The 144,179-nt window shown below is 39.4% G+C and overlaps 4 protein-coding genes and 2 pseudogenes across 5 annotated transcripts; 2 read left to right on the top strand and 4 right to left on the bottom strand.

Annotated features, from left to right (window-relative positions):
- Nucleotides 1-61,846: 61,846 nt before the first annotated feature.
- On the bottom strand, nucleotides 61,847-104,162 carry LOC131663368 (uncharacterized). The gene is made up of 9 exons (XM_058933742.1): nucleotides 103,629-104,162; nucleotides 103,473-103,564; nucleotides 64,027-64,546; nucleotides 63,660-63,731; nucleotides 63,544-63,585; nucleotides 63,326-63,470; nucleotides 63,085-63,253; nucleotides 62,846-62,994; nucleotides 61,847-62,769 (listed from the first exon to the last, which is right to left on the bottom strand). Exons 2-8 carry the CDS (start codon nucleotides 103,474-103,476, stop codon nucleotides 62,921-62,923), a joined length of 1,026 nt encoding a protein of 341 aa, XP_058789725.1. The 5' UTR covers nucleotides 103,477-103,564; nucleotides 103,629-104,162; the 3' UTR covers nucleotides 61,847-62,769; nucleotides 62,846-62,920.
- On the bottom strand, nucleotides 103,509-106,800 carry LOC131663358 (transcription initiation factor TFIID subunit 2-like; annotated as a pseudogene).
- Nucleotides 106,801-106,943: 143 nt separating this feature from the next.
- LOC131663369 (14-3-3 protein epsilon) lies at nucleotides 106,944-111,596 on the top strand. The gene is made up of 5 exons (XM_058933743.1): nucleotides 106,944-107,394; nucleotides 109,252-109,558; nucleotides 109,642-109,985; nucleotides 110,335-110,401; nucleotides 110,812-111,596. The coding sequence occupies exons 1-4, from the start codon at nucleotides 107,331-107,333 to the stop codon at nucleotides 110,388-110,390; spliced, it is 771 nt and encodes a 256-aa protein (XP_058789726.1). The 5' UTR covers nucleotides 106,944-107,330; the 3' UTR covers nucleotides 110,391-110,401; nucleotides 110,812-111,596.
- A 142-nt stretch (nucleotides 111,597-111,738) lies between these two features.
- On the bottom strand, nucleotides 111,739-115,814 carry LOC131663367 (arp2/3 complex-activating protein rickA-like). Of its 2 annotated transcripts, XM_058933739.1 has the most exons (7): nucleotides 115,607-115,814; nucleotides 114,559-115,504; nucleotides 114,315-114,476; nucleotides 114,081-114,251; nucleotides 113,485-114,021; nucleotides 113,277-113,397; nucleotides 111,739-112,199 (listed from the first exon to the last, which is right to left on the bottom strand). In XM_058933739.1, exons 2-7 carry the CDS (start codon nucleotides 115,474-115,476, stop codon nucleotides 112,051-112,053), a joined length of 2,058 nt encoding a protein of 685 aa, XP_058789722.1. In that variant the 5' UTR covers nucleotides 115,477-115,504; nucleotides 115,607-115,814; the 3' UTR covers nucleotides 111,739-112,050. The 2 variants fall into 2 exon arrangements, with proteins under 2 accessions (XP_058789722.1, XP_058789723.1); XM_058933740.1 differs by having other exon boundaries at nucleotides 112,057-113,397; nucleotides 113,488-114,021.
- A 7,586-nt stretch (nucleotides 115,815-123,400) lies between these two features.
- On the top strand, nucleotides 123,401-125,490 carry LOC131663311 (malate dehydrogenase, mitochondrial). Its single transcript, XM_058933660.1, has 5 exons — nucleotides 123,401-123,701; nucleotides 124,116-124,331; nucleotides 124,408-124,680; nucleotides 124,749-125,078; nucleotides 125,167-125,490. The coding sequence occupies exons 1-5, from the start codon at nucleotides 123,627-123,629 to the stop codon at nucleotides 125,293-125,295; spliced, it is 1,023 nt and encodes a 340-aa protein (XP_058789643.1). The 5' UTR covers nucleotides 123,401-123,626; the 3' UTR covers nucleotides 125,296-125,490.
- Nucleotides 125,491-141,639: 16,149 nt separating this feature from the next.
- Nucleotides 141,640-144,179, bottom strand: part of LOC131663357 (ER membrane protein complex subunit 1-like) — a 16,506-nt pseudogene continuing 13,966 nt past the window's right edge.

The following is a 144,179-nucleotide window of genomic DNA, read 5'->3' as shown; positions in this document are numbered from 1 at the left end:
TCAGTTTATAAGTTATAATTATAGTTGAACAAATATAAGGAAAAATAAAAAAAAAATCAATTTAATATTGTTTATTTATATTTTGTAACGAGCCGGCTCGTTAAGGGAAAAATCAGCTTAATAGAGGGCCAGCGCGTGTCGTGCGCGGGCCAGCTGCACAGAAACTCGTGCGCGAGCGGAGAGAACAGAGAGAGGACCGTGAGGGATGGGAGGAGGTGCGAGAGACATTCACGTGTGAACCGGCTTGCCGAGAGGATTAGAATAAAGAAAGAAAGAAAACTGAGAATTAAAAGAAAAGAGAGTCCTAGGAGGACAGCTAAGGAGTGCAAAGATACGAGAATTGGAAGCTGGATCCAACAGGTGCAACGAGTTAAGTGCGTCAAGAGTGAGTGCCGTCGCCCAAATCACAAAAGGTTCAACGAGTGTTGAAGAAATTCAAAGTGAGAGAAGGAAGCACCTCCTGGGCGACGAAAGCCAGCGCACGAGCCCGGCAACCGAAGAGTTGATAGCTAGGTTTTGCGCAGGACTACATCGAGAAGGAGTGAGTAATCTCACCGGCGTATAATTATCTGCGAAAACATTGCATTTTGTTAAGCGTGCGAGAATCGATCCGTTTATCTCTCTCTTTCTCTCTTGCGGTAAGACCTCGCGTATTGTCATTGCGCGACGCAGCGGCGCGTCACCCAGTAAAGCTCTCGGCCTCTTTCTCTACGGGATGTAAACAAACTGCTGAATGAATAAAGGGTATCTGCAATTAATCGGCCGCCTAGTTCACTGACGTGGGCAGAAGCACACGTGTCTCCTTTGCCTAGCCATCCGAACCCACCGGCTCCCCCGCGCAAGCAGTATGTCGAGCACGCATTGGACGAAGCAGTCAACACCACAGCCGGGAGGTAAGTCTTCCTTCAAAGAAACGGCGGTTAGCTTCGCAACGTGGGAGTGACGGTGACTTATTTTGTTAACGAGTACCGATTTATTATTCAGATAAATCACAACCGTTACAGTGGCGCCCAACTTAAAGTGACTGGGCACAGGAGTACAAAGTCTCCTACGAAAGTGTCAAGGGCACGCGTGTTTTCTAGCTTTATTTTGATTCTGAGAGAGAGAGTCGCGGCGACCGACACACGTGTACACGTGAGTGCGAGTGGTAAACACCGCGAGGTAAACGAAGCGTTGTTCGTCGCATATAATCTGGCCTAGGCATTTTGAATTTTGTAAAACTCTTGTAAGGCCGAGAGTAATACTAACGAAGTGATAGCCAAGGCCAGAGGCGAACAGCAATCGGTGAGGCAAAAGCTGCGCGCGACAGATGGAACGTAAATACTGCCGCGCGCACAATTAGTCAGAAAGACGCACCGACACATGTTTACAAAAATAAACACACAAGTCAACAGGTGCCCATTTACAGATTTGATGTTAAAATTACAGGGCTACTTGCGTTTTTTTTAGGCTACATTAAGAAAACGAATTAAAGAGTAAAATTTTTTTTCTATAATTTTTGTTTGATTGCAAATAACATTGGAAAAATTAAGATAACAAATTTCTTTATATTTTTTCGTATTTTTTTCCCCTTGCGGATAGTTCTCGCGCTAAAGTGGAAAGTAAAAATACAGGGAAAAACCTCAATTAAACCGACTACTAAGAAGCGACGAACAATAGCGAAGAGGGCGCGCCCAACAAAAATTAACACAGCTTTACTAATAAACAGTTAGCAAAGCTGATAGGTAGGATTATTGTTTTTATTTTTGCGTAGTAAGGGCGCGCCAAGACAACCTCGTGGGATAGAGCCAACGATTTTGTACGGCTAAATCAAATTGAAATAAAAGCGGTGGCAATCAGACCGTTTGTTTTTTTTTACATAGATTTTTCAGAAAAATACGAAACACTCGCACTCACAGGAGCGGACTAGCCACTGTTTAAACAAAACGAGCGTGCGTAAACAATGGCTAAGTCAACAAATCAAACGCTGTTATTCGACTTAGATACCACGTCGGATGAAATACAGACATGGGTAAGCGAATTAGATGACAGACGTCTAAAGGAGACGCTGTCCGGACTAGAGCTGCGAAGCGAAGGCGACAGAGCCGCGCAAGCTAACAGATTGCAGAAGTGGCTACTTGGCGATTACTCCGAGGCAGATTTCGACCAAACAAGGGCAGTTGATAAGACAACAGACCCAATTAGAAGAACGGAACTGCGCCAGTCATTTATATCTGAAGAATGCAAAACTCTTGAAGATGCAGTGGACCTGGACAGCCATCCGCTATACAGACTGCTGACGGACGATGACATCAAGACAAAAATGAACTTCACGGTCGGCAAGTCCCTATCAAAGGAAGCAGAGAAGAACTCCAAGGATGATGGTGAAACGATCCAACAAGACTCTATGGAAGGCATAGAGGAGGAGATGCCCACGTTAAGGGATGCAAAGGGCAACCCGATAACAGTGCCACCAGAGATAGCCAAGGTAATGACGGAATGGCTAAAACGCCTCACGAAAATCGAAAGGGCAATGATAAGAGAACGGGAGTACGTCCTGTCAATTGCGCAAATGGCACAGACAATTTGCGCAACTCAGGCAACGGAAACCACTCGTTTATCCAAAGCACTACACCGCATAGAAGTACTAGAAAATGAGATGTACGAACTACAAGAGAGCAACACGTGCACAACAGAAACCAAAGAAGAGAAACAGCCAAGTAAATCAGTGAATTTTCAAGACACACTGACGTTTCACTACGATATGGTGGTACCGGGCAGCACACCAAAAAGGCCACAGCCGCCCGTAGGGGCCCGGTGGCCTGCAGACGACCCCCCCGCACAGCCCTTAGGAGGGGGCAGACAGCAGAATTTCACCGCGAATTCTTCCGTAGGCGCCTATTCAAGACCAACAGGCTATTCAACGCAGAATAACCCATCAGGGCTGTCAACCACCAGAGATATCGGCAAGATCGTCAGAGGCTGGCGCGTGAAGTTCTCCGGCGGAGAAGAGCAAAGCGTCGATGTATTCTTGGAGAAGCTAGAGGCACAAAGAGTAGCGGCTGGGCTATCCGAGGAAGAGATGTTGTTGAGGCTACCAGACATGTTAACTGGAGTAGCCCATACATGGTACATCAACAACTACAAGGATTGGATCGGTGACCAGGAGTTCGTACAGGATGCGAGAGAATGGTTCGGCACGAGCATCCAGCAACAACAGAGGCTGAAGAGAGAGGCTCAAGCCAGATACCAAGGCGAGCAGGAACCGGTGAAGGTTTACCTGACCAAGCTACAGGCCATGGTAAACAAGATACCTCCGATGCCTAGTATAGAAGTGCTGGAGCTGATGTACTCGAACCTGCTTCCTGAAATAAAGATGAACGTCAAGCGAAGAGACGCGACGTCGGTAAGAGAGCTGTGCTGGCTGGCAACGGAGGCACAGAATGACATTGCCCAGGCACGACAGAAAAGAATATCGTTGGAGCCGAAGGCGGCGCTATTCTCAGGGTGGGCATATCAACCCGCACAAGCTGGGGCGGCGGCGAGTGCTCGCAAGCCTAGGGTATCGGCGATAGCAGCCGGCAATGACGAAGCCGAGGAAGACGACGCAGAGATCGAGATCGCGGCGCTGAACGAGAAGCAGCCTTCACCGACGACAATGCAACGTCTGGAGACGATGATCGCGGACATGATAGACCGCAAGCTGCCAAAGCCCTCACCTGTCAAGAAGCCTAATGGAGCGGACGGCGGAAACGGCCAAAGACAGAGGCCGAGAACGCCCAGGCGCGACGTAGACTATACGAAGCCCCTCGCTTGTTCCAAATGTGGGAAACTGGGCTTCAGCGTCCGATATTGCCCCGACTGCAAAGGAGCAGCATCATCGGGAAACGACAAAGGAAGCAACTAGACGGGGTCATAGTTGCTTCGAGTAGTAAAGAGATCCCTCACTCTGGGCGGCAGCGCGACGAGATTCCGCGCGAGTCGTCCCCGATATCAACAAGCTCCGCCATAGATGAAAGGGAGCCTACAGAGAAAGTATCAAGAGTGAGAGACAATGGTGATAATGAGATCCAGCCATTACGAGTAGAGGAACATGCGGCCGAGAGTCAAGATACCAGCCCGTCAAGCGGGATTGAAGGAGCTACTTCCTCCCCCAGGGTCCGACGTGCGATACAGGAAGATCCTCAGAACATGGCAGGGAAGTGGTAGGGAAGTGGCAAGGAAGATCGTCGGACGACACAGAGGCGTTGACCAGCGGGGTGCTGGCCAACACTAGTCCAGACGACGACGAAGGGCAGACTTCCCCCGACCGACGGGAAGCACAGAGGCAGCCAGCGAGGAAGAGCTTATACACCCGAAGATGAGACGAGATGGTACGTGCCCATTAATATTGCAGATTGCCGAATCAGAGCTTTGTACATTTCAGGTGCATCTTGTACAACAATGGGCACGTTAGGGATCATGATTGCTGCTCAACTGGGGTTAGAGCTACAGGCATGCAACGCAGGTACTTGCCGCCTGCCGGACGGCTCAACCGTGGCAGTATTAGGTCATGTTCGCATGCCCTGGAGTGACAAGGGACATGAGAGTGGCTATAATCCCAGATCTGAAGGACGAATGCTACGTCGGTGTCAACTTCATCAAGGCATTTAAGATAATGGTGGATCCAGAGGAGGACGTGCTATTCATGAAGGATGAAGAAGTCAGAGTCCCATTAGCATTAGCAAGTTTGGAGGGCCAAATTCGCACAGCCGCGGTGGGCATCGCGGAAGCAACGGATGCCCAGCGTGAGGAAATTAGAGAAATGGTCTCGAAGATAATGCCGGACCGGAAAGTTCTGGGTTGTATCACCGGCGCAGAGCATGTGATTAACGTCGGGGATACTAGACCAATTAAGCAAAGGTATTACCCAGTATCACCAAAGGTAGAACAAGAAATGCACCGGCTGGTGAAGGAAATGTTGATCGCGGGGGTGATCGAGCCGTCCAAGAGTGGATGGTCCAGCCCTGTAGTAATGGTCAGGAAGTCGGACGGTTCGTGGCGATTTTGCGTAGATATGCGTCAAGTGAACGCAGTGACAGAGCCCGATGCCTACCCGATCCCATTTATGCAAGACATACTGCGGCGATTGAGAAACGCAAGGTTTATCTCGACGCTGGACCTCAACTCGGCCTACCACCAGATCAACTTGAAAGAGGAGAGTCGACCATTGACGGCCTTCACGGTACCAGGGATGGGCCACTTCCAGTTTGTCAGGATGCCTTTCGGCTTATCCTATGCTGGAGCCACCTTTTAGCAGGCCATCGACTCAGTGATAGGGCCGGAGATAGCCACCTTTGCCTTTGCGTACCTCGATGACATCATCATAGTGTCAGCTACGTTTGAGGAACACAAAGAACACCTCAAACGAGTATTAGAGACCTTAAGGAGCGCTGGGATTTCCGTGAACTTGGAAAAAAGTGCCTTTTGCAAGACGGAAGTGCGATATTTGGGCGTGTTAGTGAACCGGGACGGCGTTAGGCCCGACCCTGAGAAAACGCGCCCTATATTGGAGTTCCCAGCACCCAGGAATGTTAAGAAGCTGCGTAGTTTCATGGGCATGGCCTCGTGGTACCGACGCTTCATCGATGACTTCGCGACAGTAGCGGAGCCATTGAATAAGTTGTTGCGCAAGTCAACACCATATGAATGGGGCCCAGATCAAGAAAGAGCCTTCTCCGAGTTAAAGAACCTCATGGTGTCCGCCCCGATATTGCAGCCCCCAGATCCGAACGAAGAATTCGTATTACACACCGACGCCAGTGATACGGGCATCGGCGCCGTCCTGACCCAGATCGTGGACGAGCAAGAGCGGGTGATTGAGTTTGCTAGTCCCACCCTCACCCGGGCCGAGCGTAATTTCTCGGTGTCCGAACGGGAATGTCTCGGAGTAGTATGGGCCATTGAGAAGTTCCGGCAGTATGTGGAAGGCTATCATTTCAAAGTGATAACTGACCACAGTTGCTTGAAGTGGCTGCGGAATATGAAGAATCCCACGAGCCGCCTAGCAAGATGGGCCCTGAAGTTGCAGAGGTATGTTTTCGAGGTGGAACATCGAAGAGGGGCCCTGCATCACGTGCCCGACTGTCTGTCACGAATGTATGAACCAAAGGAGGATGAAGAAACGATGATCAGCGCGGTGTCATGGTCTGAAGAGGTAAAGGACGAATGGCTGCTGGCTAAGAAGCAAGAAATACTGGATGAGCCGGAAGCGCATCCGACATGGAAGGTCGTGGGCGGTAATGTCTACACTTACCGCCCAGACGGATCACTTGGAGAACTAATCGACGACGCTGATGACTGGAAGATAGTGGTACCTAAGGAACATCGAAAGAAAGTGTTAGAGGAATGTCACGACGCCCCCACAGCCGGCCATCTCGGACGCGATAAAACGATTGCCAGAGTGAGGAGACTGTACTACTGGCCTACGTTGATCGACGACACGTCACGTCATGTGCGTAACTGCGTGATATGTCAGCAGTGTAAGGTCGAACAGCGCTCGCCGTATGGGCTAATGGGAAGGCGACAAGTTAGCAAGCCGTGGCAAATCGTCGCCGGAGATTTCACTGGACCTTTTCCCCGCAGTGCGAAGGGCTTTAAGTATATCTTAGTTTTCGTTGATTTGTTCACAAGATGGGTCGAGTGTGTCCCTATTCGGAAGGCTATTGCCAAGACAATCGTGCGAGAATTTCACAAGAGGATCTTGGCTCGCTTCGGGGCGCCAGAGATATTCCTCTCAGACAATGGCACCGAGTTCAAGAATAAGTTAGTCGATGAGTATCTGCACGAACAAGGGATTCAGCACGATCTGACGCCCGTGTATTGCCCACGAGCCAACCCGACCGAAAGATATAACAGGACCCTGAAGACGATGATAAGGTCATTCATCGAAGACGACCATAAGAATTGGGACGACAAGATAAGCGAACTGATGTTCGATCTTAACACCGCAATACACAGCACAACTAAGGTGAGCCCCGCCATGCTCAACTATGGACGGCAGCCTTCGCCGCCCGTTACCCTTCGGCGAGAACAGGAACAGCTAAGCCAGTGGCGGCTCGAGGATCAGGCTCGTCATGAATGGGCTGACCACATGGGCCTGCTGCCCGGGTTATTAGAGACAGCGGCCGAGAACTCGCAACGAGAGCAGGCCCGACAGGCCAGATCGTATGACACGAAGCGTCGGAAAACCTCGTTCGAAGTAGGAGATTGGGTATGGCGAGTAAATCGAGTGCTGTCATCAGCCGCTAAGAGAATCACGGCGAAGCTGGCCCCACCATATGCGGGACCATACGTCATATCCGAGAAGTTAGGCGCGAACACCTTCCGCTTAGCAAACCATCAAGAGGAGTTGGAAGGGGCGGTACACGCGGAAGATCTCAAACCCTTCTATCAAGGTCCCGAAGACGACCAGGACGAAGAAGAACAACCACCGATGGAAAACGTGGCGAAGAGCGACCCGCCCCAGGCGTGCGAGCGGTCGAGCGACGGCAGCGAAGGCGAAGATGCGGCGATCACAGGCGCGGGCCTGTCCGATGGCGAAGAAAACGATCCGGCACGCGCGGACAGGGAGGCCTCACCCCCACGACGCGGGCGAGGGCGACCTCGCAAAGTAGCACTGCCAGGAGCAACCGCCAAACCTAGCGCCCGAGGGAGAGGCCGGCCAAAGAAATCGGTGACGATGGTGCGTCGAGAGATAGGTCGCGTTGCGAAGCGAGTCGACCTTGACGCGAATGCTGCGACGCACACAAGGGGACGACCTCGAAAATCATAACTATTCTGCGAGCGAGCGTTTCGTACCATTTCGTTTCCCTCCTCATCCTTCATCACCATCACTTCACCATGTTGCAGTATGGAGCAGATCATCAAGGACACCGTGCAGTATTTTGTAGGGATGATCGCAATGTTCGACATCCTTGAAGACATTAAGGAGCTGCTCGACGTCGCGGTCATCGCCCTGGGGCGACGCCTCGCCGAAGCTGCGGAAACCCGTGGCCAAAAGAACCGGGAGCGGGAGCTCAGCGCGGCCGTTCAAGAGCTGGCAGACACCCTGATGGATCAAAAGATAGGGAGAACCATCAGGGACTGCCTTGGGCACACGGGGGCGAAATTCCTCGTGGAGGTCCAGCGTGCCCAGAGAGACGGCCGTCTGCTACGCCCGCTCAAAAGTGAGCTCCGCTACATCCCGGCTACTCTGGCCGAGGTAGAAGAGGCGCCGGCAGACTGGTCGGTGAGGGCAGCCGCGTCCTTCGGAGGTCCTCCCCCTTCAATGAAGACATCGGGGGATGAATTATTTGGGCGCTTCTTGCCCATGGGCTCTGGGCGGCCCATCGCCAACCGGGACCGCCCCTCGCCCCAGCTCCGGGACATCGGGACTAACACTGAGGCGCCTCGAAGATGGAACGTGGGCGTGCAGGTCGGAGGAGCCGCCGGCGCCCGAACCCGAAACTCGGCTGTCAACACCGACAGGACCAGCGCACCCCAGAGGATCGAGGTGGCCACCAACACCGTGGAGGCGATGACGGTCAACGCTGCCACCATGACTGACCCAGTCGACCTTGGGCCCAGCGGAAGGGGAGAAGAGACCGCACCAGCTGGGCTCACGGAATCCGCCCCGCCCGAACCCCTCTTAGCAGCGCCACGAGGACAACCAGAAGAGGCCGTCCAAATGGCCGCGCGCACCTTGGGAGAAACGCCCTGGCCATCACGGCGATACCCGTTGTTGGCCCGTCCCTATAACAGAGACGACTGGCCAACAACGTGCCTGGAGTGGCCGCAAGGACACCCGGCCGAGGCGAAAGAGCGCTCCCTAGCATTCGCGCTGAATGAGGTAGGCAGTGCATGGAACTTCGTGCGCCTGGTCATCCTCAGCGTACTCTCCCGGTTCGGGGATTTCATCCGAGACCCCGGAACCGAGAGGTTCGCGGAGGAATGGCTGGAGAAGTGTGCGCGCTGGCAAGCCTACGTGGGAGCCGTCCGCTACGCGCGCGAGTCACGAGTGCCCCCATACCATCCGGGGGCCGACTCGCGCTTCCCTACAGCCGAGCCGCCGGAGACAGAAGAGGGCGCGAGATAGCCCCCACCACTCGCGCCCAGATACCGGGGAGAAAGACTCTCCCGGTCATCCTCCGCGACCAATGTCTCGGTCGAGGCTACATCGTCGGGGGCCCACAGCACGATAAACGTGGCTGTGAGCAACAAAGGCAGTTGTCGCACTGCCCTCTGGGCAGTGTGTGGGCACCCGGGCGTCACTAGATCTAGCCGGTGCCCAAGGGTACGGGACCATCGACGCTACCGAGAGTGACACGAAAATAAATACGTGATAAAACCAGCATTTATCCCTCATTAATCCATCCACCCATCCACTCCTTGCTTCCGTTAAGCGATTTTCCCCTTTCCGGTTTGATTCGGCACGTGAAAAGTATTTCCGCCTAGGGGGGAGTTGTAACGAGCCGGCTCGTTAAGGGAAAAATCAGCTTAATAGAGGGCCAGCGCGTGTCGTGCGCGGTCCAGCTGCGCAGAAAACCGTGCGTGAGCGGAGAGAACAGAGAGAGGACCGTGAGGGGTGGGAGGAGGTGCGAGAGACATTCACGTGTGAACCGGCTTGCCGAGAGGATTAGAATAAAGAAAGAAAGAAAACTGAGAATTAAAAGAAAAGAGAGTCCTAGGAGGAGAGCTAAGGAGTGCAAAGATACGAGAATTGGAAGCTGGATCCAACAGGTGCAACGAGTTAAGTGCGTCAAGAGTGAGTGCCGTCGCCCAAATCACAAAAGGTTCAACGAGTGTTGAAGAAATTCAAAGTGAGAGAAGCAAGCACCTCCTGGGCGACGAAAGCCAGCGCACGAGCCCGGCAACCGAAGAGTTGATAGCTAGGTTTTGCGCAGGACTACATCGAGAAGGAGTGAGTAATCTCACCGGCGTACAATTATCTGCGAAAACATTGCATTTTATTAAGCGTGCGAGAATCGATCCGTTTATCTCTCTCTTTCTCTCTTGCGGTAAGTCCTCGCGTATTGTCATTGCGCGACGCAGCGGCGCGTCACCCAGTAAAGCTCTCGGCCTCTTTCTCTACGGGATGTAAACAAACTGCTGAATGAATAAAGGGTGTCTGCAATTAATCGGCCGCCTTGTTCACTGACGTGGGCAGAAGCACACGTGTCTCCTCTGCCTAGCCATCCGAACCCACCGGCTCCCCAGCGCAAGCAGTGTGTCGAGCACGCATTCGACGAAGCAGTCGACACCACAGCCGGGAGGTAAGTCTTCCTTCAAAGAAGCGGCGGTTAGCTTCGCAACGTGGGAGTGACGGTGACTTATTTTGTTAACGAGTACCGATTTATTATTCAGATAAATCACAACCGTTACAATTTATTAATTATTAAAAATTAATTCTTTTTAAAATTCAATTGTGAATTTATTAGAAGAGTGAGTTTTTTCTATAGTAATCTTTATTTTTTATAAATCTTTAAATGTTTTAATTTATTCAATAGATAGTTTTCTATAGGATTTTATATAATCGTTATATATTGTGACGGTAAACGTCAAATTAGCGCTGACTATTTAGTTTAATTGCTGCCGGTGAGGGCAGCACCTCTCGGGGGGACGAAATAGGTAACGAAGGAATTCGGCACGCGAGCAGACGGAACGCGCGCGACAGAATTTGAACCAGTGAAGCCTAGACCACCATAGTGTCCGTCCGCTTACGCTACCGCATTTGCCGATTCACGTGCCCTTGTCAACCGTACGCTAGATCAGCAATAACCTGAGTGCCAGATAGCCGTGACAGCTGCCTCCAAGGAGCCATCCAGCCACCAGCTTAAGGCCAAGCAGTGTGCGTGTGTGTGTGAGGTTTCGCCATCGAGGGCGAAACCACTCCGTGCGCGCATCCGCGACCCGCGAACAATAAAAACAATAAACAACTGTTCCGTGCTGTGCGACCTGTCGTGGTTTTCTCCGATCGCCTGCAAGTAGAAGGTAAGCTGGCCAGCTTAATTTCGCGATCGCGAGCGTAGAATAATAATTTGATGCTAACATTCGATGCGTGCATGCAACGGCTCTAATAACAAAGAGCAGCGAGCGTACCGGCAAAGCGTGTTGTCGACGAGCGAGCGTTCATGTAAACAAACGCGCGGGCCGACCTTTTGTAGATTTTGAGGGATAATAAAAGATCCAATTTATATTACTAACAAGTGTTTTCTTTGAGTCTCTCATATCCTATAGCTTCCACTCACTCCCATTTTAGTATAGGTTATTAACGATTAGTGGTTGACTGACGCATACTTTCTCGTGCTCTCCCGGATAAGTAGTGAGCATTGACAATTACGCGTGTCCTTTTAATATAATCGCGCGAATATAATAATTAAGCGGTTTTAACCCGTTACATGGCGCCCAACGTTAAAGAACCTACGGTGTTTCTGATTGTTTAAAACACCGGTTCTTAATATTAACCTTACGCTCGGTCAACCAGCGACTCAGGTGGCAGTCAAGTGTTGTTGTGCGCACTTGACACCGAAGGCCACATTAGTAAACAAAACCTATTAGCTAGCTTGCGAAGGCCCGCCGTGGCGAAAAATTCTAAATATTAACTGTGAACGCGTGCGAGTGCGACCGAAAGTATCTGTAACGTAAACACCAACGAATTTTGAAAGTTGCCGTAAATAATATTATACCCGTCGGCCCGGGGAAAACTAACACCAGCAATTTTCAAAGAAAATTGATTAATTGAATAATTTTATTTGACATTGTATTGTCGTATCGTAAAAGTGTTTTTTTTAATATTATTAAAAGCGGTTATTGGTGATTACGCGCAACGCTCGTTACAATATTTTGAATACTAACTCACACAGCCGTACTAACAAACAGTTAGTGCGTCTGATAGGTGGGATAGTTATATTGCGTACTAACGAGCGAAGAATCTTTCGGCAAATAATTCAGAAAACGCCGTTGATCAAGCCCAGCGTTGGCTAATAAAATTTTATTATTTTTTCATTCGGCGTACGAATTATAACACAACACTCGCACCCGCGTAGCATAACTGTAATTTTACATAGAATTTAACCGCAAGTAACCCAACAACGAATTATGGACCGCACTCAGACTGAAATAGAAAATTGGGTATGGACGCTCCAGGAGGAGGAAATCGAAGAATACCTCGACCAGCTGGAGCTCAAAACTAGCGGGAGCAAGCTCTCGAGAGCTGCACGACTGCACAACTGGCTACTCGGCGACTATTCCGCAGCAGATTTCGCGGAAGCCGAACACCAAAACAGCAGTCCAGCCAAAAGAGCCGCCCTACGCTCGGAGCTAATTGTGTCCCTATGCCAGGAACACACAGCATCCGAGCAGGAAGGAGAACACCCGCTAGCCCAACTACTACAGAGTGCGGACGTAATATCGCGAGTTCAAAAAACCGCGATAAACATCGCGAATGCCCTGGACAGCGGAGAAAAATCAAATAGTAAGAAGGAAATTACTATAACGACTGACCAAGGCTACCAGTTTAAACTCCCACCGGCATTCGCAGTGATGATTCAAGACCTCATTTTCCGGTCCAGGGAACATGAGAGGAAATGGGAGGTACAAGACTCACGAAATTCAAATGCGTCTGACCTAACCCAAATAATGCAAGAAATCGTCCAGACCAACATCAAGGTGCAGGAACACATGGACAACCTGTCAACCAGGATTACGGAACTGGAGAATGCCGTACACAAAATTATGCGGCAAGACGAATCGAACAGTTCCAATGAGGAACCGCAACCCGAAAACACGCGTAGGAGCGTCGCATTCCAGGACACATTCACATGCCATTACGACGCCAGGTTACCCCAGATCACTCCAGCCGGACCCGGACTGAGGCCCACGGGGGCCGCCGGCAGGAGCCCCCGCCGGACGCCCCCTTTCGGAGAGGGTGGACAGCATCAACTCGGTGGAGTTGATACTGAAGTGAATAACCACCCGCCAAGTACGTGGCCATCCCAACAGACGTCAAACCAGTGGTCGACAACAAGGGATGTCGGCCGCATCGTCCGGGGATTGAAACTCAGGTTCTCCGGAGAAGGCAACGCGAGTATTGACACCTTCTTATCAAGGTTGGACAACTCAAGGAGCAGCGCTGGAATTACGGAAGACGAGATGCTCATGGCCGTATCCGAACTACTCACCGGTCCTGCCCTCGTCTGGTTTGAAGCAATGCGCAACGAATGGTTCTCCTACGCGGATTTCGAGGCAGACGCCAGAGCATGGTTTGGGACCAGCAGGCAACAGCAACAGCGCCTGACCAAAGAAGTTCAAGGCCGATACCAGGGCCCAGACGAACCCGCGAATGTATACATCGCGTACATGATGGGCCTAATGAGTCGACTGAACCCAAAAATGTCACACGAGAGTCAGCTGGACCTACTACATGCCAACCTCCTCCCGGAAATCCAGAGCCAAATACGGAGATCAGAAGTGGACTCCGTACGGACCCTGAACGACCTGGCCACGACGGCCCAGAACAATTTGCACCAGCGAAGGACGGAGCGGACGATATCAGACCCTCAGTCGACTTTGTATCCTGAGATGGCATACCACCCCCGCACCGACGCGAGCAAGGGTCGTAAAGGGAAAGTGGCCTCGATGTCCGGCGACAAACCGGAAGTCAGTGACAGATTGGAACGCATGGAAAAGGTACTCGAAAAGGTGACGCACCAGGTCGTCTACACACCGACGTCCCCGGAGGCGGCACCTAATCCGAGTCTGGAATCCGTCGATGGCGAGAAGAAGGTTCTACCCATTGACGTATTCAACCAAATGCTGTTGTCCCTTAAGGAAATATCGGCGGAAATGAAGAATAACCGCGCCGACAAAAGCTCGACTTCCGAGGACCGAAGTAAAAGGCCGGAGACTCACCGTAAACGAGGAAGAGAGTTCTCAGGGCCGATCAAATGTGCCGAGTGCGGCCTACTGGGTTACTATAGGAAGTTCTTTCCCCAGTGCAATAAGGGAAACGAGCAAAGGAGTGGATAGGTGGGGTTGATCCCACTCCTTCATCCAGTAACCCAAACCCCGTCGAAGAGATCTCGCGGCCTCCGCCAACACAGCCCGCACCGTTAGAAGCGAGCGTGTTGGGCGTCGAGAACGGGAATTCCCTTGCTGACGCCAAAGTCAAGCGTGGCGGAAGAGTGCGCTCGGAGAAGAAAGGTTACGACGCTGGTAAAGCCAAAGACCCTAGACCAGCCGAGGCGGTGACGTACGGATCGCACACGCCCTCGGAGGCACGGGCTAAGGCAGATAAACCGTCGAAGAAGAACCTCATGGAAACTCCGATCGTCCGAACCAAAGGAGCTCGGACGACAAGTAACGTCACTCGACCACGCAAGAGCACAATGGTTAGCGCTATAACGAATAAAGAGCAAAGCTGTGGAGCCGTCGAAGCCGTTTCCCGATATTCCCCGGAACAAGAGACGCGTTGGTGGCTACCGGTGAAGATAGGGGACTTCCAAATACGGGCCCTCTATGATCCGGGAGCTTCCACCACAGCCATGGGTAGTAATGCTCTTCAAATAGCGTCTGTGCTGGGCGTCAGATTGGACACCACCCACGCGGGAACAGCAGGATTACCAGACGGTCGTAAGTTAACGATCGTCGGTCACGCCGTGCTACCTTTCACCGTGGGAGGATTGACGATGCCGACGAGAGTAGCCATCCTCCCTACCCTCGTCGAAGAATGTATTTTAGGAGTGAATTTCATCAGGTTGTTCAGAGCGGTACTTGATCCAGACGATAACACGTTGCTGTTCAAGGGATCGCAGGCCAAAATGGAGCTAGAAGTAGCTAGCTTGGAGGCTGGTCCGAGATTAGCCACAATCGGACTAGCCGAGGTTACGGCTACACAACAGACCAAGCTGCAGAAGACCATCGACGAGGCCCTATTCCGAGCCCCGACGGGCTTGGGATGTGCGGCAGGTATCGAGCACGAGATTCGGGTCGGTGATACGAAGCCAATTAAACAGCGTTACTACCCGGTATCGCACAAGGTCGAGCAAGAAATGCATAGACTGGTAAGGGAAATGTTGACCCAAGGGATAATCGAACCGGCTGATAGTGGCTGGTCGAGCCCAGTGGTCATGATACGCAAGAAGGACGGTTCGTACAGATTTTGTATTGACTTCAGAAAGGTCAACAAAGTCACCGAGCCGAATGCGTATCCCTTACCGTTTATGCAAGATATATTAAGGCGTTTGCGAAACGCGCGCTATATATCCACGCTCGACCTCAGTAGCGCGTATGACCAGATCCCACTCAAGATCGAATCTCGGCCGATTACGGCCTTTACCGTACCCGGACTGGGACATTACCAGTTCGTACGAATGCCGTTCGGTCTCTCGTACGCCGGTGCCACCTTCCAGCGGTTGTTCGATAGTGTGATCGGTCCCGAACTAGGTGAATTCGCCTTCGCCTATTTGGACGATATCATATTGGTATCGTCCAGTTTCGAGGATCACCTACGACATTTAAAAACCGTATTGGACAGGGTGTGCGAAGCTGGCCTCTCTATCAATCGAGAGAAAAGCGTCTTCTGCAAGTCTGAAGCCAAATACCTCGGCCTGCTGATCAACCGCGAAGGGATTAGGCCAGATCCTGAAAAGGTGCGCTCTATCATGGAGTACCCACGACCAGGAAACGTGCGACAGCTGCGCACCTTCCTGGGGGTAGCTTCATGGTACCGCAGATTCTTGACCGACTTCGCCACGCACGCTCAACCGTTAACGAGGTTAACAGGAAAAAAGAGCGAATATGTGTGGGGAGAGGAACAGGAACAAGCCTTCGCCAAAATTAAGGCACTCATGATGTCCGCAGAATGCCTGGGATTACCAGAACCTGATGGGCAGTACGTGCTGGAGACAGATGCTAGCGCTACCGGAATCGGGGCCGTCCTGATACAAAAAACAGGAGACGGCGACCGAATCATAGAGTACGCTAGTAGAGTCCTTAATCCGGCTGAGCAAAACTACTCAGCTACGGAGCGCGAATGCTTGGCGGTCGTGTGGGCCATCCAGAAGTTTCGCCCATACATAGAAGCGTACCCGTTCAGGGTGGTAACTGATCACAATAGCCTGAAATGGCTATACAACCTGAAGAATCCAATTGGACGTCTCGCCCGATGGGCCTTACAACTTCAAGGCCATACTTTCGAGATCGAATATCGAAAGGGGGCAGACAATGTGTTGCCCGACGCCTTATCACGCGCTTTCGAGCCCACGAAGGCAGAGGTTGGCGCAATAGACCAGCCGAAGCCAAGGGACAGCGCCTGGTATACGGATCAGTTCCGACGCGTCGAGAGCCAACCAGAACAATACCCGAATTGGAAGGTTGTCGGCCGGGTGATGTATCACCGAAGGCCGAATTACGATCATCAAGGAGGAGACCGATATGGCGACGAATGGAAACTCATCGTGCCCCCGGAAGAACGCAAAGCGGTGTTGTTCGAAAACCATGACCCAGAGACGGCAGGACACTTAGGACGTGAGAAGACCTTCGCCCGCGTCGCCCAGTCCTATTACTGGCCGGGAATGTACACGGATGTGAAGGGATACGTCCAGAAGTGCCAGGTCTGCCAACAGTGCAAGGTCGAGCAGCGACCACCGCGCGGGCTCATGCAGGACCGGACATGGTCTATGCCTTGGCAAGTGGTCGCGGGCGACATCGCCGGACCCTTTCCGAAGAGCCCACGAGGGCACGAATACGTCCTGGTATTCATCGACGTATTCACACGATGGGTCGAATGTATACCCATACGTAGTGCTAACGGCAAGACGATCGTGGAGGAACTTCGGGAACGAGTAATCCTACGTTTCGGCACGCCAAAGATCTTCTTGTCCGACAACGGCACCGAGTTCCGTAATCAGTTGGTGGACGGGTACCTGAGAGATCAGGGGATAAAACGGACCTTCACCCCAACCTATACCCCACAGGCTAACCCTACGGAAAGGGTTAACTGCACCTTGAAGACGATGATAACGTCGTATCTGCAGGGGAATCATAGGGAATGGGACCGAGCGCTACCCGAACTCATGTTCGCGTTGAATACGGCCGTCCATAGTTCCACCGGGGTTAGTCCGACCATGCTCAATTACGGCAGACAACCGAGAGCCCCGAATACTCTCCGGAAACGGATGGACGAGCTCGCCGAGCAAGAAGAGAGTTTGCTTCGAATCGGGCAATGGAACGAGCACATGCAGAATAGCCGTTCCGCCATTCAGCAAGCTCACGAGAGCGCCTCGGATGAGTCCCTGAGGCAGTCTAAGTACTACAACGCCAAACACAGGGACCACAGGTTTAAAGAAGGTGATTGGGTGTGGAAAAAGAATCGCATACTGTCCTGCGCGGCGCAGGGCATTTCCGCGAAACTAGCACCCAAATTCATCGGCCCCTTTATCGTCACGAAGGTACTCGGTGCCAACTCATATCGCCTCGCCAACCAACAGGAGGAGGTCACGGAGCTAATACACGCTAAGGACCTCAAACCCTATTATGGACGAGACGACGACATACCGGAAGATGGGACCCGAACGCGAGATGACGACGAGACCGCTACCACCGAGGGAACCGAGGCGATGAGCGTCCCACCTAACGCGAGCGATACATCGGTACATTGAAACGGGAGCGCTGACGCTTCAGATAATACACTCCGAAATGACGACGCGACAACTCCGAACTCACTTCGCCGTACTCGCCGTAATCCCCTAAGCCGAGTCCCACTAGATATCCCTCCTACTAACCCGACGAAGCGCCCACGAGGAAGACCTCGTAAGTCCGCGCAAACGACACACACTACACAACATCGACAAACAACGCGAACCCCTCCTCCCATCATCGTGAAGAGGAAGAGGGGCAGACCACCGAAAGCGACAACCGTGAGTGCATGATACACGGCGAACGAAGGACCTGGGAGACCGACGCCAAGGACCCCACCTTCGACTCCGGCGACGAAGGCCCTGGGCAGCCGAACAGGCGCCCACCTTCGATATCCAAAATTATTTCAGGATACTAACTCGCTGGACATTTACAGGATGCAGATTACGCTCGAACAGTTCGAGCAAGCGGCAACCGCCCTCATCGGCTTGGACTTAGGTCCCGCCGTCGAGGGGGTGGTTCATGCCGCACTCCACCTGCTCGCCGAGAAGAAGGAGGAAGAGGAGCGAGCACGGGTGCGAGCTCACGAGAGTTCGTCATCCGTGCTCATAGAAGAGCTCCCGATGGAGGAGACCTCCACGACGCCGACCACAACACCCGGCATCACGCGCGACGACGCCGCGCCACCGTCTGGACCCCCAGCGGGACCCATCCCCATGAGGGCCCCGACGACATCCGTGGGCACCCAAACAGAAGAGGGTGTCCCCGACGCGACCTGGCCCCCCAGGTTCCCGAGCCAGACACCACCGTCTGGCAAAAGGACCTGGAAGGAGATAGTCGAGGGGTTGAGGGAGGTCGAGCGAGGCTGGACGACCCTCAACGCCCTCCAACGGGCTGTGTACGCCGAGTACGATGCGTACACAGCCGCGGGGCACCACCCGGATGATCTAGATCATTGGAAGAAAGTGGTGTCCCGCCGTCGCCAGTTCGCGTCGGCACTAAGGGAGGTCCAGCGGCGCCTCCGCCAGGCCATCGAGGGCCCGGCGAGTGGCGATACCAGGAGCCTCCCCCAGTCTCCGATCGCCGAAGCCAGGCCAACGGCTCCGGAAACCAGGTCGGGGATCACGTCGCACCAGGGCCCGCAAAAGTGCGGGGTAAACCTGGTGGTAAATGTGGACGGGAGCCAGGGCGGTCAAGCAACGGGGCCCATCCACATTAATGTGGTTTTAGGCCCCGCGGGTGCGGACTCCACGGTTGAAAGACCATTATGGTCCGCCCCGAACCGTAGAAACGGGTTGCCTCTGACCCCCAGAGAGCGAGGGCTCCCACGGGGCACCCATTCCCGCGCTCAGTGGGAAGGGTGCAACGTATGCCACTACCCCGGGGTGACCCGCACGGACCGCTGCCCACGCGTGCGACAACACGCCGACCTGGTCCAAGAGAGGCTGGGGTAGGAGGCGCGCGGCCGACCCCCGTTGGACGACCAGGGCCAGGAGCTGCCACCGAGACCACTTAGGTGATGATGCCCTGCCCCCGTGGGCAGGGCCACCGATATGTCGCCTTGTCGCTCAATAAATCACGAGTTTAACATCATTTGGACTACAACCCTTTATTATCCTTCCTCTTCTCCTCCTCGGAAAAGGCAGCGCTAATAGAATTATCGTCGAGGACCCTATAGGTCCAGACTGGAAGGGGGCTGTGACGGTAAACGTCATATTAGCGCTGACTATTTAGTTTAATTGCTGCCTGTGAGGGCAGCACCTACCGGGGGGACGAAATAGGTAACGAAGGAATTCGGCACGCGAGCAGACGGAACGCGCGCGACAGAATTTGAACCAGTGAAGCCTAGACCACCATAGTGTCCGTCCGCTTACGCTACCGCATTTGCCGATTCACGTGCCCTTGTCAACCGTACGCTAGATCAGCAATAACCTGAGTGCCAGATAGCCGTGACAGCTGCCTCCAAGGAGCCATCCAGCCACCAGCTTAAGGCCAAGCAGTGTGCGTGTGTGTGTGAGGTTTCGCCATCGAGGGCGAAACCACTCCGTGCGCGCATCCGCGACCCGCGAACAATAAAAACAATAAACAACTGTTCCGTGCTGTGCGACCTGTCGTGGTTTTCTCCGATCGCCTGCAAGTAGAAGGTAAGCTGGCCAGCTTAATTTCGCGATCGCGAGCGTAGAATAATAATTTGATGCTAACATTCGAAGCGTGCATGCAACGGCTCTAATAACAAAGAGCAGCGAGCGTACCGGCAAAGCGTGTTGTCGACGAGCGAGCGTTCATGTAAACAAACGCGCGGGCCGACCTTTTGTAGATTTTGAGGGATAATAAAAGATCCAATTTATATTACTAACAAGTGTTTTCTTTGAATCTCTCATATCCTATAGCTTCCACTCACTCCCATTTTAGTATAGGTTATTAACGATTAGTGGTTGACTGACGCATACTTTCTCGTGCTCTCCCGGATAAGTAGTGAGCATTGACAATTACGCGTGTCCTTTTAATATAATCGCGCGAATATAATAATTAAGCGGTTTTAACCCGTTACAATATATATGGTTATATATATGGTTATTATATTTATCGTTATATATATGGTCATCTTTTATCTTTTTCTTTATTTTTATCGTAATATAATTTCTTTTCAAAATTTATAAAATTATGTTATAAAAATTATAAGTCATTTTATTAGAAAAAAAGATACTGATAATAATCAATAATTTAATATGCGTATATAAGTTGCATTAAAAAAATATTCCTGGCTATGTTAATAGAAATTTCTTATAAAACATAAAGAACATGAAATAATTATTCAAGTTTAATTCTATTTTTATTAGATCAATTATCTTTCTGCATTATTGAATAGTATTATGAGACTATTCTAGTATTTATAAAGTTCATTTATTAATTGAATTATAATTTTCTATAAATGATTGTTCATCTAAGAGTCTTCTGTTACCGCTTGTTGCAATGACTGATGTATGGGGTGGAATAAGGATATTTGTAGGTGGCAGCTGGAGGTGTATGACCAGTGCATAAAGTCTTCTTTGAACAAGTAAAACTTAACCCCCAAGTCTACAGAAGTCATTTTTAGGTCAAACCCATAGGGCTCCTTGTTCATGTTAGTTCACCCATTTTTTTACAAAAAATGTACGAGCATGGAGCGAGTGCCAAAATGTATATTGATGTCGGAGGTATATTGATAAAGCGTTGAATTGAAGTTTTATATATAGCATTTTAAACAAGTTTTTTAAAGAATTTATGTAAGTTGAGCTGCCTTAAAATTTATTTTAAAAATATTCAAATAAATAAAAAATACGCAGGTACATTTTTGACAGGATTATAGCGATGTTCGCTAGCCCTGTGTGCAGCACTCTCCTCGCATGAATGCAGCAACCAAGTATGCGCTATATAGCGGCTACATATTTGTGTCGTTGCAGGATCGGAAGAAAGGAGCGCGACAGTTGGCGAAGTGTCGCCGTGAGTGCGAGAGAGAGAGAGAGAGAGAGAGGGAGAGAGATTAGATTAGATTAGTTCGTTTATTGCGCCAATGAGGTGGAACCCCGTCTGGCAGTTTGGAAATGTACATAACAAAATAATAACAAAATTTAAACATGACAAAAAAAAAAAAGAGATGCAAGGATAAATAGTGACGCATTTAACTATATGAAGAAGATGAATTACATGAAAATGCATGAGTAGTATATACGGTGAGCAGCGAAATTCCAATGGCGTTAACAGTAAGCACTAAGAGTATATATATAAAACTAAAAGTAGAATAAAATATGTGAAAATATAGTAAAATAAAATATATAAAGAACAAAGTAAATGAGTTATCAGATAAAACAACAAAATTAACAATAATAAAAGATGAAAATAATAATAAAATAATAAAGACAATAAAGGTAATAGAGCATAATAAAAGTAATAAGAACAACAAAATACTAAAAGTAGTAAAAAATAATAAAAGTAGCAAAGTAGTGAGGACGCGAATGGCACTTGTTTTACAGAAGGGCGGTCTGAAAAGAGGAGAGGTATAAAGGTGGATCGACGTGCGTTTGGCCAGAAAATAACCGTTCAATTAGCTATTTCATGAACCATAAGTCGATAGCGGGGTGAGTGTGGGACGATGGGTAATTTTGGGAGAACGCGACTGGATTGACTCTGTTTGGTATGCGAGTGTAATCGGACAGTGCCGGTACCGGCATTAACTTCTCGCGAGTCGCCCTCTCAATCCATGCTCTAGCCTCGTAGTTTAAGAATAGATCGCGGGTCCAAACCCTGAAGTTAGGGATCCGATCGGTGGAGAACAGGGTGACGCTCAGTGAGTTGAGTATTCTCTGAGCAAGAATAGCAAAGGAATGGTTCCATGCCTCAGTTCCAGGGGCCTTGTATTCAAACGCCGACGGTGGGCGGCGACTCGAGCGCCGGATAATGACACCATCGAGGAGGACAGACAGGTTTTTAGCCAGGTAGAACTGGCGATTTTCTGGACACGACAGAGTAGGCCAGAACGGCAAGGGCTCTATACCTATTTGGGGTGAGGGATAGCCAGCCCAGGGCTAGTCTATGGTGCGTGATGTGGCTGTTTAAGGATAGAGAAGGTATAAAAGGGATCCATCCTATTACGAAGCGTACGCAGGCGTTTTGTGCAACTTGAAGCTTCGACGAGCGCTCTCCATCAAGCTGGATACAAACTACTGAGAGGTAATCGAAATGTGGGAAAACGAGTTGCTCGACAAGAACTTTTCTGAGGGTAGTCGAGAGAGATTTCCTGAGGAAACGAAGTGAAGCCAGACAGCTGTATGCCCTCCTCGTCACGCTTCTCACGTGTTCGGACCAGTTTAACGTGGGAGTGAGTGTCACACCCAGATTACGAGCACTAGTAACATAGTCGAGTGGAACCTCGTTGATGGTGATCTTCACGATGTTATTCAAGTTGATAGCCCTAACGTACTGTTCGCTGCCCAGTATCATGACCTTGGTCTTGGTGAGGTTTAGGGAGATACCGTTCCCTAGTGCCCAATCCGCTATAGCCTGCACATCAAGCTGCACCCTCCCCAAAGCCTCCGCAAGGCTGCTGGGATGACAGTGAAGATAGACCTGCGTGTCGTCGGCATATAGCATATAGTTCATGAAGGAGAGAACAGAGGATAGGTCCGAGATAAAGATTGCAAATAGCAATGGTCCCAGGACACTACCCTGCGGTACACCAGTAGCAACCCTTAGCCAATCCGACACCCTGCCATCCTCCCCCATAACAGCCTGAAACCTGTCAGTCAGATAGCTAAAAAACCATCCCAGGACAGAATCAGACAGGCATAGGTCCCTGAGCTTGACCATCAGACGACCATGGGGGATAACGTCGAAAGCCCTGGAAAAATCCAGCAGGATGAGGATTGTAATTTTACGCTCCTCAATAGCCCTGCGGACGTCATCCAGGACACCCAGGAGAGCTGTCTGGGTGCTGTGAAACCGCACGAAACCCGCCTGCCGTGGATCACGCAGCTTGTGGCGGTCCAGGTAAGACGAGAGTTGTGAATGAACGAGTCTCTCAAGCACCTTTGATACCTCAGATAACCTTGCTATCGGTCTGATGTCCGATAAAAGAGCGGGCGAAGGTACTTTGGCAAGAGGGGTGATGAGAGACCGTTTCCAGGAGGTAGGGAAGACGCCGCACAGTAATGATTTGTTGACAAGATGCGTGAGAGATGAGAGACAAGAAGAGGAGACGAGTTTAAGCATCTTGACAGACAAACCATCAGGACCGAATGTTCTGGATGTGGACGAGTTTAGTGCATCCATGACCTCCTGGCAAGTGACCTCACGAAAATTGAATGGGGAGTGGACGTGAGGAGCGTTTGGGGGACTCGCTAAAAGGGCGTCCAAAAAGTCACGTGTCAATGGAGGGGATGAGTTGACTATGTTGGCAAAGTGGGTGTTAAGTACGGCTGGAGAAAAAAATTGAAACGGGGATAGAAGAGCGCGCCTTGTGACTCCCAAGTTTCGTAGCTCTCTCCATCTGGCCTTGCTGGTGGCTGCGGAAGACAGTCTGACTGAAATGCAAGAATTTTTTGGAGAGTCGAGGGCATTTGAGACATCGTTGCGCAGCCTTCGATATCCAGCGACGTCACTGCCCGAGCGGGAGGAGGATGCCAGTTTATAGGCAGCGTCACGCTTTTTCATAAGCGCAAGAATGCTCGGAGTCACCCAGGGTTTACGCCTAGATGACAACTTGATGCACCTAAGAAGGGCTACCTCGTCAAAGGATTTTATGAGGACTTTAGTGAGAGAGTGCACCAAGTTGTCGAGGGGATGCACGTCTGCTTCGATCGACGGGTCGAAAGAGTGCTGCAGTCGTGTTGAAGAAATGTCGACCAGATTCGAGAGGAGGCCCCTGAGGGTCCCATTTAAGGCTGCTTCGTCCACCCGATTCAAACCGCGGGACCTAATGACTCTGGTGATATGATTGTTAGAAGTGAAGCGATAGGTGAGCGAGATGAAATCATGGCCAGCAATAAAAGGAGTATCAGACTTTCCAAATGCCTGGATAGCAGTTGGGTCTTTCACTATGAAGAGGTCAAGAGTGGTATGGGAAGGGGGATTTGTATCAAGACAGTGATGTGTGGGAGCAGTGGATACGAAGTGAAGGTTGTGCAGGTCGACGAGAGATCTCAAAGCTCGAGCATCCGGCAGAGAGCAGGAACCTAGGTCTGCGTTAAAGTCACCGGTGATGATGACATTTCCGTACAGAGGGAGGTAAGTGGCCAAGCAGTTGAAAAAAATGTGTGGGAGAGCAAGCAGAGGGACGTCTGTAACCCACCGCCATTAAAAGCTTGGTGTTGTCGGACTTTATTTCACCTAGGATGAATTCAGGCGTGTTATCAAAAACTGGATCTGAAGTGGCTAGGAAGCTGAATTTAAGGTGAGATCTGACGTACAGACCAACGCCGCCATCCTGCTTTCCAATTCGGTCAAGCCTGAAAAAATTGAAATCGGAGAGAGAGAGGTGGGAGTCAGAGATATCAGGTGAGAGGAAAGTTTCAGTAATGGCTATGACATCAAAATGTGTAGAAAGGGCTTGTGCTTCGAGAAGGGCAAAGTGACAGGGGGAATTTAGTCTGTTAATATTGATGTGGCCGACAACGAAGGAAGCAGAGGGCGGGGTATGGTCCCGGATTAGTTGGCATCATGGACCAGAAACTGGAGGAGATGAAGTTGGAATGGCTTGAGATAGCTGGGCCGGAAAGACAGACACTGTTGGGCTGAAACAGCCGTCTGTTTTGCTAAGTTGCGGAGCCGGATTTTTTGGGATGGAGGCAGTAGGTCGCGATTTGACAACCTGGGGCGCGAAGTTAAGGTTGAGTGGAGCATGTCTGCGAGTGCCGATCGGAGTGGCAGCCACTGACATGGCACCAGAGCGCGAAGCCGCCTGGGCAGGAGGCTGACCAGGAGGCACAGGCGCGCAGGTGTCAAGGTCACTCTCCGACGTGATTGGGATAGGGGTGGAACGTGTGTTCTCCCGCATATGGACGACCATGCCCGAGACGAAAGGGCGCGCGAAACCCAGCTCACGACTGCGCGCGAGTGCCTTTACAAAGACATTGTGGATGGGCTGCGGTAACAGCTGACGGATGAAGACGGGATTTCCGTGACCGCACTTAAAAATGTCCCTCGCCGTCTTCCCAGCGAGCTTGCCCGAGCGCTCCAGTATGACATCACGCACCACCGTTGAGTCGATACGCACGACGAAAGTGGACGTAGTATCGGTCGGATTTGAACGAGAGCAAGTGGCAGTCCATCTTCTGGTGGCCACTATGCGACCACCAGCGTTTGGACAGCCAATCGCCTCAAAAAGCATCCCGGCGGCATCCTCCAGCGAACCCTGGAACCCCTGCGGTAGGCCCATAATAAGGAGCTCGGAGCGATCCTTGAGACCCACCACTGACTTGAGGCTCTTCACCTCGTCGGCAACACGATTTACTTTAGTTAGAATGGAAGTCTGGGTGGCTCTGATCTCGTTCCGAAATTCAGTGAATTCATTATTCACGAAGCCAGAAAACCATGCTGGTGGTTTGTCGCCCGTGGTAGATGCCATACTATCCAGCAAGTGGGTTTGGTCCTCACTGGAGGAAAAAACAGTGGGAAGCACGGCCGATCGGTCAGCACTACGGAAGTCACCCCGGGATTCCACTCTCGACGTCTTCGATGGGAAAAGCTGGTAAGGAGATGCCTGTCTCTTACGGCCTGAGGTTTCGATAAAGGGCAAAGCACCAGCAGAAGCAGAGTTAAATTGGGTAGAAGAAGGGGATTCCAAAAAAACGCCACCGGACTGACGAGAGTTGGCTAAAACCGCGGACTGAAAAGAGCAGGCACGACAAGTAAAGGTCGTAAGATCAGGATTTGAGGTTAAGTGGAAACAGTGGCGATGGAAAGATCTGACACAGGACTCGCACCGCAAGACATTAGCACCCAGATCACTCAGCGCTTCACCACACTCGGCGCATGAAGACAAGACCATTAGATAAGAGTGAAAGGTTTGAAAATTTAAAACTAGTTAAAACAAAAAATAAAAATTCATAGATTGTGTCAAAAAGTTTCCCATATCTCCTCTCCGGATCTCAAAACTACGCAAGAAACTGTAACAAGTGAGATAGTTTAAAGGACCGTTCGACACGACAAATTAAGCAGTTTGAATTTCGCGCGAAAATTTGAGTCACTGACCAGTCATAAACGGTAGTTGTGAAAAGTCTGGATTTAAAAGATTTGAAAATTGGCGCCTCAGTGGCACCAACTCAGTTAGTTAAGGATCAAAATTGGCGGGAGACACGGGAGTAAAATGATGCCATTTACAATAGACGGTAAGGGAATTCGCAAATTAACCTAGAGATGATTGAAACGCAAAAATAAATGAGTAACTTTGACGCAAGAATGAAATGAGAGAAAATGATTGATGACGCGAACGCAGAAAAATTACATTACAAATTACGTGAAAAAGCAAGAAAGTAAACGCAATTTGACACAGTCGATAGAATAAAATTAAAATTAAGATTAAAAATAAAATTGTCTAGCGTGTAAATAGCGCTAGATGAAAATACAATAGTATTAAACTATATAAAACAAAACAAGATGTTGTAAAATAAATATAAATTAAAATGAGCTTAAAATTAAAACAGCCATCGCGATGACTGAGCGCAAGACACAAATTAAGTAAGAGAAGTGATGCGGCGAAGAAATAGCACCGGCTATGAGGAGTCTCTCCGAGAAGATTCAAATATGTGGATAACGGTAAAAATAGTTGACACTGGTACTTAGCAGCAAAAATGTTGGAAGTGTTGCATTCGGTGAGATGTGTAGTGTGTAGTGTATAGAGTGTAGCGGTCCTGAAGTGGAGGCTGTGTTGTTGTTTGTGTTGTATGCAGAAGTGTATAGATCAAAACTCGTTCAAATTTGGAGAATTGATGAAGGTTATGTTGTAACCAGGCAGGCGGTTTTTTTCATCCACTGGCCAAAAAATTGACTGAGAGCCAAGAATTTTTAGCAGGAAGCGCAGTGGCTAGCTGGACGAACTCGCCTGCAAAAATATGCCGCTCGAGGAAGTGGCAAAATTGAGAAAATAATTATTAAGGAAGAGAGCCTCAAAGACCAGTGTGTCGCTACTCACCGAGAGAGAGAATAGAATAGAATAAGCTTTATTAAGCCGTGGGGTATAACCCCGTAGGCTATGAGCAGAATACAATGCAGATACATTAATTTAGAGCGCAGTAACAAGCGATAAAGTTATACGAATAAATTGTGATTTAAGATGAACATAAGATAAACAATATAATTAAAGAGAATGAGTGTGAGATTATGAAGCATACATAGCAATAAATGATACAATATTCGCATGAGATGGAAAGAATAGAGATATGTTGATTGACAATAGGTTAGGTGACAAGATAGATGAGATCACAGAGCAGGGCGTACTAAATGCGATGTGATGAACTTAAGTGACTAGTGGTGAACAGGCAAGCATAACACAGTACGTTATGCTGAAGAGGCCAGAATAAACACTAAATAAAATCACCGGCCAAAGAGGGTAATTGGAGCCAGCAAACAAGTTAATAAGCATGGTGGTCAAGCAGATTCAAGACTAAGAACTAACTCGTAAAGCCTGGAGAGATGACGAAGTGACTGTGAAGGTCGATTGTGGATCAGGGTGGAAGTGTCGGTCGGTGTTACAACTTGGAATTGAATGGGGGAAAATTACAGACCAGGTAGCGACCAGGTGATAAGAGGTACTCTGATGAGGAAGTGAAGGCGGAGACGTTGAAAGGAAGAGGGATAGAAGGAAGTTTCAGGAGCAAGGGGAGATTTGTGAGGTGTTCGGCGTCCACCCTGTGGCGAAAAAGGAGCTGTTCGATCACCATAAAATAGTCATAGAGCCAGCGCCTGAGCTCTACATAGCGAGTAATATCAAACTCAGTTATGGCCAGCTGGTTGAGAAGATACATGCCATAGGCCGCCGCCGAGAACCTCCAAGCCTCAGTTCTTGGAGCGGGATAGGAGAAGGCCATCGGGGGATTGCGGGAGGAGTGCTTAAGATTAGGAGGATTTGGGGTTTTGACATAAGTCGTAAGGTAGCACGGGTGTTGACAGCATACGGTTTTGTATGTGCGAAGGATGAGAGAGATGTTGCGCTGACTCTCAAGAGATAGCCAGCCTAGACGCAATCTATGGAAGGACACATGGGAATCAATGTTTGGTGTGGGGATGAAAGGTATAAAGCCTGTAATAAATCGGACACAGGCATTGAAAGCTGTTTGAAGGGCCAGGGTTCTGGACTTATCAAGGTGCATGAAGGCTATGGAGGCGTAAGAAAAGTGGGGAAAGATCAATGTTTGAACCAGGTATTTCCTTGTTTCAATGGTGAGTGATTTTCTGTAAAATTTAAGGGAATTTAGACCAAGGTGAACTCTCTTAACAATGTCGGAGATGTGGGGTTTCCATTGAAGGGTCGAGGTGATAGTAAGTCCAAGGCTTTTGACCGATGATGAGAATGGAATCTCAACATCATCAATCTTGAGCCTGGACAACGAGTTTAGGTCAATAGCGAGGACGTGAAGTTCGCTACCAACGATCATGACCTTTGTTTTGGCGACGTTGAGTTGGAGACCGTTCGCTCGCGCCCAATCCGTCACCGCCTGCGCATCCAATTGGACCTTCTCAAGCCCCTCAACAATCTGGGAAGGGACGCAGTGATGGTAAATCTGAGTATCATCAGCATAAATTAGATGCTTGCAGAAAAAAAGAACTCGTGGGAGGTCATTAATGAAGATGGCAAACAGTAGCGGACCGAGGACGCTTCCCTGCGGGACACCCGTCCGGGCACGCTCCCACCGCGAAACAGTGTCCCCATGGTCAATGACAGCTTGCACCCTGTCGACAAGATAGCTAAAGAACCATCGTAAGACAGAGTCACCAACGTGACAAGCTCTGATCTTATTAATAAGCAAGTCATGTGGAATTCCGTCGAAGGCCTTTGAAAAATCAAAAAGGACAAGGATGGTAATTTGCCTCCTGTCAATGGCAAACCGCATGTCGTCAAGGACGCCCACTAAAGCAGTCTCCGTAGAGTGTCCCTTACGGAAACCAGCCTGTCTGGGATCCAGAAGGTCATTAGCTTCCAGGTGGTCAGAAAATTGTCGGTGCAATAATCGTTCAAGGATTTTTGAAGGTTCAGACAACTGTGCTATGGGCCTAGTATCAGAAGGAGACTGGGGTGATCTGACCTTGGAAAGAGGACGAATAAGGGTGCGCTTCCACGTGGCCGGGAAAGTAGATGTTTCAATGGACTTGTTATATATATCAGTAAGGTTGCAAGCTACGGTGTCAAGTCCAAGGAGAAGCATCCCTCCCGTAAGTCCATCACAACCCCTGCCCCTAGAACGCAACACCCTGATCTCGCTCTCAACATCAGCCTGTTTAATTTTTGAAAAGACAAACGGAGGAAAAGTAAAGGTCAAATGCAAGGGGGAACTGCAGATATTGTCAAATGTAGTGAGGGTTAGGGCTGGAGATCTGTTGACAACTGTAGCAAAGTATTTATTGAGTTCGTCAGCTGAGAAAAAGAGCAGTGGTGACGGCAGGAGTCGTTTGGTTAGGCCGATGTCATGGAGAGTCCTCCACTTGGATTTGGAGCTATTGGCGTGTTCAATATTATGACGGATATGGTTGTTTTTCCCAGTATCGAGCTCGTTTGAAATGGCAGTTCTTAGAGAGCGATACTGTTGAAGGGCTAAGGATGAGTTGGAGGCTCGAAAGCGTTTGTAGGCTGCGTCACGGATCCGCATTTGGACACGCAGCTTATCAGTCACCCACGGCTTCTTTTTGGAGGAGATGGTAACCAGACGAGAAGGGGCTAGTTCGTCAAAAGCTCCACAAACCGCAAGGGTGAAAGTTCGCTCAAGTTGATCGACTGAGGGAGTGTCTCGACGAAGAATATCACCCAGGTAATCCTGGGAGACCGAGAGCTTGGTGGTGATAAGAGAGTTCAGGACAGATTTATTAAGACGATGGAGAGAACGGGAAGCAAAGGTTTTAGGTTGTTCCTGGGGCGAGGAAAAAAGTATGGATAGCTCAATTAGGTCATGATAAGGTACAAATGGGGAGAGAGATTTGGTGAAGCTAAGGATGTGAGTTGAGGGATTTGTTATAAAAAGATCCAGCGCTGTATGTGTGGTCACTCCACTCTCAGTAATGGGATGGTGTGTAGGCTCGGTGGAGACAACCCCAAGTGCATGTGAATCAATGAGATCGCGCAATGCCAGGACGTGTGGAAGATGTGATGTAAGGTCGGAGTTGAAATCACCAGTGATAATGACATCATTGAAGAGAGGAAGAAAGGAAGAGATGGTGTTGAAGAAAAATGATGGGATTTTGGCGGATGGACGGCGGTAGACAATTGCAAATAAAAGTTTTAGGTGGCATTTATTTTGGATTTCGGCTATCATGAATTCGGGTGAGTTGTTAAACGTGGGATCAGAGGCAGCGAGTAATTTTACTGTCAAACTATTGCGACAATAGAAGCCAACTCCACCACCCTCCTTGCCCTCGCGATCCAGTCGGAAAAAATTGTAATTGGCTAGTACGAGGTGGTCATCAGAGATGACATTACAAAGTTTGGTTTCGGAGATGGCAATAATGTCATATGAACTTGTATGTGCCTGTGCTTCTAAGAGAGAGAAATGCCACGGTACGTTTAGGCCGTTTATGTTGATGTGCGCAACGGTGAGGGAAGATCGAGATGAGATGGAAGTGGTAACAGAATTATTTAGTGGGACCGTTGAATGTCATGAAGTTTGAGCTGGGTTACGGGTTGGCGACTGAGAAGAGGAGGCAGATAAAGTGAAGCTTGGTGTATTTCCAGGCGGTCGGATATGAAGATCAGAGCGAGGGAGTCGGGGATCATGAAGGGGACCGCTAAGAGGAGCGGAAGGCGCGGCCGAAGGGTGGAGGTGGCCTGGGGCTCCCACCGAGGATGCGACTGGTTGGCGAGATGCCAGCCTCGGCAAACCACGTAGATCAGCCTCAGAGACAATAGGGATCAGCTCTGATTGCGGCGTGGCGCGGCAGAAGACCCGCAAGTTTCGCACCACAGGCCACGCGTATCCGAGGTCGTCACTCACTTTTCTTGCCTTGGATAGCAGCTCGAAGACAGGCTTGGGGTAGATTGGACGCAGTAGTACTCGTATACCACCTCCACAGCCAAAGATCGTCTGGGCAGTATGCCCCTTCAGTCTGGACGAAAGCTTGATTATTCTGTCCCGAGAGGATGGCGAATCCAGCAGGAAGGTGAAGGACTTCTTTCGTGCACTTTGGGTCGAGTGAGAGAAGGACTGCGACTGATCCGTGGGCGCAGTAGAGCGAGAGGCAGCGGTGGGATTCCACTCCCTTGTCGCAATGATCGCAGGGAGGTTGTGCTCTCCGCCAAAGCCCAGCGCAATGAGGACAGAAGTAGCGGCCTGGAAGAGGGAACCTTGAAATTCCGCTGGTAACCCATGGACCAAGATTTCAGGCTCGTCGACTATTGCGAAATGGACGTCACGCTCGCGAAACTCATCCTGCGTTTTAGTCCAGAGTCCGCAAAGTTTCTCAAAGCGCTCAGAATTGAGTTGGGCTTCCCTCGCATGCCGCTCCGCGTTAAGCTGCGACTCCCTGCGGAACCACTCAGGTGCCTCAGACATTGCCGAACAATCGGAGTTCCGACCTGTAGTCGGAGGTAGCTCAGATCTGCAGGCTTTGGTGATCGGCAGCGATGATGGCTGAGTTGGTGAGGCTAGACGTTTCCTGGCGTGTGTAATAATAGAGGGGGAGTGTCCTGTTGGCGTAGCGAAGATATCCAAGACGGTATTGGCTAAGGCAGTATCAACCTTCGGCGAGCGGTTGAGGCAGCAGTTAAATTCTGCGGAGTTGTGATTGGCTGGTCTTGAGTTGGGTGAAATGCAACAGCTATGGTACAGGGAATTACAGGAGTTACAGAGGAGGAGTTGATCAGGTCGTCGCACGATCAATCCACACTTGGCACACACGCGGCTTGACATAAATAGGCGAGATAGGTTTAGAAAGAAATGAAGTGTCTATAATAATTTGAATGTTCGCGCGCAATTTCAAGTGGCGCGGATGCGCACGCAACCAACCAGCTATGATAAACTCGGTAGAGTGACCTCTACCGAGGAAAAGCGAATTATCACAGAGGGTGTGACGGGAAAATCAAATTGCGCGCGAAAATGATGCTCTCAGTAATGCGGAACGCGAAATAGAAATTAGGGGGAAAATTTGGCGCGGAAAATTCGCAAGATGACGCAACCCGACTTAAATATACGTTATAACTTAAGATTAAAATGAATGATTATGAAAATAACAATAAAGATGAAGATGTAAATTACACTAGATGAATCGAGATGAAATGTAGTCTTAAAAATTAAAGTGATCGATTAAAGGTTCGCAGTAATGACAAATAATAAAGAAAAATGAACAATACAAGTAGTGGCAAAATGTAGGCAGCACAAGATATTCCTCACTTAACCGACGAGAAAATAGTTGTTCTAGCGATGATATTCGTTGTTGGTAGAGCTAGAACGGCCAGGTAGGTGATGAGATGTCCTGGTGCAATTGTGATGCAGAAATTGATTCAATTAGTAGAGTAACGTATGCAGTGTTGATCCAGGTGAAAGAGGTTAGGTGATGCTGGTTGCACAAGTAATGCAAATTCCAGGGCAGAATGCAAATAATTATGCGTAAAACAGCGTACACTTGTTAGCCCCGTGGAAGATGCACTACCTGGAACAGTTTGCTCGAAGGTATGATGCCAGATGATTAAATAAACTGAATTTGTTGAAGAGCCGTTGAAAAGATGCTGTGATGCTTACGAGAGAGAGATGGAGAGAGAGAGAGAGAGAGAGAGAGAGAGAGAGAGAGAGAGAGTCGGACTAAGATTCCTGCAGGAGAATTGGCCAAATCGAAGCCAGGCCAAGCAGTGACCGTTCGCCGTCCACGAGGCAAATGCCGTGCTACGGCCCTTCCTGCAGCAACACCGATCGTCGCCACAGCGCCGTTTCTTGCTGGACTACGCTTTCGCCGGCGTCGTCTCTCCACCGACGGACCGTCGGTGTCCGGTGGGTCCATAACTAGCTTTATCTCTATCGCGCCAGCTCTCGCTCGATTACGGACCTTTGGAAATTAAGCATACTTTATTACGCACGCTGAGCGATCTCGCTCGCGTGATCCCGCGAATCCTGCTAGCAGAAAAGGCTGAGCCGAGCGCGCTCGCCACAGCGAAGAGCATCTTGTAGCGTTTATTTGTAAAGGGCGTCAATAAATGAGATCGCCAAGTGTATTATATTTTAATTAACGAGTTATTTGTTTGGTTTAAATGAAAGCTATGTTAGAAGTTATTCGGTCTCACGATTGTTTTACCAAGTTGCACAATGATCCTCGTAAGATTTTACATACACCTCGCAATAAAACTTCTACTTTGGAGATTGCTGGAGAGGAACACCTACATTTAGAACTTGAAAGTGCAATTATGTCGACCCTTGATTCAACTATTCCACAAGATATTCCAGAAACTATAGAACTAGAATTCAGTACAAATGAAGCTTCGTTACACGAAATATTTAACACTAAGTGTTGAGAACGCTAAAAATTTGTTCACCCGCGAGTGAGCAGCAGGCTGGCTGACACATGGGCCAGTCGTGCATGGGGAATGGAAAATAAAATAAAGATTTCCCAGATGTCTCTGAAAAGAGGTATTGCGAGACACGAGCGCTGGAAGGCTCGTTCGACTGCAAAGCGCAAACCTTTTTTCTTAAAAAGCGGGACTCGAGTTTCGGGTGTTCTACCGGACACGTTCGTATCGGGAAAATGTGTGCGCACGCGGCTGTTCCCCAGACGGAACACGATGAATGTTTACGACCTCGAGACAATGCGTTACAACAGCTGGCGAGAAGATTGCGTTAAAAAAAAAAAAATTAACCTGCGTGTTAATTTGTCGTTGTGTTGGTGTGTCTGTGTGGTATGTTAAACACCACGGAAGCGCCGTGGTGTGTCTGTGTGGTGTGTCTGTGTGGTGTGCTGTATGCGTGAGGCCTTCGGTGCTCCTCTCGATGCTTGAGTCGATGTATTGTGGGACGAAGCACCTGGTAAGCACCTGCTCGTCGCCGCATAAGCCACCAACACAGATCCGTGCGCACCCGGAGGCTACAGACCCCTCGAGGAAGCTCAGCTTCCTGGACATGTGGGTCACCCTGGAGGCGGGAAGAGCAAGCCACATGGGACTTGCTCTAGACCGATCGGCTGTCGTACGAGAGCGAGAGAGAGAGCAAGAAGGGCGAAAGAGCGGGGGCGTGAACGACAGCGCATGCACCTATGAGACCCCGTAACGCAGCGGTGGGGAGAAGCCTGGAAAATTCGGCCCCTCGGCATGCGAGAGCGGAAAAGTTCAGTTCGATGCCACACTTGTCCCTGGCAAGTAGTCTTTGTCGAAAGAGTTTGTTTAGCGTAAGTTGGTGATTAGCGCGATTTCACCTTATGTAATATTAACTGTATCATGTACCTGAATACACATTAAAATAATAAATATTTCACCACTCAGTTTCCTACTCAACCTCACCCCTAAATAACACTAAGATATGGTTTGTTTGCATCCGAATCGCTAACATAATTGGAAGTCACCCAGAGCTTGTTTGTACATGAAAAAGTTCACATAAACCAACAAATCCTGTTGAATTGATTTTGTCGATTTTGATTGATTTTGAACACTTTGTCGATGATCTTTTTTTCTGTGTTAAACAAAGATGGTGTTGAGTTCCATAATAGGACCATTCCCGTGAAATTGAGATGTTTTATAGCTGATGCTCCAGCATAAGCATTAATTCTTGGACATTTATGTCATAATGCTCGCGTCCTGCTCGAAGTGCTGGGTACAAGATCAATATATATATATATATTGAGGCCTATAATGGCTCGGTCGGTAGGGCGACGGACTCGCACCCGGTAGGCCCGGGTTCGATTCCCAGTCCCTGCTGATTGATACAAGCACCACTGAAACAAGTTTCATGTGTTTTGTTCTCAAACACATTGCAAGCCTCCGTCGCTGATTAGCACTGATAGAGCATAAATAGAGCGACGTTAAATAAATTTAAAAAAATATATATATATTGTGACGGTAAACGTCAAATTAGCGCTAATTGTCTAACCTAGTAGCTGCCTGCGGGGGCAGCACTTACCGGGAGACGAAAAATGTAACAACGGAATTCGGCAAGGGAGCAGACGGAACGCTCGCGATTGAAAATGAACCAGTGAGGGACTAACCATCATCACGTTCGCCCGTGGTTACGACGCCAGCTACCGATACGCAAGCCGCCAAGATCGAAATCCGCAACAAAAGTGTCCGAACTAGAGCCGAATACCAGTGACCGCTGTTACCGAGTTGTCCGGAGTGCTGACCTGAGCCAGTGGAAGCGGTGCCATCGCCTGCGAAGGCGAACGTCAGTGTGCGAGGTGTTTCGCCATCGAGGGCGAAACCACGTGCGTGCGTGTTCGCTACCCGCGAGTAACGAAAGACAGACTTTTCCCGCAGTGAGCGTGAATCATACTTCTTATCTCCGTACGTCTGCTAAATAAAGGTAAGCTGGCCAGCTTAATTTCGCGGTCGCGATACAATTGTTATTCGGCTAATCACTCGAAGCGAAACGTGCATGCAATAGCTCTACGGATAAAGAGCAGCAAGCGTCCCGACACTGCATGTTGTTGTCGAGCGAACGCCGATGTAAACATAAACACGTGGGCCGACTCTAATGTAGCATTTGAAAGATAATAAAAGTTTAATACAATAAGTACTCGAAAACTCAGATATAAGTTTTAAGAATGAAAAACGTTTTTATTTATTAGAACAACATATTGTGTCTTGTTGCTTTGACGTTTGTTTTTCGATTGATTGACTTTAGGTTTTGTTTTATAAAAAAAAGCGTGTGTTTGTGTTGTCAAGGTAATGACTTCAATCAATTGTCTTTAAGAATAAATTAACATTCGAAACTTTAACTTTAACAAAGTTTTCGTACATGATATTCACAGTCATTTCGGAGCGTTCTTTCCGTATTTGTAGTTAGTTGGTTGACTGACACCTGTTTCCCCTTGCTCTCCGACTCCCGTATTAAACATAGATAATTACGTGTGCTCTTCAATACGATTACGCGAATAGAAATTAATTAAACGGTAAGCAACCCCGTTACAATATATATATATATATATATATATATATATATATATATATATACATATTAGGGAGAGCTCTATGATGGTCCTATTCAAGGAGTAAATTATCGACCTCGTACAAACAGAGTACGTAAATAAACTCGACGATGAACATCACCAAAAAGTAGAAACACTTGATAGGATTCCATTAAATTTTATATCGCAGGTTGCATTTCATTACATGCATCTTGTTGCTATGGGAGTTATTAAAAAATATTTAGAAGCTGTAATTGATGGTAAATTTTCTTTAAGTTCACAATTGTCTGATCAAGCAATTAAGTAAATGAATGCCAGGTTGATTGCTATTGAACAATTTTGTCCTGTCGATTTTTTTAAAGCCTGTAGATGTTATAAAATATCATAAATTTAAGGCTAAAGAGTTTCGATAAATCGTCGCATATACTGGTCCCGTAATTTTTTCAGGGTTAGTTAATCCTGCAGTTTATTTGCACTTTTTACTTCCGCGTTGTTTCATGCCAATTTTTTTGAATAGTGCTTTTTATGAAACTCTTTTAGCATATGCTGAGAAATTTATCAAAATTTTGTAACGGTCCTATTTATGAGCTATTTATTAGATCACTGAATTACCGCAACCAGTCTAACACATCTATCTGTTTATTCAAATTAATACATTAAGCGGCGCTACCTCACTGTTTACTCGATTGTGTATTCATATAAGAGTCGAATCAAAATAAATAGCGTGACGTCACAAAGTAATAGATATAGATATAATGAGTTTTGTTATTAAGAAAAATTTGTTAATTAGAGATTATTTTAATATAACAAAGTATTTATTATATAGATTTAAGTACGTAAATTCAGAATATAATAACACAAATTGTATTTAATTATTGAATAATAATGAATATCAATATGCAAAGTTAATTTATTTATTACGCTAAAAATATGAATTATTAGAAAAATGTAAATAATTCATAGGCAAAGTGAATAAGTATAGAACATGAGTAAGAATTGGTTTCATTAATAACAGCTGAATAATAACTATTATTAATAAATAAACAATTAATAATTTATTTAAACAATAAGCTGTATATAAAACGAAAGCATTAACCTTATACTTAATAATAATAACTTTATGATTTAGAAATCTTAGATAATTAATCTAATAATTGCGTTATAAGATTAGAAAAAACCATTAAAAATATGAAAATTGGTTATAATTCAAATGTTATTAACTAATTTAAATATTTCTTTTTACAAAATACTTCCGAAATTAAGCAACTATAAAGTTATATAAAAATTTAATAATTTTCTATTGTAAATATTGTAATATCACGTTAATTAACTTCATTACTTAATAACTTTTGACGATACGATTTGCGATAATTGTATATTGTATAAAACCAACAAATAACAAATTCTGTAAAGTTTACATGTGTTAAAAGCTTACTATTAATGGTTATTTACTTGTAAATTAAGAATAGTACATTACGACACTAGGCTAGAAAGTTGGATTTCCGGGGCGTGCGTAAGTGACGGGCGAGCCGAAGGCGAGCCCGTCATATTACGCACGCCTGGGCATCCAACTATCTGGCCGTGTGTTGTATACTATTTTTCCTTATCCCTGGCCGAAAGTGCCGTGTACACGGAGAGAGTAAAAATTATGGTGATCGTTCTGTAAAGTTGAAATACCTAAACTTTTAGAGGCTAACCGAGTGTGCGGGAATGACAGCTGCGCATGAACGTCGCGCGTCTAATGCCGCTGCTCTATAGCGTACAGAAAAAACATTTGGGGAAAATCCGGGGAAACCCCAAGTCGTCATACTTTATGATTGAAAATTTTACTGGGCGTCACTGAAATTTTTACTAAGCTATCTTAGTCATTTCAACATGAAATTCTTTCCATGTAGCTGCGCGTGCTTTTTACTTTCCGCTTAAATCATGTTAAGCTGGTCTAGCTGCAGTACGGTTAGGTGTCTCCATGCCCGCCTGACTTTTGTAAAAACGTGGCGAAGCCGAGGTTTTACTGGTCAGGGCGGGCATGAAAAACAAAAGTATTTTATTCAATAAAGCTACAAGTATAACTTTTCTTAGCCTTTCGGTCAAAAGATAAAAAAAAACTCTAATTTTGCCTATCAGGGGTCTACATTTTTTAAAAACGCCGCAAAGGACACTCTTTCCGAAGCCTTTCCGCGCCTGGATAGAAAAAAGCATTTCAGCCAATCAGCGCCGCGTTTCCCAAACAGCCAATCAGCGCCGCTTTTCCCAAACAGGCCGCAAAAGTCCCTCTTCCTGGAGCGAAATCAGGCCGGGAAATAGGCACTTTCGGCCAAGGGATAAGGAAAAACTCATTTCTCAAAATTCGCGAATGTCTCTCGAATATTCGATGACATCTCTCCTGCAAAAATAAGCGGGAAAATCTGTATATAAATACGCCCACCTTTGCACAGGCTAGCATTCACTTCTAGCCTTGCAAGGTGAGCGCATGAGTCTGAATAAACTTGGCTAATACCTAAGATCTTTCTCTCATTGTAATTAACTGAGCAAGACTGTTCCTTCCTTATAATTCGAGCTCGACTTATAGAACATCTCGCGCTATAAGAAACTTGGGCCGAATTATATCCTATCCAAGAAAGACTTTAGCTCTGCTTATGGGACAATTCGCACCATAAGAAACCATGGCATCGTCTGACTTTCCCTGAAACATTGTACTTATTTATATATATTTGATTTATTTATTATTATTAGAGTACATTTGATTTATTTCTTTATTTTATCGACAAGTAGAGTAAAATTATTAGAAACAAATTCTTACTCATTAGCTAGATAAGAGAATTTGAATTATTATTATAAGTGATACGAACATCACAATTTACGTCAGTAGAGCTGAAGATATTTATGGTGTAGAATTTTTGTTTTATGTTACTCGTGGTCTTTTGCATTTGCATGAAGATTATAGAAACTTTGGCCCTCTTGACTCGTGTGCAGCTTTCCCTTATGAAAAAAACATGATGTATTAGCGTAATTTGTATTATCGTATTAGCGTATTTTAGAACAAACCTAATCGAGCATACATAACTTATGAACTACTTAATACTAAGAACAATATTACAATTAAATCCGCCGCAAGGTATAGTTAATTATTATTTGTGTATTAACAAAAAATAATAAAAATAAGGCGACACTATGTTGTACAAATCCGTGGACTGTTTATTATTATTTCAGGAGTTTAAATTGATTGCTAGTTGCGTAGTTTTATTTATTCAAAATTTTATCAGGAAACAAAAATTCTTATATAACTTAACTAGCCGCTTACTAGCTAATTTGTCTTAATTGCTTAAAATAAAAGTTCGCCATTAACGTATATTTTTTTCATTTTCTTCTATTTTCTGCTTGAACTATGCTCTGGAGCGAGAACTCGGTAAAAGGTTTTGAGGGGCCAAAATTATTTGCGACACATTGCGGAAGTTAGATATTTAAATTAGGAAAAAAAATTATATTATTAATTCCAATGCTTAATTTTCAACTAAAAAGAGAAAAATTCGTTGGTCAGGACGAGAACAGGATGTAGTCGCAGTTTTATGGCCCTCTCCTCTTATCGATATGTTAGTGCTCTCCGAACGCGTGTTCGGAGGTTGCCTGCCCTTTGCATGCAAGCGTGAGGGCGTGTTGGGCGGAAAAACATATTAAAAAAGGAACGCACGTTTACATTAATACGGAGTAGATTTTATTGCCGTTTGAAGACTATCAAGGAAAATTTTTTCTTTGATGCTCAACTCGGTTCCCCTCGCTAGTGGGCAACGGTTCTCACTCCGTCCTCGGTTTTAATACTAAGAACATTTCTTTTGGAATTATACGGCCCGCCGCTACAGAGGATGGTAATTGAATTTTTCAGATAAACGTAATCCTCTTTTGATCTTCAGCTCAAAATCAAGGTTATAATCAAGGTAATCGCCAAAGTCACAATCGAACTTAAAATTTTGCGCTCTATCAATTGCTGCATTAAAAAGTATAGGGTCCTATTTAAAAACATCGCCTTCAAATGACCTTCAAAGTCCAGGTCAAAGCCAAATACAAGATTACCTTCGGATAGCCAGGGCCATGTTTTATAATTTTTGTCCAAAAAGTGTTTCTCTAAAACTTACCGTTTTGGCACAATCATGCTGTATCCATACTTTTTAAACATCTTGTACATACATATATAGGAGTACAAATTATAAATTTTAGATATATCTATAATTTATGATTATTATTAGTATATATTTTACAGGTGTATGTAAACATATAATTTATACTTGTTTATTCATATGTATTATTCAGGATCTATGCATATCAGTAAACTATTAGTTTAGTCATTATAGTATGAATCTATATTTGTGTCGAAACATCGCATTTTTTTACTTTCGTCGCGGAAGAACATATACAGTCCCCGGAGATTGATTCTGTCCACCGATTTCAAATGGAAAATGTCAGCTTGATTGATCTGGCAACAAGGCATGATTTAAATATGTTTTTTGTTGCATATTTCGCTATTTGAAATGAAAGAAAGACATCAAACGTAATTCGCTTCGATAGATGTCGAATGGTCGTTCTCGTGTACGTAATGCGGAACGAAAGATCGAGAAAAAGGTTGCACGAGATTGAGTGAGCTATCGAGGCTCACACTCGTGAGGTGGAAAGAAGAACATGGTTGGCAAGGCAACAGCGTTTTGTCCCGATGTTACCGGCTGGACTCGTTAGTGAGGCTCGACGGCCGGTAACACCTACCTCATACGTTCGGATCGAATAATACGAAGGACTGTGAAGATGGCCCCGGGTTTTTATGGGAAATTGCCAGCGGAAAAGGGAAAACGGCATTAATTGTCGTAATTGTCCCTGATAACCGTGGTAATTTCCCATTTTTGATTAATCACCGGGAAATAGATGAAAATCGCGTTTTTCCGTTTACCGACTCAATGGCACTTTTCTCCGGAAGTTATTGTGGAATATTTACGATAGACGGCTTAAAATTAAGATTTTAATATCCCCCGTCATCCTCCGTATTCGCATTTATCCTAAATGTTACCCTTTTCAAATAAAAATTGTTAATAACTTTGACGCCTCGGATGGCGGGAAAGCGGTATCAGTCCGGATTTCTGCGTTCCGCTGGCCAAGCAACACAGCTGATGGCGCGTAGTGTCGACTGCTTTAAACGAAAACACGGCTTATGAGGTTAACTGTACAAGAAAGTATTATTATCAGATTAGGTATTATTATTGTTTAAGAGCAGACAACTCTAACAAGTGTCCAGTACATGTATGCGCCACCAGCTGTGTTATCTGGACCACGGAACGCAGAAATACGGACTGACACCGATTTCCCGCCATTCAAAGCGTCAAAGTTATGAACAATTTTTATTTAAAATGAGTAACATTTAGCATAAATGCGAATACAGGGGATGACGGGGGATATTGACATCTTAATTTTAAGCCATCAATCGTAATTATTCAACAATTATTAGAGAAAGAGGCCACTTCCGGTGCCAGAAGAAAATGCCAATTTTCACCCATTTCCCGTTGACTAATCGAAAATGGGAAATTACTACGAGTATCAAGAACAATTAGCGGAATTAATGCCGTTTTCCCATTTTCGCTAGCAATTTCCCATAAAAACCCGGGGGCCATCTTCACAGTCCTATAATATGATTGGGTTTATATATCCAGATAACAGACATTGTGACGGCAGAGTGCATGCGCATTCTGACGGCATTATGCCTCCATGTATGGAAAATGTTCGGCACGGCGTGCACGCATCGTGCCGTCATTGTGCTTGCATTTTTTTAAAATTTTTATATAGATTTTTTTTTGTTTGCAATATATAATTATTAAACGAGGTTATATTAAATAAAAAAAATTATTTAAATATAAATTATTTTTATTAATAATAATTAAAAAATATATAAATTATTTACAGATATTTTACCTGAAAAAAATTAAGAATTAAAGTTTTTTAATATATTTAAATTATAAAAATAGAACTGCCATATACTTCCGAGTCCCTGAAACCAGTTGACGTATCTGTAAAAAAATAATAGCATTACCCGATATATCTACGCTATGTCTTTTATTATAAGGGAAAATTATTTTTTAATTTTTGTTGTCAAGGCCCCGACCTCGCCTTGACATGTGAGGCACAACCACACTCATTGCCCCTCCAAATTTTTCTTAGAGTTTAAAATGAAAAAAATGAATGAAAAATTAACTATATAAAATTATAAAACATAAAAAAAATAAAATGAAACTAATTATATTAGTATTAATAAAGTTAGTGATAAAGAAATTTAATAAATTTAAGTTCAAATAAAGTTAATAAAGTTAAACTAGTAAAACTAAAATAAAATGAAACAAAATTAAATAAAACTAACGAAATAAAACTCGAAGAAAAATGCTGAAAAATCTCATGCAAGAAATATTAATACATAACATTTTTTTAAACATTTTTTATAGTTTTTTTGTAATTTTTTTTTATTTTTCTATTTTCTATTTTTTTTGTTTTTTTGTTTTTTTTAAGAAAGAAATGGAATAAAATAAATATAATAAATAAATAAAGTAAATAAATAAATAAATGAAATGATTAAATAAAATAAATGAAATAAATAAAATGAATAAATGAAATCAATTAAATAAATTCAAAACATAACATAAATTAAATTAATTAATTAATTAATTAAATAAATAAACTAAATAAATAAATAAACTATAACGAATCGCTTGTATATTCGTTATGTCTCTCTCTCCCCAAGAAGCCAGTAACTAATATATTTAATAAACATTATAAATTATCATATCGTTTGAATAGTTACAGCATTACGGACGTCAGCGAACTGGTAAGCGACGCGACTGGCGTACGATAATCGATATCGACTCGCGGCGCGGACCTCGCGGAGAGACGCTTCCTTGCGAGGAGAGAGAGAGAGTTTCGAAAATTGATACAGTTGGCTTTCAATCAGCGACCGGCTAAGACTCCTCGCACGAGTCGCCACAAGTTTTCCGGCTTTTCTTCGCGAAGAACTAGCGTTAGAAGGTAGCAGAGAATATCGCTACAGCGGGGCTGAAGCAGAGGCCTACTACGGACGATCAGCACCGCTCCTATCAGGGGAGAAGCGTCATCGCCAATTCATCGACGACAAGAGCGAATACGCAACAGAAGCGAGTCCGCTACTTAACGCTCTTGGTCCGCGGGTTAGATTAAGCGTGCAAGCGGCGATACTGTAAGTACCAGGTCTAGCGCTTGTCTTCTCTCTCTATACCGCTCTCTCCCTTTTTGCGTTAACTAAGCCGCGCGTTTACGCTCGCCTTTTTCTTTTGTACACGTTGCGCCGCGGCCACAGTTGATACCGGCATGGTCACTCTCTCCGCGAGTGTGCTGTCGCTTTTGTATATTCGTCGTACTTGAACCGAATAAGTGCGGTTTGCCGTTCGTGAACACCCGGCTCCTGCGAGGCGATTTTGCTGCTACCTGCTTCGACGAGGTTAAGCGCTGTCGCCTCCTCGTTCGAACGGTGCGCGCCGGTTCGCTGTCGCCATTGTGCACAGCTCACAACAGAGCGAGTGCTTACGCGACCTTAACCGCATAGCGCGTGCGCAGTTTCGTTCGCTTCACCGTCAAATTATTGCGAGTTTGTTTGCGTTACGATTAACATTGTTTGTATCGACGCGTTTCGATACCATGTATTCCTTTGTTGTTAATTAAAATTTATACGCCTCTACTTTTAATCCAATTCGAGTGCTTATTGTTCGCCGACTCCCCGTTCCTTGAATCGCGATTGCGTACGCGACTGTACACGCGCGAATCTCTATCCCTGGCTGTCGCGCATCTTCACGCGTAGCCTACGACACTCTCCGCGGGCCAAGCTTTCTGACAGAAAAGGAGGCAACTGAGCTGCTGGACCCAGGACACCCGGTGCAGGAGTACCGAGCTGCTCTGGAGAGTCACTCATCTACTTTTCCGCGGTTACTTTTATATAGCGTGTCCCGCTCGAGCGAAGCTGAGCAGGAACCCCGTTATAAAACTAAATAAATCATATAAATTATAAATAAATATCACCAAATGGCCTAGCCGGATAAGATGGTCGAAACTGCCCCCAACGGTTAAGCCAAGCGGAATATGGCATCTTGTAGGGCTTGATTAGAAACTCTTCTGACCAAATTTTCAGACCCCTAGGTGGCCAGGGGCACCCTGTAGGTCCAAAAAAGGATCAAACCGTTTTTTTGAGATAACTCGGCTTCTATAATAACTAACGGAACCAGCCGAACGGCAAAAAATTCGTCTTAGAAAGATCTATATACTAGAATTTTTCCAGATTTTTTGGCGCCAAATTCAAATTTTTAGAACGGTTTCTAATTTTTAAAAATTGAAAACAAAAAAACAAAAAAATAACTCCGAGCTTGAAAAAATTTATTTTGTTTATTTTATATTCCTCTATATACTCAAATTTTTTCAGATTTTTTCAAGTGGTGGAACATCGATAAAAAAATTAATAATCATTTTTCGATCATTTTTCCTACGTTTCCGACGTTTCACTCAATTCCATCGATCGAAAATCATTCATTTTTCTATATTTTGTCAATTCTATAGTTACTGCGCTTATATATGATGTCTTTATACCATCTAAATGTAGATTGAAATTGAGTTACTGAATGTAGGTCCTTATTTTGGAGTCTTTGTCTTGAAAACGCGTAGAGATTATTTTTTGCAAATAATTGTATTTCTGATATCAATGAGGCATTTTGCCTTGTGATGTCTCCGGGTAAGATGGCGAATACCTGGGGACAAAAATGTACAGGATTCATATGGGAGTCGGATATACTATCTGGTTCAGCATTTTTTCTGTCTTGGGAGGCCGAAATTAGCGGGTTATCGACCGAGCATTTCGGCCCGCAAGACATAAAATGTCTTATGGAGCTGGAGATTCCTTCAAGTTGAGCTGCTACATCTATTGAATGTGAAGTATTTACTAGTATCGTTATTTTATACATATTCCAAAGTGAATGATTGATTCTAATATTCATAATTTTATATACAAATTATTTCACTCTTGATTGCTGTGTTTACGTACTGTAATTCAGTATAAATGTATCAATTTGTAATAACAACATGATCTGAAGAAAAGTGGAATGCGGACTCGGCCTGAAAAAACGGACCGGTCGAATTTATTAAACAAACTCTTGACAGCCTTAGACCTAGGTCAAACGTACATACTTCCTGCATCAAATCAAATAACAACCGGCCTTTGAAAAAAAAAAATGTTTTGTAACTGAAGGTTTCCTTTTATGTAATTAAATCCATTTTATTTAATATACAGTGAATCAGTGGAATTTATTTTCAAGAAGAAAATAATCTATAACAATAATAATAGATTCAGGATTTGAGCATAGGTGTGTAGTTTTTAATTATTTATGTGACTATTTTTCAATAAAGTTTATGAAGCATATTAAGAAATTATCATTGAAATCAATATGTACAGAAAAGATGGAATATATTTATTTATTTTACAGTAAATAAAAACTCCAAGTTTCTTCTCTATTAATAGTATTCTACCTTTAATACGTTTATATTCATTCAGTAAATTATTGAATACATTTACTGAAACCATGTATCTTTGTTTGTTTATTATAATTTCACTACTCTTTGGTATTTGTAAGACTTCAAATCGGGTGTTCTTTTAGTTGAGCTATAACAAAAATAAAATATCCAATTTTTTTATTAAGCCTTACATGTTGATCTTCCACTTCATATTAAAGTCAAAATTCCACCCTAGATAATAACAATTTCCTGTTAGTTTTATTCTATTATTTGCTATAAATATATTCTAATCAATGGACACATTGTTACTGCGTACCAAAAAAACAGAAGTTATCAACATTTTGATTCGACATTTTGATTCAACACTTTTCAAAAATATTCAAAAATATTCATGAAGATCCACTTCATTTCCATTTGAGTTTTGTTGAATAAAACCTGTAAATAATAATAAAGCACTCACAAAGAGTCATATTCTACCTATTATTACAATACTAGAGTTCATCAATACTTATCTGAATGGGTGTCATGTTTTTGAGTATACATTGAAAACTGTACTTATCTTATTACTGAAAACAATTAACTCACACAATAATATTAACAAACATGCGAAGTATGCAATCTATTAAGAAGAGTAGAAGACAAGATACTGTAAACAGTAAATATAATGACATGTCCAACTAACCTTAATGCTACAGGGGGTCTAGGCAGAGTGTGGCCAAACCGCGTCTCTCGCGCTGATTGGTCGAGCCAGTTTTGGGACAATATGGCGTCCATCCCCATGCATTAGTATATCTATATATATATAGTGCAGCTTCGTTTCCAGTATGTTTACGTTATGGACTGAAACTATTGACGTTGATTCTTGTTGATTTTTACATTCGCATCGATTTAGTAATTTAGTCAAGTACTTGATAAAATAAAATGATGTGTTGAAAACAATATTGCACCTCGCTGACATTGATTCAAATGCTTTGATTTGCATTATTTATTATGTATTTCTATATATATCCTTATTTCTGTAGACGTAGATGGTTTATTTTTGCACTGAAGTTCCATTTCAATATTCATTCTTTTTCATGTAGTGTATTAATCAGATGAATAATCAAAAAGTGAAACCCTGCATTGAAACTAAAACCTAAAGGTATTTCATTTTGGCTTGCGCGCGCTCGTATGACGTCACATTTGAGACAATATGGCGGCCATTGGCCACACTCTGCCTAGACCCCCTCTACTTAATGCAATCCAACAGACCTTTATTATTATGTGACAGATCGAGACGTCACGTGTCGTAATGGGCATGAGGTATGATCGTATGGATCGTATGGATCAATTTATTGTATTTTAATAGTGTAGAACCTAAATCATTTCTTGATGAAATTAAGTTATTTTCGATAAATATATTTTTTAGATAAACCAACGCCCCATGATATAAAACTTAATGTTTCATCCGTTTTCTATTTCTTTCTACTATAAAATTCAATATGTTTTATATAAGTGATTTCTATTCAATTTCAGGTTCATTATGTCTTCCACTACAAATACAAAACAACGTTACAAAAATTGTATTAGATGCAACTTGAATGAAAGAAAATCAACGGGCTACAAAAGGTTTATTCAATCACAATCTGTGGTGGATGATTTGAAAAAATGTCTTAACGTTGATGCTGAAATTGACGATTTTATCTGTAGCAAGTGTTACGCTGTTTTTTCATGTACGAGGAGTAGGTTGACAAAAGAAGAGACGACAACAACAAATCAGTCTGAAGATAGAGTATCCCAATCGTTCAGCCAACTATCTGTTTCTTCAACTAATTCGTCTCAACAAACTGATCCTGGAGATCCTCCTATATTGTTTACTGAACGAAAGATAGTCGAGGAAGACGAAATAGAATTACCTATACCAAGATGTATTGCCACACATAAATATTGCTGTATATGCAGAAAAGATCGTAATCTTATGGCAGTACCAATGGAAGCCCGGTTGCAAGTTTTCACTGTGAGGAATATTTTCATTCCCGCTGGCAATCGATGTTGCAAAGATCATCTTATTAAAAAACGTTTATACTGTAACACGTACGTTAATAATTTAAGCCCGAACAACGTTGCGTCACAAATTATTTAAGGGGAAAGGCTCGGAAGGCGCATTAGCTTCGTCGCGAAAATTTAACGAGGGCTATGTCGTCCGGTAATATAGATAATCGCAATTTAATCAATTATAAGAGAGACAGGTTCGAACAGAATAAACTCATCAATTCTAATATCTTTCTCTTTATTGCTACAATACTATACATTCGGCGTTTGACGTGTGCGTCGGCCGAGTCCGGGCTAAGTTCGTTCCGTGCGAATGAACGCACAGGAAACAGAACGTCACCTTACAATTTGTCCCGCGAATTCCGCGAGGGCGATGCGAATTCACGCATCTAACCACTCGTCCGCGTCCGGCCTATATGATGCTCGGAGAGAGAGAAATCGAGGCGCGCACCGATAAACCAAAAAGGGTACCTGACCTTGAGAGGGAGTGCTGCTGCGGAAGTCCACGTCCTCTGAGTAAGCGATGTAGTTCTCGAAAGGCAGGATTCTCGATGCAGCCGGTCTTCCTTCTTGCTGATGGTCACTCTATGGTACTCAACCGCACAAACACTCGTTATGGTCGCGAAGCTTGACTAGCTGGCAATTAATTGCCGGTCAAAACTCTACTGCCCGCGATCTCGCGCCTTCCGCGCTTTCTTACACACCCCTCCCTATAGGTACTCAAAACGGCCGAGCGCCGCCGGCTACGCACACATGTGCGGCTCATGCCGGCGACACTATTTCTCTCTCTCCTCCTCTGCTCCCCGCTCACGCCTATCCCTCCAGCGCCAGGTATCTCCGCCGATCAGGAATCAGACCTGCAACAAAGCCACATCGTGCGTCGATACTCAGTTTTACTCAACCAAGACCGATGTGGCAGCGGCTCAGGGGAAGGCACGCGGAAGAGAGAGAGAGGCGAACAGGGCGATCGAATCCAACGATCGATTCGCCCGTCACACCCCCTCCCAAGTCCAACGATACCCCCGATCATCGGTGGACGACCACCTCGACCTCCCCAGCACCACCGCCATCGGCCTCGGAAACTCAGAGGGACAAAACGGAAATAATACATGCAACACTCGCACACGCCAACAATCATACTCAACATTCACTCCAATTAAATATAACCTTCACCACTACTCACCCATTTGCCTTAATCGGCACTCCAGGCATCAGGTGTGCTGGCTTGCAACGCGAAGCGTCGCAGCCGCACCATCCTGATGTATTCGGCCGTGGTGGGGCGGCTAGGATTAACCGCCCCAGCCAATCTACCTAGTTCCTAGGCCTGTTCGTCCGTCCACGGCTCCTCAAGCGTCGACCCTACCACCTCCGCTCGGGGCTGAAGAGGCTCCTCAGAGGGACCAGGGGCAGGATCAGCCCTCTCCGAATCGTCGCTGGATCCCGGCGGAGTGCGTCGCAGGGCAACCTCGGCGTCTCGCTGAAGAGAACTCGCAGCCTGGTGTTCTAGCCGCGCGTCCTCTCGCAGCCTCAAGACTGCATCGTCCGGACCGGCCCGCTCAGCTTCGAGAGCTCGTTTCCTCTCAATTCTTTCTCTTCGGAGACGGCCACCACGCCGCTGCTTCTTCTTACGCGGCTCGGTTGCCGTCTCTTCTCCGGCCTCCTCGCTACAAGCCCCTCCACTCTTCTCCCTCGGCGGTTGAGGTCCATCCGCCTCCTTGGGCTGTTGCTCCCCAGACGCCCTGGCTACAGCGTCGGCCCCCGCTCGAGTCCGCAAATACTTCGCGTAAGCAGCCGCGCATCGCATGCAATGGGCAACCGTCGCATCCAGGCGCCCACAATTCCTGCAGCATTCTCGCGGGTTCGGCGGCTCCGGGCATCTCGAGCGGCGATGCTCCCCAGTCCGGCAATTGAAACAGGTAAACGGCCACACGTCCAACTCCCGGTCGTACGGCACCGAGTTCAGGCCGACCAGAAAGGTGCCCGTCAATCGGCCCATCACGACGCCCTCCTCCCTGGCTCCTACTGCTGGAGTCTCGACGGGAAAGGCGTCCCGCAACGGGGCCCGCGAGCCCTCACTCGACGCAATCGACCCGTCCTCCTCGCCTCGCCGCGGCTCGGGTCGGACAGCAGCAGGCAAGCGCGGGGTCCCCGGCGGAGGCGGCCTCTCTTCAGGAATCTCCCACTCTAGTTTGCGGTGATGGGGGAAGAAACCCAAAACCGGTTGGGCCCCGTCCGTCTCCCGGATCCACCGCCCAGCCCGGAACACCATACGTGGCGGCTCGGCCACTGACACCCGACCGGCCGATTCGCGAGGTTCCAGGGCAGGCTTCGCGGAGACCCCTTTATCACGGTCACCACGGCCACCCGCCATCGGCGCCCCAACGGAACGCGGAGGCGAAACACGCGCCTCCCTGGAGCGACGGGGGCAGTGCAGCCCACGGGCTCGTCCTATTTCTAGCCTCCGTGGACGCCTCCCCAATGCTATCGCCTCCGCGGACGCCTCGCCATGGAAACGGTGCGAATTTACGCTCTTATTTCCCGGTCCAGCGTCCTCGGTGCGGCGGTGGCCGACTCGAGCCTCCAGGCTCCTGGTTAATGGCTGCTCCGGTTCCTCCGCGCTGGCCTCGGTCAGGGGCGAGACCCAATTGCTCGCCGAGAAATCCGGGCCCTTGTTCTTCTTCTTTTTCTTCTTGCCGCCGCCCCGCTGCTCCTCCGCGGTCCTCCTCCGCTCGTCTTCCAGGTACCCGGCAGGCGGGATGCTCGACGGCGGTCCCTGCCGGCGGAAACTATATCTCGGGTTCAGCTGCTGCTGGTGCATAGGCACCCACTCCATAGGCTCGTGGATGTGCCTCTCCGGCCGCACCACCGCCGTTGCCGCTGCCGAGCCTGCCGCAATTCCCGGAACCGGCTCCCCCTCTAACTGCAGCCGCCCGTTGGTAAAGCCCAACTCCTGGGGCCGGTCCGCTGCTGCTGCTGATGGTAGGCCGGGCAGGTCCGCAGAGCCCCCGGGGTTCGACGGACGTGCGAATTCACGCACAGGCGTCTCGCCCCCTAGCTCCTGCAGCTGCGCCGGAGGACTCCTTAGCAGGAGCTCCTCCAGCTCCATTTCTGCTGCGTTGCTGTCCACGATCAGGCCAGCCGCTTCTCCTCCCTCGGCGCCCGGTTTCTCTTCAGGAAACCCCGGGCCGACGCTCAGGACGCGATAGGCCGAAAGCTCAGCGACCATGGCCACGGCTCGCCTCAGCACTCGCGTACCTCGGGTTTCTAGAGTCCCGGGAGCCGCTTCTCCGGTCGTGCATTCCAAGCCGCACGGATCCGGGAACACTTCTTCTCCATCACCCTCCGTGGAGCCGGCAAGCGACTGCTCGGGCCGAGCCAAAGGTGATGAGGGCTCGGCCACGCTTGCCTCCGTTTTCTCGGGTTCTGGATCCGCCGTCCGGTCTCGTCCTGGGGAAGGCCTATTTCGGCTGTCAGAGCGGCCAACGTCGTAATTTCATCCTCCATCGGTAAATTTAAGGCGTATTAGTTATTTGGTCTTTCTTCGGTCAAAATCAGTAAAAAAAAAAAAAAAAAAACAGTTAAAAGAAGAAAAACGAAAATACGATCTAACCCGTCTACTTCGTTACCCGACGGCGGTCGGTCGCCGTCCGTTGCCCACACCGCGCGGCGGAACGTAACGCTTCAAGTCCTTCACGTGGACCATCGGGATCCGATAGTTATTGTCAGTCTCCAACTCGTATATTAGGTTCGAGACTTTCTTCACTATTTTATACGGTCCGGTGTATTCGGGGTCCAGTTTCGCGTTCCTGCCCGTCGAGGCACACGACAACGAGTAGTTCCTCCGCCAAACTAAATCGCCTACGCTAAATACTACGTCCCTTCGCCTCTTGTCATACTCTCTCTTCTGTCTCTCCTGCGCTTTCTCGATATGACGTCCCACCAAGTCTCGCAAAGCATTGAGTCTTTCTAATCGGTCCTGCCAAATTTCGGGTTTGATCCTGATCACGGGAGAACGCCGCTCTATTTCCCTCCTTAAACTTTTCACCGGCCGAGGATTCCGACCGAAGTTCAGGAACGCCGGCGTAACCCTCGTAGAAGACTGAGTCGCGGTGTTAATCGCGTGCCTGAATTCGTGCAGGTAGCGGTCCCAAGTCCGGTGATCGTTGTCCACGAACATAGCTATTATCGTCTTCAGCGTCCGGTTAACTCTCTCTACTGGGTCACTCTGCTGATGGTACGGGGGACAGAACACATGCTCAACGCCGTATTCTCGGAGCGTATCCTGAAACGCCTTGCTCTGATAAGCTTTCGCGTTATCACTAACCAAATACTCGGGCGTTTCCCATCGGAACAGGATCATTTCCTCAAACGCGTGCGAGAGCGACTTTCCGTCCGCGGAGCTCAACGGTTTAAGCTCGACCCATTTAGTAAAGAGATCCTGGAATACTACCATGTACCGAAATCGAATTTTACTTCGCGGCAACTCTATCACGTCCGTCGCAACCACCACCCACGGGCGCTCAATCATCCATCTTCCCATCAACCCTTTCGGTACTTTCTGCTCGACTTTATATTTTTGGCAAACCTGACACTGATTTACGAACGTCCGCACGTCATATCGCACCCCTGGCCAATAATATTCCCTTATGACCCGATCGCACGTCTTATCCTGTCCAAAATGTCCGGCCGAAGGCGCACAATGGGCGTCCTGCAAAACCCTTTCCCGATATTCGAGCGGAACAACCATTCGCCAGCACTCCTCACGATTGGTAACTGGATCAAGCAGATAGTCTGTCATGTAGCGATACAACAGGCCGTCCTCTACCTTTCAATTTTTATATTTCTCCGGCCGCTCCTGGACTTCTTGGCATCTTCGCTGGTACCAAGAGTCCTTGATCGCCGTAAATTCGCCGACCTCTGCTTCGTCCTCAAACTCGCGCGAGAGTGCATCCGGGACATGATGCAAGGCACCCTTCCTATGCACTATCTCGCAATCGAGCTGTTGAAAATCCAGCACCCAACGCTCGAGTCGGCCGGTCAAATCTCGCTTGCTTAAAAGCCTCGTCAACGCGCTATGATCCGTCACTACTACGAAGTGAAATCCCTCGATATACGGCCTAAACTTCTGAACTGCGAATCAAACCGCCAAAAATTCAATCTCACTCACCGTATATCGTTTCTCATGCGCGTTTAACATACGACTCGCATAGCAAATCGGGTGTTCCCCATCCTCAAAAATCTGCACTAAACACGCTCCCACCGCGTATGACGAACCATCGCAATGCAGATAAAACGTCCGCTCAAAGTCCGGTCTCGCCAGCACAGGAGCCTCAGTGAGCGCTCTTTTCAGTCGCTCAAAGGCTTCCTGTTGCTCCTCGGCCCAAACCCACGACTGGTCTTTCCTCAATAACTTCGTGAGCGGTACCTTTATATCGCTCTCATTTTCGATAAATCGCGCGTACCAACCCACCATACCCAGGAATCTACGAAGCTGCTCTATCGAACGAGGCGCCGGGTAGTCCATAATCGGCTGAATCCGGTCCGGGTCCGGGCGCAGGCCCTCACCGTCCAACCTATAGCCAAGATAGGTCACCTGCGTACAAAAGAAGTCCGACTTTTCGAGGTTGATCTCCAAACCTACCTCAACTAAACGCCGCAGTACTCTTTCTAACCACTGCATGTGGTCCTCGAAATTCGCGCTCACCACCAATAAGTCATCCATATACCAGAAAACGTTATGCGCGAACAACGGTCCGAATAGAGCGTCCATGAAGCGCATGAACGTCGCGGGCGCGTTTACCAAGCCGAAGGGCATTCTTTCGAACTCCCACAGCCCCAACCCGGGAACCGCAAATGCCGTGAATTGTTTACTGTTTTCGGCCAAAGGTATCTGCCAAAACGCCGACCTAAGATCAACCTTCGACAAAAATACGGCGCCACGCAGTCGATCCAGAATCGAGTCGAGACTGGGCATCGGGTACGCATCGATCTTTGTCACTTTATTCACCGGACGGAAGTCCAGACAAAATCGATACGTCCCGTCTGCCTTTTTCACCACGACCGGCGCGCTACTCCACTGACTATCTGACGGCCGGACTACCCCTGCATGCCACATTCTTGTCGTCTCCTCCTGGGTAAACTTTAAGATCGGCGGCGACATCCGGCGTATAGGCGTTTTGATCGGTCTCGCATCCCCCACATCTATTACGTGTTTCATCAAATTGGTCACAGCCGGAGCAATTCCGGGTTCCGGTACGATGCGGTGCACCAACGCCAACACCCGCTCACGTTGCGCGCTCACGTAACTCACGAGTCCCGCACACTCCGCGAATACGTGCGCCGTCCCGTCCTCATTATTCGCGAAAGGAATCCACTCTCGCGAGCCCCTCGGTCGCCATTCCCATCTCTCGATGCTGATATCCTGCATCCACGCATTCCAAAAATCCGCGCCTAAGATTAGGTCGTGCGCGCACTGCGCCACGGCACACGCGATCAGCGTCCCGCTCTTTCCCCCTATCTCGAGGTACAATTTCAGATCGCCCAACGGGTCCGGTTCCTCACCCGACACTCCTCTTACAAATATCGTTGGCGGCCTCTACCGTGACCTAAACCTATTTGCTAATCCTGGGCCCACCACCGTAACCTGCGCACCTGAATCCAACAACGCGAGATAATTTTTCCCATTTATCTTGATAGCTAGAAAAAATCTATTCTCTACTACGGCCACCTGGGCCACGTCATCATCCTCACGCGGGCTCGCTAACCGATCATCCGAGCCGGGCTCGGCTCTTCCCTCCGCTACCACGGAAGGCGTCTCCGCCACCCTCGCACGACTCGCCGGATCCTCGCCCACCGATCCCTGTCGCATCACTCCACTGTACCGCTCACCGGTGTCCGAGAGCCTTGGCGAGGCTCGCGGTGGTTCCATTTCTCCGCGCCCCCCTCGCGCTCCATCAGACCTCTCTCCTACCTGAGGCGCACCCGAGGGCCCCAGGGAGCGTCGCGGCAACTCGTCGGCCACGCGCTCAACCCGCGCTCGCTCGGATCGCTCACTCATCTTTAGCGCATCCGAGAGCAGCGGGGAGCGTCGTGGTGACTCCTCCGCCACGGGCTCAACCTGCGCTCGATCGGATCGCTCACTCGTTTTTGGCGCATCCGAGAGCAGCGGGGAGCGTCGTGGTGATTCTTCAGCCACGCGCTCATCCCGTGCTCGATCGGATCGCTCACTCGTTTTTGGCGCATCCGAGAGCAGCGGGGAGCGTCGTGGTGATTCTTCAGCCACGCGCTCATCCCGCGCTCGATCGGATCGCTCACTCATTTTTGGCGCATCCGAGAGCAGCGGGGAGCGTCGTGGTGACTCTTCAGCCACGCGCTCATCCTGCGCTCGATCGGATCGCTCTTTCACTACTCCGAACTTCCCTTCCCCGACAGTGCAATCTTCCTTTCTTTCGCTTCCTATCGCTTTCCCGAACTGGACATCCTCGAGATCCGACACGTTCAACCGCTCATAACGGCGCGACAGACTATCCCAAAATTCCTCTGATCTACTCTTAGCCATTTCCGGATATGCGCCTCCAACTCCGCGCGCCGTTCCCTCAATCGCGCCATTCTTATTCTGGTCAGGCGCCTCGGCCGCGAACAACATCGCAGCCTCCCCGGGCCCGACCTTCTCACTCCCATTGATTTTCCCGTTACCGGTTCTCGTCGCGCGAGCCACCCTGTTCCGGTGCAACTCAAGCGCCAACCGCGCTCGCCCGAGCAGACTCAAGCAGGGGTCGACGAGCGAGTTTCGGCCCCCGCCTGCGAGTTTCCCTGTTGCGCCAGACCAGCCGCACACGTGGGGCAGTTCTGGAAGACCGCGCCCGTGGTCCCGCAAACCTGGCAACTAACCACGGCCCCCGGACACGCATTAGCAAAGTGTCCGGCCTGCCTACACCGATAACAGGTGGGGGGCGGCCTACCTCCCTCGCGATTAACGCGATTCGGACACTACGAGCTCCTATGTCCCTTGCCTCCACACGTAAAACAATTACCTCCGAACGCGCGCGAACTCACGCCAGCGCCATCACCGCCTCGCTGCGCGCCCCTCTGCTGGAACTAAACTTGGCGGAACCGGGGTCTGTGTCCGCGCCGCACCTGGATCCGCCGGAACGGCCGAGGTTGCGGAATTATTCGCACTGATTCCCCCGCCGGCTCCGGAACCCGAGGTCGGCCCCCCGCCCCCGCCGGGCTGCGCGGCAGCCGTGAGTACCTCGCTCTTGGACGCGTCGTCACTCTTTCTTTTTGACCGCCTCTTAGAACGTCGCGCACCCGATCCGTCCTCCGGTGTCACCTCGGCGCCCTTTTCCGCCTCTAACACAGCGGTCCTTGCCACCTTTCTCGCTGGTCCCGCCGAGCTCCGATACGCCGCGTCCTGAACCAGCATGCTGTCGGCCGCCGGAGGTGGCCGCCACCTCTTCTCCCTTGCCCGCTGACGCTTAAATTCGCAGCCTACCCTCTTCAGTTCCTTGAACGTAGCAAACGACTTCCCGTACAAATACCTCGCGAAGGTGGGATGCAAACCTTCTTTGCAAATCGCCACCTGCCTTCTCTCCGAAGGAGGCCTATCAAAACGGCGAACGATACATTGGAAGGCGGTTAGGTAGTCACCCAGCGTCTCTCCCTCTGCCTGTGTCCTTAACCGTAACTCCTGATATAAATCCTCCCGCTTATAATGCCTTCCGAATTTCTCCTTTAAATCGGTAAGAAACTCCCCGAGGGTTCGCCAAGTATTCTCATTATTACGGTACCAGAGCGCCGCCTTCCCCGTTAATATTATGCCTACCGCCCGGAGTACTTCCTCATTTCTCAACCTGTAAAAATCCTGGCATTTCCTAATATCACTTACGAAACCGTCCACGTCCGCTCCCCCGTCACCCGAAAACTTCAGCGACCAAGAGCGAAAGGCCTTCACCGCGTCCACCGGCTTATAACGTCGGGGCTGACGCAGACCTGAGCGCCTGCAAGTACTCCGGCGCTTCGGTCTGCGACTGACCAACCCCGCCTCGTCCGGCCTGTCCTCATCCGAACTCGGGGACTCGCTCCAACTACCTTCCCATTCGCTTGCCGATGGGCACCTCGGCCTATACTTCTCCCTAAATTCCCCTGGGTCGGCAAACCACGGCCTGGCCCGCGGCGACGTTCCCTCGGTTTTCACAGCGTAATTCTCTCGCGCGCCGCCCTTCAACAGTTTCCTAACTAAATCTTCCCAATTCTTCATGGCCTCTCCAACCTCGCGCGGCAGTGCCGGGGTGCTCGTTCTCCGGTCGAACGACCCCAATACTCTCTCCTCGGTGGCGTCGCTCTCCACTTCGGAGAAAAATTCGTCTTCCGAAACCGGCTCTCGCGAGCTACTTTCCCTCCACCGGCGCGACGCAGAGCGAGATCGTCGCTCCACTTGCGCCCGTCTACGTGGCGTCCGAGTCGTCGTCATGTCCTCGGCGCGCGGCGCATCTCGCCTACCCGCCTGCATCTCCAACGCGGCCTCTTCTACGCGATATAAGTTATTCGCGCTTTCCGATAATGCTGCACGTACTTCCCTCCGCATAACCAAGCCAGGCAGGCTTGCGACGATGTTCCACGCCTGTCCGAAAACGTTCGGCCCTCCCGCGGCACCCTGGAACGCCACCTCTCCGTGAGACGCCAACTTTCTCCTCGCATCGGCGAGCGCCGTCGCCCCATCAGGTGATGCAACTCGGGCGTTATCCTGCCCGTCTTCGATCCTATGCTCTGGCCCGCTTCTCTGCGCTGCTACCGGCGGCGGCCGCTCGTCCGAGGATGCCAAGCTTTCTCGCCTGCGAATTAACGCAGGCTCGATCTGGCCCTCCAGACGTCCGTGGCTCACCTCGCCTCTATCAGGCTGCAGGTCCATGTTGACCTCACGCGATTCCTCCCGCAGAATAGCCTCCGGCGGGCCCGGCATAACGCCCGACTCAAAGTCACCCGGACTCAGGGGCGGATTAAGCTCCGGCCGTTCACGCGAGATCATGTAGCGCAGCATGCGCTCCTGAAGTTCCCCGAAGCTACCCGTCACGCTAAGGCCATAGCTCTTAAGGAGACTCAGCAACTCCGCGGGCGGCGTTTCATTGATTCGCCGCTTAAGAGCCCGCACCGACCTATCCTTTAATATTTCGCGCATAATCGCGCCCGCCGTCCCGCTTGGCGGCATCCTGACAAGCCCCCTGCTTCTCACACCGCCCGAACGCTCGATCTAATATCACGCTCGCGATGTGGGCACAACCGACGACCGCGTCGCGCAACTGTCCAATTATAAAACGAAATTAAACAAACTAAAAAAAAACACTAACGACCAACACTAACTTGCCCTAAATTATTGTCCGGCCAATTCTCATCAACGGCGGATGCGACTTCTACGCATTCGCTTTCTTTCGTTCGTCCGTTACTCAATCAATAATATAAAATAAGCTTTCAGGCAGTGCGAATTATACGCACTGCTCTGCGTCCTTAATTTCAATATAAAACTCAAAATAAAAATACAAATACTAACTACTCTCTCACTCGTCGCGGCTCCCAGGCATGGGCGCACCTTTATAATCCGCTGATCAAAACAGATTAGTACCCAATGGCCATATCGTTTAAGTATCTAACTACGCTAACAACACCCGCTTCTTAAATGGACTCGTCTATCCGTCCTTTTACTGGCCGTATACCATGGGTATGATGAATAGTGGCCTTCGACACGTTAGGTCGATGACTCACTCGCCCGTGCCTGAGTATAGCGACGGCAACACAACTATGCTACAATTTCGGCCTCGTATCTCTCTCTCGATCGGCGCTCTCTGTGAACCCGAGATGAGGAATGTAAACAAACACCGCTCGAGCCGCGACTCAACGCAGCTCGGCCGATCGTTCGATCACCTCCCCTCTCGGCGTCAACCGACCTTTTCAAATTCTTTTGTTTACGCGAATTACTTTTCTATCTTAGAATTTCGCGTCCTGTCTCTCTTTCTCGCGATCATCTCAATCCCGATTTCCGCGATTTCCCCACAAGGGATGCCATGTAACACGTACGTTAATAATTTAAGCCCGAACAACGTTGCGTCACAAATTATTTAAGGGGAAAGGCTCGGAAGGCGCATTCGCTTCGTCGCGAAAATTTAACGAGGGCTATGTCGTCCGGTAATATAGATAATCGCAATTTAATCAATTATAAGAGAGACAGGTTCGAACAGAATAAACTCATCAATTCTAATATCTTTCTCTTTATTGCTACAATACTATACATTCGGCGTTTGACGTGTGCGTCGGCCGAGTCCGGGCTAAGTTCGTTCCGTGCGAATGAACGCACAGGAAACAGAACGTCACCTTACAATTTGTCCCGCGAATTCCGCGAGGGCGATGCGAATTCACGCATCTAACCACTCGTCCGCGTCCGGCCTATATGATGCTCGGAGAGAGAGAAATCGAGGCGCGCACCGATAAACCAAAAAGGGTACCTGACCTTGAGAGGGAGTGCTGCTGCGGAAGTCCACGTCCTCTGAGTAAGCGATGTAGTTCTCGAAAGGCAGGATTCTCGATGCAGCCGGTCTTCCTTCTTGCTGATGGTCACTCTATGGTACTCAACCGCACAAACACTCGTTATGGTCGCGAAGCTTGACTAGCTGGCAATTAATTGCCGGTCAAAACTCTACTGCCCGCGATCTCGCGCCTTCCGCGCTTTCTTACACGCCCCTCCCTATAGGTACTCAAAACGGCCGAGCGCCGCCGGCTACGCACACATGTGCGGCTCATGCCAGCGACACTATTTCTCTCTCTCCTCCTCTGCTCCCTGCTCACGCCTATCCCTCCAGCGCCAGGTATCTCCGCCGATCAGGAATCAGACCTGCAACAAAGCCACATCGTGCGTCGATACTCGGTTTTACTCAACCAAGACCGATGTGGCAGCGGCTCAGGGGAAGGCACGCGGAAGAGAGAGAGAGAGAGGCGAACAGGGCGATCGAATCCAACGATCGATTCGCCCGTCACAATACGAAGAAGTTATGAATAACATCATAGCAACATCTAATGTTAGCAGTATGAAAGCTTCTGATGTTTCTAATTTTTTACAAAAGTTCAGAATAGATGTTGAAAAAGAGCTTACTGACAAAGTTAGAGATTTTTCTTGACCTGAAAATCGTCTCATCATTTTCACTGGCTTGACATGGGAAAATCTTTTCGAACTGCGTGCAATGATGACATCACTACGTAATTCAGATTCTCGAAATGTCACTCAAGCCATCGTCGTATTTTTATTCAAACTGCGAACAGGCAACTATAATAACGTTATTTCTTCTGTGCTCGGTTTGGAGCGTCCTCAACAAGTGATTTTTCAGCTTCAGTATTAGAATCATTTGAAAAAGATGTGCTACCATCTCGTTTTGGTATAAAAGCAGCGAACCGACAGTACTTGATAGAAAATCACACTGCTCCAGTCGCAAAATTATTACACGATTTGAACGATAGTCAACTGGGTTTAGTATGTCACGGTACATATCTTAGGCATGAAAAAAGTACCAATAACGAATATCAACGTAAATCGTATTCAGGTCAAAAAAAAGCTCCGTTGTGCAAACCCTTTACAATTTGCACAACTAATGGTTATAGTAGACATGTTGGGTCCGTATTATGCGAATGTTAACGATGCAAAAATACTTGAAGATATTTTTAATGATCCTGAAGGTTTAGTCACTCTTTTAAGGCCTGGTGATAAATTTTTTTTGGACAGAGGTTTTAGAGATGTTATTTGCAAGTTAACTGAAATGGGGTATGAAGGACTCATGCCAGCATTAAAAGGTCAACGAAAATAGCTAACAGCCACTGAGGCAAATAATTCACGCATGGTTAGAATTGTACGTTGGGTCGTTGAAGCAGTCCACGGTGTTATCAGCCAAAAATACAAACTTTTACATAATCAATTTGACAATAAAATGATTCCGCACGCAGGAACATACTGTCGCATAGCTTGCTTTCTTATCAATCTATTTGGGAAAAGATTCGTCTCCAGCATTTCTAGTAGTGAAGAAGTGGTTAACCTTATGAAAAGGAAAAAAGACACGGGCAACAGCTTGGCGGAAGAAGCGGAAAGTGGAAGATGGAGTAGGCGAAAAACGAAATTCATGAAACTAACTTCAAACGATATTTTAGATTTTCCAGAAATGACAGAAGAAGATTTGAAAATTTTTTTCACAGGAACGTATCAGTTGAGCCAAGCAATTTCGTATTTAGCTGAATTAATTGATGAAGAGAGTCGAGTAAATATTGATTATCTGAAGGAATCATCAAGTGTACTCAAAATTCAAGTTCGTTCTCGCCACATATCTGCCAAAACATATAATTGCTACATAGAATATACTCCTAATTCGATTGGATATGGTGGAGTCAAAAGATACTATTGTGAATGTGCAAATGGAATGAGAACCGTTGGTTGCTGTTCACATATAGCTTCAGTAATTTACTTTTTATCGCATGCTCGATACTTGTCTAAAATTATAAGGCCGGCTGAAAAATTGAAAAAAATCTACCAAGAAAAAGAAATAGTTCCTGTCATAAATGATGACAGCGATGAAGATTAAATAAATATTAGAATAAACGCCTCTTCAAAACGATCTACTTTGGTAATTTATTTTTATCCTCTTATTTGCTGTTGGTACTGTTAAGCTTTTGTGATTTTATTATGAAAAAAAAAGATAACATTCGTTCATAATCATATGGAATTCCAACAGTGTGGAACTTGCTCATAAAAAATATAGAAATATATTCAATCATAATATTTTATTGATGCATCTTATATCAATTTAGTTTGGAGAATATTAATCGGAAGTTACAAATCCTTTGCGATATGTAGAATAGAGTAATTTTCCGGTAACCGTTACCATATTTCTTCTCTGTGTACAATAACTAATAAATATCATTCACTATATTACACGGAACGTTGTAGAAAAATTCTCAAAAAATTATCCGCTGATTTATTCATCTCACTGAATATATAATCGAATAAGAGGTTCAGCCAATGATCAATCTACATTTAGATGGTATAAAGACATCATATATAAGCGCAGTAACTATAGAATTGACAAAATATAGAAAAATGAATGATTTTCGATCGATGGAATTGAGTGAAACGTCGGAAACGTAGGAAAAATGATCGAAAAATGATTATTAATTTTTTTATCTATGTTCCACCACTTGAAAAAATCTGAAAAAATTTGAGTATATAGAGGAATATAAAATAAACAAAATAAATTTTTTCAAGCTCGGAGTTATTTTTTGTTTTTTTGTTTTCAATTTTTAAAAATTAGAAACCGTTCTAAAAATTTGAATTTGGCGCCAAAAAATCTGGAAAAATTCTAGTATATAGATCTTTCTAAGACGAATTTTTTGCCGTTCGGCTGGTTCCGTTAGTTATTATAGAAGCCGAGTTATCTCAAAAAAACGGTTTGATCCTTTTTTGGACCTACAGGGTGCCCCTGGCCACCTAGGGGTCTGAAAATTTGGTCAGAAGAGTTTCTAATCAAGCCCTATAAGATGCCATATTCCGCTTGGCTTAACCGTTGGGGGCAGTTTAGACCATCTTATCCGGCTAGGCCCTTTGTTAATCTTCATCTTCGAACATCTCGTTGTCGCTTATATACGCTGTTTGATCCAGGTCAGCTGCTACCTCCTCTGTTTCCGCCAGGTCCACGTCCGCTTCCATCGGCTGATCTTCATACCCGGCATCACCATCATCTTCAGCTTGCCCACCTGTAAATAAAAATTGTTTAAGACCTTGGTTAGATTTGGTTTTTCAGGTATCTAGAAGTAACTATGAAATCTTTACCTAATTCTTCATAAAGAAGTTTCTGCTCCTGAACGTTGCAGATCGATTGGCGTCGCAAACGCTCCTTTAAATTTTTCAAGGCCTTGACGAAAAACAAATCGATGTCATTTTCCGTAGGCCTTGAAAAGATTTATTGGCGTTTAAGGACTCTGTGAACAAAATTTTAAATATTAATTTTCTAATGAAAAAATAAATTCACTGCATTTGGTTAATAAAATTAACGAATATTGAATATTTACCGACGCAGGCATCGTAAAACACTGTCCCCTTCAAAGTGAGCTGATGCTTTCCTTTCCCTTTGAAGATGACACCACTCAACAGGGATTCATTAACGTCGAGAGTCTCTAGTAAATATCTAGAGATGCAGTCTCTGACGTTAAGTCCTCCTAAGTATGCGAAATATGATACCTATAACAAAGTATTATAATATAATCTTTAAAGATAATATTGATAATTTAGATACTAGAATACTTAACTTACAACGTTATCATAATCCGCAGTGCTGACATCTGCAAAGGATTGAATGTCAGTCACACTTTTGAAGGGTAGACAGGCAGGTCTTCGCAGTTTATCCTTCGATAGCCTAAATCGCGTATCCATTCGCTGCAGTTGTTCTTGGAGCTTGCTACAAATAATAAAATTATGGTAATAATTTATTCAAATACTCTTACGGTTGCTGTAATTAAAAAGAAAGTTACGTTTGGTTTCGTTTGATAATGCCGAGGTATTCTTGTATTTTTCTAAATTAAAATTTACATGAATTTTGAGTCAAGTTAATAATTATAAAAAATATATTATTCACAAATTTTCTTACTCCTGGGTATCCCGAATTTTTTGGAGATCTTCTTGGCTCTCCATGACCTTCTGGACGTTTTGCTGCAATTCCCTGAGAAAATTAAATAATATAATTAGCAAGGTATGACGTTTAAGGATTAACATAATCTAAAATAACGAATTTTTGTGGAATAACCGTTTATAAGGTAAATTGGGGAGGAGGTAACGACGTCTTACGGGGCACAACTGCCCTAGTCATAATTTGGTTTTAAGTCCCGAAATATTTAAACAATTTTATATAAAATAAGAGAGAGTAAACGCATATTAGAGAGACACGACAATAATGAAACAATATATTTAAATAATGAAATAAAAAGCTGAGGTGGTGTTATTTGATTATAGCTTACCTCAAAATTTCGAGCACTGTTTGTTTGTCCGTCCATTCGTCAGCTGGTTCTGGTCTAGTGACGTTGACGGAGAAAGACGGTTGTCGTGTGAGTGTTGTAAATGGTACTGAGTCGTGGTGTTGTAGCTGTTGTTGATTAATTGCGTGTGTGAAAGAAAGGCTTGTGGATGTAAGTGAGGTGTTGGATTGAGCTGGTTGTGTATTGCGAACGTGTTGAGTGAATGATGTGTTTTTTTGTGTTTGTGCTGGCTGTCTATAAGTGTTTTGAGTGAGAGATGTATTTGATGGTTGGTGTGAGTGTGAAAGTTTAATTTTTTTGTTGTGGTTTGCAAAGAGTGATTTAGAGTTGACGGGTTTTAGTGTGTACGTAGTGTTCTGTATTTGTGTGATGTTTAGATTGTGTGTTTGTGCCGTTAAATTGATTCGGTCATTGAGCCCGCCCAAATCTTGTTGAAGAAGCCGCAGAGATTGGGTTGGCTTTAGTGATTCGGTCCCCCTCATCTTCGGTGGCATTGTAACGTCTACGGAAAACATTTGAGGGGACGAGTAAAAAGTATCAATGTGTTCAATAAATAAAATAAGAAATGACAAGTAAAAACAAATTAGCATTTATCGTATAATCCCCTTATAAAAAACAGATTCGAAAAAAGTGAAACCAAACTATTTGTGATGTAATTGGTTGAGAGATATTCACACGAGCATGCATAAACATATCGGTATTTATTATGCATATATGATCAGAGTTTATGTTTTAGAATTTTGAATATGTAAAGAAATAAAACGATGAGATCGAGCGAAGCGCACCTAACATGTGTAGTAGCTAAAAACGCGTAACTTAAAAGTTGGTTGAAAGCGAATTTATAAAAATAAAATAATAAGTTTGATAAATACTAATATTATACTGATCAAGATTATCGCGTAAAATTTCGCTATATATTAAAGAATCTGCTTAAGATTGCGAGGAAAGAATTGTCGACACTACATAATAATTCCTTTTAGGATCCGACGTACAATTATTTGCAGGCCAATAAGGCATCCTAAAGCAATACTTTGAAGTGGGACTAAGGAGATATCAGGCGATAACGAATGAACTAAAAAAGTTCCAATTTTCGAAGATACAAATTGACCTACATCGAAAACATCATCAACTTCTTGAAAATATTGAATCGCTAAATAATGATCATCATCTATTTGAATAATATTTTTTACTATACAAATGCTGGAATCAATCAAACGCACTGTATTATTAGCTTGATCAGGAGACAGCTTAAAATTTTCCGTTTCAAGTTTACCGTACATACGATAATTATAATCATCTAATGACAATGGCGCATGATAAAATTTTCGCCGATGTTTTCTAAAAATAATTTTCCTTTCGTTTAATTTTATCACCTGTTTCTTACGAAGACTTTCAATTCTCCTCCTATAAATTTATGCTAGATGAAGATGCGGTTTGCGACAAGCTTTACGAAAAAACATCATGTTATTTTCGTAAGGAAAAGCTGAGCATGAATCAAGAGACTCGAAATTTTTATAGTCTTCGTGTAAATGTAGAAGAACATGAGTGACGTACGATAAGAACTCTAAACCAAAGATTTCTTCAGCTCTAACGACGTAGATTTTAATAAATTCTTCAGCGTATGCAAGAAGATTTTCAGAAGAACCTGGACACAAAAAAATTCGTATAGAACAGCTCAGAAGTAGAAAATGTAAATAAACGACAGTTTCGATTAAACCTGAAAAAACTACGGGGCCAGTATATACAAGTACTTGTCGAAACTCGGTAGCCTTGAATTTACTATAATTTGTTATATCTACGGGTTTTCGTGAAAATTCCTCAGGACAATATTATTTTATTAAAACTAGTCTTTTATTCACTTGTGAGATTGCGATTTTACTCATTTTTGAACTTTGAGAGAATTTACCATCTATAATAGCTTCTAAAAATTTTTTTGTTACTCCCATGGCGACTAGATAATGGAAAATAACGTTTGATACGAATTGGAATGGTAGCCTGTCGAGAGCCCCCACTCCCTCCTTATGATACTCACCATCAACTTTGGAAATGTACTCTTCGTTTGTACGAGGAGGATGATTTACTCCTGGAAAAACCATTACAGAGCTTTGGCGAATAAATTGACCTTGTACCTAGTATTTTGAACAAGGTACCCGAGAGTTGTGACCCATATGTCCAATAATAAAGGCTCGGGCAGGAGCATCCGCAATAAAACATCTCAATTTCATAGGAATTATTCTACCATTGAAGTGAACGCCATTGTTTGCTAATATAGAAAGAAGATCATCAACGAAACGCTCCATCATTTTTACAGGATCAGTAGGTTTCTTAAAACCCTTCCATATGCTAGCAAGCTCCGGTTTGCTACCAACTATATTAGCAATCCGAATACAAATAGGCCATATCCTGATTGAAGAAGATTTGTGTAAGGAAGCTTTATCTGTACTGAAATCAAGTTCTAACATTTCTGGAACATTTTGAGGAGAAATTGATTGGAGGGTCGTTAAAATTGCATTTTCAACGCCAAAATGAAGATATTCACCTCCAGCAATATTTGTAATGGAAGCTTTATCGTGGGGAGTACGCAAAATTGTACGTGGATCCTTGTGCAAACTAGCAAGGCAAGAGTGTGAACGTATAACATTCATCACAGCTTTTATTTGAATCTGGTTCATATCGGTATCTATAATGCATCTCCTAGGCGTTTTTCAAAATTTTGCAAACTGTCATCTTCGTTTGAAGGATATTGACGATTCTAAAGAGGAAGATGATGAATCTACATGATCAGCATTTGATTCATCTCCATCAGATACATTATTATCTCTTACGATCACTGTATGGTTTTCATCACCAATATCAAAAGTGTTGCAGCCTAAATTATCATGATTGTCTGCTGGTTGATTTATAAGAGGATTTACGTCAGCCTGTTCGGAATCTAATTCTTTCTGCATTAACGCACGTTTACGCGATTTAAAAATCTTACGCTTTAATTGTTGACGATATTGCAGAGAGTAATCTTCAAAATTTTTACGCGTTATTATATTATTTATTTGAGACATTTTTATTAGAATCAATTTAACTAGGAGGATAAATTATTATAATACAGTAACTACTATTTACCAGTTTTATATACTTTTCTTTCTAAATGTTTAGCGTAAATAAATTTCAGAGCTATATGTTACCAGTATAATATATATGAATGCGTTACTTTATAAATACTCGCCTTCCGATTGAGCTGCAAATCTATAAAAGAAATTAAAAAGCTAATCTTAGTTCATAATTTTTACCACCAACAGTAGTGGAAGATTCATAAATAAGTTTATTAAAAAAAATACCGACTTCACATTTATATTTGGGATTACTGGAAAGTGGAGACGCGGAATCCAGAGAGAGAGAGACAAAGATAAAGTAGTTTAACTAATAATTATGGTAATTAATAAAAACAAATAAAAAGATTGGCGTTTTGTGCGTTCTTCTAGATAATGTCTTTTTAAAATTCACAAATAATGTAGACTATTCATATTGAATGATTGCTTAAAAAATTTCATAAATCTTAAAAATATTTTAAAATGGGAAAGTCGTTCTTGAATTGAATTTAAACAAATTTAATATACTAAAAATGAAAAAATACTTCATTTATACCTGTAAGTTATGATTAAAATGAAAAAAAGAAGTTTCCATGATCAAAAAAGTTGCGCATGCGTGTATTTAACTTTTCACACCCAAAATAACATTAATGATGTTTTTTCTTTTTTCTCCATGCACCGTAATCATTCAATCACCTTATAACTTATTACGTTTAAATTACTTTGCCAATTGCAGAAATTACTACTAAATCTTATTTTTCACTTTTAATTTTTATAATAACTATATTCACGCATGCGTATTTGCATATCGGCGTCTCAGCTAGAGATTTGTGAATCTGACGCTCAAAAAAATTTTTTAATCATATTTTTGAGTTTTCATGAGCTAAAACGTTTTCTCCGTTTTTCCAGATTATGTCTCCGCTTGAAATTTTATTTCCGGATTTTCCGTTTTTAAGAAAATTGCGAAAAAAAATCGGGCGTTCGTACAGCGCGCAAAATGCATTAAACATTTTTCTCCTGTTTAAAAAGAAATAATATCGATAGCGGATGATAACTCCTTATTCCCGGATTACGAAACAATTTTCCTTTTGTCGATTTTCTTTCAAAAATTAAGGAAAATGTAAAAATTAGTAATATGCGGCAGTTAGTCGATAAAACAGGTAAAACGTTTGCTAATCACCAGATATCCCTATATGAGTTCTACATTGCGTAATTATAATAATAAGTAATTTAAATTCTACTCAATTAACCATTCACATTTTATGTACACCCAACGTGGATTGAATCGCGACCCCCCCAGTTAGGTTGGTATGAGACTATGAGTGCTACTTTCAGTCCGTAACGGTGGTTTTCAGATCGGCCATAGTATAACGCTCGTTCTTAAATTATATAATTAAAACCTAAAATCAAATAATCATGCATCTAAATTCATTGTTCGGCAAACAATTAATTTTAAACCTAAAAGCAAATTAGTAACGTTTTAGCTTTTTATCGTATCTTAAAACGAATTTTCATTTTTGAATTTTCCCGCGGTTTCTTCGTTCCGATGCAACGACGGAATTCTCATACCAACCATATTCAAAAATGAAAATTCGTTTTAAGATACGATAAAAAGCTAAAACGTTACTAATTTGTTTTTAGGTTTAAAATTAATTGTTTGCAAACAATGAATTTAGATGCATGATTATTTGATTTTAGGTTTTAATTATATAATTCAAGAACGAGCGTTATACTATGGCCGATCTGAAAACCACCGTTACGGACTGAAAGTAGCACTCTACCAACCTAACTGGGGGGGGGGTCGCAATTCAATTCACGTTGGGTGTACACCCAATATTTATTTATTTATTTACTATCTACAATAGAATTTTCCCGCGGTTTCTTCGTTCCGATGCAACGACGGAATTCTCATACCAACCTAACTGGGGGGGTCGCGATTCAATCCACGTTGGGTGTACATAAACATAAATAATTTTTTCTAAGGTTTTCTATAAGTTTGTCAACATGTCAATTTTATAATTAATATTTTAACTATATAAAATAACATAATTCTGAACAAAGTAATAAAAAAATTGATAGTTTATTTTAACCTGACCTGTATATTAAAGTATTTTTATAATATGCTACAATTGATTATTACTTTAAATTGTTAAGAAGAATGGAAGTAAAATTAAGTTCGTTATTAAATAATTCAACAAATATAAAACTAAGCTATAAGTTTTTGATCAATGATTGTTTTTTTCAATTTTAACTAGTCAATTCAATTTTTTTATTACTTTGTTCAGAATTATGTTATTTTATATAGTTAAAATATTAATTATAAAATTGACATGTTGACAAACTTATAGAAAACCTTAGAAAAAATTATTTATGTATATGTACATAAAATGTGAATGGTTAATTGAGTAGAATTTAAATTACTTATTATTATAATTACGCAATGTAGAACTCATATAGGGATATCTGGTGATTAGCAAACGTTTTACCTGTTTTATCGACTAACTGCCGCATATTACTAATTTTTATATTTTCCTTAATTTTTGATAGAAAATCGACAAAAGGAAAATTGTTTCGTAATCCGGGAATAAGGAGCTATCATCCGCTATTGATATTATTTCTTTTTAAACAGGAGAAAAATGTTTAATGCATTTTGCGCGCTGTACGAACGCCCGATTTTTTTTCGCAATTTTCTTAAAAACGGAAAATCCGGAAATAAAATTTCAAGCGGAGACATAATCCGGAAAAACGGAGAAAACGTTTTAGCTCATGAAAACTCAAAAATATGATTAAAAAATTTTTTTGGGCGCCAGATTCACAAGTCTCTCAGCTAGAGATCCACTGCTATCTATAGTAAAGTAGAGTATATATTGAATTTCTTTAAAATTGACCGATTATAGTTATAACGGTCTTGTTTATTGCAGGGCATTTACTCAATTGTGCATTCCAGTGTCAACAATTTTAGCCAACTTGATTCTACTAATAAACTTTAAGCTGGTAGTAATTTGTTTATTAACAGGATTTCTTTACGAAGATGTCAGAATCATTCTGTGAACGTCCTTAGCTGCTGTATAACCTGACTTGCTTTTTTTTATAGCTAAATACAAGTTTAAAAATCTATTAATGACGATCCAGAAAATCTCATCATACAGCCATCCATCCCATCAGATATGTTGCCAATTAAAAATTTTTATTTAATTAAACATAAAAAAACTTGTTGCTTTGTGAATGTTTTCTTTTGTTTGCAGGCATAAAATCCCAAGGAGAATGCTTATTATCAACAATTTATACAGATGATTATCAAGAAACATACATCAGAGATTGTGTCATATCCAAAGAGTACACAGTGGCTTGCAGCAAATTGTTAATTCAATATAAAGCACCCATATTTACTTTTTCACCATGATTGTAAAATTGCAATAGATATTACAGAATACATTGGACCAGTTGTATGTACCATTGGTGATTTAATAAAACAATGAACAGCAAAACTATATACAAAAAGTAAACATGGTTTTATAAACTCGTGCCTTCCATACTAACATATTCAATACTGGCATTGCAAATAGCAGTAGTAATATTGGTTGTGAATATGAAGATGAATCATCAGATTTGGTTGCTATTATGAAATCTAAACCACAATCCACGATAAAAAAGTAACTTACAATGATCATAAAGTTATTGCAGCTAATATTACTTATGAGATCCTGTCACTAGAGAGATACCATAATATTTGATCGTTATAATTATTTAGCTACAATAACTTTATCAGCATTCTAAGTCACTTTTTTGTCGTGGATTGCAGTTTGTTTTTGGTACTAACACCAGCACCTGGTAATTCGTTGTCATAATCACAACTAAAATTGCTACTATTATTTATAATGACAGTCTTAAGTGTGCTAGTATTCAATGCACAAGTTTGCAAAACTATATTTAATTTTTCTTCACTATATTATTACTATATTATAATTTTTCAATACTATATTAGCATGCATTTCAATATATTGCCCTTGTCATTTAAAGTTGTGATTAGCCTTAGTTGTCCATTTAATCATAAAAAATTTTAATTACTAAAACACAATTTTATTTTTTATCTTATTTTACTTCTTTAATAATTTATATAAATACTGATTATGCATCATTATTGATTGTATTACAGTCATCACAATTCAATAAATTAGCTTATTGATCAATAGAATTTCAAAAAAATTGTTAATAATTCTTATTTTTACTTACTTTTATTTTAACTGCGACTCTCCACCACAAGGAACACTTTCACAATTAATTGTTACAATAATAGTACACTAACAATTACAATTATTTATGATTAAATCGTTCAATAGGAATCACACTGACTGGTAAAGAATGTGAAACTTTTTAAAAGAACGTTTTTCAAAAATATCGTTGTTAACCGATGACGATCGAATGTATGGTACATACGTGAATGTTTGGCTGTTGACAGTGAGTGCAGCCACACTCGTTCCGGACAGAGGAAGTGGCAGGAGAATGCGCGGGAGATCACACCAGATTCAAATTTTGGTTCGACACAGACAAATCTTTATTTTTGTTGGCGTTGTACAGCGACGTGTGGAAACTTGCGCGCGTCGGGATCCGTGAGCGTCACAAACAGGGCACGCCTGTTAGTAGAGAGCGGCTGACGCTCCAGGATGAGCAGACGATGATGTTCCTCGGCGGCGATGACACGTGCTGTCGTATCCTGTTGCGGTGGTAGACGCTGGTACAGCGTTCGGGTTGTTGACGGGCAGCGGTTCGGAAGATACTGTTCTTTTGCCTTGCGATGGGCGACTTTATATAGGCCGCCAGGCCGGGACGCAATCTTAAGAGCCGCTTAGGGATGACCAGACTAACAGGATTATCTGGCCATCATCCCCCCTAAGCCTCGTCTCCTAATCCGGCTAATCCAAACTGGAGCCGTTTTTCCCGCCGCGGATCCAGGCCCGCAGGTGGCGGCACCAACCGGGGCTCGACCGCCACAAATGTATGGACATTCAAATATATATTTTGTACACAAAAGTAAAATTATTACAAAGAAATAAAAAAACAGGAACATATATTTAATATATTTCTATTATCAAATACTTTATTAATTTTATTAAAAATACATTAATATGAAAAAATAATCAATGCACGTAATGATACCTTTCGAATTTATTTTTTCACGTGACCGCAGAATGACAGTATTCTGACGGTACGGCGTGCGGCATTTGGGACTTGCATTATGCGCGCATTCTGACGGCACGGCGTGACGAGCACGCGCGTACAAGACCGTGCTGGCACGCTATATGTTATCTGGCTATCGGGTTTATAAATTCAACGAGCGAGTTCCCTGCCGTTTGTTGATGGCCGATACGATCTAGAGAGAAATGGATGAACCACAAGATCACCACACGATATATATAAACATATCTAAGTTTTCAAAACAACCTTGCATTGTATTAAATCAAACCAGAATAAAAACAGAAAATAAAATAAATATATATATTAAAAAGAAATATAGAATATGGATAGAAGAAATGAGATTCAATTGAAAATCATCAAAGTAACCAGAGAACTGTATTTAGATAAGTGTTATTTATTTTTCGATACTTTGTGCGCAAAATAGCGTCTTTCCCGCATGCTCGGCAGAAAACGTGCGTTGAAAATCGGACTTTCCACATGTCGTATTAATAAATATGGTACGGCAGATGTTCGGGAATGAGTTTCTTGTCTCGTGTACCTTTCTACCGTTTGGATGTAAACGCCACACGAGATAAGAATCTACTTTCCCGCACTTGTATCGTAATGTACTATTATCTTATTCAATCTCATTTGAAGTTATTTAAAGAAATTGATACTTTGTGATTCTTTTTAGCATCCTATCACTTGAATAGGCGTAGAAGATTTCTCCATGTAGAATATGCAATGAGGAGGAGACAAGTAGATTATTGAATAGTCGGATTAGTTGGATCCCAATCTCTTTCAACTAAGACAGTGACAACAGAGTTACATCCGTTACCAGTGTTTTGTGGTAGCTGTGATTAATATTATTAATAAGACCATTGCAATCATATGATATACATAACTTTATCATGAGCATTGCAATGTCATCGGTTCAAGATATTATACTCTTGAAGCAGAGATGCAAGCACTTGATTTCACAGGACTTGTTGATAGAGTTTTTTTTCTACATGACAAGTGTATCAATATAAATATAATTGGATCGCTGCAATTGATGATCACCCAATCAGTTCTGTGAAAACAAGTACTTGCATACCTTTTTCATGAGTATAATATCTGGAACCGATAGTATTGCATTGGGTAACAGAATGCTCATAACAAAGTTATATAAAGCATATGATTGCAATGGACTTATTAATAGCATAAATCACAGCTATCACAAAACCTTTGAGGAAAATCAAACCTCATTCAATAAGTCCTGTGAAACTAAATGCTTATATGTTTGCTTCAAGAGTATAATGTCTTGAACCGATGGCATTGCAATGCTCATGATAGTTATGTGTATCATATGATTGCAATGGACTTATTAATAACATTAATCACAGTTACCACAAAACACTGGTAATGGATCTAACTCTGTTGTCACTGTCTTAGTTGAAAGAGATTGAGATCCAACTAATACGACTATTTAATAATCTAGTTGTCTCCTCCTCTTTGCATATTCTACGTAGAGAAATCTTCTACGCCTACTCAAGTGATAGGATGCTAAAAAGACCACAAAGTATCAATTTCTTTAAATAACTTTAAATGACATTGAATAAGATAAAATAAATAACACTTAACTAAATACAGTCTTTTGATGACTTTGATGATTTTCAATTGAATCTCATTTCTTCTCCATATTCGATATTTCTTTTCAATATATTTATTTTATCTTTTGTTTTCATTTTGGCTTGATTTAATACAATGCAAGGTTGTTTTGAAAACTTAGTTACATTCACATATATACGTAGCAAAAAACATTTTTGAATCGTGTCATGTTACCAGATCAATCAAGCTGACATTTTCCATTTAAAATCGGTGGACAGAATCTACCTCAGGAGACTATACATAATGGGAAAAATAGTTTTAGTTTATGAATAATGTCGAAATATTATTGATTAATAATTTGAATGAACAAGGCATTTTATTTAGTTATTCGCTTTCATCTTTGTTTCTAATTATTGTATTGAGATGAGCCGTACAATATTAGATTTCTGTTAAAATTTGTTAACAAGGTTCAATATCTTTCGAAATTAAATAAATTAATTTTACCAACAATAATTGTTATTAGTTGCAGAAATGTTAAAAATTATACATGATTATATATACTGTATTCTTTAATTCAAATTAACTAGTTTTACACGTATTACAGTGGTTCATTTTTTTAAAATTTATTTACGACAGGAGTAGTACGCCACCAAAGTTAATATAATAAGTTTATAACTCTCTACAGATAACCGGATCAGCTTCGTATTATTCATTATAAAAAGTTATACTGATTCAGGGGATGTTTATAAAATTCATTTATATTTACCTAGTATATAGCCATTTATACTTTTTAATATTTCTACAATCAATGCAAAATATTATTGTTAAAATAAATTAATTTAAATTTTAATAAATATTGATCATTGTGTTAAATTTTATTATAAATCTAATGCCGCAAGGCTCATCTTGATGTTAATTGAGTAGAATTTAAATTACTTATTATTATAATTACGCAATGTAGAACTCATATAGGGATATCTGGTGATTAGCAAACGTTTTACCTGTTTTATCGACTAACTGCCGCATATTACTAATTTTTATATTTTCCTTAATTTTTGATAGAAAATCGACAAAAGGAAAATTGTTTCGTAATCCGGGAATAAGGAGCTATCATCCGCTATTGATATTATTTCTTTTTAAACAGGAGAAAAATGTTTAATGCATTTTGCGCGCTGTACGAACGCCCGATTTTTTTTCGCAATTTTCTTAAAAACGGAAAATCCGGAAATAAAATTTCAAGCGGAGACATAATCCGGAAAAACGGAGAAAACGTTTTAGCTCATGAAAACTCAAAAATATGATTAAAAAATTTTTTTGGGCGCCAGATTCACAAGTCTCTCAGCTAGAGATCCACTGCTATCTATAGTAAAGTAGAGTATATATTGAATTTCTTTAAAATTGACCGATTATAGTTATAACGGTCTTGTTTATTGCAGGGCATTTACTCAATTGTGCATTCCAGTGTCAACAATTTTAGCCAACTTGATTCTACTAATAAACTTTAAGCTGGTAGTAATTTGTTTATTAACAGGATTTCTTTACGAAGATGTCAGAATCATTCTGTGAACGTCCTTAGCTGCTGTATAACCTGACTTGCTTTTTTTTATAGCTAAATACAAGTTTAAAAATCTATTAATGACGATCCAGAAAATCTCATCATACAGCCATCCATCCCATCAGATATGTTGCCAATTAAAAATTTTTATTTAATTAAACATAAAAAAACTTGTTGCTTTGTGAATGTTTTCTTTTGTTTGCAGGCATAAAATCCCAAGGAGAATGCTTATTATCAACAATTTATACAGATGATTATCAAGAAACATACATCAGAGATTGTGTCATATCCAAAGAGTACACAGTGGCTTGCAGCAAATTGTTAATTCAATATAAAGCACCCATATTTACTTTTTCACCATGATTGTAAAATTGCAATAGATATTACAGAATACATTGGACCAGTTGTATGTACCATTGGTGATTTAATAAAACAATGAACAGCAAAACTATATACAAAAAGTAAACATGGTTTTATAAACTCGTGCCTTCCATACTAACATATTCAATACTGGCATTGCAAATAGCAGTAGTAATATTGGTTGTGAATATGAAGATGAATCATCAGATTTGGTTGCTATTATGAAATCTAAACCACAATCCACGATAAAAAAGTAACTTACAATGATCATAAAGTTATTGCAGCTAATATTACTTATGAGATCCTGTCACTAGAGAGATACCATAATATTTGATCGTTATAATTATTTAGCTACAATAACTTTATCAGCATTCTAAGTCACTTTTTTGTCGTGGATTGCAGTTTGTTTTTGGTACTAACACCAGCACCTGGTAATTCGTTGTCATAATCACAACTAAAATTGCTACTATTATTTATAATGACAGTCTTAAGTGTGCTAGTATTCAATGCACAAGTTTGCAAAACTATATTTAATTTTTCTTCACTATATTATTACTATATTATAATTTTTCAATACTATATTAGCATGCATTTCAATATATTGCCCTTGTCATTTAAAGTTGTGATTAGCCTTAGTTGTCCATTTAATCATAAAAAATTTTAATTACTAAAACACAATTTTATTTTTTATCTTATTTTACTTCTTTAATAATTTATATAAATACTGATTATGCATCATTATTGATTGTATTACAGTCATCACAATTCAATAAATTAGCTTATTGATCAATAGAATTTCAAAAAAATTGTTAATAATTCTTATTTTTACTTACTTTTATTTTAACTGCGACTCTCCACCACAAGGAACACTTTCACAATTAATTGTTACAATAATAGTACACTAACAATTACAATTATTTATGATTAAATCGTTCAATAGGAATCACACTGACTGGTAAAGAATGTGAAACTTTTTAAAAGAACGTTTTTCAAAAATATCGTTGTTAACCGATGACGATCGAATGTATGGTACATACGTGAATGTTTGGCTGTTGACAGTGAGTGCAGCCACACTCGTTCCGGACAGAGGAAGTGGCAGGAGAATGCGCGGGAGATCACACCAGATTCAAATTTTGGTTCGACACAGACAAATCTTTATTTTTGTTGGCGTTGTACAGCGACGTGTGGAAACTTGCGCGCGTCGGGATCCGTGAGCGTCACAAACAGGGCACGCCTGTTAGTAGAGAGCGGCTGACGCTCCAGGATGAGCAGACGATGATGTTCCTCGGCGGCGATGACACGTGCTGTCGTATCCTGTTGCGGTGGTAGACGCTGGTACAGCGTTCGGGTTGTTGACGGGCAGCGGTTCGGAAGATACTGTTCTTTTGCCTTGCGATGGGCGACTTTATATAGGCCGCCAGGCCGGGACGCAATCTTAAGAGCCGCTTAGGGATGACCAGACTAACAGGATTATCTGGCCATCATCCCCCCTAAGCCTCGTCTCCTAATCCGGCTAATCCAAACTGGAGCCGTTTTTCCCGCCGCGGATCCAGGCCCGCAGGTGGCGGCACCAACCGGGGCTCGACCGCCACAAATGTATGGACATTCAAATATATATTTTGTACACAAAAGTAAAATTATTACAAAGAAATAAAAAAACAGGAACATATATTTAATATATTTCTATTATCAAATACTTTATTAATTTTATTAAAAATACATTAATATGAAAAAATAATCAATGCACGTAATGATACCTTTCGAATTTATTTTTTCACGTGACCGCAGAATGACAGTATTCTGACGGTACGGCGTGCGGCATTTGGGACTTGCATTATGCGCGCATTCTGACGGCACGGCGTGACGAGCACGCGCGTACAAGACCGTGCTGGCACGCTATATGTTATCTGGCTATCGGGTTTATAAATTCAACGAGCGAGTTCCCTGCCGTTTGTTGATGGCCGATACGATCTAGAGAGAAATGGATGAACCACAAGATCACCACACGATATATATAAACATATCTAAGTTTTCAAAACAACCTTGCATTGTATTAAATCAAACCAGAATAAAAACAGAAAATAAAATAAATATATATATTAAAAAGAAATATAGAATATGGATAGAAGAAATGAGATTCAATTGAAAATCATCAAAGTAACCAGAGAACTGTATTTAGATAAGTGTTATTTATTTTTCGATACTTTGTGCGCAAAATAGCGTCTTTCCCGCATGCTCGGCAGAAAACGTGCGTTGAAAATCGGACTTTCCACATGTCGTATTAATAAATATGGTACGGCAGATGTTCGGGAATGAGTTTCTTGTCTCGTGTACCTTTCTACCGTTTGGATGTAAACGCCACACGAGATAAGAATCTACTTTCCCGCACTTGTATCGTAATGTACTATTATCTTATTCAATCTCATTTGAAGTTATTTAAAGAAATTGATACTTTGTGATTCTTTTTAGCATCCTATCACTTGAATAGGCGTAGAAGATTTCTCCATGTAGAATATGCAATGAGGAGGAGACAAGTAGATTATTGAATAGTCGGATTAGTTGGATCCCAATCTCTTTCAACTAAGACAGTGACAACAGAGTTACATCCGTTACCAGTGTTTTGTGGTAGCTGTGATTAATATTATTAATAAGACCATTGCAATCATATGATATACATAACTTTATCATGAGCATTGCAATGTCATCGGTTCAAGATATTATACTCTTGAAGCAGAGATGCAAGCACTTGATTTCACAGGACTTGTTGATAGAGTTTTTTTTCTACATGACAAGTGTATCAATATAAATATAATTGGATCGCTGCAATTGATGATCACCCAATCAGTTCTGTGAAAACAAGTACTTGCATACCTTTTTCATGAGTATAATATCTGGAACCGATAGTATTGCATTGGGTAACAGAATGCTCATAACAAAGTTATATAAAGCATATGATTGCAATGGACTTATTAATAGCATAAATCACAGCTATCACAAAACCTTTGAGGAAAATCAAACCTCATTCAATAAGTCCTGTGAAACTAAATGCTTATATGTTTGCTTCAAGAGTATAATGTCTTGAACCGATGGCATTGCAATGCTCATGATAGTTATGTGTATCATATGATTGCAATGGACTTATTAATAACATTAATCACAGTTACCACAAAACACTGGTAATGGATCTAACTCTGTTGTCACTGTCTTAGTTGAAAGAGATTGAGATCCAACTAATACGACTATTTAATAATCTAGTTGTCTCCTCCTCTTTGCATATTCTACGTAGAGAAATCTTCTACGCCTACTCAAGTGATAGGATGCTAAAAAGACCACAAAGTATCAATTTCTTTAAATAACTTTAAATGACATTGAATAAGATAAAATAAATAACACTTAACTAAATACAGTCTTTTGATGACTTTGATGATTTTCAATTGAATCTCATTTCTTCTCCATATTCGATATTTCTTTTCAATATATTTATTTTATCTTTTGTTTTCATTTTGGCTTGATTTAATACAATGCAAGGTTGTTTTGAAAACTTAGTTACATTCACATATATACGTAGCAAAAAACATTTTTGAATCGTGTCATGTTACCAGATCAATCAAGCTGACATTTTCCATTTAAAATCGGTGGACAGAATCTACCTCAGGAGACTATACATAATGGGAAAAATAGTTTTAGTTTATGAATAATGTCGAAATATTATTGATTAATAATTTGAATGAACAAGGCATTTTATTTAGTTATTCGCTTTCATCTTTGTTTCTAATTATTGTATTGAGATGAGCCGTACAATATTAGATTTCTGTTAAAATTTGTTAACAAGGTTCAATATCTTTCGAAATTAAATAAATTAATTTTACCAACAATAATTGTTATTAGTTGCAGAAATGTTAAAAATTATACATGATTATATATACTGTATTCTTTAATTCAAATTAACTAGTTTTACACGTATTACAGTGGTTCATTTTTTTAAAATTTATTTACGACAGGAGTAGTACGCCACCAAAGTTAATATAATAAGTTTATAACTCTCTACAGATAACCGGATCAGCTTCGTATTATTCATTATAAAAAGTTATACTGATTCAGGGGATGTTTATAAAATTCATTTATATTTACCTAGTATATAGCCATTTATACTTTTTAATATTTCTACAATCAATGCAAAATATTATTGTTAAAATAAATTAATTTAAATTTTAATAAATATTGATCATTGTGTTAAATTTTATTATAAATCTAATGCCGCAAGGCTCATCTTGATATGATAATTAGCAAAAATATATAAGTAAATACTAAATAAAGTGCGTTTTCATTAAAATTATTAATAAACATTGTTCTGATACCTCTTATAAACCAAGACTTTTTTTCTCATTATGTACATGTTCTTCCGCGACGAAAGTAAAAATAACGCACTGTTCGGAAATAGTACATTACTATACAAGTATCTACTTTCCCGCACTTGTACCGTAATATACTATATATATATATTATTATATTATTCTTGAAAATAAAGATATACATTTTTTGCTGATACTTTAAAAATATAAATGTTTATAAATAATAATAAATAATAAATAAAATTTTTAAAATGTGTATTTTTATTTAAAAAACCAATAATAATAATATAATAAATAATATAAAGCATAAATTTTTTCAAAATGCTGTCACAATGCGTGCATTCAACAAGCATTTCGGTGTAGCAGAACGGGAAGGCATAATGTCGGCATAAGTTCCGCACGCCGTGCCAAACGTTACCATGCATACTGTCACAACTCACAATGCGCACAATGAGCGCACGGCGTGCTTGCAGAATGCCGCCAGAATGCGGATACACGGACGTTACGGAGCCGCGCATTCTGGCGGCATAGTGCCGGTACTGTGCTATCTGGGTGGAAAGATTGCATCAAATAAACATTTAGTACAAGACGTATATTAAAATTTTCTAAACCGTTCTAATGTTGTAGCTATATTATCGTAGATTGTCATTTTTACGCTGGCCATCGTGATTTTTACGAGAAAATTCTCGTTCTCTCCTGCTATTGTAATACTCATTTTTGATATTGTTAAAATACTTATAATATTGCAACAGATTAGTCAGAGTTGAGATGAGAGAAGTCTTATTTCAATCATATTCGTACATAAATAGCATAGCAGAAAATAATCTTGAAGCGCTTCTGAAAGAATTAGACGTTGCATTAAATAGTATCGTTTTATCTGAAACCTTAAAATTTCACGTTTTATTTTATTTATTTCACAAATATGTTAAAAAAAGCTGCAGTGTAATTTTCATCGCTGAATTTATGATAATATCATTTCGTTAAGACTACAAAACCTGCGAATTCGTTAATCTAATATTATTATTGCTGATTGTAGATGTAATTAGTGTAACATCTGGCATACTTCTCCTGATTTCCCTATTACTCTAGAAAACAAGTCACTCACCTACGTGTTAGACCTTATAAATAGGCGCGCATATACATCTGCTGGGGCTGCGAGCGATAAAAAGGCCATAAAAATGCATGCTGTCTGTTTTTCGGTGATAAGAACAGAATCTCTGGAAAATTCTACTATTATCGAAAGTATAAATAGTAGATTAAAATATAAAAAAAAGTTTTTAAAAGCTCCCATGCGAAATTTCGTAAAATAAATAGTTTAAGAGTAATATAAAAAAGAAGATAAATATTTTTTAATATACTTTTATAATTCAAGAATATTCATTTAAATTATGAAAATAAATACATTTAATAGCATGAATTAGAATATAAATAATTTGAATAGAACTTGTTATTAGAATAAGTCTAAAATTATAACTAATTAGGTTTAAACAATCAATTATAATCTTTAGGCAATTACAACTCGAAATAAATATTGCATATTAATTTATAACCTTTACAAAAAGATTAATAACTAGTAGAATTAATTTAAATACTGAAAGTTGTTTAATAATCACTAATTATTTAAAACAAAACCGCAACATTATACGAGTTGTAATTGTTTGGAAGAACTGTTTGGTTCTTGTTAATCAATTAATTACTCTATTAAAACTTTATAAATAAAAATATACTAATATTACAATAGAAATTAAGAGAATTCATGCCTAGGTCGCCATCTCTTGAGAGAACCCTCAGGTGGAAGCGTAGCTTAGGGGAGTAACCAAAAAAGAAGTGACCACTCTGGACCAATTAGAAAACGCCGCGGCGACGCTGGGGCCCATAATAATAGAGGTTCACGCCCACTCTATAATAGTCCAGTAAAAATAGGCCTGAAATGTTTTTGTCACGGAAGTGGATGCATTTTTGATATATGGTAAATTGAGGTCGAAAAAGACGATTCTGAAATTTGCAGAGTTCTAGGTCCAAGGGTTCTATGAGAAAATCACATTTGAAACTTGTTTTCGTCTGTATCTCGCGAACGGCTGAACGTACGACAAAATAACATGTACCAATCGAAAGAGCGTGAAATTTTACATCAGAAACAATGTTTAACCCGACATCGATGAGTGGAAAATGTTGGGATAAAAAATAAATAAGAAACTTTACGTGAATAACGTAGAAGGGGAAGGCTGGAGAAGGCGCGGTATAGTATCGCTCTCCTCCGCCGCCCCTCCAAGCGTGCGCAGACAGTCGACGACACTCGGCAATCGTCGGCCTATAGCAGCCGAAGAGGGGAAACGTGCATGTACACCCAACGTGAATTGAATCGCGACCCCCCCTGTTAGGTTGATATGAGAATTCCGTCGTTGCATCGGAATGAAGAAATCGCGGGAAAATTCAAAAATGAAAATTCGTTTTAAGATACGATAAAAAGCTAAAACGTTACTAATTTGTTTTTAGGTTTAAAATTAATTGTTTGCCGAACAATGAATTTAGATGCATGATTATTTGATTTTAGATTTTAATTATATAATTTAAGAACGAGCGTTATACTATGGCCGATCTGAAACCCACCGTTACGGACTGAAAGTAGCATTCATACCAACCTAACTGGGGGGGGAGGGGGGGGGGGGGGGTCGCGATTCAATTCACGTTGGGTGTACGCGCGCTTGAATTTATTTTCGATATTTGGTGGCCGGCGATGGAGCGGTGGTCGGAAACAAGTCTTATTCTGATCTTTTAGGATTCTCTCTTTGCAACTAATCTGAAAAATACTCTCATCACAAGTACTTAAACGAATTAGTTTAACGTAAGCCCGACCTCTTAATGAACATATGTAACATCCATATCACTTAAATGACATGTGACGATGCCGAGGTAGCTAAAGCATACCATCACTTTTTATTTTCGTGGTAGCGGGTTCGAATCCCATTGAACATACTTTTTTAAGCATTTTTTTTCTGTACATCCCTTTGATGGTATACTTATATTTTATGTTTTAATTTTTGAAAAAAAAATTACTTAAAAAGTTGTATTTCCATATTTAGCTAACTTGTACCTGAAAATTACTACAAAATTACATTTGCAATGTTTACTTCATTATCGTATATTGCTATTTTTGGATAAAAGACAAATTTCATTATATTTTCGGCTTAAATACTTGGTAAGTGTATAATAATCAAATTTATGATACAACATGCGATGAATATCTATTTCTTCGCAAGAGAGTGATTGATTATAGTAAGCTAAGTTGCAAACAATTGGACAGAGGCTTTCCATGTCGCTCATAAAATTTTTAGTTCTTTCAATGTCGTAAATATTGTGAGATGATATTCTAATTATATTAAAAGACGTGAGAATTATATTAAATAATTTAGAGCGCCAGAAAATGTTGATTTATGAAAATGCACACTTCTCGTGTAATTACATAAAAAATGTATTTCTGTGTTGTTATTATTTTATTTAAACCTAATTAATACCGAGATCCCAAATAATGGTGTCATCCAATTTTGATGATTTTCACGGCAAGTTTTACACGCTGCGGTAGCGATAGTCGAGTTATAAGGCGCGTGTGGGTACTTGCAGGAATCTAGGCGTCGAAGTCGGCAGTTATATAATAATACTTTTATTATAAAGTGACAGAGCTCCAGAGAGATGTCTTTACAAGGCGAGATCGTGTACAGGACTGACTGTGCTTGTCCCTCTCGGGGGCTCACAAACTTAAGATAAGTCCCTACCACTTCCTTCAGGAATAAGTATATCCTGGGAACCGAGAGAGTCATATCGCTTAATTGTTTATTTAGGTTTGCAGCTGTCTATGTTCTATTTCATTTCTGGTCTATCATGTATTTACCGCGTACAGTTTGTTTGTTTCGGCCTATCTTATGTCTTCTACTTCAGTCGGCCCGCGTGTGCAACGAATACGCGTGTATGACATATGTTCTTAGCTACAGGAGATAACTATATTATTTTATTATTAGTTCGCATGACAATGGTGATTCAACTTCATAAAAGACAAAATAATTTTGAAATGAAAATTTGTAACCGATGAAGGTTACTTCTTTTTCCATCGGTTCCATCCACTTTAAAATAACGTAAACTGCGCAGTGATATATCCAAATGAACTGTCACCAAATGTTTATACATTTGAAAGCCATACTATATTTACCTCTTTATTCACATACACACTGTCACCAATGGTTTATATATGCTTAATATTTGGATTTCTTCATTCGCAATCGATGATTTGAGCTTCAGAACGATTCCTATCAAAGATCAGTATCGTTCTGCTTCTCATGTATGCCACCACGGCAATCGATAAAATCTATAAGAAAGATTTCATTTAAAAATAATTCTTCAAAACCAGTGTTGAGTTTTGTGTAATTCAGTTTCTGTTGTGCTAATAGGATTATCGCAGTAAGTAGAACGGGTTTATTTTTTTATATGTATGCATATAAGAAGTATCCAAGCGAAAATGATAAAAAAATGGTTTCAGTTTAAGTTTCAAAAAGTGATGATTACTATTATAAAAGTTTAAAGCAGCTGTTTGCAGTTAATATTAGTTATTCACTCAGAATATATTTCTTTTTGTATTTAATAATAGCGGATTTTACAAAAAGTAACCTATTTTAGTAGTAAGAAAAAACTATAGATAAAATAATATTTTTATAATTAGAACAAGCAAAATTGAATATGTCAAATTCAAGTAACTCAAATTGTAAATAAAATGGAATAACAGTAGTCGTTATCAATAAGAATAAGATGTATAAAAAATTTAACCACATATAACGTTTAAGTTAAAATTTGCTAAATAATTTCCTTTAATATTAGTAATATTCATTAGTAATACTTATAAGTCATATTTGTATTGTATTATCTATAATCAGTCACATCACATTCATTTATCACAATCATTCGAGAGCCCATTTTTTTTAATTTTAGTGTATTTTAAAAAAATAAAGACCTGTGCATACTTGCAGTATTATTAGTATTCTTACATCACACTTACATCACACTTAATATTTTAAAATGGAATCTCTTACTCTACCCCACTTAAACTTATGTAACGTATTGTTCAAAGTCGATAAAAATGAACAAAATGTTGATTGCTTAATCAGTTATGTTAATACGATTTATCCTGATTTAGACGAAGAACGGTTATCGCGCGTGAAAAAATAACTTAGTATTAGTTTTCTGCGCATCTTCAAAATGAAATTATCTTCTGCATTTTACAAAGAAAATGTATTCAGAAATAAAAATTTCCAGTGGTTATCAGAAAATGTTATTATTGATCTTAAAGAGGATGTCCCAAGTGGTGGCAGACCATCATTAGATAATTACGAAGGTAGTTCTACATCTACTAAGCGCAGAAAAATACTACTTCTGTCTGAAAGTTATTCAGAAGAAGAAATAAAACAGGCTTTTTATAAAAACTTAAGAGATTCTGGAAAGAAACATTTGATACATGTTATTGAATGCCTTTTAAACAATGAAGAATGCAACTTACTTACATTTACCGAAACTGAATCATTAGCTCTTATTGAGGATACAAAGTTATCTCGGTGGCAGTATGATACGATTCGAAAATGATCTAAAGAAAAGAATGCAGATATTTTTATACCTTATAAAAAGCTTGCAGAAGCAAAAGCAGAATGCTATCCTGTACCTTCAAGTATATTAATAACTGAAAAACACGTTTCCATTGATTTGAAAAGCTTTATTAGATCATACATGTAAGTGGTTACTACAAATACCTACTGTTATTTCTCTCATACCTAAAAATGTAACTGAAGTATCTCTTATAATGACTTGTAAATGGGGATGTGATGGTGCTTCTGATCAGAATGAATATAAACAAAAATTTACTGATGGCACTACATCAGACAGTAGTATTTTTATGATCTCTATGGTACCGCTTACATTAGAACAAAATATACCAAATTTAAGAAAAAAAATTTAGTCTAATCCACAATCTAGCTCGACTAGATATTGCCGAGTTATCAGTTTCGAATATATCAAAGAAACACCAGAGAACACTTGTGATAAAGTCGCTCGAATAAAATCTGAAATCAACGCTCTATCACCAACGTCATTAGAGATTGCTGGTATAAAAATTCATGTAAAGCACTCGTTGCATCTAACTATGATAGATGGAAAAGTCGTACAGACATTAACAGATACACCTTCATCCGCATCTTGTGTAATATGTAAAGCAACACCATCACAAATGAATAATTTGAATGAGTTATCGAAAAAAACTGAGATACTTGATAATTTTAAATATGGCTTATCAAGTTTGCATGCATGAATACGATTTATGGAATGTATTCTTCATATAGCATATAGATTAGATATCTGCAAGTGGGCTGCAAAATCGATTGAAGAAAAAGAACAAATGAAATTAGCTAAAACTAGGATCCAAAAAATGTTCAAAGATAAAACAGGTTTACTTATAGATTACCCAAAACAAGGGATAGGATCTTCCAATGATGGTAATACTGCAAGAAGATTTTTTCGTGATCCTGACTTGGCATCCCAAATAACAGGTGTCGACAAACAATTAATCATCAGATTTTGAATCATATTACAAACTATTGCATGTGGTATAAAAATTGACACCATGAAATTCAAGTTTTATGCAAAAGAAACTTTACAATTATATATAAATTTATATAATTGGTACTATATGCTAGCATTTGTGCATAAGATACTTTATCATGGAGATAAAATCATTGAACATTTTGCATTAATTCCAATAGGTTTATTATCTGAAGAATCTCAGGAATCTCGAAACAAGGACGTGAAGCATTACCGAAAGTTCAATACAGGAAAGTGTAGTAGAATCGCTACTAATACCGATTTGATTCATAAATTACTTATTTCATCTGATACGTCTCTAGTTTGAGATACAAAATGAAAAACACTAAACTTGAAATAGATAAGGCTGCAAAAAATATGTTAATATTGGAATAATGGTAAATTATGATTACAAGAAGAACCTTTTTAGTTTTAATCAAGAACCCAAACAGTGAGAGGCAAGGGGACTCACTTTAATCAAGCACCCCAAAGGAAACAGTCCTTACTACGTCCACGTCGTTGTTTTTGGGTAGCGCTAAAAGTAAGATTAGCTCATTTAAAGCAACAGCTTCTGAGTACTTGTGAAAAATGAAATTTTAAAGTACAATTTCAGACTTAAAATTTCTCGCTCTTTTCGAATTCGGTGTCAAAATAGAGGTTTTCTATTAAAAAACTCTGACCTTCAAATGACCTTGAAAATTATTCTAAAGTCAAATATATTTGCACAGACAGATGACTCTGATTATCCTAAATTTATTTTGCCTAAAACATGTTCTGGAACCATTCTTAGGAACGGATATGAAATGGACATATATATGTTCGACTATATAGCTAACGGGTTATGGATTTGGGGTTTAGAATTCATGGTTTCAGGGCTTAAGGTTTATGATTTACAAAAATAACGCTTCGTAGATCTCTGACGAATTGAATTACCAATAATCTCGTTCAAGAAATTCTTAATTCCATCAAATATTGTTTCATCTAGGTGGTTTTGAATCAACCCGCCTCTATAGCTCCAATGTGCGCCGTGTCGGGTCTCCGATTAACGTATCGTTTATTTAATCACTCGCTATCGCGGCAAATTATGGATTTTTCGAAAAAACAGATCAGAGCATTTTTGTGTATTGTGACGAACTGAACAGCTTTTATTCGAAACATTTTTTCATAGGACATTTAGTTTCCGAGAAAAATGCATTTATTTATTTAAAATGTGAATAACTTTTGATCGGATGGTTTTTGCGAATAAGGGCCAAAAAATTCGCATTCAGCAGGTCGATAAGCACACAAAAAATGATAAAATCGCCATCAGCTACGTAAATAAATGCGCCAACAGCCATAAGCCACGCTAAGTCAGCGAACGGCGAGCTCATCTAAGACGTCGGCTGCGGCATTTCCAGCTCGAGCGCGCTCGTCTTAGCCTGAGCACACCTATCGGGCTGCCCGCGCACCAGCTAGCGGCTAACCGAAGCACGGGCAGTCAGCGGCTGCTTGACGCCCAATTTTTACCTACCTGAGGTTGGGGCCCATGGCTTATAGCAGCGCAGGATATTTTCCACTTGTATCACGGATCTTTTTTTTCCGTGCGGTATTTAAATAGACATGTGTAAAATCCTCGATCGTAGGGTGGTCAATATTTTGTACCACAATTGTTTGGTTAACCAGCTAAGGGCCAAAGTGGCATAAATAAAATAGAAAAAATGAAACATAAATAAATATGCATTTTGGGATAAAATAGATATTACAAAATTAAGCAAGTTGAACATATGTAGATACATTAGAATCGTTAAATTTTATTGTTTCAGATGTATCGATTTCTTGTTTTTGCACTCTCAATAATAGTCTACTCACAAGGGTTTGAGAAATATAACTTATATAACTTAATACCTGTTACCGTACCTATATTGCAAGATTGTTTAAAGCCAGGCTTTTTCATGAAATTTGGACGACAGTGCATTTTGTTGACATGAATGACCTGGTACATAGTGCAAAACAGCTGAATATAAATACACAAGATCTTCAACATAAATGTTCCCTATATGACTATTGCATTCATGCCCAATCTTTGAATTCAATACGTAATAAATTTAAGAAAATTCAACGTGAAATCTATTCACTACTTTCATTAAGTCATGAGAAGAGAGAAAAAAGAGGGTTATTTAATATAGTTGGCATCGTGCAACATTATTTATTTGGTACTATGTCAGCAGATGATGCTGAGAGAATCAATCGAGATATAGATGCTGTATATAATAGAACAGGGCGCATAACAATACTTGTAAATAATCAAACAGCGATTATGCAAAGTACTCTCCGGAAATTTGTTAATCTTACTGATTACTATGAAAAAATTTGAGAACACTGAATGCTACAATGCAACTTTTTTTTCAAAGTACTTTCAGAGTGGCCTTTAATAACAATATGCTGGAATGTATACCGGGTGTTCCAGACCATCCGTACAGTCATTTTAAAATCGAAAATTCGTGTTTTTGTGAAAAATATTTCAGATGAAAGTTGTTTACGACAAAGGGGGCCATCTATCTGTATAATTAGTTTTAACGTTGAACATCGTTTTCATGGTCATTTGAAGGTCGAATTGTTTTTTTTAAATGGGAACCCCTATTTTTGACATCGGATTCGAAAAGAACGGGAAATTTTACGTCCACAAAGATATTTAAAAATTTTTTTTCATGGCCTTGAGAAGGTTGATTTAAGGTCAAATGCTTGAAAAACTGCCTAAAAGCGTTTTTTTAATTTTTAAGATATCGAAAAATGACCTCTACAAAATTTGTTCAGAACAGAGTGGGCCACTCAATACACCAAAAACCTTTGACCTTTAACCTCATTTTGAAGGTTATTTCAAGGTCGAAGTGTTTTTTGTAATGGAAACCCCTCTTTTTGATTCCGGATTCGCACATAGTGCGAAATCCGACGTTTGGATAAGGTATTATGTTGAGTTTCGATTGATCCACGACGTGCTCCCAGTAGAATTTAATATATTTAGCCCGAAACATTTTGTAAATGTTTCGCGAATAATATTGAATCTATTTCATGACCTTAGCGATGAACGTCGTGGATCAATCGCAACACAACATCATACCTTATCCAAACGTCGGATTTTGCGCTATGTGCGAATCCGGGGTCAAAAAGAGGGGTTTCCATTACAAAAAACACTTCGACCTTGAAATGACCTTCAAAATGAGGTTAAAGGTCAAAGGTTTTTGATGCATTAGGTGGCCCACTCTGTTCTGAACAAATTTTGTAGAGGTCATTTTTCGATATCTTAAAAATTAAAAAAACGCTTTTAGGCAGTTTTTCAAGCATTTAACCTTAAATCGACCTTTTCAAGGCCATGAAAAAAATTTTAAAATATCTTTGTGGACGTAAAATTTCCCACTCTTTTCGAATCCGATGTCAAAAATAGGGGTTCCCATTTAAAAAAAACAATTCGACCTTCAAATGACCTTGAAAACGATGTTCAAGGTCAAAACTAATTATACAGATAGATGGCCCCCTTTGTCGTAAACAACATTCATCTGAAACATTTTTCACAAAAACACGAATTTTCGATTTTAAAATGGCTGTACGGATGGTCTGGAACACCCGGTATATGATCTAAATATACACATGGAGGACTTAACAGAAAACATTGATTTAGTTTATGACTCAATCAATGATGGAAAATTGGGGATTGTGTCTCCGAAATTAATATCCCCAAGAAATTTCATGTTCGCTCTGAATACTATTTATAAAAATTTGTTTTACCCACAATTACCATTTCCGTTAAGAGAAAATTATTACATATTCTACATGAAACTAAGTAAGATTAATGTTATTATTTCTGGTACTCGACTCATATATGTAATTCATACACTAATACCAACTGGTGCTGATTATACTGTGTATAAATTTACACCAATACCCATGTCAGGATGGACACAATATTACATATTTGACAGCATTAAAAATGAGCCTATTGCTATTGACTCAACATTTACAGAGTATACAGTACTCGACTTAAATAATTGTATTTCTGTTAATGATATTCAAGTATGCGAAATAACATCCGTCATGCATAGATTCGGTAATGATGAAAGTTGCTATGATCGTTTAATAAGATATAAAGACGATAAAGGGTGTTCTAGAAAATATTTTAATTTACAATCTGAATTTGTATTAGCATTAAATGACGGTTTTAGTTGGTATATTTTACCCGGCAACACGTCAGAAAATATAATGATAAATTGTGGCATGTCTTCGAATATAGCAATATCTGTTACTAAACCTCATATATTCCAACTTGAATCTAATTGTAAAGGTTACTCTTAGCATCATAAATATTTACCTAGAAGTCATGGTAACAAAACAAAAATTTCTGAATATAAAATAAACATTGATTTTCTACCGATTGAAAAGATCGCTCTGAATACATCAGACCTAAAACTTCCTGTACTTACATCTAAGTCCATTGACATGTCTGATATATTACATTCTACAAAAAATATAGAAGATGTCACGAAAGAGCTGGAAATCTATACATCAAATCGGCACTATCGCACATGGTTAAGTACTGGTCACAGTACTTTTCATTATACTATGTATACTATTGCCACAATTGCAATATTTTGTATTTTATTTAAGCTTCGAGTATTCCATTGTATTTGTAAAAATTGTATATGTGCTTCTAAAGAGTGCGTACTTAGATTATATCCAAATTGTCTTGCATTCCGTGAAAGATTTATCGAAACCCCGGCAGAATCGTCCACCCAAAGAGAGGGAGACAATGTAACTACCGCCTGATCCGGAAATGTTCAATCAGTTGTTCGCTATAATCAAGTTAGTCTACCATCCTCAGAGAATAACAATTAATTTAACGTATGGTTTATAAAAGAATAAACATTTCTGATCAATACTCAGAGTTATTCATTATTTCAATAAGAGCAAACTACCTTTATATTAGTTATGTTAGTTATATGTTAGATTTCATATGCCATAAGATTCTTTGCTATAAATATTTCGTCAAATCTCATTTAGCGTAGATTTATTACAGAATGTATAATAATTTTTAGTTTTCTTTAATAATGGAAGATGGAACCACGTGCACTATCTGTGGCGAATCCCTAGAAAATAATATAGATACAATCGTACAAGTGCATTGTCGAGGTTTAAAAACTTTTATAGATAAAAGTAAAAGTAGAGAAGATGAAAAACACATACTATGGGAAGGGAAAGAAAGTGTCAATTTTCACGAAAGCTGTAGAAAACGTTATTCTGCGTTGAAATCGACGAGTAAAAGAAAAAGAGAATCTTCCATACCTTCCTTATATTCACCCACAACTTCTAACGATTCAAATGATTTTAATTTTGATGGATATTGCTTTATTTGCAATAAATTATTAGACCGTTATCCCAAAAAAGTTTCTACTTTACAACATTTATATACTTACCAGAATATTTTAAAAGTAGCTTCTACAAAAAATGATGAACTTGGTGGAGCAGGCGATGGAATCGACTTCGTAACACGTCCTTTAAGGAAAAATTTTTTCAATACCATTATGTGTGTTATATTAATTTCTGGTGTAAACCTTCGGAAGTATCGTTAGAAGAAGAACATTCAGAACAAGTAACCAATCCATATGACGAAGAACCCGTACCTTCTAATGTTGACATTGAAAGAGATCGTGTAATTGATAATATACAGGGTGTCCAAAAAGTTCCGGGACACCCTAGTAAGTCCTGAGATATAACTATTTCTGAGGAGATTAAGGTCATTCCTGTAGTAACTTTGAACGAGGAATCCAGTGGTGACCTTGGTTTTGACCTTGAGCTTGATCTTCAAGGTCATTTCAAGAATAACTTTTTTTTTCAAATGGGAACCCCTATTTTTGACAACGGTAATCGAAAGAGCGGGAAATTTTACGTCCAAAACGGTATTTTTAAATTTTTTTTCATGGCCTTGAGAAGGTCAATTTAAGGTCAAATGCTTGAAAAACTGCCTAAAAGCATTTTTTTAATTTTTAAGATATCGAAAAATGACCTCTACAAAATTTGTTCAGAACAGAGTGGGCCACTCAATGCACCAAAAACCTTTGACCTTTAACCTCATTTTGAAGGTCATTTCAAGGTCGAAGTGTTTTTTGTAATGGAAACCCCTCTTTTTGACCCCGGATTCGCACATAGCGCAAAATCCGACGTTTGGATAAGGTATGATGTTGAGTTTCGATTGATCCACGACGTTCATCGCTAAGGTCATGAAATAGATTCAATATTATTCGCGAAACATTTACAAAATGTTTCGGGCTAAATATATTAAATTCTACTGGGAGCATGTTACAGTGACCTTATCTTTAACCTTCAAGATCATTTTAAGGTTATTTCAAGGTCACCTTTGATTGTTTGAATAATAAAGTAACGGGTTATCCAAACCGAAAGTCAAGTTGTTTTAAATGAGGAGCAAGCAGAGACATAGGTACAGTTTTTTTGCTGGATAAGTTTTTTCCACTCACTACATTTTGAATGTTTCTTTCTGATTTCGCGCTATGTGCGAATTCGGGGTCAAAAAGAGGGGTTTCCATTACAAAAAACACTTCGACCTTGAAATAACCTTCAAAATGAGGTTAAAGGTCAAAGGTTTTTGGTGCATTGAGTGGCCTACTCTTTTCTGAACAAATTTTGTAGAGGTCATTTTTCGATATCTTAAAAATTAAAAAAACGCTTTTAGGCAGTTTTTCAAGCATTTGACCTTAAATTGACCTTCTCAAGGCCATGAAAAAAAAATTTAAATTACCGTTTTGGACGTAAAATTTCCCGCTTTTTCGATTGTCGTTGTCAAAAATAGGGGTTCCCATTTGAAAAAAAAAGTTATTCTTGAAATACCCTTGAAGGTCAAGCTCAAGGTCAAAACCAAGGTCACCACTGGTTCCTCGTTCAAAGTTACTACAGGAATAACCTTAATCTCCTCGGAAATAGTTATATCTCAGGACTTACTAGGGTGTTCCGGAACTTTTTGGTACCCTGTATGGAGTTACATTGAGAAAAGTGGCAAATTTCAATTTACTTTATCGGAATTGCATGGTTTGAATGAAAAAAAATCAGCAATAAACTATTGTGCAATATATTGCAAGATAAATACAACAATGATATTTTTATTTTGAAACATCCTGGTCGGGAAACATTTATTTACTATAAAAAAATTAATTTCACTTAAATATGTAGCGATTGGGTCAGTAAAAAGTCAATAAGCGATTTCGAAAAGAACGCTGTCATAAATTTTGCTGCTGAAATTTTGAACGCAAAATATCAAAATTCTTTGTACCCACCAGCTGAAAAATTTCTTGATAACGTGAATTCAGAAATTCCACAATTATTAAAAAACTTCCTCGACGGCGTTTTAAATAGTAAAAGAAGAAAGAGAAGTGTCGAAGAAAATCAAGAGAAAATCGACATGATTGCACATAGTATAGTGACTTACACACGTCCAAGAGCTTTTCTTTCGAATTTACAGCTGGATCTAGGATTGTATGTTTATAGAAAAACGGGATCGCGAATCGTAATTGACTTTCTTTCGAAATTTGGAGTATGCGCATCATATTCATCTATTCAATTATATGAAGCCTCAACAATCATCAACCCGTCAATTCATCATGTTGATAGTGCATTTGTTCAATTTATATTCCATAATACCGATCACAATGTTGGAACATTAGATGGTTGCGAAACTTTTCATTGTTTAGGGGGTATCGCAGTCTATACGCCTGATTTTCATGTTATAGTAGAGGGTGGTTCTGAAAAATGTACGAAAATGCCAACCGCGGAAGAAATATCAAAGAGAAAAAAAATCCAAACAATACCCTTCAGCGTAATAGAATCAGCTGCATTAGAAAACATGGAATTCAAATTTGTACAGACGCTTCACCTCGGAAATCGACCAATTTTTCCAGTATATTATGCAGCATAATATGGGGTAAAGCATTAAAAAATACAAAGCTACCATCTTGGAAAGGGTTCATGGAGATTATATCAGCAGATATCGATTATTCACTCTCTAATATAATATGTTTACCATTTATTAATCTACTGCCTTCTAAATTAACAACCTTGAATACTGCATTACATTATGCAGCTACGGAAACTCATAAGATCAGTCAAAAAACCACATTTGTCACATTTGATCAACCATTGTACTGGAAAGCCCGTTGTATTATTGCACAATCGATGTTTAATGAATTGAGAACCGTCATTATTCGCTTAGGAGGTTTTCATTTATTAATGTCCTACTTAGGAGCAATTGGTTACATCATGGACGGAAGTGGACTTGAGGAAATGTGGTCAATGGTATATGCGTCAGAATCAGTAAAAAAAATGCTCACCGGGCATGCGTTTTCAAGAGCAATGCGAGCCCATATTTTAAGTTTTTCTGCTATAGCTATCCTCATTTGTAAATCAATCACAAAAACCCCGCTGGTATAGATGAACTCTTTGAAGAATTTGTTGGTAAATTTGCGTATAAATCTTTGTCGATAAAAGATATTAAGAATAATAACTTCATGAAACATTTATCCCGAGAATTTGAAGAAAAACTCGATGTTTTGGAGAAAAAGAACTCAACTGCTAAATTGTGGATACAATATTTTAAATGTGTTATCATAGCTTTGCAGTTTATAGAAGCAGAACGCTTAGGCGACTGGAAATTGCATTTACAGAATATTATGCTAGCAATATTTTATTCCAGTGGCCACTGCGCTTATGCAAAATGTGCCCAAATTTATCTTCAAGATATGGAAATATTAGATATGTCGATGGACCATTATGAATTTGAACGTTATACTAAGGATGGCTATTTCACCATTCGTAGATCAGACAAGGCATGGCCTGGTGTATGGAGCGATATGATTATCGAACAAACGTTGAATAGATTTTTTGGAACGGACTTGAAGCATGGCCGAGGCGTCATTCCTAGCGTTGTGGCACGTTATTTATTTTCTATGCCGTCGGTTTTCAATGTAATGGAGTGTTTAAAAAATTATTGTGAATTAAAATCGTACACTAGTGAACAGCACGTCGATCTTTCTGATAGCAGAATGAAAAGGGATACGAATGATATCAATGAATTTGTAACATGGCTTCAGAATCATAATCCTTTCAACCATAATGAACATGGCGTAGTATCGCTTTCTACGGGAATTATTGGTGGACCAAAGATAGATTGTTACAAAGCAGTCGAAAAGGGGCTGTTGGAAATGGAAGATATGGTTGGCAAAAATGCTAACAATATTTCACTGTCACGTATTTATAAAGTGAAAACTCTGGCAAGTGTTGCTACTGGTACACACCTTGAAGATGATAGTGGATTGTCTACTATAGATACACATTTATTATTTCAAAGGATTTGTAATACTGTTCGTGAGGATCCCTAAAAAATACTTGAAGTTTTGCATATGAACTTACACCTTTTCCCTTAAGTTTATTTAATGAAAAAGGTTTGATGAGAAAATCACAGAAATCGAAAATATACGATTTGCTAAAATCTTGTAATGATAAATTACAGTTAATGGATTCAGATACGATTTATGTAATAGATGGGGGCTGGCTATTGAATACTGTAGTTTGGCCCCACAACTCGACATATCAAGACGTTTATAAATCATATTTATTATATCTCAGGCACTTTGGAAAAAATATTACAGTCGTTTTTTATGGATATAACAATGAATTAATTGGAGTAAAATCATATGAAAGATATTGTAGAATAGAAAAAAATTTTGGAGCTGATGTACAAATTTCTCAAGATAAAATAATACCTATCAGTCAGAAGAAATTTCTCTCAAACATTTGTAATAAACTTGCTTTTGTAGACTTACTTGCAAAATATCTGCAAAGAAACAATATTGCTACAAAAATTTTGGATGAAGATGCAGATCCAGTTATTGTTCGAACGGCTATAGAATTAAAAGATAATACTGACAATGTGGTTGCGGTATTTGGTAATGATGTTGATTTAATAGTTTTACTAATTACACAATCTGACGGTTATGATATATATTTTTATAAAAGACTATGGAACTCAAAGAAGGAATTATATTGTAGTGAAGAGAACTTGCAATTCCAAAAATATATTCTATTTACTCATGCCTTTGCCGGGTGCGATTCTACCAGTGCTATATATAACCAAGGCAATAAAAGCATCATCGCACTATTACAAAAAGATGAAGAATTGCAAAAATTAATAAACATCTGCTATAAACCAAATCAAGCTATTGATGATATATGTAAAGTTGCTGAAAAACTTATCATGAAATTATATGGTGCAAATAAAGAAAGCCAATCTCTGCAGGAGTTAAGATATACAATTTTTTCGAAATCTACAGCAGCAGCAAAAAAAAAAATTTTCTTTAAAATATTTACCACCTACAGCTGCAATATTGAGAGAGCATGCTAAACGAGTATACGAGGTGTGATCAAAAAGTAAGGTAAATTTTTATTTTTCTCAAAAAATATTTATTTATTCATCAATTTTTATTTTATCTCCTTCAAAGTAATCCCCCTCGGATATAATGCACTTGTGCCAACGCTTTTTCCAATCCTCAAAGCATTTCAAAAAATCATTTTTTGTGATCTTGTTTAGTTCATCCTTCGATGCCGTCTTTATCTCCTCAATCGTGGCAAAACGCCGTCCTTTCATGGGCCTCTTCAGTTTTAGGAACAAGAAGAAGTCACAGGGGGCCAGATCTGGGGAATACGGTGCCTGTGGCATCGTTACTGTGTTGGTTTTAGCCAAAAATTCGCGCACAAGCAACGATGTGTGAGCAGGGGCGTTATCATGGTGCAAAAGCCAATTTTTATTTTTCCACAAATTCGGACGTTTCTTGCAGTTAATATTCCTTATTTACTGTTCTACCCTGTGGCAAGAACTCATGATGCACCACGCCCCTGCAGTCAAAGAAAACTGTAAGCAAAACCTTTACATTTGATCGAACTTGGCGTTCTTTTTTTGGTCTTGGTGATCCAGAATGCCTCCACTGGGACGATTGAGTCTTAGTCTCGACGTCATAACCGTATACCCATGTTTCGTCACCTGTTATAACCCTGTTGAGTAAATCTGGATCATCGTTGACGTCATTTAGTAGCTCTTGGGCGATGCTCATGCGACGTTTCTTTTGGTCGAAATTGAGCAATTTCGGAACAAACTTCGCTGACATACGTCTCATGTCTAAAACACTCGTCAAAATTGATTGGCACGAACCAAATGAGATGCCAATATCATCAGCAATTTCTCTAATGGTAATTCGATGATTTCCCAACACTATTTTCTTCGCTTCTTCAACATTCTCATCAGTTGTTGATGTGCTGGGGCGTCCAGAACGAGGTTCGTCGTCGGTGTCTTCTTGGCCTTCTTGGAAGAGTTTATACCACTTGTAAACATTTTTTTGGCTTAAAGTAGACTCACCGTATGCCACTTTCAGCATTTCAAGTGTTTTGGAACATTTGATTCCATTTTTCACACAAAATTTAATGCAAACTCTTTGATCTATGTTTTTAGACAGCAGCAAATCGTGGAGCACGCAAAACACTTCTAACCTTGATGCCTCTCACAAACAAACCAAACATACTACAAAGCTGAAATTTGGAACGTATGTTCTAGACGAGTGTACCGACATAACCAAATAAAAAAGTCGAAGATCGAACGGACGTAGCCCGCTAAATTTCAAAATTCACCTTGCTTTTTGATCACACCTCGTACTACCAAATGCAAATTTGGCTTGGTTTTGAATTAGATCCAGTATTATGGGGATGGAAAAGAACGAGTAATATGATGATATCTATAATGAACACAGAACCAGTTGCACCTAAAGGGTTACTAGAGCTGGTGAGTAATATTAGATTATCCAGAAATAAAATATATAAAGTACGGGGACTCAATGTCGGACACTTAAGCGCGAATAGACATAACTTTTGACCGAAAGAGAATTTTTAATTACGTATGATCTCATTTGAAAGCTATTTATAAGAGAAAATGAGCCTCCGCATAATCAATTCGGAGAAGGTCAGCTCGAGCTATTGCTCTTTTAAATAGACTACATTTTTTCGATACAAAAATGTTGAGGGTACCCAATATCGTACATTGATGAATAAAGTATTTTTGAAATTGAAAATCGTGTGTAAATCCTGAAAATTGCTTTCAATATCAATTCCTGTTATACTGAAAGATGTAAGCGATCGAAAAAATATAATTATAATTTATAACATCGGATTATGGTGAAAAAGGTATTTTTGAAATTGAAAATTACGTCTAAAACATGAAAATGGCTTCAAATATCAATTTCTATTAGTCTTAAAGGTGTAAGGAAATGAAAAAGTATAATTATAACTCGTTTATACTGATGCTTTGTAATGTCCGGTATTTGAAAATGTATTTTGAAAGATGCATTTTAAAGGACGGGAGAAGCCTAATCAAATGATATATGACCCCTGATAAGTAAAGTTATTAGAACGTCTAGAATCGGAGATAGTCTGCTAAGGAGATTTAGAAGACTCCAGAAATTCGCTGCTCTCGAGCACAAAATAGGTTCTAGAAATCGGAATTGGTGTTCCGGACTGATTTTAATGTATGGAAATTTCATAAATTAACACTATAAACATAATTTATGAGCTTCGAGCGGTCATTTAGTGCATGAATTCGAGATTCGATAGATAGCCGATATTGAGTAATGTCCGATATTGGGTCCTCGTACCTTAAATTTGATTATATTTTTATTCCAAAGAGCTTTTAGATTAATTATTTTTTAGGTGCCCGGAATAATAATCCAAAATTATACATTAATATAATTGTTATCGAGATAAAAAAATTAATCATTAATTTCATTTCTAGGTATTCTGTGGATGTAAAACAAATTGTAATACGTTTCGGTGCTCGTGCAAAAAAGCTAGAATAAAATGTAGCTACAGTTGCACAAATTGTAACGGCCAAATTTGTGAAAATGCAGCCAATACTAGCAAAGTTATATTAGAAACTGACATAGAAGAGCAAGAACATGAAATCGAGGAAACTAATGAGGATATATTCGATAATGAAGAAAATATTGCGCAAAAAGAAAATTTTAACGAGTCAGAAATTGATGAATGAAAAATTATACTGCACATTCTAATTTATTTTAATTATTATATTAAATTATATATTTATGTAATGTTCGAAAAATATTTTTCATTATTATAATATTTTAGCATATTCAATAATTTTATAATAAGTTCTTGTTTTTGATCAAATTGTTAATATAATTAAAATGTATGAAACACAAATCAAAAATAAAATTCTGTGGATACGTCCAATACAGCCATTAACGCCCACAGAACGGTCCTTCATTCATTTTTTAAAATTCACTTTTCGTTTTAAAATATAGAATTTTTTTTATTAATTTTCGAGTTTTTTTGCGAAATTCCTAACCAAAGCCATTAGAACGTGCATTCTTAAAAACTTAGGAATTTCGGGTTCCTGATTTTTTTTTGTTTCAATTCATTACATAACAGTAACTCAAAGTTAGCATTCGAAAAACAGTCCTGTGGGCGTCAATGGTTTAAACAATCTTTCATTAACAAAATTATTTATTTATGAATTATTCTCAAATTAAAAAGGATTAATATCGATTCACATTTTGTTCTTTAAAAGTTGATCAAACTGATAAAAAAGTTTTAAATACATATTTATATATTAAATATTTATCCATGTTCAAATAACAATGCTTATCTCATTGCTAGGACTGAAAATTTTATATACGGTAATTAAGTAAACATTGCAAATGTAATTTTGTAGTAATTTTCAGGTACAAGTCAGCTAAATATGGAAATACAACTTTCTAAGTAATTTTTTTTCAATAATTAAAACTTATAAAATATAAGTATACTATCAAAGTGATGGTACGCTTTAGCTACCTCGGCTATCGTCACATGTCATTTAAGTGATATGGATGTTACATATGTTCATTAAGAAGAGGTGGGGCTTACGTTAAACTAATTCGTTTAAGTACTTGTGATGAGAGTATTTTTCAGATTAGTTGCAAAGAGAGAATCCTAAAAGATCATAATAAGACTTGTTTCCGATTACCGCTCCATCGCCGGCCACCAAATATCGAAAATGAATTCAAGCGCGCGTACATGCACGTTTCCCCTCTTCAGCTGCTATAGGCCGACGATTGCCGAGTATCGTCGACTGTCTGCGCACGCTTGGAGGGGCGGAGGAGGAGAGCGAAACTATACCGCGCCTTTCCCAACCTTCCCCTTCTACCTTATTCACGTAAAATTTTTTATTTTTAATTTTTATCCCAACATTTTCCACTCATCGATGTCGGGTTAAACATTGTTTCTGATGTAAAATTTCACGCTCTTTCGATTAGTGCATGTTATTTTGTCGTACGTTCAGCCGTTCGCGAGATACAGGCGAAAACAAGTTTCAAACGTGATTTTCTCATAGAACCCCTGGACCTAGAACTATGCAAATTTCAGAATCGTCTTTTTCGACCTCAATTTACCATATATAAAAAATGCATTCACTTCCGTGACAAAAACATTTCAGGCCTATTTTTACTGGACTATAAGGTCCCGGTCATATAGGTACACCCAACGTGGATTGAATCGCGACCCCCCCCAGTTAGGTTGGTATGAGAATTCCGTCGTTGCATTGAACGAAGAAACCGCGGGAAAATTCAAAAATGAAAATTCGTTTTAAGATACGATAAAAAGCTAAAACGTTACTAATTTGTTTTTAGGTTTAAAATTAATTGTTTGCCGAACAATGAATTTAGATGCATGATTATTTGATTTTAGGTTTTAATTATATAATTTAAGAACGAGCATTATACTATGACCGATCTGAAAACCACCGTTACGGACTGAAAGTAGCACTCATAGTCTCATACCAACCTAACTGGGGGGGTCGCGATTCAATCCACGTTGGGTGTACATACGGATGCAGACGGATACGGACGCGAATCGCAACTCTAGTAACATCACTAAAAATATCTAGTTCAATTATTTAGTACCAACACTACCGGTAGTGAGCTAAAGTTACTGTTGTTTAAAACTGTTGCGCCGAACGTACTACATTTAATGAACGCTTATCTAACCTTTACATTATTGCAGTCTATAAGATGGTAAATGATAGAGAATTGATAGACTTTTAACTACAATTAGTGGAATTAGGCCTTAATTTTATGGAAGTACTTGAATATATGAGAAGAAGAAGAAAATATATATAAATGATATGTATTAATCATCCCAAAAGCTTTTTTTACATTAGCATACTCATTAATAAGCAATATTCATGAGAATTTGAAAAGTAAATTGTAGACCTGATATTTGAACATAAATGTGGTACGTTCGGCGCTACAGTTTTAAACAAGTTACTTTTGCTCACTACCGGTAGTGTTGGTACTAAATAATCGAACTAGATATTTTTAGTGATGTTACTAGTGTTGCGATTCGCGTCCGTATCCGTCCGCATCCGTACACGTATCTATGGGACCGGGGCCTAAAAAATCGTATCAGCCTAAAAGTCTGGCAGTGCAGGACAGTGAGTAGTTCCAAGCAAGCAAGGTTTATGAGTGTGGCACGGCCTAGAAGGTTCTTCCAAACCATGTTTCTACACAGAGAAACACTAAGAGTGGACCTAGCCAAATCTTCCAACCCGTGTTTCGTGTATCAAAAAGAAAAATAAATAAAGCAAGTAATTTCATTTACAAAGAAAGTTTTCCTATCAATACACATTTTCCTCTATTTTCGCGTGATAGCGGCTCTTCTATCTACTTTTATGATAACTAAGAGCCTGTTAGGAAACCAACATGTCCCGTACCGTATTTTTTTATACGATGTGTGGAAAGAGCGTTTTTCCCGCACGCTCGGAAAAAACGTGCGTTGAAAATCGCACTTTCCACACATCATATCAAAAAATACGTTCCCGCACTTGTATCGTAATATACTATAAAAGCCCTACCGATTTATTATCCTTTCCTTGTTAGTATATTGCAATTTATTTGCAAGCTCTGTCAACTCCTTCATAACTTTAGCTTAGCAGCGGATAGCTATTATATTTCTCACAATACTTTTCTCGTTCTCAGTTCACGATGCGCAAGCATCAAACCAAAAAATACATAGAGAAAAGGCCGAGTAACATCTTTTCGGACGTTACATTAGTCTTCAAAATAAATTAATTTTTAATATTAATTGTTACATGGTAATATTTTTTTATAGGTCAAATCTGAAAACAAATAGCTACATGGCTATCATTACCAGAACCTGGGTAATATACAGTTTGCGAAGAACACCAGCAACTTTATTGGTCGCCCTCGTGAAAATAGAGCAGTACATGATTTTCGATGTGAAATTTTGCCCTCTACACGATGACGTATTTTTTTTCTACTGAATCGAGCCATTTCCGAGTAAATCGTAAAAATTATTTAAATTTTCCATTTGCCCTGAATTTAGAGAAACAATAATTGCAGAATCTAATTACTGAGAGTTTAAAACTTCTTGGCAACACATTAATGACAGTTCTGCAACACTTTTTCTATTCAGACCCCTATTTGACTGGACTAAATAATGAAGCGATGACGTGATCCAAAGAGATGTTATTCTAACTTAAAAGTGGCTCTGATAAGACTGTTTTGTCTATGATTACATGGAAATGCTTGAATTACATTCAGATCGTAATCTTACCCATGTGAAACGTTAATAACTGGAGTTACAGTAGCACTAAGTACTTCTAGAGGACAAATTCCACGGTTGATCCTCATGCCTACAGGAATAGTCTGAAAAAAGACGTTGACATAAATGTTTTACTTCGAGAAAATCAAATTATCTATTTAAAATTACCTTTTAAAAAAAATAATGTTGAAATTTTGTAATATTATTCTACCTTATAATTCTTTTACAAAAAGCAGAGCCAAATAATTTTCTAAATAAATATCGCTAACATAGCAGGTGGACCAGCCCACATAGCTACCATTTCATTTGCAACTTAAGATAATCGAAACGATGACAACTGTTGATTTTTATAAAAGCTCTAAAATTTGTAATTTTTTTATTTTCGTTAAGAAATGCGCAGCTTGCTACAGTCTTACTTTGTAATAGCAATATTCATTTTCAATCGTGGCAATAAGTACTAATCTCGTTGCCGGTGTTGCATGATTATTCAAAACATCGATAGCTTTTTGATCTGTCGTCTCTTTCATGTCGTAATTAGTATCGCCATTGATAATCTAGTTGTTCAATTTGAACAGCTAGGATTAGTATCATTTTAGGATCTAAACGAATTTATAATATATAAGATTCGCTATAATTAATACATTAAAAATTGTAATTTATTGTGACATGTTGAACTATACTTAAAAATTGATTACTTAATTGCTGAAAGATCGATGTTTACTTTTTCGCCAGTGATTAACGGAATTTTTTTTCTCTTATTCCTTCTACTTTTACTATGACATGTTATATCTACTTTAGCAACTGTATCTTCAATCTGTAATCTATGCTTAAATGTGCTATTAGTTCTTGAATGTTAACGAAAAGAGGATCAATATAATGTCTTATTCCTTTATAGTGAATTATATCTTAGCGAATTTTCAGTTCCACTGTATTTCTGTTTTGAAAAACATTTACTATTAATAATTGTATGAATATTACCATATCTTTACAAGTTATGGTAAAGATAGCTTTTGTATAAATATTTGTACTAATCAACATTTAGGACTACAATCCAGATGCGATCTTACGTTGTGCAGCATTCACAGCTAACGATAGTTGTTTGTTAAATACCTTGAAACAAATTTACCTTAATATAGTAATTATGTAAATCTTAAAACACGTCACAGAAACAAAATACCTGTAATAGAAGTTCTTGATCTATTCTGTGCTCCAAGATTCAAATTACTAAAAGAGCATTTTTTTCTAAGAACTTCAATATACCTTGGAGACATAGTGTGCAAACTTCTTAAAGAAAAATAAAATCCAGGGTCTGGATCTCTTGGTGTAGGAGTTGGAATATTTGCCATAATTGGTGGCAAAGGAAGATGTGACGGATCAACTATTATACCATCAAACTGTTCTTCATATTTAACTATTTTTTTTAATTTTTAAAAAAATTCAAATAAGTGTTATGGTAAAGTACTATGCTGTCATTAAAAATTGAATAACAATTGATTTCATTGATCATAATTATTGGTTCAAAAATATTTTTTCGTGTATAAACCAGAGAAGTATATAGAAATTCCTTGTGATAGCAATGTGTCAGACCAATTTTACATAGAAATAAAACAGCCAAAAAAATTGCTCTGCTTTAACTATTGGGCCAATGCCTTTATTGTAATATATACTTGGTTAATAATATTAGAAGAATGCAATTAATTGGTACAGGAAAAAAAATATATGTGCAATAACTTCGAAAATGAATAAAATTTTGAGTGAAAATCAAAATCTTTTGCATATCTAGAGTTTATACAATTTGTACCACATCATCATACTACAGTCATAGCATCATCAACTGTCATCTAAAATAGAATCAAAAACATATATTTATAGAACATATTCATTATTTATTCAAATACTTACTGCTTTTCATTTCCTTAAGAAACATTTAGAAAAGAATCAAAATATTGAAATTGTGCTTTGCAGGTCATTGAGCATATTTTTTAAATTCTGCATTGCTTGACATTCAAATGTATTAATTACAGAGTGTCTTTTATTGGAATGATTGCCAATTTCACCACTGCTCTTAGATTAGATTAAAAAAATGTGTAGAATTAATTATTGATGGAAATTGTAATTATACTTTGACAAAAAACAACACTCACAATAATACTTTTCCTTTGAAAATTGATGCCTGCAAGGTTAATAATTTGATGGGCTATAAAGAATAAAAATAAGAATATAAATATAGCTGATGGTCTCTGAAATTTGAAAGAATAATGAAAATAATCTGTAATTAATAATTTATAGGTCATCTTGTTTGTATTAACTATATAAACTATAGTCACGAGCAAATTGATACTGATGGAGATAATAATAATTATGAAGACATAACTCATGTTCATAGGAAGATTTTCAGGAGACGAAAGAAGAAATTGTAGAGTAATAAAATGATATAGAATTATCAACTTGCAAGAAAAAGAAGAATCCAAAACGTAACGCTTAAAAATGTTATCTTGATTTAATTCAAGTTCTACAGTCTCTAGGATGATAGTCAAGACACTTTGTTACAAGCTATTGTTAATGTTTATCCTGATTTATTTGACGAAAATAATGAAGATATGGAATTTGAAATAATTAATGAAACAGTTTCTGTCAATTATCAAAATATTTCCTATTTTGAAACGTGGAAGCTTACCAGAAGCTTCAAAATCAGATGAAATTGATATACAAGCCAAAGTACCATTAATAAATTTTTACAATAATCGATAGATTGTATTTGGAAAATTTGAAATAAATTGATTGCAATCAGATTAAAGAATCTGGAGTTATATTTACCAAGCTTACCACAGAACTAAGTAAAACAGCTGATTCTACATTAGTAGATTTAAAAATAGTTTACAATTTGGTAAGCAGGTATTATATTACTGTATACTGGTTGTAAATCTTTTACCGTATTGAAAGGCAAACTTTCACAATTTTAATTAAATCAATTAAGTAATAATAACACTACAAATCGAGAGAAAACGAATTAAACTTTATAGCATCTTACTTTTTCTCTTTCAAACAAAACAAACTTGAAAAGCGGAATTCGGACAGGGTACAATGAAAGAACGGCCACAAGCATGCCACAAGTGTGCAACAGACGTAGATACGTTACGAATAGGAAAACAAGTTTTGCATGGATAACCGGATTTTCATCACTTATTAATTGCTTACCTGTTGGAGTGGGTTATTGCTCTGTGGATGTCCAAGTCCAACTGCCTTACCAGATGAGGTTTCTAACCATACATTAATTTGCTGTGTCGTGTAATAGGCTCGACATCTAAACTACGTTAAACTACCATTCTATATACATTGCAAACTCGAAATCGAGTGCTGGAGTTAGTTCGAGTTAGGCGTACTTGGCGCGCGCGCACATAGAGGACTAGCTATGGTAGCATAGCCTATATGGACAGCAGTATAGAACAGTGTTGAGAACAGTAGTAACAGTACCCTAGTAGTTGAGAGTCAAGGAAGCAAAGAAAATAGTTTAGCCGAAGTTCTTAGCCAGAAGCATTGATCGAGAGCAAAAGGGCAAAGACGCTAGGCAATAGTGACCGACCACTCGATAGTTAATTACTTTTCCCTGCGCGCGTATAAATTGCTTGGTAGATAGACCTGAGCCAGTTGCCAGAGTCGCGCTCAGCCTAGTACAGCCAGCGCCGCACGCGATCGCACGGAACAAGCTGAGCGAGAGAGCAGGAGCAGCCAGTGTCCCTGCCCACTTCGCCGCGTTGCCAGCCAACTTTGTGCCACCGCCGCCACCGCAGCTGACGACGACGACGACGACGACGACAGTAGCGACAAAGTAGCGAGGATTAATTTGAGAAGCAACTCCACCGTAGCAGGATGACTGAGAGAGAGGATAATGTATACAAGGCCAAGCTCGCCGAGCAGGCTGAACGTTACGACGGTGAGTCCTTTGGCACCGCAACGCAACGCTACGCAATAACCTCTCCAATTTGGTCCGCTCCCTTGTCTCCCCCCTCCCTCCGCTGCTTATACGTCGTTCTTTCTTTATTATAAAGAATAAGAACAATTTAATATTTTTGACGAACATCCATTCGACCATCTTAGGCAAAGGCAGTACGCGCGATGCTTGGTCGTGTAGTAGCTGCTGACGTGAGAAGACCTCGATCGATTGGCGCTCTCTCTCTCTCTCTCTCTCTCTCTCTCTCTCTCTCTCTCTCTCTCTCTCACACACTCTCTCTCTCTCTCTCTCTCTCTCTCTCTCTCTCTCTCTCTCTCACACTCTCTCTCTCTCTCTCTGTGACTTGCTCACAGACGGGCGCATGCTTCGCTTTCATTTTTTTATTTCCGGGATAGGCGCGTCGCACGAGATTGATCCTTGCACCCGGTTGAATGCTCGCGTGATCGACATCTTCGAAATGGTAGATCAATCGTCAGGACAGCAGAACCGGTGTTCATTCACGAGACGGATAGGAATGCATGCGTACACGCGTGACGCGCTACAGTAGAAGTTGCAAGTGGGGGAGAGAGAGCATGCAACGGCACAGAGCTGTGGAAAGATGGTCGAGTAGGAAGAGGAAAAGGTGAGCTGCCGCCGTTGAGGTGACGTGCCGTCGCCGTGACCGGACAGACACCACGCACAGGTCGAGAGAAAGAAAGAGCCAGCGAGCAAGCCTACTCAGCCTGCTTTTACGCCTTGGCCACATACACCTATGCTCCCTACCTCTCCCCTCTCTATCTTTGTCGCTCGCTCAGCGCTGCCATCAGAGTCCACATTATCTTTATCTTCTCGTAGCGACGACCAACGCCTGATTAAACGCTCCTTGTGACGAAAAACTACAATATCAGCCTATATTTTAGATTTTAGTTATTTATTTGTCATTCTACACTGGTGTAACGACGTTACAACGTAGTCTTCTTATCGGAATTACCGGCCTCTGCTATCTCACCGGTACCACGCTGCTGCAGTTTAGCTACATATGTATTCTCGGCACATCTACAATTTTGCGCTTATTTTTTTTATATTTAATTACATATATTTTTATTCTTTTATCCTACATCCATGACAATTATATTGACTTTTTCTTGCATTTCTTTTCAACTACTCTAACGTGCGTTTTTTTCCATTTTATTTAATGTAAAGTTGCAGGTATATTCCTACTTCACTCCTGGCCAGTTAAAAAAGCAGAACAAGCAAAATTCTAGTTTTTTGATGAAATTTTGTTAGTCTTTCTTACTAACTTGTAAATTGAAAAGCTTTCTAATTTTTCTGAGAGGCAAATTGTTGTTATATTTCCCGTGTTCCATCTTTTGGCTGGCACATAGAGATCCGTGGGCTTCGAAAACGTTTTGCAGGGTATAGAGGTAAACAGGGCGCCGAAAGGGGTAGGCAGCCTCACGAAAGCCAAGAGCGCCATCCCGCGAGAAAGACAGATAGAGAGCCGGGCAAAGGAAGGGAGCTTGTAACCAAAGACAAGTATTGATCTGCTTCCTCTCCCTGTTTCCCCCTCTCTTTTACTTTAACTCGTTTTCAGCGCGATTTTATAAGTTACCCGATGACTGATGCTTATTGTTTATAAATTTATCTGGAAAGTTGGTCATTGCTTCAATTACCAATGTTGATTATGAGAAAAACGGCTAACGCTGATAGTATTTTTAGACTGGTATGATTATGGTGTTCTATAGCAGTAGAGCGGAGCAAGATAGGAATGCAAAAGGCAATAACGCAGGAAATAGGGGGGAACTACTTGTAAAATGAACCGAGCAAAAATTGACTGAATCTTTTTTGGATGGATTACAGAGATGGTCGAGGCAATGAAGAAAGTGGCTTCGCTAGACATTGAATTGACAGTCGAGGAGAGGAACTTGCTGTCAGTTGCATACAAAAATGTTATCGGTGCTAGAAGAGCCTCATGGAGAATAATCTCGAGTATTGAGCAGAAGGAAGAGACCAAGGGAGCCGAAGAGAAGCTCGAAATGATTCGTCAGTACCGCTCTCAAGTCGAGAAAGAGTTAAAAGACATCTGTGCGGACATTCTGGGTGTCTTGGAGAAACATTTAATTCCGTGCGCCTCCACCGGCGAGTCCAAAGTTTTTTACTACAAAATGTAATGTCAAACAAGCTCCAACTTAAATAACTGCTTTGTTACTGGTTACTAGCACACTAAAAACACTCATTTTCTGTTTGCAGGAAAGGAGACTACCACCGCTATTTGGCCGAGTTCGCAATTGGCAACGACAGAAAGGAAGCGGCAGAGAATTCGCTAGTGGCGTATAAGGCGGCTAGTGATATTGCCATGACGGACCTGCCCCCAACTCACCCGATCCGTCTCGGATTAGCCCTCAACTTTTCGGTATTCTACTACGAAATCCTTAATAGTCCAGACAGGGCATGTCGCTTGGCCAAAGCCGCCTTTGATGATGCTATCGCTGAGTTGGACACTCTGTCTGAGGAGAGTTACAAGGATTCAACTCTCATTATGCAACTTCTCAGGGACAATCTTACTTTATGGACTTCAGATATGCAGGGAGATGGTTAATTACTAATTATATATATTTATCTGTTGTTTTCATCCTTTCTTTTTTGCTCTCTTGCTATCTACTTTTTGGCCATGTTTCTTATGAAAGCCACATCTTTGTCCTGCCTCTAAAATCAACCAGCCAAACTGCCTAACAAGCCAGTAATTACCTTTACCATCATTGAATTTGTTTGCCATGTTCCAATTTGATGTTCGCTATGGACACTACAATGGTTATTCTTCTTAACTGACCTCTTTCTCTTTCTCTAAAACTCATCTTCTACCTATTCCTACCCAATTATCCTTGTCAATATGGAATGTATTATCTCAGCCTAATGTCAACTTCTACTTTTTTGTGTGCACAGGTGAAGGAGAACAGAAAGAACAACTGCAGGATGTAGAAGATCAGGATGTATCGTAACTCTAGTTACAGTGAGTGTTGAATATGCATATGATTGGGACAAGACAACAAACTTTAATAATAACTAAGCAAAAGAAAAATTACTTCAGCAGAAAGAAGGTTGGGGTGGGAGGGGGAGTACTTTAAAATTTGCGTGGCCCTATGTACACATGTACGGTTACTCCAAAATCATCCAATCACACATGTTAAGTTATGGGACACGCAAAATTGAATACAAAAAATTATAAAAAACTAATGTAAATGACACGCACCCTGCGATATAGTGAGTTGCAAGCATTTAAGTGTGGCAGTTTTTGCCTGTTGCCCAATCAAGCACAGTGAAACAAAACAACCGAACTCTTTGAGTATTCTCCTTGCATAGTGCGTATGCCTGGATTTGCTTAAAAGCACTCGGTAGCTATTTTCTTTCTGTTTATTTCAGTCTCCCTGTACACTCTGTGACCAAGCCATTGCTCCTATGTTGCAGCCACAACGCGCTTCACGAGAAGAGAATTAGTTTTGTCAGCTGTATTGTACCAAATTTTTCTTAGAACTTTATTCTCAACAAAGTATCTCAAATTTCCTTTTCCATGACTTACATTCAAATAGAGACATTATAATCAACGGCTAGTGATGTAGCAGTTCAATTTTCAATAATTATTACATTTTGAATTTGTTTGAGTGATTGACTTGCATTTTTTGTCTTCTTGCTTAATTTTCTTCTGCCTTTTATCACCAAATGTATGTGCATATATCACTCATGCCGTTTATTAAAGTAGAAATACTAAATTATATACTTAACAGCTATCGACCATAACTTGAATTATATTGAATTTGAAGACACCTAATTTCATTACTGCGCATTTTTATTTCAACATGCAAAATTTACAGTCTATGCTAACAAATTCTAGAAACATAACGAATTTTCAATGTGTCGTAAATAGTAAGTAATAAGAAAAAGCATAAATTTTAAATATAACGTTAAAATTTCCATTTTTTTTTAATTATTGTCCAGCTAACTGTATCATCGATTAATTGATTCTTACACGAATGCATATATTGAGGATGAGAATATATTGGAATATAGTTGAAACTCTACAACAAAAGACTTTCCTAAGAATTCTTGCAGAATTGTACTAATTGAAGAATCAGGGTAGACTGAAGATTCAGCTTAACGAATTATTTCATTATTCTTTCACTGCTTTGGATAACAAATTGTGAAATTATGCTAATAATTTTGAAGGCCGAGATATTAATATTAATATTATACTAAAAAATAAACAAGAAAATATGCTAAATTTTCCTGTGTAGCGTTAATATTCGTATTGAACGTTTAGCTAAGTAGCAGGCATTTTTCGCGAATGTACGTTTGCATACGTCTCTTATTTGAAATGTATGAATAGTTATGATTTGAGAAATGACAGAATAAATGGTTCTCTGTACTTTGTTTGTCAATGTTTTCCTCTGCATTTATTTTATTTTTAACGTCAAGAAATTTTTATTTTTATTCGTTATCTTAAGAATAATTTTAATCATAGAATAAATTTATTGATAGCAATATTATGATTCAACCTAATAAACAGATGTCAATCCTAGTAACAGATGTCAATCTTTTCATCAATGAATCTTGTATCTTTTAGATCATGAAAGAAAACAAGAGAGAAATAATCTGATCTTTTAATTAACTAGAGGCGAAATTCAAGAGCTGTATTACATTTTCCAGATTGGCTCTTGTACATGCAAAAACAGAATACATTTGTTGATAATTACCTAATATGTAGAGGGATAGAAACAATTTTAAGTTCATGCCTGTATACTGCGTGTTATCCCCTGCAAATAAGTATTATATTAGTAACATTGCGTAAAATTATATATATAAGAATAACTAAAATAATTATTAATACTGCTAAGTAAGATTATTGATATTTTTAATTATAGGAAACGTCAAACAAAATAATTAAGATACATTTTTGCAATAGAATAACGTAAATAACATGAAAAAATATCATTGTATAATTGTACACGTCATGTGTTTTCAAAAGCGATTATCCTATGCTAAATTTTTGCAATAGAATAAAGTAAATAACATGAAAAAATATCATTATATAATTGTACACGTCATGTGTTTTCAAAGCGATTATCATAACCATATGAATAAATTTAAAAAACATAACACTTGAAAATTTTAGTAATAAAAAGGGCTTTCATCAAGATGTGTAGATACGTAAGATACTCTATCAAATTCTTTTGATGAAAGGAAAGTTGAAAAAAGTATTATCTTTTATATTTTGAATCTGCATTCTGATGCTCTGTATTAGAATTAATACATTATACGGAATATAACTTTTACTGTAAAGCCATTCGTGGAAATTGAAAATAAAGTGATTATAAATATCTATTATTTTGATTTGCTTTCTTTGCTTGAACTTTAATTATTTTAAACATATACTAGTGTGCCGAACATTAAATAAAATATAACCAAGGAAAATAAGACTCAAATAATATAAAAATAATTTATTCCGTACTGACTTGCAGATCTTAAATGGTTATATTATAAATATTAGGAAAAAATTCAAACTTGAAAACAAGTATAGCAATAACAATAACATTGAATTGATTTGTTTTACAAAATAATTGTCAAAAATTAAATTATCATATATCTAGTCTTCTTAGATCAAAAGATCTTTACAAGCCGTCAATATTTATTAATTTATAGCAGATTTTGAATGACAAAATGGTATGACTAACATCACTGGCGGTACTACTGGAGACAGTATATTTTTTAAAAAATCCGTTTATTTGTATCAGCATGTTTCAGTAATCGAGATAGAGAACTCTCAGCATGCAGCGCGCGTGGAGAAAGGTTGACATTCAATTGTGAACGATTTCTCGTCAAACGAGACATACTTCTTGGCGATTTATGTTGATCCAATGATCTTCGGCGGGCGGACTTCAACTTAACATTGCGCAACATATCCAAAGATATGACTGGTCCTCTTGGCCCTGGTACCATGTTTCGGCGATTTTCCTGTAAAAAGTAGATTTTTTCAATTAACTACCTATTTTCTTTTCTTTTCTTTCTTTTCTTCTGTAACATAACTATCATAATAATTACCACTGCTTTGAAATTTTGAGGAGCTTTTTTAAGTGTAACATTGAGCAAATCTTCAACAGTAATAGTTGGTCTACTGTTCAAAGATGTAGAACATTTTTTTACTGATGTATTACTGTTGAATTTCTTATTTATTGTAACTAAGTTTGTATTTTTTAATTTTGAGATAAGCATTAATGATGGTGATGGTGATGGTGGTGGTGGTGGTGGTGGTGGTGGTGGTGGTGGTGGTGGTGGTGGTGGTGGTGGTGGAGTTGAAGATAAAGATGAAGATGAAGGTGAAAGTGGAGAGTGAGGTGGAGCAACTGCAAAAGTACTACAGCATGAAGAAATTAGAGAAGGTGGAGGTACAACTGAATCTTTTCTAATTGCTGATAATTCTAATAGTGAAGTATACTTGATTTCTTGAACTTTTGTCTGCAAAGTTTTAAATTCTTTTACCAAATTATTAGTAGTTTCTGTCAGCAGAATATTAGAAGTTTGTGCCTTATTCATTTCATTTTTCAATGCTTGCAAATTTGCTTCACTGCTCATTCGAACCTAATACAAATCATTGTTATCAGATATTTTTTAAAGCATTTAACTCACAAATTTAATACCTCTGTCAGTTCTTGAGATAAAGAACACATCTTTTCTGACAATACTGATAGAATTCTTTCATTTTCACATCTAACTACAGCAACTACTTGCATCAATTCGCTATTTATTAGTGCAGATGAATTTGATGCTGTGATAATAAGTGATAGTGAATTTTTAATAGTTTTACATCCCTATAATACATGCTCATATTAAATAATATCCAAACAATTACAATAGATCAGATTCCAAAGTACCTTTTTTATCCAAATGATACATTTTTTGATTAATCTACTGCAGCATGTTTTGAGTTTAATGAAAGATGCTTTCAATTTTTTTAAAAACATATAACTTTTTATGCCAGAAGTTAAAAAAGCTATGTCAGAGACATTATTTAGTACTATTACATGCGACTCAGTCTAAAAAGTAATAAAAAAGTTCATGTAAAACATATTTTTTCTCCATTAACATAAATTTTGTAGCAGTAACTGCAATACATACTCCTAATGTTTTAATATCAACATCTGAAACTACTGGTAAATTAATACATGCTATATTTTCTAATGTAGAATCCCAGTTCTTGTCTTCATAAATGTTTGAAATATATTTTAGATTTGTGCTTTTTAGTTTTTCATTATCATTAATTTTAACGCAACAGTCATTAATAAATGATTTTCTATTACAATTTTTGTTAGATAATAAACAATCATCTTTAATATTACTAATTTTTTTTAAAAATTCATTTCCATGACCAAAATTATTCGAACAATCATTATTAGTATTAGAGTTATTCTGTATTGGTCTGCTAGCAAAAAAGTAATTCAAAGAATTGCTTCGATCTGATACTGTCAAATTGAAAGTTGATGAAGATATTTTAAAATACCTACTTAGTGATGTCATTTCTTTTCGAGGTATATCGAAAAGTTCTGAATCACTTTTACAACTCAAAGAAAATCCTTTTGTAAAATCATTAACTTTTAAAGTGGATCCTAACGTGCTTTTTTCATTTACACTTTCAAAAACTTTTTCTACTGATAATGTTTTCTTCGAATCTTTTGAATTTTTAAAATCATCTTTTTCTCTATTAGTAAAATTTTTTTTGTCTTCTATGTTATCCATATCGTCATTTTCTGGTGTGTCAAGATTGAGTTTGAATTTTGGCAATCGTATATTCATTTTTGGACTCATATCATTATAGTATCCTATCTTTTTATTCTCTAATAATTCAAATTCTGGTGTACAATCTTGAGGACCATTGATATTTTCTTTCAAATCAGAATTATAGGAAATAATTTGGGTTATTACTTGACCCATGCACTCTGACTCTAAATTTTTTTTTTCATTTGTTGAATCCAGCATTGTTATTTGAAGACTATATTTATGTCGATATTTTTTTTGCACTCTACCGCGTTTCCCCATGTCTAAACAACGTTTTCACAAAAATAACCTTCAAAAATATTTACGTAAGTATTCATTATTATAGTTTACTGTAACATTTTCCATTTTTTATAAATATTTTTTATAAATACACTTTATTGTGGATTCTTACCTTTGCTAGTTAAGCTTTCATTACATTTTGTAATTTATAAATATTTATACACATTGAGTTAATACCGAAAACTAAATGAATTTTTTCCCTGCTTAGTTTTACTTGCTACCAATTCGATAAAACCCAGGCATATACAAGTTTAGCGTTACAATCCGAGAAATGTATCACGTTATAATATTGTTCAAGGTCAGTAATGTTTGTAGAAGATGCATACCTAGATCCCAGCAGGTAAATAGGTATAGAACAGGGTTTTACATGACTATTTTCAAAATTTAAATACTTCAATTTCATTGGTCTATACAATTATAAGATTTGTGCGGTGGGAACTGCTACAGTTTGAGCTACTGCATAATCTCAATGGCCCCGGTCCTATAGCTACGTATGAATGCGGACGGATACGGACGCGAATCGTAACTCTAGTAACATCACTAAAAATATCTAGTTCGATTATTTAGTACCAACACTACCAGTAGTGAGCAAAAGTAACTGTTGTTTAAAACTGTAGCGCCAAACGTACCACATTTAATGTTCAAATGTCAGGTCTACAATTTATTTTTCAAATTCTCATGAATATTGCTTATTGATGAGTATGCTAATGTAAAAAAAGCTTTTGGGATGATTAATACATATCATTTATATATATTTTCTTCTTCTTCTCATATATTCAAGTACTTCCATAAAATTAAGGCCTAATTCCACTAATTGTAGTTGAAAGTCTATCAATTCTCTATCATTTGCCATCTTATAGACTGCAATAATGTAAAGGTTAGATAAGCGTTCATTATATGTGGTACGTTCGGCGCTACAGTTTTAAACAACAGTTACTTTTGCTCACTACCGGTAGTGTTGGTACTAAATAATCGAACTAGATATTTTTAGTGATGTTACTAGAGTTGCGATTCGCGTCCGTATCCGTCCGCATCCGTACGTATCTATGGGACCGGGGCCAATCAAGTACACCGTGATACCACAGCAGCACTGACGAAAGCAACACCTATAGCAGCATAGTGACTAGTTACCCATACGGCCTCTCTCTTCAGATAAGATTTAAGGATCAGAAAACCGCGCGGTATTTTGCCACAGTCTGCTGTTTCGCTCTGTTCTAATTCTGTACTAACAATACATATAGTTAAAAGCAATCTGGCAATAGCGTAGTGACATGTCGGAATCGGAACATGTAAACACAGTTGATTAGAAGAAAAAAAATATATAAATAAAAATAATGTTGATCTATAAAACTACACAAAATAACAATAACAATGTAAAAATTAATTTAGTAAATTAATAGTTACTTTCTTCTAATCAACTGTGTTTACATGTTCCGATCCCAACCTATCATATGCCAGATTGCTTTTAACTATTGTTAGTGCAGAATTGGAACAGAGCAAAACAGCGGACTGTGGCAAAATACCGCGCGGTTTTCTGACCTTGGATCTTATCTGAAGGGAGCCTAGTGATGGGCGATTATTTCAAAAGTAATCGATCGCACATAATCGATTATCAAACTCTATTACAATCAACTAATCGATTAGTGAGTTAAAATAATCGAAAATATTCGGATAATTTATTAATCGTCGGAAACATTTAAATAATTATAATTTATTCAGCGATTCAATAACAAAATTTATTGAATTTAACTATTATTATTTTCAATGTTCTACTGTACAATAATGAAATTGATTATAGGCCCAATTAGTTACAATATATTTTTTCATGGAATTTTTATTTTTTGAGTTTGAGTAAAACGAAATAGACTGAATTGATAATGCCAATATGATAATGTTCAAAACGTGATAACTTAATCACAGGTCTTTGAATAATTTCCAACGAGTTTTATCTTTCTCGTTTTGTTTATCCGTTTTGTGAGTGAATATCATTTTGTCTAAATATCTCAATATTTTCATTATTTCCAGTGATTTGATCCTCGTCTTGCACGTTGAAAAAATTCATTAGTAAAATAAAACTTGTTGAAGCTTAATGTATATTAAATTTATTTAAATTATATTCAGAATACCATAATAAAATAAATATTTATTTTACTTACTACTTCTTAAAATATGAATGATCATGTAATTTATATTAAACAGAATATTAATAATCACACATAATTACACACAAGTCAAGTATGAATAGGGTACTATGAGAAAATGTGTATTGAGAATTATGATGAGGGTTATAGAAATAATATAGCTACGTATGAATGCGGATGGATACGGACGCGAATCGCAACTCTAGTAACATCACTAAAAATATCTAGTTCGATTATTTAGTATCAACACTACCGGTAGTGAGCAAAAGTAACTGTTGTTTAAAACTGTAGCGCCGAACGTGCCACATTTAATGAACGCGCTTATCTAACCTTTACATTATTACAGTCTATAAGATGGTAAATGATAAAGAATTGATGGACTTTAAACTACAATTAGTGGAATTAGGCCGTAATTTTATGGAAGTACATGAATATATGAGAAGAAGAAGAAAATATATATAAATGATATGTATTAATCATCCCAAAAGCTTTTTTTACATTAGCATACTCATCAATAAGCAATATTCATGAGAATTTGAAAAGTAAATTGGAGACCTGACATTTGAACATTAAATGTTGTACATACATACGTTCGGCGCTACAGCTTTAAACAACAGTTACTTTTGCTCACTACCGGTAGTGTTGGTACTAAATAATCGAACTAGATATTTTTAGTGATGTTACTAGAGTTGCGATTCGCGTCCGTATCTGCCCGCATTTATACCCCAGATAACACCGATGCGAAGACATCCCGACACAAATAACATTTTAGAAAAAAAAATGATCACATCTCACGTATGTCTAATTGTACTTCTCGAAACAATAATTATTTGTTATTGTACCATTATATTTCTCATAAAAAATAAGAAATATCCTTATCGATATTTCACCTCCTATTTATTCACATAAAAGACATAATTAAACAAAAATAAATTCACAGAAACATTGTACCTTCTGTAGTCTAAATTGTACCATCAGTACAATTCTATAAATTTGTTTCTAAAAGAAATAATAGGACAATTACAAATTACCACTATTTGTTACATCTTACAAGGATGTCATCCGGAAATGCACTTTGCGCAGGCGTAGAGCTTTAAACAGCGGAAACATTTTGAAACCAACAATATTACATACATAAATTTATATAAATTCAATTGATGATTTAGTATAGATATAATTTAACTTGTCAGAAAAAATAATTTTCTTTCATCTAACTAATTATTTTTATATTATAAACCTCGAAAATCATTGACAAAGTGAAAGATAACAGCTATACCGATTTGATTTCATGCTAATGCTTACTTTATCCAGATATAGCAATTTAAGGACAACTGTACCTCATTCATCGAACATCCGACTTAATTGTACCACAATTAGTTTTTCAAACAATTAATTTGTTGCTTACTATTTATCGATTATTAATGAAGAATTTTCGATGCAGATTCGAGGTTAGGTACGTTGCGCCGACGCCGTCGGAAGCGGGGAAATTCAAAATATTGCAGGTGGAACTTTCAATGGGTTGAATTTTCGTTCAAGTATAGATATTTGGAAATAACGTTGATAGAACCACTCGCGGGCACAGTTTATTCAAATTGTATCGATCATTATCATATTATGTCTCCCGAAGTGTTGAGTAGTTTTGAATTAATTTAAATACAATGCCTAATTAGCATGTAAATTTTCATCGATCTTTTTCCTAAGTAAAATTCCAATTCTTTTTCAAACGCCTCAGTTCTCTGAAGCCCTTCAATTCGTAATTACTTCACTTAAAATTAGCATAATTATACTTGAAAGCTCTTGTATTTTAATATGTACTTATACTTGAAAGACCTGATGCTTCGAGCTCACCAGAAACAAGTTTGAGCTCTAAACTAGATGTTTTCGATCTTGCATTGAAAGATCTATGTTTATTTAATTGATGTTTGCAATATTTGTGATTTGAGCTAATACATGTGCGAAGTTGACGAGAAATGTACTAAATTGTATTACTATTTTAGAGAAGACATTAATAAATAAGCGTTCTTTTTTAACATGTAACTTTTGCTTCCAGAATCAATCATATATTTTCCTATTTAACGTTTTACTTTCTTTTGATTTTAAAATATTTAAAAAATAAAATTAATATCTCTTCATAATCTTGATAATAATTTTAAATTTACACTAGTTAGAGTTAATTGCGGTACAATTAAGTCGGATGTTCGATGAATAAGGTACAGTTGTCCTTAAATTGCTATATCTGGAAAAAGTAAGCATTAGCATGAAATCAAATCGGTGTAGCTGTTATCTTTCTCTTTGCCATTGATTTTCGAGGTTTATAATATAAAAATAATTAGTTAGATGAAAGAAAATTATTTTTTCTGATAAGTTATATTATTTCTATACTAAATCATCAATTGAATTTATATAAATTTATGTATGTAATATTGTTGGTTTCAAAATGTTTCCGCTGTTTAAAGCTCTACGCCTGCGCAAAGTGCATTTCCGGATGACATCCTTGTAAGATGTAACAAATAGTGGTAATTTGTAATTGTCCTATTATTTCTTTTAGAAACAAATTTATAGAATTGTACTGATGGTACAATTTAGACTACAGAAGGTACAATTTTTCTGTGAATTTATTTTTGTTTAATTATGTCTTTTATGTGAATAAATAGGAGGTGAAATATCGATAAGGATATTTCTTATTTTTTATGAGAAATATAATGGTACAATAACAAATAATTATTGTTTCGAGAAGTACAATTAGACATACGTGAGATGTGATCATTTTTTTTTCTAAAATGTTATTTGTGTCGGACTGTCTTCGCATCGGTCAAATTTTTTTGTTCCCTTAATTTTTGCGAGGAGTGTATTTGTACTGATAATTGATAAACATTTAGTAAAAAGTATATACTGTAACGGGGTAGACACCGTTTAATTATTTTTTTTATTCGCGCGACTTTGTTGAAAGGGCGAATGTAATCATTTATGTTCAAAACGCAATCCGGAGAGCATGAGGAAACAGGCGTCAGTTAACCAGTAAATCTAATTAACCTACAAGAAAGTGAGTGGAAGCAAAAAAGAAGTAAGCGAGTCGAAAACACTTGTTAGTAACACGAACAGAACCTTTTATTATCACTCAAATGCTACATAAGGTCGGCCCGCGCGTTTGTTTACATCGACGCTCGCTCATCGACAACACGTATTGTCGGGACGCTCGCTGCTCTTCGTTATTGGAGCCGTTACATTCACGCTTCGAATATGATAAATCGATTGTTAATCATGCAACCGCGATCGCGAGATTAAGCTGGCCAGCTTACCTTGATATTGCAGACGTTCGAAGGAAATGATAGAGTCACACACTGCGAGAAGACAGATATTGTTAGCGTCGCGGGTCGCGAATGCGCGCACACACGGCTTCGCGCTCGATGGCGAAACCTCACACACTCTGCCGGTCTCGTGGAGGGCGGCGCTTCTCCGCCGGCTCAGGTCTCTCCTTTCGTAGGCACGCAGCACCTCGTCAACTGTGATCACTCTCCTGGATCAATGGCACGGATGACCTTCGTGGGTTTTCGGTGTTGGCGGCACGTAGATCGGTAGTAGCGAAACGAAAGAGCGAACGAGCGTGATGATGGTCGGTGCTTCACTCTGACTCGATCTCTAGCTCACGTATGAGTAATCGGCGTCGTAGTTGCGGGTGAGCGTGACGATGACCAGTGCTTCACTGTCTTTCAATCGCGCGCGTTCCGTCTCCCGCGTGCCGAATTCCGTCGTTACCTTTTTCGTCCCCCGGTAGGTGCTGCCCCCGCAGGCAGCAATTAGGTTAGGTTATCAGCGCTAATTTGACGTTTACCGTCACAATACATATAATAATTTATATAAGATTATTATTGTAGTATGACTAATGATTTATATAGACTGTTGCCTACCCAGTAAATCAATAATTAATTAGTCTTCATTGTCGCTCTTATTATGTATCTTCTTATTTACTTATATTATAACATTCTTATTGAATGCAAAGACAGGACTTTTATATCTTGAATTTCCTGTGGTAGAATTAAAACTGGTATAAAAACGATGTTCAAGAGTCATCCCTTCATAAATAAATAAATAAATAAATCTACAAATAATTACTTAATAGAAGACCAACATTTCACCCCTGTGAAATATATTTATGCATAAAATTACAATAAATAGAAATCATCAGTTAGTAACATTTGTTAACAGTTATTTACAATTTATAACCATTTGTAAACGTCAGATTTTGGACAAGATAGTTATTTGCTGTTAAAAATCTGTCATTATCAAATAACAACAGATTTTTCAGTTATTAACAGTTATTTGGATTTTTATTTACCAAAAAAATTTTATTATTTCTATAAATAACTATAAATAACAGTTATCACCAATTAACTTATTAGAATAAAAAATTATTAAATATTATTTGCATTTGTTTATTGTAATTATTAATTTGCCAATACCAAACATGAAAAAAGTACTTATAGGCGAAAAAAGTTAAATAACAGTAACAATATATGATAAGTGTTTAAAATAATTCTTAGTTATCACATGTGATAACTAACTATTTATTACAGATGTAAACGATTGTTTACATTTTTGAAATTGAAATCGATTTAAAAACTGTTCATAATTGTTATTAATAACTAATTTTTTTATGGTAAAAAGTTACATTTCCGGAATTATCCATAACTGTTATACGTGTCTAAATTCTGATGTTTATAAACTATTTTAAACATCAATTAATTGCGTGCAAAAGTTTTACGCAAAAATTATTTGCAACAGGGACTATGCTCTATTTGTCAGCCCTTTATAGCTTCATATACATATATAATTAAATGTTCACCATTGATATTTTTACATATAAAAATGTCTTTATAAATAAATGATTCAAGATAAGTTAAATTTGTAAATTTCTTTTTCTTGATTATTTTTAAATCAACTATTACTCTCGAAGCGTTTAATCGATTCTAATTCTTTGATAGAGTTTTCTTCATAACTGTTTTTATACTTCATCTATAAAAAAAAGAATACCACAAAGCAAATAGTTAAAAAAATTAAGATAAATATAATTTGAAAAGAACTTATCTGATGAGATAGCCTGATGAATTTTTTGAAGTTTAATAAATTTAAACAATTAGGTGAAAACATCTGTTAATTATTTACATGCAGCAATATTACAGTAAACCATGAAAGTAGACTAAACCATTGCCAATTAGATGATATGCTCGATTGATCATTCACGCGCTTCAATGTGTTAGAGAAATCCTAGTGGCTATAGTTCGAACTAATCTTTGCTCTGTTCGAGCTAAAGGTGCCTCTCCAATACAAATATAAATCGCACGCAGCAAAGATAAGTAAAACCAAGAAATTCTGAGTGCTGCCAACTTCGAAATTCAAAATGAATTGAAAAGACGTGATTCCTATTGTACGTAGCCTCAAAAAATTGTAAATGTAAACATGAAGCCGATTGACGAATTGTTGTATGGATATGGGATATGTTGTATGAATATGGGATGGACGAATTATTATAACATAAGAGACATTCCATATGATCCCATATAACCATTTTGTTATAACTCTTCGTCAATTGGCTTCATTTTTTAATTTAAATTTTTTGAGGTTACATACAATAGGAATTATGTCTTTTCAATTCAGTTTGAATTTCGAAGTTGGCAGCATTCAGAATTTTTAGGTTTTACGCTTGCTGCATGCGATTTACGTCTGTAATTGGAGAGGCACCCTAAGCTAGTTAAAAGATATGCAGCACTCAGCAGTCATGCGGGACATAGTGTGTGCGCGCGCAAACAGAAAGACTGCTAGTTGCGGAGAGGCAGAGAGTAGGAGACAGAAAGCTGAAAGAGGTAGAACGGTGTCACGACACGATACCCTACTGTTGGCTCTGATTATCCCAGAGGCTTATTGTGATCTTTCTCGTGTGCTCTGCTCTACCTTGTGGCCACTATCTCCCCCGCTTTATCACGCTAGCCAAAGATGTTGCCACGTTTTTTCAGGCCGACCATCGCCATCGCCCAAAATGGAGTCAAACAATTCTCGAGCAGCTCCCAGGTGGGTCTATTTTTCATTGATTTGCTACTTTAATCTGTCCTACTTTAGATGTAAATATTCGTCAGTCATCTGTAAAACTCGATGACCTCCATATTTTTCTACTGTGTCCTCGACCCGCCCGATCCACTACTTACCACAATTTAGCCTCTTCTTTATTTATCTACATAATAGTTCTCTTATTTCCGTCGCGTCTTTTGTCCCAATACATGCTATATTTACGCTGAGCGTGTTATGCAACTGTTATTAATGAAATCCTTTTCTATGGCTGATTTCCTGCAAAAAAAATCTACTTTCTACTTTCATCGTGCAACCTATTGCTATAGCCGATCCAACGACCAACTTCGACTATCAACTATTTCCAACTATTTTAATAGATAGATTATTTTAAATGATAATTGATAACATTAATTGCAGCGTGATGCGAAAGTGGCAGTTATGGGTGCAAGTGGTGGCATTGGCCAGCCACTGTCACTTCTACTCAAGGAGTCTCCATTAGTTACAGAGTTATCACTCTACGATATTGTTAATACTCCTGGTGTAGCAGCTGATCTTTCTCATATAAACACTGCCTCCAAAGTCAAGGGATTCACAGGACCTGATCAGTTAAGAGATTCCCTAAAAGGTGTTCAGGTTTGTTTCATTCTACTATTTTGTTAAATTCAAGGTAAAAGGGGCTTTTCATGTTATTTATTCATTGTTTTGTTAGGTTGTTGTTATTCCTGCTGGTGTACCTCGTAAACCAGGAATGACACGAGATGATCTTTTTAACACTAATGCATCAATCGTTCGTGACCTGGCCCAAGCTGTGGCTGATGTTGCTCCAAAAGCATTCATTGCTATCATTTCCAACCCAGTCAATAGTACTGTGCCAATCGCTAGTGAAGTTTTACAAAAAGCTGGAGTATATGATCCTAACAGGATATTTGGAGTTACTACTCTTGATATTGTTAGGTCAAATGCATTTGTTGGAGAGGCAAAAGTAATTTTCAATTCAATTAATCTATCTACTATTATATCAATAGCTTCTTCAGTGGAAATTTATTTTAGGGATTAGATCCTAAAAAAGTCAATGTACCTGTTATTGGAGGACACAGTGGTATCACCATCATCCCTTTGATTTCTCAAGCAACACCTTCAGTATCTTTTCCAACAGATCAATTACAAGCTCTTACTGAAAGGATTCAGGAGGCTGGTACAGAAGTCGTCAAAGCTAAGGCTGGCACTGGTTCTGCCACTCTATCTATGGCTTATGCTGGAGCTCGATTTGCGTTTTCTCTAATTAGAGCTCTGAATGGAGAATCCAATGTGATTGAGTGTTCATATGTTAGGTCTAATGTTACAGAAGCTAAATATTTCTCAACTCCAATTTTACTGGGTGTAAGTATATAAAAGTTTACAAACATGTAAAAATTGAGTTGATTAATGTTTTCGACATTATGTTAAAATTGTTTTCACTAATTTACAGAAAAATGGAGTTGAAAAAAATCTTGGACTCGGAAAACTCAGTAAATTTGAATCAAAACTTCTAGATGCTGCTATTCCAGAGCTTAAAAAGAATATTCAAAAAGGAGAAGATTTTGTAAGTAAAAAGTAAGCGACAGTATCAAATGATATGTAAATCATTAAACAAGTACGTCTAAGATGAAAAAAAAACTAATAGTTTGGTTTTTTTAATTAGATATAATTCCATTATTGTTAATTCACAGCATGTATGGTCAATTCGAAAATCATGTAACATCTTGTAATATAAAATTGTTAATTAAATTGATTACACAGACATAGCGTACTTATTTATTTATCAAAATTACACAATGCTATAAAATAAATCCACCTCTTCATATTTTTTTATGGCAGGAAATTATATTTGTTGTAAAAAATCACAAAAATTATAATGTACAGTAAAAGTATTTGAAATAAAGCATGGTTTCTTTTCTAATCAAATCTATCGTGCACGATCGGGAGTAGGGTGGAGAAAAGACAGATTGATGATTGTCACAAAACTTATTGATTATGTTCTTATAAAAACATCCGAAAAGACAGTTGTTCTGTGAGGCCCTCGCCACATATCCGCTATGTGCGCGTACGAGGGCAGTGGTGGGAAAATGACACGATTTTGAGGTTTTCGACATGTACATGTCAGAAACTGTAAACAACGTCAAAAACCATGTCAGATTGTCAAAAACGTCAAAAACTTCCAAATACTATTGCGCATGCGCAGCAGTGTTACACCAACGTACACCCAACGTGAATTGAATCGCGACCCCCCTAGTTAGGTTGGTATGAGAATTCCGTCGTTGCATCGGAATGAAGAAACCGCGGGAAAATTCAAAAATGAAAATTCGTTTTAAGATACGATAAAAAGCTAAAACGTTACTAATTTGTTTTTAGGTTTAAAATTAATTGTTTGCCGAACAATGAATTTAGATGCATGATTATTTGATTTTAGATTTTAATTATATAATTTAAGAACGAGTGTTATACTATGGCCGATCTGAAAACCACCGTTACGGACTGAAAGTAGCACTCATACCAACCTAACTGGGGGGGGGGGGGGGTCGCGATTCAATTCACGATGGGTGTACTTTGCTATTGAAATTCTAATTTGAATATTTTTAATTCGACCTTTGATCCTTTGACGCTAAGAAGGCCCGGTGTTATTTATTTATCTCCAACAGTAAACTAACAACCTAAATGTAACAATTATCACAGTTTTTGTAAAATTAATTTTCACAATAAACACTAAACAGTAATAATAGTACTAGTACCAGGTAATTTATCATTCTTCATTTGAAAATTTCGGTTATTCACCTCAAATCTTATACCAAAGTTAAGAAGCGAATCATATTTTAGAAAAATCATATATTATTAACTGTTCAGGAATTAGTGATTTTTACTAGTTTTCTTGTTTGGATTATTTATTAAAAAGGCAGGTATATATACGATATTTTTCAATAATAATGTAGATGATCTAAAATAGTCTTTATTAAAATGTTTTGAATTCAAATTTATAATGATAATAATTTTTTTTTAGCTAATATTGATCGTAATGAATTGGACAGATTGCTTGGGCTATTTTTTTTTGGATGCAACATACCTTTCGTAATAGTCGAATCACCATTGTTTAGAAATTTCATTCAAGCCTTAAATCCAAATTACATTATTCCAAGTAAGAAGACTCTCTCCAACAGTAATCTTAATAATCGATTCAACGAGTTACATCAATCAATAGCCAATATGGGTGTAAATAATGCAGTTTTGTTAATAGACGGATGGAAAAATAAGGCGGCCAATAAACAAAATGTTGTTGCCATGCTTCGTTTAGACAACATGCAGTGAAGAAAGTACATTTTTTTGAACACCTGGAATTTCAGTACTCATCGTGAAACTGGGGAAGCTTTGTGTCAAGTGGTTGACGAATGTATTGGAATGGCAAGAGAAAAATATAATATTAATATATACGCTGTTATCAGTGACGGTGCAGCTGTGATGATTCTCATGGGTCAATTTGTTGGGATTTGGCATGTAACGTGTAATAGCCATAACGGCAATTTGTTAGCAAAAAGTGTCGTGGATAACGGATTTGCAGGAAGAGTGCATGCTTTACTAACAGATTTTAAAAGACCTGACTTAGAAGGTCACTTAGTCGAAGCTGGTGGTAATCGGATAATAACTATTGAAGAAACAAGATGGTGCAGCTATAGAGATGCATTTAGGAGGTGTCATGCTAACTTGCACTTGATGCGAAACATTGCGGATATCCCTGATGGTCTTCGTCTAATTACAAACAAAAATCGTGCTTTTCTTCTTGATCCAGAGTTAGAAAATCAATTGATATATCATACACTAATTCTTGACCCTATTTGTGAATTAACAAACACCTGCCAAAAAGCTGATTGTACAATTGCTGATGCAACAGAATTGTGGCTTCGATTAAACATCCCAGTAGTAGATGAAAATGTAGACGCAGCGATTAGAGCGAGACGAGCAACAGCTATCAACGTATATGGTCTATCAGCAAATTTTTTGCATCCGCGATATCGAGGTCAACGATTTGCAAACGATGAAGATTACGTAAATCAAGTTGAAACATTTTTTAGAGATCACCTGACACCCCAAGGTTTATTGGAATTAAATGAGTACAGGAATGGCATTGGTCTTTTTGAAAATTTATTAGCGAGAAACTATAGGTCGGCTATTATATTTTGGAGAGCTGCACAATTACACTATGCTAATTTAAGTGATTTAGCATTAAAGCTACACTTATTATGTGCTTCAACTGGACAGCTAGAACGCCTTTTTTCAGAGTGGGCATATGTCCATTCACCAAAGAGGAATCGATTAAGCGATGAAAGATCAGCTAAATTGGTCGCAATCTATTACGATACTAGATTGAATGATCAAATTATGATGAATGAATTGAACGAAAATCTAGATGAGAATTAAATATTTATGGAATATTTAAAAATGAAAAAAGAGCATAAAAAAACTGTTGAGAATTCTCAATCTTTAGAATGTTAATCTTGTCGATAAAAACTCCCGTTCACTTATTTAAGTATTATTATCCAAAGTCCGCTATTTTTTTAATAAAATAAATGTCTTACTAATTACTGGTATATTTATGATAAATCATTAGGAGGTACATGCAATTCGTAAATTTATAAAGATAATATGATGAAATTTGTAGGTTTCGATAAATAATTATTTTAAATTATTGCTTTTGTCAACGTTAGAAGGAAAAAAATATTTTATGTTGTTTCTCACTAATAAATTGTCACTTTCGACAATATATAAACGTTTATTTCGATAAATACTGTTTAAATTGGCAATAAATAAATCTTATTTATTTTCTTATTACCTCAATTCATATATAAGTAAGAATGAAGATTCAACACATTTGTATAAAAAACTGTTATTTTTTATTCAGTCCTTATAAACGCGTACATATAGTTATTAAATCATTTCTTTGATAACATTAATAGCAAAACATTGTTTTTCTTAACTTACTTTATTCTATTTGTTATAAATATATTTATTATAAAACTGTTATTTTTTATTCAGTCCTTATAAACGCGTACATACAGTTATTAAATCATTTCTTTGATAACATTAATAGCAAAACATTGTTTTTCTTAACTTATTTTATTCTACTCTACTGGAGTCTTGAATCTCAGAAACTGATATACATATAGATATATGTATATTAATACAAAACGAATACTAGTCATCATTGCAATTTAACAGATAAAATAATTCCGTTACCATTTTTTCTTGTTCACTGTTTAAATTTTTTTGTAAATTAAATTCCAAATCTTTGTGCAAAGTAAAAGCTGGAAGGGTTACTATTTTTAAAGAAAATCGAGCAAACTTATAGTGCTCAATTTCAACAACTTTATAAAAAGTATAAGGACTACTGTAATTTTTAGCCAGCAAAGTCCCCATCAATCCCTCTTTCTCTCTGTAGATGATCCAGCTTCTTATTTCGATTTCACTTAGCTCCGTTATAAAAAATTTTGTACCTTTAGTTTACAATCAGGTATCAATATGTCTAAATCAATACCCTGATATGCTGGGTGTAGAAAATGTGCCGCTATATGTATAGGTGCAGTATTTTGTTTATGTAATTTTTCACTAAGGTTTAACACTCTAAATCTTTACACAAAATATATAATTTTATAAAATCATTCGTTAGGTCAGCAATAGTGTATGAACTTTTTTGCTGAAAATGTGACATTTTATATAAAATTTCTACCGCATTTATAACTTTTTTAAGTTGCATTCAAACTCATTTCTTATGACTGAAATAATGACATCTTTATCTTCAAAAATAAATTGGTTTTCCATAACACTCTCTCGCAAAATACTTAAATTATCACATACAGGTTTCACTTTGGCAAAAAAATCTTCAAAACATAATACATCGTTGAGTGCAACCATTTTTTTGCCTCCTCGCATCAGTATTACGTCTTTCTTGGCATGCTCATTAAATTCTTTTATTACTTTTTCTAGTTCTACACGAATTTGTGGATAAAAAATTATATATAATAACTCTATGATAGCTCCGGACATACATTGGAGATACCAGTAGTCATATCCGTTATTACTTACAGATATTTTTTTTCCTTCTTCAGCATTTGACACAACAACATTAGCTTCAGATCCATAAGATTCTTTCATTTTCTTAGAGCAAAGAAATATAAATTCTTCAAGAGTGTATATTGATACATCACTTTTTTCAATGAGTAAATATTGATTCTGTGTTGTTAGTGTCATACTAATATAAGAGCCATCGGATTGTTGTGTTATTAATAAAATACCGTTACTATTATTACAAAAAGTGTGCTTGATGTTATTGTACAGCGATGGCAGATATTCATCAACAAGTTTTTTTGACGAGGCAGGTGTAAACGCTGGACGCAAGATCTGACAAAACTTTCGAAAATGTTGATTATTTACTATCTTAAACGAACTACCAGTTTCAATAACTAAGGATAATAACTCTTGATTAGCTCTAGCAATTGATTTCTCATCTATATTATCTACAAAAGACGTTACATTCCTCTTCTTTGAAGGTTTGATAACAAGAGACGGCGTTTTATTTTTCTAGAAAAAATATAGAATATATATTTATTCCATTTCAATAATTAATTAGAATGTATTAATCTTTATTCAAGTATATTTTTACCATTAAAGGAATTGTGGCTTCAGGAATAAACCTTGCGGGCCCCGGGCTTTCATTAGTTTCAGCCGATTCCGTGGAATTTTCGTCAAAACTGCTTCGGTTTTTGCGCTTACTTTTTAGTCCTTCAGATTCACTTAATCACTACAATTGGATGTGGTGTCACTGCTATTGACAGCTCCTAGCTTGCAACTTACTCTGCAAACCAAAACATTAGTTTACTACTATTAAAATATTGCTACCAAAAAGAAATGTATAACACAAATACAATTCTAATGATAAAACCTACCTGTGTGCACGTATAGTCCAGTCAACAGAGACAAAAAAGGCCTGTTTCAGACAAAAATTCCGGGATGGGTTTTCTCAACGGAAATCGCTTCAGTACAATGTAAATAGGAACTCTTGATAAAATGCAACTCCTAATTTATTGTCAGATTTTTTTTATGAGCGCTCAAAGTTGACGAAATATGGTTTTTTCAATCTGCAAGCCACGGTATGCATTTTAGCTGAAAAAGTTTCGTATAAGAGTTGTAGGCAATAGCAAAAGCTACAATTTGAGCTGTCGTGCAATTTTTTTCGTTTGTTAGTTATTGAAAAAAGCCCCAAAAACCCTTAAAAATGGCCATTTTTACTATATCGAATATTTATTGCAAAAAGAACTTTTTTTAACGTTTATGACTCTTAAAAGAAAGCTCTTGTGATTCTAAAAAAAATGAATCGTCGCACGACTATTTATTTTTATTAGTTACTGATATATTCTAATTAGTTAATTAAGAGACGTCCAAAGTACGGGGCTGTAAATTTTTTTTGGCCGAAGATATCGAGTTGTAAAACAACTCAATCTCTTTGTCAAAACGTCAATTTTAATAAATGATTGGGAACGAATCAAAAAATTAATTTGCAACCCCTAAATTTTGACTTTAAAAAAGTGCGCCTTTTTTCTTTTATAAACAATTAGAATTGCGGCTTCCCTATGCATTATAGAAATTTCTTTTTTAGAAATTCACATATCTGAGATCAAGGTGCATATTTTGAAAAAAAAAAAATTGTTTTTCGACCAATAGGAGCCGAGATAATTTTTTTTTGTTTAAATCGCCATTGTTGTAATAATGAAAATTAATAAATCGGTCCAAGGGCATTCGATCGTTATTAAGTTATATTTTCTCATTACGATACAAGGCTTTACATATTTTGGCTTTTTAACAATTAAAATGACGTTTCATTTCCAGCACGAGAAAAGCCAAAGGCCGGAGGCGGTGGTGTGGGGCCTCCCTCGCGCGCTTGGAAATACTGAAAGTCCGCGTTCAAATCGACGCGCTTCGCAAAAATCAGGCTTATCTCGCGAACTATTGCATCAAATTCGATCATTTTTTTTAAATTTGGGGTAGCTTCAAAATTTATTGAGATTGGTGTAGTTGTAATTACTATATTTAGTGCCAATCGTTTATTATTAACTTAATTGAATTCATACATATCAGTGTATGTATAAATTCCAATTAATTATTACTTGCTATCCGTAAATATGGATAAGGATAAATAATAATCAATATATTTTCAATTATTAATAAAAATATTTTAATTTATATGCATACGTAGGCTATAGTTTACATGATTTCGTATTTTCTAATCGTACCTAGTTCTTTTCGGCGCAGACTCATTTATTTCGTTTTCATTACATTCTTCATTTAACATCACTTCTACAAGACTACTTAAATTATACTCTTCGTTATCAATATTATCATATTCATGTATTTCTTCTACGTTCGTACAATTATCCCCGTAGCAAAATCCACACAAGCGAGAACATTTGAGGCCATGTTTGCGGCAGCTGCACGCAGCTTTACAGCCTTTTTGGCATTTACAAGATATTTTTTCTGATACTTCGGGAGGTATCATTGGCTCTGAAGAATGAGTGGGTTTCAAAGTATTTTCGACTTTATGCCACCCATACTTCAAAGGATTCAAATCATTACCAAGCCACGATTGTATTTGCAAATAAGCCCGTTTGCAATGTTCGGCAGCTGCTGCTTCAGTTGGCGGCAAACTTTCTAGTTTTATTGCAGATTTGCTGGTTTTTCTATCGAAATGTACAAAACGTAACTCACTTAATGTTAATTCGTGCCCTTGCTTTGTTTCTACAATTTTATCGGCATTACTGGAATACATGCTTTTAATAATATTTATACCACTATTAATGAGTGTTATATCATCAGCAGATGAATTATAAAAAATTGACGCTAAATGTATTAAAGAATTGTGATCGACTTTTTGTAAAATACAATTTTTTCCAAGATTAAAAAATGCAGATGTAGTATCACAGCCCGTAAAAATATATAAGAAGGAGATGATTTTTTTCAATTGCGGTAATTTGAAACTATTGCTATGATAAAATTTATCTGGATTTTTTCCTGTTGTAACTTTATGAAAAATTATTTTAGAATTTTCATTTGCTAATTCACACAACATAACTAATAGATCTGTATCATTACCAACTATCATTACATTTTCTTCGCATTTCGAAATATCAATAGCCCTCTTAACAATTAAAACATCTGCGTCTTCCTTAGCTTGTTGGATTATATAACCAGCGTCTTCGAGTCGTTTCTTAAGTAAATTAATCAATTGCTTTTTATTCGCATCATTAGCCAAAAATTCTTGTGGTTTGAGAGCAATTTTAGTATTTTCTGTGATGTTTAATTGTCTACCGCAATTTTTCTTACGACGCAGGCGTTCTATTGATTTCGTACCCTGATCATCATCATCGTAACCATCGAAAATAATAAAACCATTTTTAGAAAATCGCTTTACAACGTAGTTAACATATTTATTTAATATATCACGCACGGTATCATTAACTGACCATGAAATTTGATGCAGTAAATACCCACCATCCAGGACATAAATTATATACGACGTTAATGGACATACGGTGTCATAATCAAAATTATCGGCAAATACACTTTTATCTGTTTTTCTAAGACCAGTTCCATCAAATATCGAAAGAGGATATGGAGTCAGCTCATACTTCAAGAAATGGCCTCAAATGTTCTCGCTTGTGTGTATTTTGCTGTACGAACGTAAAAGATATTGACAACGAAGAGTATAATTTAAGTAGTCTTGTAGAAGTAATGTTAAATGAAGAATGCAATGAAAACGAAATAAATGAGTCTGCGCCGAAAAGAACTAGGTACGATTAGAAAATAAGAAATCATGTAAACTATAGCCTACGTATGCATATAAATTAAAATATTGTTATTAATAATTGAAAATATATTGATTATTATTTATCCTTATCCATATTTACGGATAGCAAGTAATAATTAATTGGAATTTATACATACACTGATATGTATGAATTCAATTAAGTTAATAATAAACGATTGGCACTAAATATAGTAATTACAACTACACCAATCTCAATAAATTTTGAAGCTACCCCAAATTTAAAAAAAATGATCGAATTTGATGCAATAGTTCGCGAGATAAGCCTGATTTTTGCGAAGCGCGTCGATTTGAACGCGGACTTTCAGTATTTCCAAGCGCGCGAAGGAGGCCCCCCACCACCGCCTCAGGCCTTTGGCTTTTCTCGTGCTGGAAATGAAACGTCATTTTAATTGTTAAAAAGCCAAAATATGTAAAGCCTTGTATCGTAATGAGAAAATATAACTTAATAACGATCGAATGCTCTTGGACCGATTTATTAATTTTCATTATTACAACAATGGCGATTTAAACAAAAAAAAAATTATCTCGGCTCCTATTGGTCAAAAAACAATTTTTTTTTTCAAAATATGCACCTTGATCTCAGATATGTGAATTTCTAAAAAAGAAATCTCTATAATGCATAGGGAAGCCGCAATTCTAATTGTTTATAAAAGAAAAAAGGCGCACTTTTTTAAAGTCAAAATTTAGGGGTTGCAAATTAATTTTTTGATTCGTTCCCAATCATTTATTAAAATTGACGTTTTGTCAAAGAGATTGAGTTGTTTTACAACTCGATATCTTCGGCCAAAAAAAATTTACAGCCCCGTACTTTGGACGTCTCTTAATTAACTAATTAGAATATATCAGTAACTAATAAAAATAAATAGTCGTGCGACGATTCATTTTTTTTTAGAATCACAAGAGCTTTCTTTTAAGAGTCATAAACATTAAAAAAAGTTCTTTTTGCAATAAATATTCGATATAGTAAAAATGGCCATTTTTAAGGGTTTTTGGGGCTTTTTTCAATAACTTACAAACGAAAAAAATTGCACGACAGATCAAATTGTAGCTTTTGCTATTGCCTACAACTTTTATACGAAACTTTTTCAGCTAAAATGCATACCGTGGCTTGCAGATTGAAAAAACCATATTTTGTCAACTTTGAGCGCTCATAAAAAAATCTGACAATAAATTAGGAGTTGCATTTTATCAAGAGATCCTATTTACATTGTACTGAAGCAATTTCCGTTGAGAAAACCCATCCCGGAATTTTTGTCTGAAAATTTCTCTGTTGACTGGACTAGTAACCTACCTTCAGATGTATTACATAAGTCTTTTTTGCACACTGTACAGTGTGCGACTTGAACTTCTTTTCTAGATTGCTGAGAGTCTTGACCAAAGAGCTTATACAGATAGAGTGGGCATACCATAGGCGCAGTGGAACTGTCCGCTCGATAGAAAGAGAAAGACGATCGCGTTTACGTAGCTGTCTCTGTCTACTAGGGCATGCGCACTGACATCCTTCATCCATGCACGCAAGTCAAACCGCTTGTTGCTATATAATTTTTTTAAATATGATTTCAGGTGAATAAAAAAGGTGGTTATTTGATTATTAATCAACTAAATATAATTATAAAGTATTTGTTTAATAGACTAAGCTTATCGCTTCCTGAATAATTTGTGTAATAAAATAAAAAGGATTTGGTATTTAAAGAAATTGTATTATTGAACTTAATGTCAATTACTTATTTTTAAATAATATTGTTTCCTGTGTTGTCGTAAATTTGTAAGTCGTTTATCATTCGATATGACTTTTGCATTTATTTAATAGTAAGATAAAAATTGGAATAGTTATAAATACAAAATTTTTTCTATGGAATACATTTACTTGATTGTAATTATTCCACGATAGAAACAAATCGTTTAAATAGAGACACAAGTTTGATAGTCAAATATTTTATTAACAAAGTCTTAACAAATAAATCACGAAAGTTACATTGGCTAACTTATAACCATCAATCACATTTCCTTAGATAAGTTAGACAACGGTTCAATCGTTTCACTATGTAATCTGACCAATAAATAGCCTTTATTAGTTTATAACATCGTAATATTGCTATGATTATTTGGCGTTGCAAATAATATCACTGAGTATATTTGGCTTCGATATCAAAAGAACTACTGACCTTTAAAAATAGTTAATTTATTATAAAACATTCTAACTCTATTTTGAATGTCGTTTTGTTTATCGCTTTCATGTTTCAATCGCTTATCGACATAATTTTGTATAATCAAATAAAACAGTTGCTGTCTGTGATCGTACAAGGGTTCTTCTTCTAACATATGTGCACCATTATCGAATAAATGTGGTGGTAGAATTTTCAAAGTTTCTGTTACAAGTTTATAATTTATATTTTTAGATAATAAAATATTTTTATTTTGCCTGATAATTTTTTTAGTTAAACGACAGGTTAAATTTACATCATCTGATGCAAAATTAAGCCACCCCGATTTTTAAGAATGGATAATTTTGATTTGGATGATGGAGCTGCTTGTAGCATTTTTATACACGTATCGCAATGTAATTTAGTTTTGATAGAGTGAACTACATCTCCTGCTGTATGCTTAACAATATCATCTTGATATTCTGTCTCAATCCAAGCATCGGTTTTTGAATAATCATGTTCCAGTATATTAAAATTTGAATGTAAATTTTCGTTTATTTTAAATGCAATCATTTTACTTACATTTGGATTCGTAACTCTTTTTCTTGTAGATTTTGCTTGCATTACAGTTTTTTCTTTTTTTGCTTCCATTTTTGATTTAATATCCTGAACAATATCACTACACCCATCTGAAATTAACATTGTCTCATCTTGTGGTGAACAATTTGCACTTGCAGGTACAGTAACATTTATTTATTTATTTATTTATTTTTTTTTTTATTTTAACGTCGCTCTATTTATGCTCCATCAGTGCTAATTTGCGACGGAGGCTTGCAATGTGTTTGAGAACAAAGCACATGAAACTTTTTTCAGAGGTGCTTGTATCAGCAGGAACTGGGAATCGAACCCGGGCCTACCGGGTGCGAGTCCGTCGCCCTACCGACCGAGCCATTGCAGGCCTCCAGTAACATTTATATTATTCAATAACAATTTTTTAAATGCCGACTGAAACTGTACAGTAGTCGGATTGTTACAGAATCCGTTCATACGCCTAATCAGCGCAAAAAATATCTCAACGTGGTCTTGAGAAAATTTATATCCTAAAACATAATCGGCAGCTTTTTCTTTAAACAATTTTTCACAAAGAGCGTAAAAACTTTCGAGGCAAATAATAAAACCCAAAAATCCAGTTCTGACACTTTTGCATCTCAACACTGGTATTATTTTTTCAACAACCCGTGTTGTCGTACTAACATCAGATTGCATATTATTTCGAATATTATTACTTTTGTTCTCATCATTAACTTTCATTTTTTGTTTAGTAGTTACTTTTACTTGATCACTGATCTCTAATTTTTCAACATATTTTTTAAAATCATCAATTTTCTTTCGCAGTTCGGGTAGATCTTTCTCTGTCGTAGCTCTTCGATTCGGCGTTTTACAAAATTTATTTTTGCTATTGAGAATGTCAAACATCTCATCAAATGATTTACAAAACGCAGCTGTAGCAGCAGCATCTTTAAATAATGAATCTTTTAATTCTGAACTTAAGAGCATCAAAGCTGCTGCTGTGCTGTTACTCCAAACCTGAGCTGCCAAAAATACTTTCATTTTTTCATTATGAAAATAAATGTGACGATTTTTTATTTTGCATGCGCAGTGTAGCCCCTCGCTATATTGCTTCTCATTCAAATTCTTTATGTGAACCCAATCAATAATTTCTTGCTCGTCATATAAAAGCGGTCCTTTCAAAGCCAAATAATTTCGAACTAGTTTTAGCATATGGCACACGTCAAAAAAAACGTATACAGGTTTATCTGTCGCAGGATGAGGATAATAAGGTCGAAAAGCTTCCTTATTGTAATAGTCGAAGTTCGCACCTAACAATATTACGGATTTTTTATTCGATTCGTCACCATCAAAAGTAACGCTCGCAACTGTTATTTCATTTTCATGTAATAAAATTAATAAATCACGTAGCAGGATTGATTTTCCTTCTCCAGACACAGAATTCAATAAATAGTAGGCTACAGGGGCTTTGAATCCACCATTAATGTTAACCAACATAAAAACTAAGGTTTTCTTGGCTTTTCTTATTTTTACTTCATTATCTGCTTCATTTAACTGTCCACCAAAATCTTCCAAACCTTTCCATTCTTTCGATTAATTACAATAATGTGACCATTCTTTAATATTCATTTCATCAAAAGTTAAATTAAATACGGATTTTTTTCCTTTTTTAGATTCTTTTTTTACCATTTCAGACACATGTTTTATAACAACCTCCAATATTCCCGGTTTGTAATTTTTTGAGCAATTCCATCTGTTCAGTGTTTCTACACAAGGCAAACACTTTAAGAAACTTTTACGTACCATGTCATATGCTGCTGGTGAATGAAAATGCAGACTTCTTGCAAAAGTTTTCAGATGCGCAGGAAAGGGGCTAGTAGATTCGTTATTTTTCATTCTTGAAATTAATTGGTTGACGTGCTCAGGGAGTTCCTAAGTATGAAAAAAGAAAAATTCTTTATGGCATAAAAAAAAGTTATCAAAAGTACGATGTAGTCATAAGATTTCAACAATTTTTTTTCTCATTGTATATGGGCAAATCTACGAAGTTGTTATTGCTTTAGCCCTTACTTTTATCCCGCAAATAAATTCCAAGCAAAACTACTGAAAAATTTTGAAAAAGTACTATTTTTAGAACATTTCGGGATAACAAATTGAATTTGTACAAAGTTTAAGTTCAATCGTTTTAAAAATTTAAATTTTCACTTATATATTATGATCTGAAATAAATAAAATAAATAAATATTCTGAGATGGATAACAAAGTATAAAAATCAGCAACTTCAGAGGTTTGCCCATATACTTAAGTATTTACATCTTAATTACTTCCAAAACTAATTATTATTATCGAATTATAACTAAATAATACATCTATTTACTTTATTTATTAATTCATAAGAAAAAATTATCTTACTATAAGTTCCTAAAAAAATCAGATGATAAATTCAAATTCAGAAATTATTATATAGAAAAGGTATGCAGTGATGTATTTATATAACCTCATGCGTATTTTTTTCATTTCTTTATTTCTATTTTACTTATTTCTTAATCATCATTAATTTTAAAAATAACTGTTGTCATCGAATTAAATAATAAATTTGTTTATTGGGCTTAGTAGTTAACAAGAAAAAATTATCTTAATATATGTTCGAAAAATAATTATTATAGTAGTCGATGTATGTACAGTGATACAATATAATACTTATTATATTTGTTCATTGGAACTAAAATATTCTTTTAATGTAAATTCAAGAAAAAAAAGATTAAAAAGTTAACGCATACAGTGACGTACAGTTAAAATTTCATGGTTATTTAATTTGTTAATTACAACTAAAGTATTCTCATAATGTGAATTCGAGAAAAAGAAACAGATTAAACAAATATTAGTTATGAAAGTTGATGTATATATATATACTAGTGGGGCTTCGCCCCCCTACTCGCTCCGCTCGTCAACCCCCCAAAGGAGAGTTGAGTAAGATTAAGTTACATGTTGCAATTTAAAAAATAGGAACTGATAATATTATATTCAATGAATGATATTATTTCCACACCACCATGGAGGTAAATATTATGGCGCGTTTATTTTTATAGTGGTATCCCCCGTAGGGGATTAAATTTTTAGATTAACTTTTAGTTTACTCATCCTTTCTGTATGCATGGCGAGGTTTCAATACGTGAGCTAAAGCTTTCTTTGAACTTCTACTATTGATATGCTATCAATATTAGAAGTAAATACATGGCATTCATTAAAAAAAATGCAAACATAAATATATTTTGTTAAAATTCGCATAAAAACATGTAAATGAACAAATGGGGGGGGGGGGGGCAAAATTGTGGGGGGGGGGTTATTTTTTGATGTGGGGAGGGGCCATGAAAAATTAAAAATTTCATCAAATCACTCAAAAACACGGTGAAAACACGGTGAAATTCTCTGATTTTTATGCAATCTTAAAAATATCAATTGGGGAGGGGACGGGGAGGGGACAAAATTATGGGGAGGGGGGGGGATCAGATTCCGAGGCCACCTTACGACTATATATATGTATAGTTAGATAATTGATGTTTGGTTAGAAACTACATATTCACGGTGGGTCTGAGCGACATTTAAATAAAAGTGAAAGCAGGTTCCAATTTTTTTGCATATTTCGGTAAAAATACTAATAATTAGAAGATCCCAGAAAGAATTAAAAAAAATCCCTGAGCCCTTTTTGAAAAAATCGATTTTTAAAAATTTTTATCAAACAAAAAAAAATAAAAAAATAATTTTGGTTGTGGTTGATGGTATTAATAAATAAGTCAATATTTTTTCGATATTTCCACAGATGCACATTTAATTATAAAAAATTCAACACCAGCATTTTGAAAATTAATTTTTTTTTATTTATTGACTGTTTTTACTAATTTTTATCTCTCTATTCTCCCATACACAATCATATTAATGAAGAAACACATGTATATATAAATATCAGTGTTTATTAATAGTATACATACGATAAGGACATAGCAGTATTGTAAACATGTGTGTTTACAGCGCGCACCTGTATCTAAGCCAGTAGTAGCTAGAATAGCGTGTTCAAAAGTTTTCACAGTTGTCCCAGCTTGATTGACCGATCAACAATGAAATCTGCCAGTAATAGTGTTCTCGTGATAAGAAATACAATAAGAATTTTGTTGTAGTTAACGTTCTGTGTTTCTTCAAAATAATTGAATTAGCAACATGAAGCACGTGCACTAACGCACTCTGAGAATCGTTCGAAAATTTGTTTGGTTTGTCAGAAAAAGAAGGCTAAACTGAAAAAAATTTGTGGAAAGTTTCTTGAGAAATTGGAGAATTTAGTGAGTTACAACATTGAAGATGATTGGTTACCGAATGCTGTGTGTAGTACTAGCCTTCTTTTTCTGACAAACCAAACAAATTTTCGAACGATTCTCAGAGTGCGTTAGTACACGTCGCTTCATGTTGCTAATTCAATTATTTTGAAGAAACACAGAACGTTAACTACAACAAAATTCTTATTGTATTTCTTATCACGAGAACACTATTACTGGCAGATTTCATTGTTGATCGGTCAATCAAGCTGGGACAACTGTGAAAACTTTTGAGCACACTATTCTAGCTACTACTTCCTTAGATACAGGTGCGCGCTGTAAACACACATGTTTACAATACTGCTATGTCCTTATCGTATGTATACTATTAATAAACACTGATATTTATATATACATGTGTTTCTTCATTAATATGATTGTGTATGGGAGAATAGAGAGATAAAAATTAGTAAAAACAGTTAATAAATAAAAAAAAATTAATTTTCAAAATGCTGGTGTTGAATTTTTTATTATTAAATGTGCATCTGTGGAAATATCGAAAAAATATTGATTTATTTATTAATACCATCAACCACAACCAAAATTATTTTTTTATTTTTTTTGTTTGATAAAAATTTTTAAAAATCGATTTTTTCAAAAAGGGCTCAGGGATTTTTTTTAATTCTTTCTGGGATCTTCTAATTATTAGTATTTTTACTGAAATATGCAAAAAATTGGAACCTGCTTTCACTTTTATTTAAATGTCGCTCAGACCCACCGTGTATTCTCCAATTAAAACTAATGAATTAATTACGTAATTATATGTTTAACAGATGTATAGTTAGAAAAATATACATATAAAAGTATAAAAATCAATTATTCCGATAGCTGATTATCAATTATTATCGAAATATGATATAAATTCATGATTCAATAGATATAAAAAAAACTCATAATTTTGTCATATTCATTGACGACGCAGGAATATGTAATTAATAACAATAAAAACATGCGCCTCAAAGTACTTTTGATAAAATAACCTGCAGATACTCGGCTGCAGCCGTAGCATTTTCCTCTTTCAATTTAGCAACAAATTCTTTAATGTTACCAATCTTCTTCTCGTGTCGTTTTGTCTTCTTACATATACTGTCACACCTTCTTTTTTGAAGGATATGAAGCTTTAAAACTTTAATCCATTAAGTGATGCCGATGCTTTGAACCGTTTATTAGGAGAGATATCTGAAATATTAGTAAGAGGCAGCTGCCTGAAATGTAAAGCACATGCAGTATGCACTATGATAAGTATACATAGATGTGACAGTTAATATTGATTTTTTTTTACGTCTACCTTTTTAACTCGGCATCATTTGTATTTGTCATGGAGACTTCAGAACCATCCTTCAGAAAAGTTTCGTTGGATTCTTTTATTTTTTCCTTACTTGATACATTTACACTGTCATTGATACTTGAATGGTAATTTTCAGAATCATTTTCACAATCTTCATGAAAAGAATCAGTTCTCGTATCCACAGACAGAGATGAATCAACTATTTCACAGCCAAGAGGTTCACCAACTTTCATAATGTATTTGCTGACTGTATCATTACAATTGCCTGGTAGATTAGCACTATTTGTAGAAAGTGAATCAACAATTGCATTAATAATAGCACTATACTATCAGATTGTTCAATTTGTACATCCACTTACTTTGACGATTTTGTACTGGTAACAGTAGCAACTGATAAACAAGGAACTGCAGTACTGACTACCCAGATAACACAGTGCCGGCACTATGCCGTCAGAATGCGCCGGCACGGGACGTCCAAGTGTATCCGCATTCTGACGTCGTTCTGGAAGCACGCCGTGCCTTCCACGCCGTGCGCTCATTGTGCCTGCATTGTGACAGCACGCATGGTAACCATCGTTTGGCACGGCGTGCGGGAATTATGCCGACATTATGCCTTCCCGTTCTGCTGCACGAAATGCTTGCAGAATGCACGCATTGTGACGGCATTTTGAAAAAAATTTATGCTGTATATTATTATTATTATTATTATTAATGGTTTTTAAATAAAAATACATATTTTGAAAATTTTATTTATTATTTTTTATTTTTTATAAACATTTAAATTATTAAAATATTAAAATAATTTATATCTTTATTTTTAGGGATAATATAATAAATAATATCAATACAAATGCCGGGCTGGTCCAGTGAGTGGTAACACCTCACTGGGCAAATGCTAGCTTCCAACGTCCACGACGTGCCCGGTGGAAACGTTGTCCGTCGCGTCAATGCTCTGAGCAGCAACGCTATAACGGACACGGCCAAGAGGAAGATATGGCTCACAAATGACGCAAAAGATAATGGTATTCTGCCGATGTGTCCAACCATTAATCACTCATACACATACACACACACACACTACGCAAACACTCACACACACACGCCTTCTGGCAAACCGGAGAAGTGAATGCTCGGTGACCCTATAAACGGGTCTTACCGAAAAGCGAATGGTCGGGGACTCCTATAAACGAAGCCGCCCGAAAGCGAGAGAAGGGGATATCTCTAAACGGACTCTCCCCGTGAATGAAGCCCGGTTTCGCCTATGGGCACTCACGTACACGCACACACCACAGGGGGGAACACTGAACACACAGGGTAAACATACAGGGGGGGGGGACCTCAGGGGCCGTGCGTTGTCCCAGCGCGGTTCGTGGAGTCGCGACCACGAGGGACCTTCAGCACAACGGGACAAAACCAACAATATGAATATGCACAATGAAAACATTGATGTACCTCAAGTGGTAACTCCTTCTCAGGAGGAATCCACCCCGGGTTCCGATCGGGTGAAAGCCCCGGTAGCCACGGGCAGGGGCACGGATTTTGAGGGCCGCACTTTATGCACGGGAATGGGGGGAAAGACAGGAAAAAATGACAAGAAACTACTGAACATACCGAGACGACAGAGGACGGACAGTGGGTCAAGCGGCGGCAGCGGGGTGAGCTACGTCTCTGCCGCTGAGGGCCAAGAACCAACGACAGGACGAACACCGACAAGAACTAGTGATACACGAGACGTGACGGTACCGCTGCGGCTCATACAAGTGCCACCTGCGCGGAAAAACGAGGGCTCCGAAAAGCAGACCTCCAACACTGACGCCGACATGAAAGACGTGGACAATGACAACGGACATATGACAGAAAACCTCCAGCTGTTTCGCACGCAGCTCAGGCGCATTGATGCCGCGCTCGAAAAGATGGAGGCACGGACTAACATACAGAGAAATATTAGTACGGACATAACGACTAGTATGGCTGTAATAAAGGAGGCGGTGGAGATTGCATGGAGTGAATGCGACCGCCTAAATCCCCTCCTGGAGTCCGTAAACGATAGGAGGACAGAAAGACAGAAAAGAAAGAGGGAGGACACGGGGGCCAGCCCTGAGCAAGCCGTGGCCTATCAAAGGGTTGCGGACGAGTCAGGCTGGACCACGGTGAACTCCGCGAACAGAAAAAAGAGGAAGTCTAAACAGAAGACTAATGACCAAATGA

The sequence above is a fragment of the Phymastichus coffea genome, unplaced genomic scaffold, assembly GCF_024137745.1.
Source record: "Phymastichus coffea isolate CEN01 unplaced genomic scaffold, Cenicafe_Pcof_1.1 PCOF00033, whole genome shotgun sequence".
Lineage (NCBI taxonomy): Eukaryota > Metazoa > Arthropoda > Insecta > Hymenoptera > Eulophidae > Phymastichus > Phymastichus coffea.
The sequence above is the reverse complement of the archived record's forward strand: the minus strand, read 5'-3'. Positions and strand labels throughout refer to the sequence as shown.

Coding starts and splice junctions, on each gene's coding strand:
- LOC131663369 (XM_058933743.1), top strand. CDS start 107,331: ATGACTGAGAGAGAGGATAATGTATACAAGGCCAAGCTCGCCGAGCAG. Junction 107,395..109,251: donor GCAGGCTGAACGTTACGACG/GTGAGTCCTTTG, acceptor GATGGATTACAG/AGATGGTCGAGGCAATGAAG. Junction 109,986..110,334: donor TTCAGATATGCAGGGAGATG/GTTAATTACTAA, acceptor TTGTGTGCACAG/GTGAAGGAGAACAGAAAGAA.
- LOC131663311 (XM_058933660.1), top strand. CDS start 123,627: ATGTTGCCACGTTTTTTCAGGCCGACCATCGCCATCGCCCAAAATGGA. Junction 124,332..124,407: donor ATTCCCTAAAAGGTGTTCAG/GTTTGTTTCATT, acceptor TTGTTTTGTTAG/GTTGTTGTTATTCCTGCTGG. Junction 125,079..125,166: donor CAACTCCAATTTTACTGGGT/GTAAGTATATAA, acceptor ACTAATTTACAG/AAAAATGGAGTTGAAAAAAA.
- LOC131663368 (XM_058933742.1), bottom strand. Junction 63,732..64,026: donor ACAGTGCTCGAAATTTTGAG/GTAAGCTATAAT, acceptor TAATTTTCTCAG/GGAATTGCAGCAAAACGTCC. Junction 62,995..63,084: donor GTTTTACGATGCCTGCGTCG/GTAAATATTCAA, acceptor TTTTGTTCACAG/AGTCCTTAAACGCCAATAAA.
- LOC131663367 (XM_058933739.1), bottom strand. CDS start 115,476: ATGGGGAAACGCGGTAGAGTGCAAAAAAAATATCGACATAAATATAGT. Junction 114,477..114,558: donor TTGATATTAAAACATTAGGA/GTATGTATTGCA, acceptor ATTACTTTTTAG/ACTGAGTCGCATGTAATAGT. Junction 113,398..113,484: donor CTCAAAATTTCAAAGCAGTG/GTAATTATTATG, acceptor TACTTTTTACAG/GAAAATCGCCGAAACATGGT.